Raw genomic sequence first — 144,179 nt, 5'->3', positions numbered from 1 at the left:
CAATTGTACCTAGTATACTGGCTGGCTTGCCATATCATGTGACATCCACTTCTGTTGTAAGTGCTTGTATGTGCAGGCTGGGGCAGCCATGAAACACACACCACATGGTGTCAAGAATGGTGCAGCTGAAAATGTGTGGATTTTCAGAGCTGTAAGCTGGCCAACAACTATAGGAAATAACAAGGAGGAAGTAAAAGCAAAAACAATAGCCTGCAACTTTGAATTACAGAGGCAGGCCACTATGTCTGCACATGTTCTAGCCAGCTGGGGAAATAAAAGAGATTTAAAGCAGAATCGGATTTTATTCCCCATTCTTGGTGGAAATGAAGTAATGACAAAATTAATTCTGAAAACTTGAGCAAATAGGAGGAACAACTTTCCTATCAGTGCGAGGGAAAGAGAGCGACAAGTTGTGTTACAGCTTAGGAGCAGAAAGTCCAGACTGGAGAAATTTTGCAGGATTTGGAAACACACTTTAAACATTGTAATAATAATCCTTATGAATTATATCTGTTCTGCTTAGGTGGGAGGGTGACTATTGATTAGTATATGACCACATTGACATAAGTAGCTGAATCCTGACAGTTTGGACAAATTCATCTAATCAGTTAGGTTTGTCTCTGGCATAAGGGATGTGGCCAAGAACATATCTTTAAGACAGGAGAAATACACTCAAAAAAAACTATCAACGTGTAGGGTCTGACGAAGCAACGTTTCTTGAGTTAACACTTTTTTTTAATAAATGACCATTTCCTTTGTGACCTTATTACATTAGTTAATGTAGTGATGGTAACCAGGTGAATCTTGTTGACTACAAGATCCTCAATTGGGGTTGTTAACCATGGCCAATCAGGGTGCCCTGACTGACCAAAATAAACAGGGGTGGTTCAGGGAGAGGTGGGCGCCGCAGGGAGTGGAGTGCATCATTTCTCCCTCCAATTCTATTTTGATTTAGTCCCTACCCTCCCTTTCACTGTTTTGATCACACAGCACTGCCCTTTGATGTGAAGGGCAGTGCTTGTCACTGGCCACCCGGGTGTTTTCCTATCTTCCTGGTGGTGGAAATTGAATAAAGATTGGTGCACTTTGTGTCTTTCACTGTGTCTCACACCTGCACACACACACCATGGGTGCTGGGGATAAAATAAGCACTACTGCACTTAGGTGGTAGTGTGGGGGTTAAATTTAAAAAAGAAAAAAAAAAGAAAAAAAAAAGAGAGAAAAAAAAATTAAAAATAAACAGGGGTGGTTCAGGGAGAGGTGGGCGCCGCAGGGAGTGGAGTGCATCATTTCTCCCTCCAATTCTATTTTGATTTAGTCCCTACCCTCCCCTTCACTGTTTTGATCACACAGCACTGCCCTTTGATGTGAAGGGCAGTGCTTGTCACTGGCCACCCGGGTGTTTTCCTATCTTCCTGGTGGTGGAAATTGAATAAAGATTGGTGCACTTTGTGTCTTTCACTGTGTCTCCCACCTGCACACACACACCATGGGTGCTGGGGATAAAATAAGCACTACCGCACTTAGGTGGTAGTGTGGGGGTTAAAGGGGAAAAATCAAAGAAGAAAAAAAAAACAAAAAAAAAGAAAAAAAAGAGAGAAAAAAAATAAAAATAAACAGGGGTGGTTCAGGGAGAGGTGGGCGCCGCAGGGAGTGGAGTGCATCATTTCTCCCTCCAATTCTATTTTGATTTAGTCCCTACCCTCCCCTTCACTGTTTTGATCACACAGCACTGCCCTTTGATGTGAAGGGCAGTGTTTGTCACTGGCCACCCAGGTGTTTTCCTATCTTCCTGGTGGTGGAAATTGAATAAAGATTGGTGCACTTTGTGTCTTTCACTGTGTCTCCCACCTGCACACACACACCATGGGTGCTGGGGATAAAATAAGCACTACCGCACTTAGATGGTAGTGTGGGGGTTAAAAAAGAAAGGGGAAAAAGAAAAAAAAAACGAAGAAAGGAAGAAGAAAAAAAAAATAAACAGGGGTGGTTCAGGGAGAGGTGGGCGCCGCAGGGAGTGGAGTGCATCATTTCTCCCTACAATTCTATTTTGATTTAGTCCCTACCCTCCCCTCCCCTTCACTGTTTTGATCACACAGCACTGCCCTTTGATGTGAAGGGCAGTGTTTGTCACTGGCCACCCGGGTGTTTTCCTATCTTCCTGGTGGTGGAATTTGAATAAAGATTCATGCACTTTGTGTCTTTCACTGTGTCTCACACCTGCACACACACACCATGGGTGCTGGGGAAAAAATAAGCACTACCGCAGTTAGGAGGTAGTGTGGGGGTTAAATGTTTTAAAAAGGAAAAGAAAAAAAACAGGAAATTTCTCCAGAGAAAAAAATCAACAGGGATTAGACAGCCCTAGAAAAAAAACGTAAACAGGAGTCTCCCTTTTTGAAAAGAGGAAAAAAAAACAGGGGTGGCACCTGGTGTGGAGGGCATGGCATAGCACGGCACTTCCTTGTGGGTCTGCTCCTGGGTGTGGCCAAACTGGCCATAACCAGGTCCAAGCAGCGGGCCATGGAAGGGGTTGTTAGGGCCGACTACCTGACCCTCTTCAGCGGGTATGTCAGAGCTGAGGTATCCTTGGAGAAGGAGCACCCTGTGTCCACCAACATCCTCAAGATTTTCAGGGAAAGGTGGGCACCACAGGATGTGGAGTGTATTATTTCCCCCTCAACTCTATTTTGATTTAATCCCTGCCCTCCCCTTCGCCTTTTTGATCACACAGCATTGCCCTTTGATGTGAAGGGCATTGCTTGTCACTGGCCACTTGGGTGTTTCCTTTCTTCCTGGTGGTGGAAACTGAATAAAGATTTGTGCACCTTGTGTCTTTCACTGAGTCTCACACCTGCACACACACAACATGGGTGTGGGGGAAAAATAAGCACTTCCGCAGTTATGTGGTAGTGTGGGGGAAAGGAAAGGAAAAAAGAAGAGCAAGAAAAGAAAAAAAAAGAAAAGAAAAAGATAAAACAAGAAAAAAAATATAAACAGGGGCTAAGACAGGTAGGCCATCTTCAGCAATGTCACCCCAGGCAGGTAATGGGGCAGGCTGTCCTAGAGGTCGCCGGAGGGCGCAAAGAGCAGTTAAGGAAGCCGAAAGCTGGATAGGCTGTCCTGACCGTTGTCATCCTGGGGGGGAGGGGGGAAGCAGGATTGGTTATTCTCGAGTTGGTTGGAAGGTGTGTCCAGGCAGACCGACAACTGGAAGAGCCAGAAGGGGCCTAGGGACGGGCTGCCTTAGAGTGGCCAGAAGGTGGGAAGGATGGGGGAGCTTGCTGGGTTGCTGGGGGTCTGTATTGTATGCACCTTTTTATGCAATTGTACTGTCTTATATATCCAAATGTCATTGTTACTGTTTGTAATAATTGAAACTGGGATTTGGGGTTTGTCCTCATCTCCCTGTAAACTGGTTGAACAGTAGGGTTTGGGGCCTGGCTTTGCTGCTCCTCTCCCTTGTAAAATTGCTGTTTTCTGTATACAGCTGTTAATGTTAATTCTTGTGTATTGTTTAATAAAATAAAAAGAAAGCCAGCAAAAAAAACAGGGGTTAAGTAATAAAAAAAGGGGTTAAGTAAACAAAAAAGAAATATAAACAGGGGTTTTAGAATCCCCTCATTTTGGGGACTGACTCTGAGCCGGTGTACTGTCACATGTAAGTAAAGGGTGATGGGATACTGGCCTTTGTGGTTATTTCAGGTAATTTGTGTAACTTTAAGAGCCTTTGTGTGCAGTCTGAGTCAGATATTAAACATACCATTTTGAACAGCCATTAGTCCCACCTCTCTGCATATTCTCTATACCACTGCAAATTTTTTTAGTCTTCAAGAATTTCTCCAGTTCTCCTTTTTAAAGACTAGTATTAAACCTATACCCACATTTTGAGAGGCACTGCATTCCAAATCATAACCATCCATGAGATAATTTCTTTTTTTCTCATGTTGCACTGTTCCATTTGTCAAACATCTTAAACTTGTGCCCTTTCATTATCAGTCCCTTAGCCTCTAGAGTTCACTGGAAACAGTTTCAGTAATTCTGACTAAACCTTTTATAATTTAACACACATATTAAGTCTCCTCTTAGTCTTCACTGCTCGAAGTATAATTCCAGTTTTTCTAATCTATCATTGAAACTGTAATCCCTGATCTCTGGAGTCATTCCAGAGAACATTTTTCCATGCCCACTACAAAGGCTTCATATCGTGTGATGTCCAGAATTAGAAACATTTGAACTGGGGTTGTTTTATACAATGTTTGACTTATTCCAAGTGCTTTTAAAACCTTTGTAACCATTCATAAAGTCTACTTGATTAACTAGGTTGTTAACTTGTCTTGTCACCTACAAAAAATCTGTGCACAGGCACTCCAGTCTGCTCCTTTTTGCAACGACTTCATGATTGTACCATTTAGCATTTATTGTCTCTCTTCATTCTACCAAGATGCATTACCTCAATGTTCTGCATTGAATTTCATTTGCCACATGCTTGCACATCCCAAAGCTTGTTGATGACCTCCTGAAGTCTATTACTATCCTTTTCACCACTTGTTACACTCCACGTTTTGTGTCAGCTTCAGGTTTAAACTTTGTTCCGTACATTCCCAAAAGCAAAGTTTTATCATAAACTGTAGTGATCTTGTGATGTGTTCAATTAGTCATAGAGTCATAGAGAAGTACAGCATGGAAACAGACCCTTCGGTCCAACCTGTCCATGCCGAACAGATATCCCAACCCAATCTAGTCCCACCTGTCAGCACCCGGCCCATATCCCTCCAAACCCTTCCTATTCACATATCTGTCCAGATGCCTTTTAAATGTTGCAATTGTACCAGCCTCCACCACTTCTTCTGGCAGCCCATTCCACACACACTCCACCCTCTGCATGAAAAAGTTGCCCCTTAGGTCTCTTTTATATCTTTCCCCTCTCACCCTAAACCTATGCCCTCTAGTCCTGGACTCCCCCACGCCAGGGAAAAGACCTTGTCTATTCACCCTATCCATTCCCGTCATGATTTTATAAAGCTCACCTCTCAGTCTCCGACGCTACAGGGAAAACAGCCCCAGCCTATTCAACTTCTCCCTATAGCTCAAATCCTCCAACCCTGGCAACATCCTTGTAAATCTTTTCTGAACCCTTTCAAGTTTCACAACATCCTTCCGATAGGTGTTTTAACCCATCTCCTGTCTCCCAGGACAGAAGTCCTTCAAACCTTTGTGTACTAGAGATAAAAAATGTAACACCATAGTAGTGGAATTTTAATATAGTAAGAACTGTGCATAAAGGGGCTCTTGTAAGGACAGTATTTTGGGATTCTATTGCTGCCTCGGAATGTGCTATAATTGCTGAATAAAAGAGGCATTTTTGCCACCACCGATTTCGGTCATTATTTGAACACGATCCCACACTGTCAATAAATTATTGCATTTCTTCAGATAGTTCGATTGGTTAAAAAATTCCCCTTAAATCTGACCTGAAATTATCCAAATTATATCTGGTCTTGAAGGGTCCTATGATTTGCGCACCTCACTTGTCCCACTTGTGATGTATGTACCATATGGCTCATGCATTTGCCATCATGCAACATTCAGAACATTGTTGCTAATGTGTATGATGGGTAGTCCTTCAAGTAAATTCCACACATAGAGCATATCCAAGAACCACACTTCAATAAATTCTTCTTAGATGTATTACTATCCATGTTTATTCAGAGTTTGTGGGAAAATATTGTTAGATCCAAAGCATTCACAAGTCCATTGGTAGTTTTTTATGGAAAGCAATATGTGAAATTAGGATGGAAACTGCGTCAGGCAGAACAAGAGAATTTTGAGTAGACGGCATCTAGTTCCTGGGGAGCAAACCACATCGAAAATAGTTTAATGCACTTCCACTAAAACTCCTATGGGGGGTGAACTGTGTAGGTCAAGGCGGATTGTCATTTAGTTTACCTGGATCCTTTTATTAGTCAGTATCTTGTTTTCTTGAATTTCGATGACGTTCCAAGTGGAAATTGCCATCCTCTAAATGTACCCAAGGATCTTTGGTTTTCAATGTTTTCCACTTGATTTTCACACAGTTTTGTTGCCAAATGTGGAAACTGAGAGATGTGAAACCATCTATAAATGTCAAGGTTCTTAACTAGATCTGACAGTGCAGTTCTTCATGCTGATCATGGGTGGCTGGTGACTGCAGAAATGGCAAACCTCATGATGTCACCATTCTGGAAGCTTAACATACGAACTCAGAGCATGGTTAGGAACATCGGACTGGGATATCATAGCAATTACAGAAACATGGCTCAGGGATGGACAGGACTGGCAGCTTAGTGTTCCAGGATACAGATGCTATAGGAAGTCAGAAAGCGGGGCAGAGAGGAGAGGGAGTGGCCTTTTTAATAAGGGATAGCATTACTGCTGTACTTAGGGAGGACATTCCTGGGAATACATCCAGGGAAGTTATTTGGGTGGAACTGAGAGATAAGAAAGGGATGATCACCCGTAATGGGTTGTATTATAGCATAGTTAGCAGGAAATTGAGAAACAAATTTGTAAGGAGATTTCAGCTATCTGTAAGAATAATAGGGTGGTTATGGTAGGGGATTTTAACTTTCCAAACATACACTGGGATTGCCATTAGATGGAGAGGAATTTGTTGCGTGTACAATAATTTTTTTTGATTCAGTATGTGGATGTACCTACTACAAAAGGTGCAAAACTTGCCCTACTCTTGAGAAACGAGGCAGGGTAAGTGACTGAGGTGTCAGTGGGGGAGCACTTTGGGGCCAGCGACCATAATTCTATTAGTTTTAAAGAATGATGGAAAAGGATAGACCGGATCTAAAAGTTGAAGTTCTAAATTGGAGAAAGGCCAATTTGACGGTTTTAGGCAAGAACTTTCAAAAGCTGATTGGGGACAGATGTTCGCAGGTAAAGGGACGGCTGGAAAATGGGAAGCCTTCAGAAATGAGATAACAAGAGTCCAGAGTCAGTATATTCCTGTTAGGGTGAAAGGAAAGGCTGGATGTTGAAGTTGAGAAATTGAAGTTTTGGTTCAGAAAAAGAAGGAAGCATATGTCAGGTACAGACTGGAGAGATCAAATGTATCCTTAGAGTAAAAATACAGTAGGAGTATACTTAAGAGGGAAATCAGGAGGGCAAAAAGGGGACATGAGACAGCTTTGGCAAATAGGGTTAAGGAGAATCCAAAGGGATTTTATAAATATATTAAGGACAAAAACGGAACTCGGGAGAGAACAAGGCCCCTCCAAGATCAGCAAGGCAGCCCATGTGTGGAGCTTCAGGAGATGGGGGAGATATAAAACAAGTATTTTGCATCAGTGTTTACTGTAGAGAAGGACATAGAAGATATAGAATGTGGGGAAATAGATGGTGACATCTTGAAAAATGCCCATATTGCAGGAGAGGGTGCCAGATGACTTGAAACACATAAAGGTGGATAAATCCCCAGAACCTGATCAGTTGTACCCTAGAACCATGTTGGAAGCTAGGGAAATGATTGCTGGGCTTCTTGCTGAGATATGTGTATCATCGATAGTCACAGGTAAGGTGCGGAAGACTGGAGGTTGGCAAACATGGTGTCTTTATTTAAGAAAGGTGGTAAGGAAAAACCAGGGTAAGCCTGACGTTGGGGGGGGGGGGGGGTGGGGGGTGGGGAGGGGGTGGGCAAGTTGTTGGAGGGAATCTGAGGGGACAGGATTTACATGTATTTAGAAAGGCAAGGATTGATTATGTATAGTCAACATGGGAAATCATATCTCACGAAGTTGAGTTTTTGAAGAATAACAAAGAGGATTGATGAGGGCAGAGCATAGACATGATCTATATGGACTTTAGTAAGGCGTTCAACAAGGTTCCTCATGGGAGGCTAGTTAGCAAGGTTATATCTCATGGAATACAGGGAGAACTAGCCATTTGGATACAGAACTGGCTCAAAGGTAGAAGACAGAGGGTGGTGGTGGAGGGATGCTTTTCAGACTGGAGGCCTGTGACCAGTGGTGTGCCACTCTGGGCACCAATGTTTAAGGAGAATATGTGAAGACTTTGTAGAGAGTCAGAAAAGGTTTAGTAATTTGGTTGTTGGTGTTTGGACTCTGCTGGGTCTATGGTACATCCTGGTTTCCTGCTGTGAATTACTATCTCTGATCATCCACAGAGCTCAGGCCTGGTTACCTTCTTTCTCTTTCAATGGGAATGTACCCTGGACCGAACCCAAATCATGTCCTCTTCAAGATTGGCCCATTGTTCCGTTACAGTTTAACTACTCAGTCCTTGATGCCAGTTTACCAGAAAAGGTTCATTCTTAACCTCACTTAAATTGCCCTTCCTCCAAACTGCTATTTTTATTTCCGGATTGTTTCTTGCCCTTGTTCATGGTCACCTGCATAAATGTCAGTTATTCTCAAACAAGAACAGGACAATTTTTTTTGAAATACTCATTAAGGTGGTCAGCATTGATCCAAAGGCATGTTAGTGCTCTGACAAAAGTCTTCCTTGAGAAACTCAACCTGAAAGCCAAACAAGTGTGTTAGTCTGCAGGGATGATAATAATGCTGCTTGATGAGAGGGAGGAAGAAACTAACAGATATTTGAAATACAAGGTTGATCGGTAAGTAACTGCCTTAGAAGAAAAAAAAGAGAGATCTTTAGGTGATGCAACAGATCATCCCAGTATGAAATAAGGCATTAAGGACATAAAAGAACATACTGAGTAAGACCATTATAATACTATCACTGCACTGCAAATATAGCTCGAGGTTCTTGTGGCTTTCATAGGAAGTAAATCTTTCTTTATTTCAGCCTTAATTTTTCCTGTTAAAAATAAGAAAAAATAAAACTTTTCCTATTTACTGTAGTCCAGTTGTAATGCGATCTAATTTATAAACTATAATGTTTCACCTTTTGGACTCCAACATCCACATGCATCTGCTTGAAGGAGACAATTCTCATTATCAGCTTCAGAATCCTCTTCCACAGTGTGGTCACTTCCTGAGAAAAGCATAACCTTCTGAAAATTACACCCTGCTTTCTCACTTCATACATTGGCCTTTTTTGCAATAGTTTTGAAGTGGAAGAAGAAGGAATTCTCACTACAGTTGTTCTGGACTTCGGTGAGACCGCACCTGGAATGCCGTGCATCGTTGTAACTCCATGCCTAAGGAAGGATATGCTTGGAGTGGATGTGGATCAGTGAGGGCTCACCCAGTTCTGGGGAAGAGAGTTGTCCTAAGATGAGAGGTTGAGTAAATGAGCTGGGTTGGTGGGGGCAGGGGGGGGGGGGTGTCTATATTCAGAGATCTCATTGAAACAGTCAAGACTCTGACAAGACTTGACAGGGTAGAGTCTGACAAGCCATCTCTACCGGCTGGGGTATTGATAATATCAGGGTGGGTTAGTTCACTAGGTTAGGGGCTCTTCATTTAATATTTACTTGAAGCTTATCTTCATTTAATATTTCTTCAGTCAAAGGGTTCTGAATCATTGGAATTCTGTACTCCAAGGGATTGTGGATGCTCCATTGTTGAATGTTTTAAGGCTGAGGTAGACAGATTTTTGATGTCTTAGGGAACAAAGGGGTGTGGGGTGTGGACAGGAAAATGATGTTGAGACATCAGAACAGCCATGACTGAACTGGATAATGCAGCAAGGTGTAGGGGGTCCAAATGGTTTATTCCTGCCTCTATTTCTCATCTTATTATGTTTTTGTATGGATCAGATCTAATTCGCTTGCTACATCATCTCAAACGAAGATTTAATAGTGCCTTAAACTGTCATTCCTAGATGAAATAGTACAATTTTGTGAAAAAGCTGCCTTCAGTTTTCACCTTGCTAGTGAAACCAAGTCACAATATTTATGGAGAGCATTTGTGGAGTGTGATTGTGTGAGGGCGAAACTAGGGAAGACCTGGGGCAGAGTTGCCACCAAAACCAGCTGCCACCAAAATCAGCACCAAAACCGAATACATTTTTCTCTTATTGCCCCTCTCAGTAGCTGGAAGGTTTGGGGACAATCCTTGGAAAGATCAGTCTGAAGACTAAAACTTGAGAAGGAAAAGGGATGCTTTGATCATCTGTGGGAGGTTGGGATGGTGGAGTTGGCAATCAGTGAGAGAACACATAGAAGCTGTGGTGAGCAAAAAGGAGAGTGTATAATGGTGAGGTCATGATGCCAGCCTTCATGTCTGACTACTCTTGAGCTGGGGAATGTAATAGATGAACTCTTCTATGCCTTCTCTAGAACTACAATTTACCTCTTGAAGTGTGAGAATTTCTATTCCGGATCGTTATTGATATAATGAACCAAAGGGAATCTACCAATGAATGATGTGGTGCTTAACCCATCTATTAAGTCGCCCTTACACATGGTCTAGGCTACAAAGAATAGTGTGAATAGTCAAGATCTTTTCCCCAGGGTGTGGGAGTCCAAAACTAGATGGTATATGTTTCAGGTGATAGGGGAAAGATTTAAAAGGGACCTAAGGGGCAGCTTTTTCACACAGAGGATAGTGAGTGTACAGAAAGGGCTGCCAGAGGAAGTGGTGGCAGCTGATACAATTACAACATTTTAAAAGGCATCTGGATGAGTACATAAACAGGAAGGGTTTACTGGGATATGGGCCAGATGCTGGCAAATGGGACGAGATTAATTTAGGATATCTGATCAGCATGGACAACTTGGAGCGAAGGGTCTGTTTCTGTGCTGTACGCTTCTATGACTAGATGTTTTTAGATTTTAAAAAGTCTCCAACATCAAAATATATAACACAGATCTTATGCACGTTAAACAGATGAGATGTTTCCAAGGAGGTGAGTAGATTAAAACGAGGCCTTCAAGGGGTGTACAAAGTGAGTCAGATGGAGGAAGTTGGTAGTTTGGGACTAACTGTTCAATGAGGTAGTGGAGGATTGGCGGTGTAGAGAAAATACACATCTCTGCATTTATAATGGCAGAATCTAGACAAGAGAAAAGAAGAAAGTTAATCTTGTTGTTCTTTGTGATTAACTATTTTCTACTCTGAGGGATTAACATGCAAACTGTTAGCTTAACTGTTACCTAGAGGGCTACCAATGATGGAAGCTTTCAAATGAGCATCAAATGAGAATTCAATGATTTGGAGCAATATTCTCCTGTGATGGAATATAAACTATGCAAACATGAGATGATGTATGTCTTTTTTTAAAAATATCTCTAGCAGAAACCACAAAATGCCAGATATCTGGGCCAAGCATAGAATTTCAAAATCTCCAAAGTATTTCCAATTGTGTTACTATAGTATACCAGTCAAAGAGTGAATAAGTGTGTATCTTTGTTACTACATGTCCAAATCCACAGTTTGGACAAACAACATGTTATGGAATGTGTAGAGATACAGCGTAGTGTGAAATTTTAAAGGTCATTTATCGGGATGTAACACTGTTACACTCAGTCATCCTTTCATATAAAACACAATGAAAATATATGTAGTATCTGTTGACTTAATCTGTAATATTATCTGAAGGGAGTATATTTTTGAAACTTCCTAAGACAGTAAATCACATGACTGAGCAATATGGACAGGGTTATTAATCATTTTCTGTGCTGACATAACCAGTGAGTGGTTTCAGCTTCTAGCTGCAGTGGCTGATGCATGCGTTTCATTATTGCTTTGACTCCCTTCGGGTTCTCTGCAGCAGGACTTGCTGACGGAGCTGCAATACCTTGTGGATAGGGGTTTCAGGAGCAATTCAGCCTGGATGGAACTGTGGCCAAGAAACTGCAGCAAGTTTTGGGAAGAAGGCTGGAATTTTAATTTTTTTCTTTTGAAAAGCAACGAGAAGTAGTCAACACTGAAATATGAGATTGTCCTCAAATTGGTTTCTTTTGCACAGTCAGTTCTTTATTTTAATAAATTAGTGCTGCCAGACCATCCAAATTTACAGCAAACAGTTTGGTTTTCTCCATAACACAATCTTATCCGTACAAAGCCCCCATACCCCAAAATTCTCGCACATTCGGTATTTTTACAAACTTGCAAAATATTTGCATATTAAATAATACATCGTATAACTAAATTATAAGCTTTAGTTTTTTTTAAGCCAGTAGTTGTTTTAAGACTGGCCCTGAATTAATAGTCCACTGTCTCCGGTTATGTAAATTAGGCACTCACTTGTACAAATCGCAACACTCAAAGTGTACCACAGCAGACAGTATTTCTGAAAACAGCAATACCTTTGCTGAGGTACCACCTACTCTGCTAATGGGGACACAACTGAGGCAATTGCCTAACTTTGCCTATTCTGCCACTGACAGTCTTGAGCTTGGAATTTTCCAGATCCTTTAGGGGCAGGCTGGGAGACAGGAGGCCTAGCAAAATGGGAATCCAGATGGAAATTCGAACAGCAACAAAAACAGTAATACTTGGAAATGAACGACCTGGTTGTACTGGTCTGAGGTATGAAAAACGCATCGGACCAGGATGCGTCATTCGAGAGTTGTACTGGTTTTTTTCTCCAATTGTCTTCCCACTGCCTTACCCATATTACCACTGTCAGGAAAGTTAGTGCTTCAGACATGTGGAAGCCAACTGAGCCACTTAGGTGAACGTTTTAGTCCCACCCCCTGCCTCCCTTGGTATCTTCTGCACCATAGGAGGATCTACAGCCCTGTAAAGCCTACCAATGTGTTTCAAGGGGTGGTGAGAGCCTCCCTAACTTGCATTCTTATATGGGCCACCCAAAAGTTATTTTCGCAGCAACGAATTTTCCTCCTTCCACCGATTTTGTTTTTAAACCTGGCTGCCTAAAACAAGATTTCACCAACTTTTGCTGTTGAGGTGTGTTTCCCCAGGAACTACAGCCTGAGCGATGGTCACCACCAGCAGACGCTGCTAACTGTCTCATCGCCATCCCCCTCACCCCTAATCATCACCCATTCCCCGCCTGCCCAACCCCACCCCAAGGGCCCATCACCTTAAGTGAGGCTTGTCTCTCCTTTGTTACCCTGGTGATGGAACTTGCCTGCAATTTACCAAATCTGCCCAAAGTCATTCAAGTGACTTCCCCTTCTTTTTTTAAATTTTATTTTCAGCATTTGTTTCCATGAATTAAAAAAAAGTTTGCAAAAGCTGAATCAAAAGTAAATATTGTCTCCTTTCCTGATACCTAGCATTCCCTGGTTAAACAGGACAGACTGAATACCTGCCCCAAAGCCTCTGCTGAACTTTCAATCAACACCATCTTTTTAAGAAAAACCCACATTATCTGGCCATTTGCCTCTTTGCTGCCTGTGGGAGCTTGCTACATGCAAATTGGTTGATACATTTGCTATGTTATAGCAGTGAATACATGTCAAGAGGATATGATTAAGTGCAAAGTGCTTTGGGGTATCCTGAGATCATGAAAGATGCTATATAATTGCAAATCTTTCCTTCTTTTTTAATTGCAACTTGCAAGAGCAGGGAAGTGGTCAAGGTCATGGCTGACACTCCTTTCACATCTCCCTTGCCTTTGGATGTAGACACATTTTAAATTGTACTTCATGTGATGGCACTGTTAAAAGTAACAGCAACATCCACACACTCCTTTCTTCCAACACTTCTTAGGTTTCAGTGCAATGACCAAATTGTGACACAAATATTTACTTTTGATTTCAGCTTTTATATGTGGGAGTGTTGGGGGAAGAGAAAGACAGTCAGTGGAGGAAGAATTCAGCAGCATGTCATGAGACAAGTGAGCTCAAAAAGGAGTGTCCTGACAAAAGATCATTGACCTAAAAGACTAACTCTGTTCTTCTCCAAAGGCACTGCCTAGCCTGTTGAGTATTTTCAACATTTTGTGCATCTGTTTCAAAAGGAGGTGAAAACAAGTTGTTTGAAAGACTCCCTGCGGAAAATGAGTTAACGGTTTCAAAAATCTTTAGCATTGATATCTCGGCCTGTGTGCGTTCCAAAGAAGGGTCACTGGACCCGAAACATTAGCTCAGCAGGTTCAGCAGCATCTGTAAAGAGAAAGTGGAGTTTCTCCAAATATCTCTCACAACTAAACGAATGGTGCCTCTGTCTGACTTTCTGTCAAATTGGTCTGCTGTCAATGGGCTTTTTAAAGTGCTGGACTACTGGGAGCTCTCCTGATTCACAGATGACATATGTAAGTGTAGGTAAGGCCTCTCATTCACTGTGCCCAAGTAAACACATCAACTGAAACCTCTTCTTCTAATACATAAGCCATTAGACTTGGGATGAAAAAGTGCATTGAAAAAGCCAAGAGAAATAGTTTGAGTATTAGAAGACACTAATAAAAATTTGCCAAACTTATACTTGCTGAAATCCTGGTGATAAAAGCCACAGCATATTTTGAACTGTTGGACACCATGGTATCATTTAAAAGGACCTACTTACAACGTTTCCAATGATTTAACAAACTGCATTCTATCTTTATTCACTTATTTAACTTGCAGAACCTGCACGTCAAGCAGAAAGCACAGAGGGCTCTAATAGGTCTATCTTGAAAGGTGCCCATCTTAAGTTATAGAACAGTACAGAAAGGCAAATAGTTGAATTTTATAACAGAGGGACATAAAGAAGGGGATCTGGAGTTGATAATGCAGCTCTTTGAGCCTGCTCTGACAAAGAATCAGTTTAATTTATCCAGGCTAAAGTTTCAATAGCACCAAATCCACACCAAATGCCTTGATTTAACTGAAGTCTGATAGATGTCTGAGAGACTGAGAGATATCATGAACGTTGGAGTGATGTTTCTCCATGGTGCATTAGCTCTGGTTCTGGGAGGATTCGCATCCAATGCTGCATCCTTCTCCTCAATGTGAAGCTCCTGGGACTTCATGATTAATTAGCTGCAAGACATTGCCCAGAGTCTTGCTCACTGTTGAGAAAGGTTGGCCTTCATTTATCGGCCCCATCTTCTTGAATGCCCCCATATTCACCAAATTCCACCCAACCTATTCAAGAAGCACCTTAACGTCTTTGTAAGAAACACTGTTTTGTCGAGTGTGGCCTGCGTCTGGTGTTTGTGAAATGGCTCTTAATTAGGTAATCACACTGTGTGGTACTTAATTACACTGCTTGTTATTCTTAGTGCATTGATTTAACATTTCAACTTTAAATCTCTTTCTGTACACATTTCAATGTTCACTTTTTTAAAAAAAAATCTAAACGACTGCGTGTTTAAAATGGCACACAGAGGAATTTAAAGTTAATTTGTTTAACCAGCATGTTCTGGAAATTAAACACTGAAATGTTATCCCACTGTGACACCATTAGAAGCTCAGTGGTTACAACAGTAAAGCTCATAATGGCCATTACTGTCTTAGTTTGGGACCTCAAGATTTTAGCTCATGGTACCACTTTGGGAAGCCCTGCTCTAAATGTTTAAAATACATTCTATTGATGGCAATGTGTTGGGAATATCCCTGACAACAATTTGTCCTAAAATTTGTTGAAACACTAATTTTGGAGCATTTCTGACAATGGCTGTCATACAACTGAGGCACTTACATATGCAAACTCTCAGTTTGAACATTTTTACATTCACAGGCCTAAACCAACTTTATGTTGGACTTTTTTTAAGATTAGATTCCCTACAGTATGGAAACAGGCCCTTTGGCCCAATTAGTCCACACCAACCCGCCGAAGAGTAACCCACCCAGACCCATTCCGTTACCCTATATTCACCCATATCACTGTCGGCAATTTAGCATGGCCAATTCACCTGACCTGCACATCTTTGGATTGTGGGAGGAAACCGGAGCACCCGGAGGAAACCCACACAGAGACAGGGAGAATGTGCAAACTCCACACAGACAGTCGCCTGAGGCTGGAATTGAACCCGAGTCCCTGGTGCTGAGAGACAGCAGTGCTAACCACTGAGCCACTGGGCTGCCCCCATGATCACATTGCTTCTGTATCAAACATTAAAAGCCACAGAAACTTCAAATAACTACCAAACTGGTAATGGTTCAGGGTGTATGTGTCCCAGCAAATACCTTGTGAGATGGCACATTTTGATGGGAAAACACCACGATTGAAAGAAATGTACATTCACTATTTCCGAGTAGATATGAAGTATATACTCTTCCTAAAGTAGAAGCTTAACATGCCTGAATGTTTAATCTATATCTAATGTGGCTTCCTATCCAGAGTATCTTGTAAAAGCACATAAACTAGTACTAATGGATATAAAAATATTCTTGACTCCCAATTCTAGCTGCAGAATTTATCAATGGATAATTCATTGTAACAGTGACAAAGAACAATTAATTTGCTGCTTGCAGGATTGAATAATGAATGCTGATTTCTTGCCGATACCATGAGAGAAGAGTGAGACCACTTGCAAGGGTACTATAAATGGCATGGCCTGCCATAGCTGAATTCCTTCAGCTGCCCCACAAAGTCTCCTTGGACTGCCTGTCCCAGTCTGAAGCGTTCGTGAATGATAATGGCACTTTGTCTGAAGGTTACACAGAGAAGGGGATGCTGTCAACGGAGACATGATGGAGAGAAGGTGGTGATGAAAGAGAAGATGATGATGGAGAACAAAATGTGAGAGGAGTTGTGATGACGGTGGTGAAGGATCATATTTATATTTCACCATATTCCCTGTCTTCATTTTACCTTTCCTGTCTCATCTTCAGGAGGAAGGTGTGGTCAAATATAAATGTAAACCAACACTGAGCAGATTGCTGCTGTTCAAAGTAGGGTTTAGTAAGTATTCAATTTAAATACCTTTTCCTGTGAGTGTAGAATGAGGATGTAACGTGTTGCCTGGCTTGAAAAGCTAGTTTTACTGAAGCTAGTATCAAGACACTGACTTTTAACACTGACAGCAGCAAGGGCAAACTCAGGTATAGATAAATCATCTCTAAAAGCAATTACGCAACATCCAGCTTTTATAAAACAGCCAGGTCACTTATTGTTGATCACAATCAATGCTTGTGTTGGGTTAAACAACTTTATTTTTCCTGCACTGCAAAATACATTGTGAGTGAATGTGATTTGTGGACTTGGCCAACTCTGACCCATCCAAAAAGCCTGCAAAACATAATTCCTTGTCTGTCCTGAAGAAGAGTCACACCAAATTCAAAATGTTAACTCTTTTTCTCTCTCCATAGGTGCTGCCAGACCTGCTGAGTTACTCCAGCACTGTGATTATTTCAGAATTCCAGCATCCGCACTATACTGCCTTTTACTGAAACATTATTCTTATTACTTTTCCCTCTCAATATCATTCCAAGTCACTTAAAAACTGGACATGACATATTGACGTCAGTGTTAATGTACTACATTCCACTGGGGAGGATAAATGACATGTGTTCATAATGAGAGTCAGGGTCAATATGAAGTTGCTGACAGGAAGTATTCAGAAACTTTAACAAGTAGTACAAGATTAGTAGGATAAGTATTGAGACTCCAATACAGACTGGGATGATCAATATTCAAAGGGAGCACTGTAGTGGCTTCCACACTGCTGAGGCCACAAGACAGCAATGGAATTTAATCTTCTGAGGACTCAATAAAGAGGAATGGTAATCTGAAGATTTGCCCAATTACCTTAGAGTGTCACATGGAAATTTTACAGGAATCTTCCTTGTTAGTTGTTTGGAGTTCATGGCAATGTTCCCACTAAGCTGCATTTATCTGCCTGCCTGGGAGGGGTACCTGGTCCATGTTAAATCTGGTGTGTGCACACACGTGTGAGAATAATTAGCCAAGAGAAAAGAACATAAAGAGAAAAGAAGTGAACAACAAAAATGTGTTAAGCTGGATGCTGATCCATGGTAATGCAGATTAGTCATGGTGTGTGCAGCAACTGGATGGACGGAAGGATATCATTTCTTTAATTTTTGCATTAATAATGTAGAATTATTGAAGTTTCTTTTTAATCTTTGCAACAAGCCTTTACAATCAGTATGTAAGTTAACTCGCTGAGCTTGAAGGTTTGTTTTCAGATGTTTCATTAACGTACTAAGTAACATAATCAGTGATTCTCTGGTGAAGCGCTGGTGGTATGTTACCTAGTATGGTGACAAAATGTTTGAAAAAAAACCTTCAAGCTCAGCAAGCTTACATACTTATCATCAACCTAAGCTACAAATCTTCTCAAAAATCACTAACCTTTACAGTCAGTTTACTCACTGCTCATTATACTATTAGATTAAGCTACTGAATAGAATACTTTTAAAATAAGTTTGAGTAAAATATTAAAAACTCCTTGCAGCTTCAGCCACTCCTCCTCTTTAATAAATTGTGAAATTTCACCCAGAGGTTCCCACATGTGGCAGGGAGATGGTCACGTATAAACATACCACAGTATTAGGAGAGATAGGTTATTATGCCACTGAACCAGCAGTCTAGAACTTGCATTCTGAGGACATGAGTTCAAATCCTACCATAGCAGAGGGTGAAACATGAAGTCAATTAAGAAACAGTCTGTCATAACTTGCCAAACAATGGCAATTGTTGATTGATTTTTACAACAATCTGATTACCATTTAGAGAAGGAAATCTGTAATTGTGATCTGATCCATGTGACTCCAGATACATTTTAGTGCGATCGACTTTTAGATGTCCTCTGAGCAATAAATGCTGGCTTAGCCAGCAACACGTACACTTCATGAACAAACTTTAAAAGAAAACTAATTTAAGGCTGGTTCGACTTCATTTTGAAGTAAGCTTTTGAAGTAGTCCTTTGCATGAAACAGACAGATCCCTTTTCTGCCCTTCTCTGACCTCTGCCAGACGCTAGCCTGAATGCAACAATAAGAAACTCTACACCAACGCGAGACCACGATGGTCCCCGTTACAATGGAAGGCAATGTTTCAAATCAGTTTCTGTGTATTGTGGAGTGCTATGCTTGGTGGACTCTTCAATGATGTTGGAGAGTCATAGAGATATACAGCACAAAAATGGGCTCATCAGTCCAACTCGTTCATGCCAATCAGATATCCTTAACTAATCTAGTCCCACTTGCCAGCACTTGGCCCATGTCCACCTAAACCCTTCGTATTCATGTACCCATTCAGATGCCTTTTAAATTGTTACTGTACCAGCCTTCACCAATTCTCCTGGTAGCTGGTTCTATAGATGCACTGTCCTCTGTATGAAAATGTTGTTCCTTAGTTTCTTTCTTAAATCTTTCCCCTCTCACCTTAAACAAATTGCCCTCAAATTGCAGATTCTAGTTAAAATCTCAAATCATTGGTGACATTCATTATTCAGGTAAGCTTCCCAATCTCCTTGCTGCTTCTTGGTTTCCTGGTTTTCTTTGTCTAATCCACCAGGGAAACAAAACAAAAAGGTAAATTGACCCATCAGCCCAATTCTGTCTGTACAATGTCGCACTCAAAGATCATCCTTCCAAAATACATGCAAATAAAATACTGCTGGATCTATTTGACAACATAGAGAAGCTTGTAGTGCTGCTAATGGAGGCATAAATAGAATTTATCACTTGCATCCAGTCTTTCTGACCTTGTGTCACCAAAGGGGTTACAAATGAAAGATACTTGCTGTTAAATCCAGTAAGGAATTTGGGGAAAAATGTATTCACTTGGAGAATGGTCCAAATGCAGAACGCGCAGGCACCTGGAGTGGTTGAGTGAATATCATTGGTGTTCAAGCAGAAATTAGAAAAAAAAACCACAAGGGATGAAGGAAAGGAAAGATTGACTGAAAGAGTGAAGTGAAGAAGGTACAGTGGGAGGATACTCTGGATAAAGCATAAGCAAAGATCAAATGGGCCACGTGGCCTCTTTCTGTGATGTAAACTGTGCTTTTCTACAGAATGTCGTTGGGTAAATCCATGCCCTCGAAACCACAGTAGTTGTTTTCAATGGAGAATTCTTATCTTCAGTTACATTATTGTTGTTAAAGAAGGTGAAAAGACTTCATGTCCTATTGTTCAGTCTGAAAGCAAAGAACTCTATGCAATACTGTACGAGAAAAGGAAATTACTATAATGCTTGTTGACATTTCATCTACCCAAACCTGTTCTAAAATTAGCTGCCCTTTAAAAATATCAATAAATACAACTGACCAGACTTTGCAAGGACACAACAACACAAAACTATAGTCAATGAACTTTCCTGCCTGTCTCCTCATTGATGCCATTTACTCTATGTAAACTTTGGGTTATTTGACCTGGGTTCAGATTAAAGTGTCCAGTACATAGGAAATCTACTTATGAAAGTAGTGTTAAATGACTTAAATCTAATTGTATGTTTGTCTTGGGTTACATTGTTGGAGGAAAGATATGTGGCAGTCATTACAGTCGCAAATAGCAGTCATGAGAAAACCATCATATTAAGCCCTCAATACAAGATCCATATATGAGCTTAAACCATGATAACATCCATTTAGAGATAAACACTGAATACAAAATTTACAAGGTTCGTGAGGGAGGAAGGAGGGGAGGAGATGGTGTGGTAGTAATGTCACTGGACCAACAATCTAGAACTCCAGGCTAAGGTCTGGGCATTTGGATTTAAATCCCACCATGGTAGGTGGTGAAACTGCAATTCATTAAAAATCTAGAATAGAAAGCTGGTTAACAGCAGCTAAGTAACTACTGATGATTGTCAGGGAAAAATCCATCTGGTTCATGATCTTGAGGGAAGAAAGTCTACCATCCTTGCCTGGTCTGGTCTTCATGTGACTCCAGACAACACAGCAATGTGGGTGACTCTTAAATGCCTTCTGGGCAATTAGGGATGGGCAATAAATGTTGTCCTGGCCAGCAACAGACATCCCATGATTGAAGAGGTAAATTACTACAACTCTAATTTCCCTCTATGAAACAATAGCTTGTCCCAATTTAAGATTCTCCCTGCCTTAGCTACAAATAAAATGATGAACAACTATATAGGCAACAGTGAGCTCAAATTGTGTTTCATTTTTGACAGTGTTACCAGAGAAAGTGTTGTTTTGACCTCCAGTTGTAATGGGCAGGATGTCTCTGAAATCTCTAAAAGATTGTCTGACCAAAATGGCTGCTTTCAATGACTGGATTGTATAGTTACCATGTATCATTTTAAAATAAAAGACAACTGTGTGTGTGTGAGAGACAGAATGAGTAATCTAAGTATTCTAGATATCTAAGACATCAACCCCAGTTGTCAATCATAGTTGACCATTGTTTGGATATATCAGTCCAAATGCACCATTCCTTGCCATTCAACATGGTGAAAGGTCTACTTTTCCAAACCTCCAAGTAGCCAATAATACTGTACTAATGGTAAAGACCCAAAAGCAAACATGTCGCCATCCTCCCAATGAGAGAGATGTATGTTCCATTAGAGAAGGGTAATGAGGTGGAAGAATATAAAATATTCAACAAATGCAATGACTCAATGTGAACTACTTTCCTTCTTTTCCCCCTCCTCCTTTTCCTCGAATGAAGATGTTTGATCTTGCAGTTCATTGATCACTGAGGACTCAGGTGTCCAAAGATCAATTGAAAAACACAACATCTTGGTTCAACAAAGGTCAATGATTTTCTTTCTCCAATAGGTTGATGATGTGCAGTCTAGATTAGAGTGGTGCTGGAAAAGCACAGCAGGTCAGGCAGCATCCGAGGAGCAGGAAAATTGACGTTTCGGACAAAAGCCCTTAATCAGGAATAGAGGTGCACAATAGATGTGCAGTCTGTTGTACACGTTAGAGTCCTCAACAAGAATAAGCTGTATAAATGTAAGTCAAGTAAGCTGGAATTCAACTGAGTGAGCTGTTCCTACTCTTCCTAATCATTAATATCTGGACAGCTACTGATACCATTGTGTCCTTATAAACCTTAGCACATGGATATTTTGGTATGGACATTATGATAAAATCTGAATTTGTCACTGTACTAATGGGCTTTTCAAAAACTATTTCAAAACACAAATTGAAAATCTTGTACCCTAGCAGTATTTTATTTGTATCCCAATAAGTACAGTTTCTGTTGGGAGCATTACAGTAATTTGTCACTCCAAAGTTGTAGCTGCGCCTTTAAAAGAAAAGACTTTAAGTGAGTATCAGATTCTCATACAAATCAATGTTAAAGTCCGAGTTATGTTCCTTCGGATATTTTATGCCTGGAATAAAAAAGTTAAAATACTTTACCATTCATGAACAGCTGAAATATTTTGCGAGACTCCAGATAACACACATATCACTAACTACAAAGGAAATACAACACAGTTTACCCCGTACAATATTTATAAATATACCTGTACTTCTAGATTGATCACACTCCATCTAGTGGAAGCCTATAGTGAGTACAGCGAGATATCGAGTCCTTGCACTGACCAACCTTTGTCACTAGATGGACGCCTTCAGTGTGAGTTTAGAACAACAGCCAGAAGGGAATAGTTTCAATGATGAAGATAAAGTAATGGCAGAGGAAGGCAATGTCAGAAGGAAGCTAAGCTGAGGGACATGTTGGGGGGTGGTGGGGGGGATGGTGGTGTGGGGAGTAAAGGCTGAGGTTGGTAATTTTGTGAAGCAAAGTTGACAAGTGGGGGAATGGAGGTGGGAGGGACACGAGGTAGTGGAGATGACATTGTACCAAAATGGCCATTACTTACTCACTCTAAGCCAGACTGATTGCATTCTTTATACAGTGCTGCCAAGAAACTAAGCCAGTCTGCCTGAATATAACAGAGAGAGGGTCAAGGGTGCCTTTATAAGCAATAGCATGGATTGTAGAAAACATACTGACTCAACAGTACCACTGCCCTTTCATTTTATTAAAAATGTGCTTGCTAGCCCCAAGACCAAATGAGCTTACTGATAAGAACAACATGCTGATGCAAGAGAGAGACAGGCAGCCAAATGCTTTTAATTCAATTAATCTCTTCCGCTGTGACAATTCAATCATTCGCATGAATCAGTGTGCTTACACCAATGTATAGAAAATATCACAAATTATCCAAAGGATGCAGATATGTACATTGCACAAGTACAAAATGCAAACAAAATAATCTAATTATTTTATTCCATCAAGTGTAAATGTATTGTAGTAACAGCTGAATTTATGATTATAGGGCAACTTTACAAAACGGTGATGAAATCTGTCAGAAGTCATTAGTTGTTATTTCCATTTTGAGCCTTTGAAATGACCAAGTTCACCAAATAACTGACTAGCCAACCTTAATCGTTCCATTCCTCGAACTGTCTTGCACTTACTAACACTTGTGAAGGAAGGATATTGCAGTAATGTGAGAGCTTTGAAGATGGTTCGATTCCAGGAAGAGGTCAAATCTGGGCTAAGGAAAATCGACCAGGCGGGAGCCCTATTATTGATTTAAAATAAATATTTACCATTGCAGTTTTACAACTTTATTTTCAAACTGAGTTTATAAGCTTATACCATTTTATATAAGATTAGAAAATGCCACAATGCTGTGAAGTCTTTGCAAGTCTGACACAGGTTTAGATTTATGGTATTTTACAACCCATTCGAGATCACATCTACCTTAGATCAATGGATATGAACATGGCTTCATATTATATTCATCAATGGTCAGAATATATAAAGTATAGACAACATGGTTTTGTGATTTAATGACAACATAATTTTGCTTTAGGAATGTGGAAAATATAATATTGCTTTAAGTCCATGCATTTTTCTGATGACTACTGTGATCTTTCTAACTCCTAACCAGAATGGTGTGGTCCTCTGGGAGCTGTAAATGGCCAATTATACTGTACTCATGGTAAAGACCTGGAAGCAGTTGTGTTGTCACCCTCTCAATGATTAAGATAGATGTTGCACTAGAGAAGGGTAATGAGATGGAAGGATATAAAATATTCAACAATGTAATGACCCAGAATGACATGAACCTCTGGGGCAGGATAATAGACCATAACGTACCATCTGGTGAGGAAGGTGTGAGATGTCCCTGCTGTCCTTGGGTCAATTGAGGTAATTAATGGCCACTTACTGGCTTCCTCCCACCCTCTTGTAACAATTCTCTGGTGGGTGGAGGAAGGGACCCCATTTGAAGGGTGCCACTTTTCATTTCTTGGACTACAGAGTGAGGAGATCCTTATTTTATAGGTCCCTTGAACCCAATAGAGGCAACACAGTTCTTTCTTACCCCTCCCTCCCCATCTCTGGCTAACTAGCATTGCCGCCACCCCACAGTCCAAACAGTGACCATCCCCGCAGTGGAACTTTGGGACCTGACAGACACTGCACTGGGGCAGGAGGCTTACTCCTGAGTCGCGTGTTCACCGGGAGCACGAGGGTGGTGGCAGGGGCAGGATCTCACTGTCTGCTTAGTGGGCGGAGAAGAGAACCCGGAGGAAATGTTAACGTCAGCGTCACATTTTGTCTGGAGAAAGTGAGGTCTGCAGATGCTGGAGATCAGAGCTGAAAATGTGTTGCTGGAAAAGCGCAGCAGGTCAGGCAGCATCCAGGGAACAGGAGAATTGACGTTTCGGGCATAAGCCCTTCTTCAGGAATCTCATTCCTGAAGAAGGGCTTATGCCCGAAACGTCGATTCTCCTGTTCCTGGATGCTGCCTGACCTGCTGCGCTTTTCCAGCAACACATTTTCAGCTCAGTCACATTTTGTCTCCCTTGTCGGGCTGGGGGTGGGGTGGGGGAATCCATGCCAGGTTTTTGTGTTTCTCTTGTAGGGAATCATATCATGTTTTGCATATGTTGCTTCAGCTTGACCTCCTTCAGATGGATGCAATTTTATTTCTTGTTTTGATAATCTCTAAGCACCTGCATAGCTCGAACAGCTTTCAGATTCCACATCATGAGCAGTCCAGCTGCTGATTTGAGCGTGTGGCTAAATATATCAACCCAGGCAGAAACACAAAATGTCCTTGTAAATAAACTCAGTATCGATTCCAACTGAACTGTGCTTCACAAGTTGAAGCAATAATACCTTAGACCTGCAGATTTGACTGTGATCTTCACTATCGTTTAGACCTTAGAGTACGTGCCTCCCAAAGTACCAAATGAAGGGTTCGAGTCACTAAAAGCAACATCTTGTTTTGGTTTTATTGACCAAGTGAAGGTCAGTAAACTTGATTTAAAATGCGAAACAGTTCTACGAGGTTTTACTTTTAAATGCTCACTCTGCTTTTTCCTCCAGTTTTCACTTTCATTGTTCCCACTGTCATGAATAAATCTGGTCAAACCCCCCTCCTCGGTTTTGTCGCGAAAATAGGTGCTTCCAGACACCATGCGTGAGGAAAACAGATGTGACCATTTGTTGACATTGTTGCAAACTGAGACAATATCTTACATATGTGGCATGAACAAAGAGAGAGAGAGAGCAGGGAGGAGAATGCCAAAACATTGTAAAAGCTCTTACACCAAATCAATTGAAAGACTGTTATATTGCAGCAATGTGAAAATGTACTGACTCAACAGAACCACTGCCCTTTCATTTTAGTAAAAATGTGCTAGCTCGCCCCCACGACCGAATGAGTTTACTGATAAGAACCACATGCTGATGCAAGAGAGAGAGAGAGAGACAGGCAGCTGAGTGCTTTTAATTCAATTAATCTCTTCCGCTGTGGCAAAAATTGGTTTCAACACTCTTTTCTCCCTTTTTACTTTCTATGTAGCTAATGGATATCTGTCGTAGTTGGACTAAATGGTTTCTTTGTTTATCGTCTGTGTTTTGGCTGAGGCAGCAGTTTTTGTAAAAAGCAATCAGTGTCGCCCTAAAACTGATGTTCTCTCGCATGGAACATTTTTTCTTTAAGAATTCCCACTCTGTCAGAACACGGGTAGCCATGTGTTTGTTGCCTGCCATGGAGTTTCTGTACCTCGATTTAAATTCCACAGAGAAAGGACTGAGATTTCCTTCTGTCTGCTAGCCAGTATGTGTCAGGGTCAAGGTGATTCCTGCTGTCCAAGAGCAAACTGCACAACTCCAGTCTTAAACTGGCCAATTTAATGGCAGCCAGAGAAGACTGGTGGGACCTAGGAAAAAGCGTACCATGTTTTTTTTTCCCTTCGAAACTGTCCTGAAATGCTGCATCTGAGCAGAGTAAAGGAACTGTACGTTACAAAGTGTTCTGACCCACTCGGTCAACTTCATGACCAAAATCCGCTGACCTGGCCGAGAAACAGCAAACCTTAAACTTCCTTCCTTTTAAACGTCACCATTTCTCCTCTCTTCCACGTTTGGGCACTCGCTCATGTTTGGGTAACGGTTCAAAGGCACAGATACCAGTCCGCTTTCTCAAACAAAATAATTCTATTTTCTGTGATCTCAATCAAGTAGATTCTCAACGTTCCTAGGAATCAGGTTTGAGCCCAAATCTGTGCTAAAAGGACGTGGATGTGCTTTATATGCCAAAGGCCAATGCGAAGACTGCACATCCCTGGTCACGATGGGTAATTTAGTATGGCCAATCCAGCTAACTTGCTAACTGGACTGGGGGAGAAAACACACACAGAGATGGGGAGATTGTGCAAACTCCATGCAGCCTTCCACCCGAGGGTGGAATCAATCCAGAATTTCTGTCGCTGTGAGGCAGCAGTGCTAACCACTGAGGCCAGCGCACTGTCAGTAACTACAATCTGAGATAAGTATGCCAACTTAAACCATTAAAGGAAAGCAAGACCCTCCAGATTTGAATGATTGATCTGTAGCCACGCACACAAAGCCTTAGAGAGAAGGCACGTCCCAGTTCAAGACTACAAGGTACCCCACAGCTATGGTCAACACCATCGCCCACTTTTTCACAGTAACATCTAACATCTCTTCATGATTAGTGAGATAGTAATAAGGGATGCCAGGGTCTATGAATCCCGAAAGCAAATGAATCCCATTCCTCACTGCCAGTTTGGGTGCAAATGATGTAAAAGGTGACAGAGTCAGCTCTGTTACGTACAGCACACCAAGAACAAATCAGACTCTGCCAGATCACGATACTACATGAACTGCTGCTTTTAGGTTTTGCCTGTTAACTCAGACAGACTGAATTAATGCTCAATTTTCACTTGGGTATTATATATTGATATGGCATAAGTCCATTTCTATTAAGATATAACCAAATTCTTTCTGTTTTCAGTACGGCCAATTTCAGAGGCCAAATGTACTAAGTGAAGATCTGTGTGAAAATTCTGAGTGTCAATTTTTGGATGGTCTAATGGACTGCATTTTCCAGCACTTTTCTTCCCGGAGAGGAGAGCTGTCAGTGGAAAAAGCTTACTGTAGAGCTGGGTTTTGTCTAGCAATCACTTAGTTTGTGAACTCAATGCTGAAAATAGAAGTCCTCAGATCTTATCATACTTTCTATGCTGTGTAAGCCAGTTTATGCAAATACCTTAAGACAGTCTCATACTTGTTAAATCAAAGAGTAATTAATTGCTGTGCAACCAGAGACAGGAGCTCCCATCACCAGCATGTTCAAGTAAATTTACCTTTTCCATTCAATCATGGCTGAAGAATGACTGAGCAAATATACCTTAGAAACATTTCCAACAATTGCCCTATACCTGCCAGTTTAAACAAAATCAGTTAAGGATTTGGGAATTAAGCTTTGCTCTACTTTTAAAAATGAGACCTTAATCAACTACCCTTAGACTCGGGGTTTGTGATGTTACTGAAGTAGTCAGTTATCATTGGCTGAGCTATCATTTCAAGCCCATTCCCCATTGCCCTCAAGAAACTAACAGTGAGACAACCTCTTGAATTACTATGGTCTATGTGGAGTGATTATGCCCAAGGTGCTGTGGGAAGGGGACTTCCAGGATTTTGACACTGAAGGAGCAGCAATAATTTTCCAAGTCAGGATGATGAATGACTTGGAGGGGAACTTTCAAGAGGTAGTGGTCCTAAGCGTCAGCCTCCCTTGTCCTCCTGCATTGTAGAGATCATAGGTTTATGAAGTATTAGTGAAGGACTCTTGGTGATGAGTGCTGATAAGGCCATTAGATTTTTATCAATTAAGGAGCTAACCATTTTTAGAGTTAAATGAATCTTAAAACAAAATAAACAGCCTAAATTATTCCCTCTCCTGTGAACATCCAAGGGCCATTCAGTCCCTTGAATTTGCTCAGTCATTCAATAAGGTTATAGCTGATTTGATTGGGGCTTCAATTCCACATTTCCATCCACCCCAATAATGGTTGCCTTACTTGTTAGTCAACTATCTCTCTACATCGGTCTTAAAAATAGTCAATGACCCTACCTAGACTGCTGTAAAGGGAAGAGATTTACTTCAATGAGAGAAAACATTTCTCCTCAGCAAGACATTTTATCAAATTGTTTAGACATCAATATCTCCTGCTAAAGGCAGTGTCCAAGAGCACACCAGTCTTTTTGAACATCTCTGAGTGACTCCTAAATTGATACTCTAACTCCTTTAAGTCTTGGACAAATTTGATCATGCACTGGAGGCAAAACTAACTTAAATTAGGATATATATTTCTAACACATGCAGTAGCTCAGAAACGTTGAGGCTGTGCTAAGATCAGGAGTTCACATGAGATGACTTGACCATGTCCTTCACTAATCACATGCTACGATTAATCTCCTACAGTCCTTTGTGGTAACAAAAAAATGTTGTTCTATGACATAAGCTATAGCTACAACAGAGCATAGGAAGACAGCAAGTCAGATGAGCTCTCCAAATCAGCCCATTTCCAATCACTAAAGCCCCAGGTAGATACATAGGAGATGGTGCTACTTGGGACAATTCAGAATAAATAAAAAAACCATACACTTAAGTTTAAATTATCACACTGTCTTGTTTTCCCATGATATTAAATTAATATTTATGGTTACGTCAAATTTGTATCTACAGCCTGGCCACTATATGGAGGACTGGCCTGGTTGAAAATCAATAAGGCATCATGAAGAACAAATAGTTGGAACCATCAGACCTCTGGAAATTTTCAAAACTGGAAAAAAAAATGAAAATATTCAATACTCAATTTATTTGCTCCGAGGTCATTAATGAATAGTTGAGTTGAAGAGGTGCAGGTCCAATCCCTTGCCTATGTGATTTTGTCAACTCCAGCACTGACTTTGAGAGTTTGGAGTTAGACAGGGAAAAATTGGCAATATGATATGATCTCCCAATGGTTATCTATATAATGCCAGATGGTTACTTTTGCTGCAGATGAGCCTAATCCTGCTTTCACCCAACTGTCACCAACCTACAGTAAATTAGCTTCTAACACTAAAAATAAGGGAGTTGGATTAGCTTAACTCAGTAAAAAGGTGGATTTTTGTCTGGGGAAAGGAGTCGCTCATGTTGAGGTGGCTGCCACATGGCTTTAATGCGCTAGCATTAGAAGGCAAAGTTTTCTCTTTCAGCATGTGATCTCAGTACAGAAAAGGTCTTAAAATTAACTGCAATGCAGTACCTAACCTAGCTATTGGCTAGAAGCAGCATAAACTGAGTTCGGATCTGTTGGAAATCTGTTCTCTGCCCTCAAAGTACAGCCACAAGACGTGGGGCCATTATTTTAGTCAGCTTCTCTCAATTTCTGCTTTTAGTGCTCTCTCACTTTCTGTCTCGCCCAGAAGCTGAGAAAAGTGCCCGGGTGACCATTCTTCATTCAACTACTCCTCCAGATTTGATGTGCCAGGCTGGTTCTTGGGCAAAGAACCATACAGGACTGGCAAAGAACAATATGGCACAGAAATAGGCCATTTGACTCTCTAAGCCTGCTTGATACATTTTGCTCTTTCATACTAAAAGCGTCTTCACTTACAGGATCTGTATCCATCTATTCTCTTCCTATTCATGTGTTCGTCCAGATGCTTCTTGAATGCTGCTATTGTGTCTGCTTCCACCACCTCCTCTGGCAGTGCAGTCCAGGCACTCACCACCGATTGTGTGAAAAACTTGCCTCGAAAATCTCTTTTAAACATCCCTCCCCTCACGTACTTTGAACCTGTGTTTCACCCTAGGGAAAAGCTTCATATTTTTCACTCTATCCATGCCATTCACAATCTTACAAGTACTATCCAATCACCCCTCAACCTCCTGTCTTCCAGTGAAAACAAACCCAGTCTACCAACCTTTCTTCATAGCTAAAATCCCCCGTATCAGGTAACATCCTGGTAAACCTTTTCTGTACCCTCTCCAAAACATCCACATCCATCTGGTAGCGTGGTGACCAGAACTGTATGCAATATATGAGGAAAGACTGGGCTTCTACTCACTGGAATTTAGAATTGGATGGGGATTGGGGAATAACTCCAAAACATATAAAATACTGATGGGGCTGGGCAAGCTAGATGAAGGAAGAATGTTCCCGATTTTGGGGAAGTCCAGAATTAGGGGTCACAGACTAAGAATAAGGGGTCAACCATTCAGGACTGAGATGAGGACGAATTTTTTCAACTCCGAGTTGTGAACCTGTGGAATTCTCTACCATAGAAAGCTGTTGGGGTCAGTTTATTACTTATATTCAAGAGGGAGCTGGACAGAGCCCTCGCAGGAGTGGGATACTGAAATTGCACGCTTAGCCATGATCATGTTGAATGGTGGTGCAGGTTCGAAGGGCCGAATGGCCTATTCCTGCACCTATTTTCTATGTATTGAGTAAATCGAGCAAGTGTGATGTAGCTATTAGCTCCACCTCTCACTTTACCTGCGCCACACTTTTATGTACTTTGGGATTCGTAACCTATCCTTGAGTCAGAATTAAGTGCTTTGAAATTTTTCTTCCAAATTGAAATTGAAACTAACCAGGAAATAGCAAAAGATGTGGAAAGATCTGGTCTATCAGTAACAGCTAATACCGTGGCTTTAGCATAGCAAAGTAAATTAACAAGAGACCATTTCTCAATATATACAATGGGCACTGAGATTCCTTCAAGCAGAATTATACAGAGTTATAGCAGATCAGAGCAATTACTTTGACTCAAGACATCCCCCAATTTTCGTAAGTGTGGGGGAACAAATAAACGTTATATGCTTCAATCTGTTGTATTGAATAAATGGATTTGTGACCTAATTCATTGTTGAAAAGCAAACCTTGTCACCAGTGGTAATGATAAATCACTCGGAATTAGCTGAGCCGCACTTAGTGATTATTTTTCAGAAGTTGTTATCGAGTCTGACAGCAGAGGAAGCTGCATCAACATAGCCACATCTGAACTTACTGAAATGTTCCCAGCTGATGACTGTATCATTGCTGATGTAATTTAGCTCCCTCACAATTTGTCAAATTCAATAATTTCTCCAAGCAGTTCCTTCAACAAAGCCTACATCTGTTTACTTAAACTATATACTGATAACTTACTGATTTCTTAGAAGAGAGAGAATGCTCATAATTATATTTAAAAGAAAAAGGGCATACTGTAGGAAAGTGGTACCTTGACATTTCAATTTTTTGTCAGGTGTATGTTGGTTCAAGACATTAGTGGCCCAAGGCAGCACTAAAGGAGTGCTGTATCATTAGTGGGATGTCCTTTAGATGAGGCATTAAGCTAAAGTTCAATTAGATCAACAAACTCAGTGTCCTCCTAGATTCCTCCCTCAATTAGCCCATTCAAATGATCGATTAACCAGTCTCTTATTTTGGGATCTCAATGTGCACCTTCATCCCCTACACAACATGATTAAAATCATGCCATTGCACTAGCTAACTTGAAACCAGGTAGAAATATCATGAGCTCTCGTGCAGTCGTAGTGTCCTTAATTCTGATCCAGGCCTCAAAATGACTAATACTGGGATTACTCAGCCATATCACCTAATCTAGCATAACAATTAAAAAAAACACCACAAATGGAATGCAGCATCACTGGGTAGGCAAACATCCATTACCCATCCCTAACTGACCTGGAGGTGGTAGTAGTGAGCTGCCTTCTTGAACCATTGCTGCCCTGGGGCTCTAGCGACACCCACTGTACCCCTCAAAAGTGAGCTCCAAGATTTTGATCCAGCTACACTTAAGGAATAGCAATGTGTTTCCAAGTCAAGATGGTTCGTGGCTTGGACGGAAATTTGCAGGTTCCTATATTTTGGCTGCCCTTGTTCTTCCAGATGATAAAACCTCTGGGTTTGGAAGATATGTCCGAGGACCCTTGGACAATTGCCGCAATGTACTTTGGAGATAATACATTCTGTAGCCAATAGTACTGGTGGTGAAGGAGTGATTGTGGAAGGTGTTAGAAGAAATGTCAATCAAGCCAACTGCTTTGTTGTGATAGTGTTGAGACTCTTGGAGTTAGATTAGATTACTTACAGTGTGGAAACAGACCCTTCGGCCCAACAAGTCCACACCGACCCGCCGAAGCGCAACCCACCCAGACCCATTGCCCTACATTTACCCTTTCACCTAACACTACAGGCAATTTAGCATAGCCAATTCACCTAACCTGTACATTTTTGGACTGTGGGAGGAAACCGGAGCACCCAGAGGAAACCCCACGCGGACACGGGGAGAATGTGCAAACTCCACACCGTCAGTCACTTGAGGCAGGAATTGAACCTGGGTCTCTGGCACTGTGAGGCAGCAGTACTAACCACTGTGCCATCGTGCCGCCCACTAATAGAGAACTGCACCTATTCAGGCAAGTGAAGTATATATCACAGTTCTAAAACATGCCTCGCAGATAGTGGACTGACACTGTAGGGAGTCAAGAAGTGAATTACTTACTGCAGGATTCCTCGCCTCTGGCTTTCTCTTGTAGCTACAATATTTATTTGGCTGGTTTAGTTCAGTCTCTGGTCAATGATAACCCTCAGAGTGTTGACCATGAAAGATTCAGTGATGGTAATGCCAATGAACATCACAAGACGATGATTAAATTCTGTCATTGGTGATGTGTTACTTGCCACTTATCAGTCCAAGCCTGTATACTGTACAGATCTTGCATGTGGACACTGATTCAGAATTTAAGCAGTTGTCGATGATGCTGAGCACGGAGCAGACATCAGTGTACATCCCATTTCTTTTCTTTTGATCGAAAGAAGGTCATTCTTAAATCAGCTGAAGATGGTTGAGTTTAGGACACTATCATGGGGAACTCCTACAGTGATGCCCTGGGGCTGAGATGATTGACCTCCAGCAAACACAACCATCTTCCTTTGTGCCAGACATGATCCAACTATAGTTTTTCCCTGATACCCATCAGCTACAGTTTTGCTAAGGCTCTTCGATGCCACACTCAGTCAAATGTAGCCTTCATGTCAATGGCAATCACTCTCACCTAGTTTCTGAAAATTCAGCTGTTTTGTCCATGTTTGGACCAAGGCTGTAATGATATCAGCCCAAGTGGAATACAAACTGAGCATCAGTGAACGCGTTATTTCTTTGCAAGGGCCATTTGATGGCACTGTCAATCCCTTCCATCACTTTGCTGATGATGGAGAGTAGACTGATAAGGATGGGGTTGTCCTGCTTTTGTGCACAAGGCAAACCTGGGCATTCTTCCAGATTGTTGGGTAGATGTGTCGTTTGATGTATAAATTTTCCAAATACCTTGCTCTAATATTTCCCTCTAATAACACATGCTCATTGTATCAATTGGAGAAAACAAATTTATAAATACTGGAAATTTGAAATTAGAGGGGAATGGCTTTAATACCCAGCTGCTCTGGTACCACACACAATATTACCTTTTATTTTTCAGATGTTCACTGTGCAGTTCCAACCCTTTCTTATCCTATAACACATTCTTTTACTCTTCCATGCACTGTCTTAAGATATTGCTTGCACTGTTCACAACATAGGCTAATAAGAGCTGAATCCATTATTTAATTATTTGAAAATTGACAAGTGCAGCATTTGCCCTGGCACTTGTAATTTTATTAATGAGTAGTTCAGCTTCCACTCTCTTTTGCAATGTGCCTGTTAGAATAGAGACCGTCTCCTAGTAAATCATTTAAACAACTGTTCAAAGTCAATGACTTATTAATGAAATTGTGAGTACTGACTAACACGTAAAGTCTCACAACCAGCAGATACATATTAACACCCTCAGGTCTCAAGATATTCAAAGTCTACTGTGTTAGAACACACATCTATGTTTTCTGTGCAGTTGCTAATGGACTCTATCACCATGGAAACAAATGGCTATCAGTGAGACCTAAAAACATCCATCTTCTTTTCTAGTTAAAAAATAATACATTTCTCTCTCTTCCATTTCTCCAGCTACCAAGTGCACGTTTCTGTCTTAATTGTTTAATATCGCCACTAAAATAATGGATAGAAAAGCTCTAGACAAGTGCATTATGCATTTTGCACACTGCAACATAATCTCAGGGTAATTGCAAACAATTATTGTGCTCTTCTTCCACTTTGTTTTGCCAATGCACTTAGCATGCTCAACACTTGTGTTATATACCACTTCAATAAAAGTATTTTTTTTAATTTAAAGCATGTTTATCAAAATTGATAATAGTTATAGATACTTGTTCCCTCACTGTACAGGTACTTCTTAAAATCTGAATATAATAATTCACGTGTATTATTCTAAATAGGTTCTACGAGCAACAACTCTCAACCTTTCCTTCAAATTGCTAAAACTTTAATGAGTAAAGGCTAAATGGCAGTGCAAATATACAGGACTGCTTTCTGCTCAAATGTTTTGGATGCTGTCCATCAAATCAATTGTTTGATGATAATCTCCCTTGGCCAGTTTTCAATCAGGAGATCTGGAGTTGGCCATTTTGAGAGATTGCTGTGGTGTCATTGCAAACTTACTTCTCTCCCCATCTACGGAGAGTGGTAAACTACTCCCACTTTCAGTTTCTCTGTAAACTTCTGTTAACAGTCATTTAAAAAAAAAAGAAGAACTTTTTAAACACGTTACCTTCCTCAACAAGCGATGCAATTTTTAAAAAAAATGTTCCTAACAAAGCTTGCCGAAATTCTTGTAATGACGTCACAGCCTCAAGATCTTTTCCCAATCCGTTTCTGGCTACACAAAATGCCAAACTTCAAATGGCCTCTGGCTCTGCAGTTCCTCAGCTGGGGAACCGGAGCTCGTCTCATGCAGGCAAGCTTCCAATCCAGAGAATAAAGTTTAATGGTGAGACAAAGCCCACCAGTCACCGCAGCAGTTGTCCTCTCCTACCCCTGCAGTATCGAATGCCTTTAAAGTGCTTCTTTCTCCTTCTGCGAGCATCTGCTGAGCTTCATCTCTGCCAGTTGGATGTATCTGATGACATTTGTATCTGCATTTAAACAAGGACAGAAAAAGAATAAAGTTGAGCCACTCGACACATGTAAATTCATTCACTGTTGTATCTTGGATTAGGAAGTTTCACCAACCGTCCACAACATCCCCTCCTTGGGTAGTGCGAGTGATATTGTCCATACAAAGAAAATTAAAGCAATGAGTTGAGAGAGAAAGATTTATAGCTGACTTTCTGGTAGAGTCTGCCACCTTCCCTCTATCTTGGTGCCAATCTGAGTGCTTCTGTTATCACCCTGACTGAGATCGCCCACCTCAGGGCTCATACCCTCCTCTCACTCCTTTCTTATCCTGGCATTTACATCACACAGTCAAAAAGTGCAGCCCTGGATCTGGAAAAGTGTGGATCTGGAAAAGTACAGCCAGTCAGGCAGCATCCGAGGAGCAGGAGAGTCGACGTTTCGGGCATAAGTCCTTCCTCAGGTACCTTCCTCGGATGCTGTGCTTTTCCAGATCCACACTTTTCGACTCTGACTCTCCAGCATCTGCAGTCTTCATTTTCTCCTAAATTATACCACACTGGCTAGTTCAAAACCCACAAGGTCATCACTGTGTTTCAAGGATAGTCTTTCACAGCAACGATAGGGGTGGGGATACCACACGTCATCCTTCCTCAGTCTTACTTTGATCCTGTGATTTCAATGCATTTAAATAAAGGTGAACAAGGGAGGCCTAAGGGACACAAATAAATTGGAGTTGCCATCTCCTTTACTAGTGGTAGGGAATCTTCAGTGAGAACGAATTGAAGGAATGTACCTCGAAACAAGGAGAGAACATAAGAAATAGATGCAGGAGCAGTCTATTTGGTGCCTCAGAGCCTGCTATCTCCCCAACTGCACTCCTATTCTATTAGATCATGGTTCATATGCCCTAAGCCTCAACTCCTCTTTTGTGTCATAGCCCTCCACATTGAGATTTGAAAAATCTATCTTCCTCCTCTTGAAATACTGTCAGTGAATCCACTTCCACAATTCTCTGGGATGGAGGATTCCAGATTTCATTATCCTCTAGGAAAATAAATTCCTATCCATCTCAGTTTTCAATGAATGAGCTCTTATTCTATAGTTATGCTTCCTGGCTGATCAGCCTTCCTCCTAGTGGAAATACCTTCTCAATATCCAACCCGTCAAGCCCCCTCAGTCATGCATGTTTCTGTAAGATCACTCCTCAATCTTCTATGACTCAGAAGCTATTTCTCTCACACCTCAGTCTTTGAGCCACTCATTTGCCATTGGCAGGCATTGAGATTTCAGAGGTAGCAGGGGGATCTAGAAATGGTAAAGAATTAGTTACCGATGTGCTTATAAACAGGGAAGTGTCTCAAATTTGCCGGGTCAGTTTTTTGGTGACTGCTTCCAATGCTATGAGCTGATGTGAAATGCAATGAATGCTCTCAGGAAATTTGAATTGTATCAGTGGATGTGGACTGTGAATATTTTTCCCTATAACATTATTTAAAAGGCTAATCACACTTGCATTATATACAGTCCTTAACATATCAAAAAATCCCAAGGTGTTTAATAGGAGTGCCATCCATCTCAAATCAACAATACCCCAGGTCACAAACACACAGACCATGCAACTTGGACCTACAACTTCCAGAGACTGTCTGCCTTCACACCCTCTGCTTCACAATACAGACTTTTAGATGCCTTTGACATGTCCTGCAGGAAGGTCTTCAGGCAGCATAGGGAAGACATACATACATTCGCAGGCTACTTTTCACTAGCTCAAGATAATGTTCCAAATTTGGAACTGGACAGACCATCTGGCATTAATCTAGGCACCAGAAAACACAATGGTAGAAACAGTCCTGCAAAGCCCTCCTCACTAACATTTGGAAGCTAGTGTCAAAATTGGGACAGCTATTTCAGAGCCTAAGCAACAGCCTGACATAATCATGCTCACCAAATCACAGGCAATGTCCCAGACACCACAATCACCATCCATGCCCTATCCCACTGGCAGGACAAACCCAGCAGAGGTAGTGGCACTGTGGTATACAATTGGGAGGGAGTTGCCCTGGGAGTCCTCAACATTTACTCAAGATCCCATTAAGTTTCATGGCAGCAGGTAAACATGGACAAAGAAACCTCCTGTTGATTGCCATGTACTATCCTCCCTCGGCTGATGGAACAGCACTGCTCCACATTGAAGAACATTTGGAGGAAACACAAAGGGTAGCAAGGTCGCAAAATATACTCTAGGTGGAGGATTTCAATGTTAATGACTAAAAGTGGCTGGGCAACAGTATTACTGATCGAGCTCAGTCCTCTAAAGGACTGAGTCTACAGCAGGTGATGAGGGAACCAACAAGAAGGAAAAACATACTTGACCCTGTCCTTAACAGTCGCCAGCTGTAGATTTCCTCTGTTCATGACAGTATCAGTAAGAGTGACCACATCCAGTCATTGTGGAGACAAAGTCTCACCTTCGCATTGGGAATATCCTCCATCATGTTGTAGGATGCTATTACTGAGCTAAATGGAACAGAATTTGAACAGTTCTAGCAACTCAATATTTGGTATCCATGACGTGTTGTGGGCCATGAATGACAGCAGAATTGTACTCCAGCCCAACCTGTCACCTAATGGCCCGGTACACCCCCCCCCCCCCCCCCCCACTCAACTATTACCATCAACCCTGGTTCAATGGAGAATGCAGGAGGGCATGCTAGGAGCAGCACCACGTAAACTTAAAAATGAGGTGTCAACCTGGTGAAGCTTCCAGACAGGACTGCCTGCATGCCAAACAGCATAAGCAATAAGTGATATACAGAGCTAAGCAATCCCACAACAAATAGATCAAACTAAGCTCTGTAGTCCTGCCACATCTAGTCGTGAATGATGGTGGACAATTAAACAACTCACTGGAGGAGGAGGCTCCACAAATACCTCATTCCATTCCATGTTGGAAGAGCTCAATAAACCAATGCAAAAGATAAGGCTGAAGCATTCGCAGCAAACTACAGCTAGAAATGCCAAGTGGATGATCCATTGTGCTTTCATTCAGTGCTCCTCAGCATTACAGATACCAATCTTCAACCAGTTTGATTCATTCCAGGTGATATCACGAAATGGTTGGATGCAGTGGATACTGCAAAGGCTATAGGCCCATAACATACCAACAATATTACTGATAAGACTTGTGCTCCAGAACCTGATGCTCCCATAGGAGAAAGTGAGGTCTGCAGATGCTGGAAATCAGAGCTGAAAATGTGTTGCTGGAAAAGCGCAGCAGGTCAGTCAGCATCCAAGGAGCAGGAGAATCGACGTTTTGGGCATGAGCATGAATTCCTGAAGAAGGGCTCATGCCCGAAACGTCGATTCTCCTGCTCCTTGGATGCTGATGCTCCCCTAGCCAAGCTCTTCCTGGATAGTTACAATATTGGCATCAGCCTGACAATGTGGAAAATTGCCGAGTATGTCCAGTACACAAAGATAAATCCAACCAGCTAATTACTATTCATCAACCAGCTAATTACCATTGGCCATCAGGGAAGTGACGGAAGGACAGTGCTGTCAAGCAGTACCTACGGCTTTTGCCCAAAACGTCGATTTTCCTGCTCCTCAGATGCGGCCTGACCTGCTGTGCTTTTCCAGCACCACGCTGATCTAAACTCTGGTTTCCAGCATCTGCAGTCCTCACTTTTGCCCTGCTCAGTAATAACCTGCTGAGTGATGCCCAGTTTGGGTCTGCCAGGGCCATTTAGATCCTGACCTCATTACAGCCTTAGTTCAAATATAGACAAAGGAGCTGAATTCCAGAGGTGAGGGGAGACCCACAGCCCTTGACATCAAGGAGCCCTAGCAAAACTGGAATCAATGGGTATCGGGGCAAACTCTCCACATCATCTCTGCAGGAGTTCCTCAGGACAGTGCCATAGGCCAAACTAGCATCAGTTGCTTCAATGACCTTGCCTTCATCATAAGGTCAGAAATGGGGCTGTTTGTCAATGATTGCATAATGTTCCGCACCATTCATGACTTCTCAGATACTGAAACAGTCCATATTCGAATGCAATAAGATCTGGACAATATCCAGTTTTGGGCTGACAAATGGCAAGTAATATTCCCATAAGACAAATGCCAGGCAATGACCATCTCTAATGAGAGAGAATCTAACCGTTACCCTTCCACAGTCAATGATATTACCATCACTGAATCCTCACGATCAACATTCTGGGGGTTACCAGTGACTAGAAACTCCACTAAACATGACACATCAACACAGGGCTACAAGAGCAGTCAGGGGCTAGGAATACTGCACTGCTCCTTCACTGTCACTGGGTCAAAATCCTGGAATTCCTCCATAAGGGCATTGTGGGTCAATCCACAGCACATGGACTGCAGCATTTCAAAAAGTCAGGTCACCTTCACCTTCTCAGGGGCAACTAGGGATGGGTAATTATGCTGGCCAGTCAGCAATACCCAGGTCTCAAATGAATTAAAAAAAGTAGCTAGATGCCAATGAAGTTTTCACATGACTGCAGTCAGACTTGAGCCACAGCCTTGCAACTCAGAGTTGAAAGGCTCACAAATGAGTGACACCCAACACTTGTAGAAGGGAATGTCACCACAGCATGAAAGTTTCACATTAGCAGATCTCCTTAAGCCAATCCAGAGAGTTACATCCATTCAAATTGACTGCAGTGCAGGTGATCAGTGTTGTGCTGACAAGACTCACCCTGTGGAATAGAGATATAAACTAAATAGAACAACAGCTTACATTGAAAGGTCTGCTTTGTTAAATCAACCAACTGATGCCTGTAGAGAGTTGGCTACCTATTCACCTGACAGGGAGACTCTATTTTCTTTACTAATGGAATGGCCTGGCTTTTTTTGACATTTCTTGACTGGAGACCAGATATCCAACATTTATAGCACAGTCAAAACCCATCTATAAAAACAATTGCAACAACCATCTTCATGAAGGGTGATAACTGCAGTGATAGCTCCTTCAACAGGTGCTCTTTCTTTCATTCTCGTCATAACAGGAAGTCACAGAAAGCATTTGAAAATTCCAAATAATGGCAGAGTAGGAAGACGGGAGAAAATAAGGAAACAAACTCAAACTCAGGAAGCACAGGAAAGATAACTGAAAGAGAGTCTGTCAAAGGCCATTACTTATCCATGTACCCCATGTGCCAGATGGGAATTGCAGTGGGCTCCAGTGCTCAGTACGTTTCAAATGAAAACTGCATATACAGTTGCCAATGCTATGTCTGCCACTGCCTGACACATACACCTTGGCACAGAGACTCCTGCTTGCCTGTGTTAACCTTCTCTTTAGTTTGGATTCTGCTCCTTTCTTCCACAAAAGGTAGGCCGGTTTTAAGAGTGGGAGAAAGTAGGATATGGATGGCCTGCCAACTCTTGCAGGAGCAGGGTCAAAACCATTTGATGTTTCTGGTTTGAACTCTGAGCATCAACCCCAAGTTATCAATCGCTGGCTAGAATGTATTCCAGCAGAGTGTCCCAGTCATGTGTTATTCCCCCACCCCAAAAGATAAATCTTTAAACCTGGGAGACTCCAGATAAATGAAGGAGGACTGAATTTCCAAATGGTTGGAGTGCTAGTGTCTACTCCCACCTCATGCACCAAATAATTTCAGTGAAGTTCTACCACAGCTCATTACGTTTAATCGTATGGATTTATAGGCATTTTCATGCCAAGTCCTATCGACCGCTATGAAATTGTGAGCCAGGCCAGGAAAAAGGAATAGGAGCATAGAAATGTAGAAACTGGAACTGACTATTCAGCCTCTCGAGCTAGTCAATTTTAACCTACTGCACAGTCCTCACTTTCTCCTAGAAGATTTTAACCCACTGCGCAGTCCTCACTTTCTCCTAGAAGATTTTAACCTACTGCACAGTCCTCACTTTCTCCTAGAAGATTTTAACCTACTGCGCAGTCCTCACTTTCTCCTCTCGAGCTAGTCATGCCATTTAGCGAAATCAAAGTTGATCTGGAACTTAAATCCATTTCACTAATACTATGTGATAACAAAAGTACCAGCAAATCTGGCATCAATTGCCATTTGTGGCAAGAAAATTCCAAACTTCTACCACCAGTTGCATATAAAAGTGTTGACCAATTTCACTCCAAAAAAGCCCTGCTTGAATCTTTTGACTATTACTCTCCAGTCTTAAGATTCTCTAACCTCATATATATCCTTTAGCATTAGCTAACAATTTCTCTAAAGGGGTTATGTGTGTTCTGAAGTCCACACGAAAAACATCCCAAGACCATCCCTTTTTTTGTTACTGCAGTCACGTCTTCAGAAAAGTATAATCGTGTTCATCAGGCTTGACCTCCATCTTTCGAATAAAAGAGATCAATTAAAGATGTTACTGATCAGCTGAAAATTTAAGTTGTTCCATCATCTCTAACTATTGTCTCTAATAATCTCCTAAAAGATAATGAGCTAACTGCCCTAAAATTCCTCTCTCAAGCATTTCTTAGCAAATAGAGCGGCATTTTCAATTTTCCATCCTCCTGAAATGGTTCAAAATTGACAGAAAGCTGGAGATAATAAGCAGGGCATCTGTTAGGTTCTCACCTAGTTCATTTAAAATCCTGAGCTAGAAACCATTCAGTCCTGGAGACTTGTCACTCCTTCGCACTATTATTTTCTTCATTACTGTTAGTTTGCTCATATTAATTTTGATGAGTCCCATTGCTTGATTCATAATTAGCTTCCTTGGAATTTTCAGAATGTTGACCTCCACTTTTGTTAGAAATACTAATACTAAACATTCATTCACCATTTCCCAAAGGCATTGGGATCCTTCATTCTAATACATCTGTTGGTTACATGTACATTCTATACATATGTTACTTTTATCACTGGGTAGTAACGGCCAGGTGACTTACACACAGCATCTGACTGCTGGTAGACTTGTTTCGGTGGGTATTTAATTTGTCCCTGATCAATCACTACCCCAAAGTGCGGTGGATGCTGGGACGGTGAGTAAATTTAAGGAGGAAATAGACAGATGTTTAATTGGTAATGGGTTGAAGGGATATGGAGAGAAGGCAGGAAAATAGGGGTGAAGATCATATCAGCCATGATTGAATAGTGGAGCAGACTTGATGGGCTGAATGGCCTAATTCTGCTCCTATATCTAATGAAATTATGAAATCAAATGCATCATTTGGAAATTTGAGAGAAATGAGTCGAACCCGAGAACTGCAATAGACAGCAGCTTTAAATAAGGTGCCTATTCCCATTTACAATTCATTTGTCTTACTTGGACCACAGTACAAGACTAAACAGAGACTAGTTTTGATATTAGATTGGAGCAAATGAAGCATAGTCCCTGGTGCCTGACAAACGCATATCCATTCAACAGAAAACAGTTGAAGCGAGAAGGCCTGTTGAATCTATTGCATGTGAGTGGTCACCCATCGACCTGACCAGTCTTCACCATGCCCTCCTTCATGAACTCACTCACTCAGCCTTCAGTCATGCACGCACAGGGGCTACGGAAGTGCAACTGACTCAGTGAGACTCCTGAAAAGTAGGACTCATCTGTGGTAAGAGATGTTAAAGGAGCTGAGAGAGTGGTGATACTGGCCAGGGAGAGACCAGAAATGACCAGGCAGCGAGGAAGAAAGCGAGAGGGACCCCAAGCCACAGCAGGACCTAAAGACAATTGTGCGAGGCTCAGGACAGGGGACAAGAGAGTGAAAGATAGAAAGAGAGTCTAGAGGCCTAGCAGCACCGTGGAGGATCAAAAGTTTGATTTGTGCCTTTTTTTGTGTTCTTGATATAACAAGGATAAGACCACAAGATACAGGAACTGTTCAACAAATGGCATCAATTATTGTAACTGGTCACCAACCACAATCGGTAACTGTTACACCTCGGTGGTTAATGCTGTTCCTTTCCTTCCGGCCATTCCCATACTGCAGTAACTGGGTGACAATGTGTGCCTGAGCAATGCTATAGAGAGAAAGGAAGTGCTCAATCAAGCTTGTCTGAACAAAAAAAACTGAATTATTTGACAAACAGCTTTCCTGCAGATGAAAAGAAAAGGCGAATCCGGGATTTCTGAACTTGCATTCATCAGCCGGTAAACAGTCACAAATTCAAACATTACAATTGTATTTTTAGGATTAAGGATTCACCAAGTTGTGAAGCCACTTAAGGACAGAAGTAGTTAGTGGTAACATTGTGTGTTATTCTCACAGATGATGACGACAGTAAACTGTTTTCAAAGCCTTCTGTTGGGGCTCCTGAGCTGTAATAGTTTCTAGTTAACGTATTGGGTTGTCCCAAGCTAGAGTGACAAAGGTAAGGTATTAAGTGGCAATTAGCTCAGTTGCCTGGATGATTGGTTTGCAAAGCAGTGTGTTGCCAACAGCATGGGTTCAATCCCCTCACCAGTGGAGGTTACATTCTCAACCTTTTCGCCCTCGCCTGAGGTATAGTGGCCCTCAGGTGAAACTACCACCAGTCATCTCTCTCCATTGAGGGAGGAATCCTATGGTCTGATAAGACTATGGCAACTTGATTAAAAGGTAATCAACAAAACTGTGGCAGCTCAGACAATAGGTTAGTTCATGAGAGAGATTGATAAATTTCTACTTACTAGTGGCATCAAGGAATATTGGGAAAGGACGTAAGTATGGCTTTGAGGTAGATAATCAGTTGTAGTCTAGAATGGTGTGAAATGGAACAGATTCAAGGGGATTATTGCTCCCTCCTACATGCTTCATCAAGGTTGAAGTGTCAAGGGTGCTCTCGCAAATTTTCCTCCTTCCTGAGTAGAATCAGTAGTGTGACCTTCAAAACCATCTCTGTTGAGATCAGCTGAAGCAAGCACAGTCAAGGACTTAAACCTGAGCTTTCCTAGTCTACGTGGAGTTTGATAAGTTCACAATGTTAATGGGACAAACATTGTTTTCTTTTTATGGGGGGTGGACACGCGGACAAGTTGGGTCTGGTGTGGGAGGTTCAATTTTTGTGATTTCGTGAAAGGTTTGGTTGCCAAAAGGGATCGTGGGATCAGGGCCATGAGGTGGAAGGGTGTGCATGTGCACGTAATGTCGGATCCTGGGAGGATGCTTGGAGATGGGTGGGAAATTAGAGGAGTTAGGGATTGGAGCCTGGATGGAGGGTGTCATACACTTTATGGAGGCTTCAGGAACTGGTGGAGGAAGGGGTGTGTGGATATTGAGATCAGAACCCTTCAGAGGGGACGTGGAGATCTGGTGCAGGGTGAGAGGGCGGGGTGAAATTGGAGTCTCATTGAGAAGATCGAAAGAATTGGGGATGAAGTAGCTTCTGAATGCAGCAAGTCCAGCTACACTGGATTCACCAGCTCACTGGAAAGCCACATACCTTCAGAATCAGCAGACTTGAACTCACTTCAACCAGTGGAATTCCTGGCCAGAACAAAAAGTGTGAAATGATTAATATATTCCCGATAGCCTCATTCTTTTATTTAAAATTGCCAATTAGCTGACCTCCTGGGCATGGAGTTAGTGGTTTGCTTTCCCCATATAGCCTTTCGTAAAATCAGAGTGGAGTGGAGGAGGGTCAAGATTAAGATTGTTAACACTAACTTCTCAACCAACCCAAATGTTCCCTGATACATATATATAAACTAGTTATTGTGTGTATAAGCAAGCTTGTCACAAAGGGTGGAATTGAAACTAAAAGATGCAGCGTGGCTTCACTAACTCGTGCTGGGTTTGGATTGACTAAAGATAAATAACAAAAGGTATTAAAATTGAGAAGATTTATCGACTGTCAAGGATCAATTGTAATTTCACGCACTTATTTGTTCTATCCTACGTACAGCATTGGCCCAACTCCTGCACCTCTTAAAGACACTTTCATAAAGTTGAGAGTTTCTGTAGATAAACATTGAACACAATTACAATTAAACAACATTTAGAACACAGTTTGTTTCCAGTTGAAGTTATCAATCGTATGTTCCTTGGTCTAGACTCCAGAAACAATTAGATGAGTAACCAAAAAGTCATTAAATTTAAACACCTGAAGGATAAATGTTAACTTTGAGAAATGACTGTGTTTGGAAACCTACTGATTATTCAAAATATTCCACTGAGATTTGGTGTATTGAACAGTGCTGGCTTGGTCACAGAACTATATTATCTTAATAGCAAATTCAGAGTACCTGTGATAGGCTGATGAAACTCTAGATACGCATCAGTTCCCTCGATATTGTGTAAAATTGCTCAGAACAATCAAAGATAACATATTTTCTTGTACTGAAAAGAATTGATTTCAACTGTTCCAATCTACCTCTGCTATGTTACCCAGTGGAAGTAAAGACTGCTGAACTGTTCCATGGTCTTAAAGCTGCACAATTAATCATCAGTTGTTCCTAGCTACCCAGCTTTACATTCTAAAACATCTGTCCACAGCCAGCTGGGAAATAGATGCCTGATGTGGTGCTTGTTCCAGTGTTATTATGAAGGAACAATGGTGCTCTTAACCTTCACCAGCTGATCATTTGTTACCATGGTATCACACCAAGAATTGTGAAGCTCAGGATACATGTTAGATTCATCAATGATGTGTAAAATTAGTCAGAAAGATCAGAAATAACGCTTTCTTGTCACAAAATGGGTTGATTTCAATTGTCTCAATCTATTTGCATTAGAGAGATTTCCTCCCTGTTCACCCTCTCACTACTTTAGAATTACAGAATTGCCTGTGAAATTGGCAGCCACAAAAAGTGATGGAGACCAAAACATTGTTCTTAGAGCGATGGGTTATGGGGAAAAAGCAGACCAGGGTACTGAGTTAGATCATCAGCCATGATCATAGAGAATGGTGGAGCAGGCTCAAAGAGGGGCCAAACAGCCTACTCCTGCTTTTATTTTCTGTGTTTCAATGCTGAAGAGCAGAAGGAGGCTTTTCAGTTCACCATGTCTGTGTAGAGCAACTTGTCTAGTGCTACTCCCTCCCCTGCACTCTCCACAACCCTGTACATTCCTACTTATCAGATAATAATCCAACTCCCCCTTGTATGTCATGGCTTGAACCGGTCTTCACTACATTCCAAGGCAGCATATGCCAGACTTTTACCTTTTTAAATCAAAAACCTTCACTGGACTCAAACTTCCTTTGTCTCTATTTTAAAATGCCGCTTCTAAATATGACAATTATATATTGTACACCTTTCACCACCAACTGGTAAAAGTCACATCCATGCTTGATCTAAGGGAGGCACAGACTTGTGCACCAGTTTTCACACAATAAGACAGATAAGACAACACTATTCAAAGGCAACAGCCCTCCAGCAATCGGTTAAAGCAAGCATGTGATCTGTTAGATTCTTAACCCAGAGCTTCATATGAAACAGAGAGTGCACATTTTTCTCTCTTTTTTGGAAAACAAATGCTGTTCATTTTGAGCGTCAATCAAAATGATGAAGATACTTAACTGTGTATATATCCCCTCACACATAAAATATGCTCTTTAACTCCCGCCGTTTTACAAAGTAGGAAATAGCTCACCTGTTGGTTCTCGGTTTCTTGCTTCCTTCAGATAATGTAATGCTTTATCATAATCTCCAAGGTGATAATAAGCCACACCAGAGCGATACAGGGCCTTGAAATTGTCTCCTTCTTTCTTCAGGACTTTGAGGCAATATTCCTTTACTCGTTCATAGTTCACCAGTTCAGCTTGTAGCAAGCAAGCTTTGGAGAAAAAAACATAAAGAGAAAGAAGAAGCATAAAGGGATCAGTTATGAGAATTCTTCAAGCACGCTGGAGCACTAACACAAAAAATAATGAAATTTGTAACAAGGAACTGCACATATTACGGTGATTCTGGCACACCTAGGATTGTTTAGTACCGGATAAATGCAAGGGGAAGTTCCATTACGGTGAAAGAGAACACACATCAATCAAGGTCATCCTCATCAAACTAGGTAACTTACAAACGACTAATGTATTTTTCAGTCAATTTCATTACTATTTACAGAATAGGGACGGCACGATGGTTCAGTGGTTAGCACTGCTACCATATAGCAACAGGGTCCAAGGTTCAATTCCAGCCTTGGGTGACTGTGTGGAGTTTGCACATTCTCCCTGTGTCTGCGTGGGTTTCCTCCGGGTGCTCCGGTTTCCTCCAACAATCCAAAGATGTGCAGGTCAGGTGGATTGGCCGTGCCAAATTGCCCATAGTCTTAGGTGCATTAGTCAGAAGGAAATGGGTCTGGGTAAGTTACTCTTTAGAGGGTCGGTGTGGACTGGTTGAGCCAAAGGGCCTGTTTCCACACTGTAGGGAATCTAATTTACTCAGCTTACTGGTATTTTTCACTTTTTTTAAAAAAAAGAGAGCAATGTGATATGCAAAGTAGCATGTCTTTTAAAAGTTGTTTTATTAGAATTTTACAGGAATCCATACAATGTGGAAACAGGCCATTCGGCACAACTAGCACATACCAATCCTCTGAAGAGCATCATACACAGATCCAACCCCCTACCCTATATTTCCTATGGTTAGCACATCTAATCTACACATCCCTGGACACTACAGGGCAATTTCCCATAGCCAATCCAATTAACCTGCACATCTTTGGACTGTGGGAGGAAACCCACACAGACAGAGAGAAAATGTGCAAACTTCATAGAGGCAGTCACTCAAGGCTGGAATCAAACTCAGATTCCTGGTGCTAAGAGGCAGCAGTGCTAACCACTGAGCCACCAGGGTGGCATGGGTAAAGCAGGAATGTCACTGAACTAGCAATTCAGAACTTCAAGCCAGTGCTTTGGGGTCAGGAGTTCAAATCATGGCAGGTGCTGGGATTTGTATTCAATAACAATCTGGATAGTGAGTTGGCCTAATGGCAACCATATACCTTTTTCTTGACTGTTGTAAAAGCCCACCTCATTCACGAAATGTCCTTGAGGAAAGGAAATCTACCATCCCATCTGGTCTGACCTACAAATGACTCCAGACCAGATGGGATGGTAAAGTTCCTTCCCAACCAATGTGATTGACTCTAAACCTCCCTCTAGGAAATTAGGCATGGGTAAATGCAGGCTTACCAAGTAATGCTCTCAGGCCAAGAACAATTTGACGTTTAAAAGGCTGAACAAAGAACAGCAATTTCTATTCTACGCTCGCTCTCTCTCCATCAGGTACCACACCCTGATAGGACTGTGCTGAGAGTGGACTGCCACATGCTGGTCCATGTTTACGTTTGACAAGGTACTGCAGTGGTTTGCCATTGGCTTCAGCAGGCTCTGGCTGAACTGAGTTCTCTCCTGCTCCTATCATCTCATCATATTGGGCTCTGCATGGCTGAGATATAGTGCTATCATCAATCCACCTTTCTGTGTAAGTCTAAGAACATATACAATTATCAGCAAGGCCATTAGACCACAAGATATGGGAGCAGAATTCAGCCAGCCATTCAGCCCATTGATTCTGCTCTGCCATTTGAGCATGGCTGATATGTTTCTCAATCTCATTTTCCTGCCTTCTCTCTGTAACCTTTGATCCCCTTATTAACCAAGAACCTATCTATCTCGGTCTTAAATATACTCAATGACTTAGCCTCCACAGGTTAACCACCCTCTGGCATCCTCTGGACCCAGAGTACTCAACTGCTCCTCATATGACAAGCCATTCTTGCCCAAGATTATTCTTGTTAGTGTCCTCTGGACTCCCTCCAATGCTAGCACATCCTTCCTTAGATATGCGATTTATAATATGTCACATGTAGTCTGACCAAAGCCTTATACAGCTTCAGCAGTACATCCTTGTTCTGTATTCTAACCCTCTCAAAATGTATGCTAATGTTGCACTTGCCTTCCTATCTACCAATTGAAGCTGCACGTTAACCTGAAGAGAATCCTGAACTAGGACTCCCAAATCCCTTTGTGCTTCAGATTTCTGAAGCTTTTCCCAAATAAGAAAATAGTTTACGCCAGCATTCTTTGTATCAAAGTGCTTAACGTTCCTACTTTCCCAAGCTGCATTTCATCTGCTACCTCTTTGCCAACTCACTTAGCATATCCAAAGTCCTTCTGCAGCCTCCCCACTCCCTAAACGCTACCTGTCACTCCACCCATCTTTGTGTCATCTTCAAACTTTGCAACAATGCCCTCAATTCCTTTGTCCAGATTGTTAATGTATAACTTGAACAGTTATGGTCCCAATATTGACCTCTGCAGAGCTCCAATATTAAAAACCCCTTTATCGCCACCATCTGCCAGTCTTCCAGTCAGACATTCCTCTATCCATGCCAGTATCTTGCCTCCAACGCCACGAGCTATTACCTTATTTAGCAGACTCCTATGTAGCACCTTGTCAAAGGCATTCTGGAAATTCAAACAGATCATGTCCACTGGCTCTCCTTTGTTTAGCTTGCTCATTATCTCCTCAAACAATTTTATTGGTTTGTCAGACATGATCTCCCCTTGAAGGAGCAGTGCTGACTTAGGCCTATCTTACCATGTTCCTCCAAGTACTCCGCAATCTCGTCCTTAATAACCTATTCTAAAGTCTTACCAATGGACGAGATTAGGCGAACCGGCCTAAAATTTCCTGCCTTCTGCCTCCCTCCCTTCTTAAACAGGAGTGCTACATTAGCCATTTTCCTGTGCTCTGGGACCTTGCTGACTCCAGTGACTCCTGAAGGACCACCGGCAATACCTCCACAATCCCCTCAGCTATCTCCTTCAGAATCTTGGAGTGTCGTCCATCAGGTCCAAGTGATTTATTCACCTTCAGAACCTGCAGTTTCCCCAGCAACCTCTCCTTAGTGATGGCTACTATTGTTCCCTTACTTTCTTGAAGTTCTGGGATGCTACAACTGTCTTCCACTGAAAACTGATGCAAAATACCTATTCAATTCCTCTACCATTTCTTTGTTCCTCATTACTATTTCTCCAGTGGTCCAATATCTATGCTTGCCTCTCTCTAATCCTTTATATATCCTGAAAATCACTTGCAATATTCTTTTATATTGCTAGCTAGCTTACCCTAACATTTCATCTTTTTGCCATTTGTTTTTAAATTATTGTCCTCTGCTGGTTTTTAAAGACTTCCCACACCTTCACCACATTATAGGCTTTTTCTTGATTTTATGCAGTCAGCAACTTCCCACAGTTGCCTCATCCTCCCTTTAGTACAGTTCTTCTTCCTTGGGATGAATTTCTGCTCTTTCTCCCAAACTACCCCAGAAACCTCAATCATCACTGCTCCACTGTCTTCCCGATCATGCTCCCCTTCCAATCAACTCTGGCCAGCTCCTCCCTCATGTCTTTGGGGTTACACTTAATCAATTGTAATACCATTACATCTGATTCCAGCTTCTCCCTCTCCAACTTCAGGGTGAATTCTATCATATTTTGGTCACGGCCCCTAGGGGTTCCTTAACCTCCCTAATCAAGTCTGCCTCATTACACATCATCAAATCCAGAATTGCCTGTTTCCCACTGGTTCTACCACAAGCTGCTCCAAGAAGCAACTTGTAGACATTCAATGATTTAATTTACTTGATACCAACCTTATTTTCCCAGTCCACCTGTATAATGAAGTCCCATATGTTTATTGTAATAATGCCTATCTCTTTATTTATTTTCTGCCCCATATCCTCACTACTGCTAGGAGGTCCATATATAACTCCCATTAGAGTCCTTTCTCCTTTGTGGTTCCTCAATTCTTCTCAAACCGATTGTACACCTTCTGACCCTGTATGCTTCAATTGATTTAATTTCATTTCTTATTAACACGGCCCCTGCTGTCCACCTGCCTGTCCTTTCAGTAGGATGTGGATCTTTGGATTTTTAGTTTGCAGCCCCTGATCCCCAAGTCTCTCTGATACCCACAACATTGTACCCATCAATTTCAATCTGTGCTGCAAGCTCATTTACATTGTTTCATATACAGCGTGTATTTTAGTATAATGCTCTCACAGTCCTGCAGTGAGCACATCTCTTCTCATAGTTTTCCCCTTATTTGCTATGCCTGAAGCTATATTCCAAACCCATTCCATACTCTCTATCCTATCACTTGTTCTGGAAACTTTAGTAATCTCTCCTGAACCCTCTTCCCCTTTAACTTTGTGCAAAATCTTCCATGCAACTGACTTCCACTCCCCTTCTCTCTCCAATTTATTTTAAAGCCCTGGCCACAGCCTTAGTTATGCAATTTGCCAGGATGCCAGTCCGAGCATGATTCAGGGAAAGCTTGTCCCATTAGAACAGCTCCCTCCTTCCCCAGTACTGGTGTTAATGAAAATAGCAACTTATCTTACAGAAGAAGAGTTAGTTCATTACACACTAGCAGTGGGCACAAGTTACACTGACTCGTTAGGTATAATTACTTAAGATGGACAGGAACCCAGGATCTCAAGCAAGACTGCCCAATTCTCCACCCAAAGACTGGGTAACATATAAGATTGAGTGACATTGAATGAACTTCAACGTTAACTCTTCCAGAAGTAATACCTTATACAACATCGTTCCACAAGCTGTGCTTTAATTTTATACTAAACACTTAGACATCATACTTTGACATTGACCACTACCCAGTCTCACATCCCACCCCCTCAGATTTTCTGACACAAATACTGGAAGTCTGGATTTTGCACAATTCTTCTGGAAAACACTCCCTTCTGACTTGGAAGATTGGTAGGTCTTTGTCTTGAGGACTATTCATCCTGAATCTGATCTTGACCTTGAGTGTACTGTGAATCTACAGTGGAGGATTTTTTATTTCTTGGATGCTACTTGTGGAGAATGCAGTTCCTGATAAGCCCAGCAGTTTGTCTGTTTACTTTATCTGGAGGACCCTTACAATGGCTGGAATTTTCTTCACAAAGGAACTCTTCCCTGATGACTCATATCAAGGCTCTTAAACCTCATCTGGGAGGTGGAGGAAAGAGATCTTTCATCTCATGAATATCCATCATGGAAGACAGCAACTCTGATTAAATGAATACCTTTTAGTACAAATCTGGGTTTCAGGATGAGGAAGTTGCTTTTTGATTTGGAACTTTTTTTTCGCAGTATCCCAGATGTTCAAACCAAGAAATCTCCTCTTTTGCACTATGTCCTGCATCTGTAGACATGGCTCAGATTTCCATGGAATCATAATGCAGCTCATCTCCATTTTGTTCAAGTGACTCTTTACTCTCAACCTGCTGATACATCTTGTGTTGGGACCTGTAGGCTTTTTGCTTCAACTTTTTCAATACGTTAGATGTCTTAAGTTGCCTCCTGTGGATGTCTTTCTAGTGAAGGAGACACGTTCACATCCTCAGTCGTGTTATTGGAGGTTTGCTGCTTAATTAACAATTATTTCTGTCACGAAAGGTTTGAAATGTTGCTCTTGAACCTGTGTTATCTCATTATTGATCTTCACAGTCAAATCTGCTATATCAGTTTGTTTACTATAGTGTCCTGTTGTCTGAACAAGATCAGTCAATGATTCCTCAAAAGGATGTCAGAGGGGTTTTACTGCTAACTCATGCTAAAGTCATAGAGATCCTTCGGTCCAACTTGTCCATGCCGACCAGACATCCTAACCTAATCTAGTCCCATTTGCCAGCACTTGGCCCATACCAGTCTAAACCCTTCCTATTTATATACCCATCCAGATGCCTTTTAAATGCTGTACTTGTACCAGCCTCCACCACTTCCTCTGGCAGCTCATTCCAGACACACACCACCCTTTGTGTGAAAATGTTGCCCCTTAGGTCCCTTTCCCCTCTCACCCTGAACCTATGACCTCTAGTTTTGAGGACTCCCCCACCCCAGGGAAAATACTTTGTCTATTTATTCTATCCATGCCCCTCATGACTTTTTAAACTTCTATCAGGTTGCTGGGCTTTGTTTCTTTAGTCATACTCTGGAGACTTATTTCCTGCTCGATCTTCAGCAATGATGGAAGTATTTTCCAAGCTAATGGTTCCCAGGCTTTGCAATGAGTTAACAGATCTTTTGAGACCCTTGCCAATCACACCACTGTCTGAGCTTCAGCTGTACACCTGGTAATGTCCAAATGTCCATAATGTATTCTTTCCAACATCTCTTCCTGAAGGGATGCTCGAGTGACTAGTCTTCAGACCCCACGTCAGCAATAATTCTGAAATGCTCTCGGTGCTTAAACTATGTATTCTCAGCCACCTCACTGGATTTTTAGTCTTCAACACAAAACTGGCAAATGGTGGCACATTTGGTTACCCTTTGGTTCTGGAAGAATCTGTTGGAGCCTCTTTTCACTAGAAGGCCACTGGGTCCTCTTGGCCATATGAAACATTTCCTTTTTGCCATTAGAGGTAATCTTTATTCATTTGTTTTTTTCTACATTTTGGAGTTCTGCCAGAAATTTAGGCAGCCCAATTACATCTTCTACCAATTGCTCCTTAACCTGTTGGCTGATTACAGTTTGCTTCTGAACTTGTTCTTGGAGAACTAGTCAAATTTTTTCTGCTATCTTAAGGATGTTGAGGCCAAGACATGTAAGTGAGTTCAAAGGTGACAGGATTGATTCTGAACCACGTGTATATTTTCAGTACTCTTGCTCACTGCTAGTGTTAATCATAGCACATCTTTAATCTCTGGAGTTGTTACTCCTGGAACATATAGTGTAAGCTTAATAAACTATAACTTCTGTTTCTACAGCCACGGAATCGGATCTGACAGAATGATGACACTTGTTCCTGTATTGACCTTAAAATGTATGAAATACCCATGAACATAAATAAACAATCTTGTTAAAGGATTAATTTCCCTGAGGAATGCCTTAGGTATAAAGTAAGAGATCCAACTACCTTCACATCATGAGTAAACACTAGGCTTTTTGCTGCTCTGAAATGATATTCCACTTCTATGCATTCTCTGAAAGTGTCTTACAGTTTTTCAGCTGTAGCATTATTTTGTTATGGTTGGGCACTGTCTGTGCCTGTGAGGCTTTGTAGCTCAATAATAACTTTTTCATAACTATTACGTTACACAACAGGGAAATACTGCAGCTTGCTAAACAACTTATCGATCGCGTTATGAAAGCATCATTCATGGCCAACACATCATGGAGTAGGACTTGAACCTGGAGCTTTTGGACCAAAGACAGGGAAGCTGCAACTCTGCTATAAGCCACCCCATCCTACTTTAAAGTCCGATATTACTTCCTTGAATGTCCCAAAATGCTTTATAGCCAGAGTTCATGAAAAATGCAGTGTAAATGTGAGTCATTTTATCTGTCTAACATAGTGCACTCTGTAACCAATTAACTCCAATATTCTTAGAGCATTGGTGGAGTATAACAATGTTATTACAAGCTAGAATCTTTTGGAGCATTTGGAGTCCATAAGGATCCTACTTGTTGATTTGTTCGCTGTTCTTAATGGGAAGGGAAAACAAAGTTTTGCCAGTGGGTGCTCAGGACCGGAAATGGTGCCAAACTCAGGTTCCAGATGCCCATTGGAACGGATAGTTTGTAAAAGGTTGGTGTCCACTTTTTGCTGGATATTTTTGAGACCTCACACACTCTCATGATTTCTGGGGCATTAGTCCCAGATTCCATAGGAACTGGATAAATGAGCACAAGTCCTCTGTCACTCTGGATACCAACATTCCCAGCTGCTCCTGTTTTTGTGACATCCTTGCAAGCTGAAGGGGAAATGAAAATTATCCTTTCCTAAAAGATAAACATCACTTTCCTGTTTTGAAATGTTTTTGTAAAATACTCAGTAAGATTGACAGGCTACCTCACCCACATTAATTACTGCCGGAGACAATTTCCTTTGCTGGTAGTCATAACAATTTGCACTCCTCTTTAACGTAGTGAAACTGCCCCATTGTGCTACCTGGAAAAATTTTCATATAAAATCTGACACTTAGCCAGCTAATGAGAAATTAGGCTCAATCATTGGGTAGTAAAGGCATTTGGTACGCTTGCCTTTATTGGCCAGTGCATGAAGTATAGGAGTTGGGATGCCATGTTGTGGCTTTACAGGGCATTGGTAGGACATTTTTGGAATACTGCATTCAAATCTGGTCTCCCCGCTATAGGAAGGATGTTGTGAAACTTGAAAGAGTGCAAAAAAGACTTACAAGGAGGTGGCCAAGGTTGGAGGGTTTGGGTGAAGGGCAGAGGCTGAATAAGCTGGGGCTGTTTTCTCTGGAGTATTGGAGGCTGAGGGGTGACCTTACAGACGTTTATAAAATCATGAGGAGCATAGACAGGTTGAATAGCCAGAGTCTTTTTCCTTGGGTAGGGGAGTCCAAAACTAATGAGCATAGGTTTAAGGTGATAGGGGAAAGATTTACACGGGACCTAAGAGGCAACACTTCCATGTAGAGGGTGGTAACCTGTATGGAACAAGCTGCCAGAGGAAGTGATGGAGGCTGGTACATTTACAACATTTAAAAGGCATCCAGATGGGTATATGAATAGGAAGGGTTTTAGAGGGATATTGGCCAAGTGCTGGCAAATGGGACTAGATTAAATTGGGATACCTGGTCAGCACGGATGGGTTGAACTGAAGGGACTGTTTCCGTGCTGTATATCTCCATGACGAAGAGCTTGGTCAACAAGTTTATTTTAAAAATACGGCTAGTTACGAACATGGAGAGAGTGCCAGTGATATGGAGAAGCTTAGGGAGGCAATTCCCAAATAGAGAACCCCAGCAGCTGAATGCTGCTCAGCAATGGGGGTGGAGGGGCATAGAAGTTGGGGATTCTTACAAGGCCAGAATTGGAGGAGTTCTGAAGAAGGGCCCTGGACCCGGAACGTTAACTTGGAATTCCTGTACAGATGCTGCCAGATCAGCTGAGCTTATCCAGCAATTTCTGCTTTGTTTCAGAATTGGGAGGAGGAGTGCAGGTTTGTGGGATGGTGGCTGAGTTGCAGCGTGGGGGGTGTGAAGAAGGGGAGATATTGAATGGCTGGAGAAAAGAATTAGTGCAAGGAAAATTGCTCCGTTATTTCAGAGGACAAGTTACCATGGCAATAACACCCCTGCTCAACAATTCACTTTGTAACAGGCCCTGCAAGTATTTCATTACAAACATAACATAATTGCTGAGAGAGAAGAATGGGAGGTTCCAGACAATACTCTTTTATGTTATGAATAGTGTCAGAACATGTAATGCCACACACAAGCAACAATGACGGAAGCAGATCCATAAATATTAAATGAAAGTAAAATGGATGAATATTTTAAAAAGCGACTTGCAGAAAAGGCTATAGAAATGACAGGGAAGCAAGACAACTGGGTTAATTCCTTTCAAGAATCAGTAGAGCGGAGATAAACAGGTAGATTATGCTGTTAATCTCTGATGAAGTGTTAGAGATGGATTAACAACCAGACAACCAGCCTGCAACAGTGTGACTAATGGGCTCAGCAATTAAAATATTGTCAGCTATCTCATCAGGAGACATTCAGCACAGAGGCCTGTCCATCGCTGATGCAGTCCATGGATACGTTAAACCCATAAATCAGATGGTTTGCTATCCATTCTTTTTCTCCCATTCGTTTACCTGGAATTCCAGGCAACAGCAGCCCGAATCTTTTCAAACCCCATCCTCATAGTGCTAGTGGTTCAGTTCAGCTTGTCCTACGGTTTGGTGGAAGCAAGACAGAATCATGCTTCTCCTTGTTATTGGTTATTGGTCTGAACGTTGTGCTCTCCGCTCCCCCCCCCCCCCCCCCCACCCTTAGCCTACCATAGTCTTTCCAGCTAAGAATGCATTCACAACCCTTTTATAAATCACAACTGAATCTGTTTCTGCCACCCTATCAGAAAGCATTCCTGAACTTAACAATTTCGCCACATGCAAAACATTCTCTTCCAGACCCACTACAGATCTTCCAACAATTATCTTCAATCTGTATCCTCTGATTACAGAACCCCACCCTTTGGGGTGGCATGGTGGCTCAGTGGTTAGCAGTGCTGCCTCACAGTGCCAGGGACTCGGGTTTGATTCCTGCCTTGGGTGACTGTCTGTGTGGAGTTTGCACATTCTCCCCATGTCTACGTGGGTTCCCTCCATGTGTTCTGGTTTCCTCCTACAGTCCAAAGATGTGCAGGTTAGGTGAATTTGCCATGATAAATTGCCCATAGTGTTCAGAAATATGTAGGTTAGATGCATTAGTCAGGGGTAAATGTAGGGGAACGGGTCTGCGTAGGTTATTCTTTGGAGGGTCAGTGTGGACTTGTTGGGCCAAATGGCCTGTTTTCACACTGTAGGGATTCTATGATGTAACAATTTAGCAGATTGGCTCACAATGTGGTCATTCATGCTGTGAAGAAGCTACACAGTCGCTTCTATGCTTCAGCAGCATTTCTCCTGTCAGCAATAAACAATTTAAAATTGTTTAAAGCATTAAAAACTCAATTTCAAATGCATCTATTAATTCTTCTGTTAACCCTCTCTGTTCTGAGGAGAACGTCCCAGCTTCTCTAATATGTTCAGGCTACTAAAGTGCCTCATTCCACATTGTACTGTTTTTTTCCCCCCAAATGGACCACTTCAGATTTCTCTGCATTAGTTATCAAAAAGGTGTGGTCTGTTCTTAACTACAGTCAGATATAAATATGTAGTGACATCATTTAAATAGTCTATGGCAATATACACTGAATGTACTTACAGATTAGATCTAAGCATGAACCACAACACATTGTTTTCCCAACTTGAAGAAAGGAGGCTATTTTAACGGCAATGACCTTTATTTGTCTTATCACAATTCCCTTTCGCCTTTTCATGCTGACCTTCACTTCACACAGACCTATTAACTAGCACAGACATTATAAACAAATGAGGTGGATCCCAGCGATTTTCAGTGAATGACCATCCCAAAACAGGTTTTGAATAATGTGGCAAAAATGATTCTTTTCAGTGGTTACAGAACGACAATAACGTAATGCACTAAACGGAGCATTAAAGTGAACACATATTCCTCCACATTTGGTAGCCAACATCACTGAAAAACATAACAAAATCTTTTATGGAAATAGTGATAATTGGGAGAGATGGTCCAATGCAAGCTTCAACATTCCTACTATAGCAGGCACTTTACTATAATTGACCTCTTACGTAAAAGGGCATTATTGTTGTTATTATTATAATAATGTATTATTATGCAGAACACATCATTATTTAGACAGGAGGTCTGCAGAAATGAAATGTGGTATCAGATGCTTCACTGCTGATACAGCACACTTCCCTTTAGTTGGGATTATGGCTGTAGCATCTCCTGTGCTCTGGGCATAACATTTCAGTGAAATGAGATCACAGGAGTGTGAAGATTTTATACTGAATCCATTTGAAACATTCTTAATAGATAAAGTCTAACCTTCATTACTCATACACTTTGAGCTTTATTGTCAGTATAGAGAAGCTGTTGACTACAGTTCAGTCACAAATAGCCCTTGCAACCGGAGGTGATAAATTAAAAATACATTGGATTGTGTGATTCCACTCTTCCCTCACATAGTGTTTCGGTTCCATAAATTAAACCTAGTAGCATCACTGCAGGAATACCTGGCTCAGGCTGAAGCAACTGTACTAAGAATGGGACTCAGAAATAGAGAAAGGCATTTAAACCCAGCCAATCTCTCTGCAAAACAATGGGGTGTATTGTGTTCAGGAACATAGGTTTATCTTCCATACCAGGCTTCTCCATAAACAGACAGACCTAGCTTTTGCAAGACACTGAATTTAAGCTTCGTTTAGGCTCATTATTTATTCACAAATATTTCCCTCCTCCCTACCTTTTATCTTGGCCTGCTTGGCACACTTTCCTCATTCCTGAAGAAGGGCTCATGCCCGAAACGTCGATTCTCCTGCTTCTTGGATGCTACCTGACCTGCTGCACTTTTCCAGCAACACATTTTCAGCTCTGATCTCCAGCATCTGCAGTCCTCACTTTCTCCCACAAATATTTTAAAGCCACTACCCCAGTTGTTTATTGAAATGCAGTTTAAGACTGATCATTAGGTGCTGTGCATCTGTAAAGCTATACAGCTTGGTGCCCTTACAAAGTAGAAATGGATGAATAGCAATGCTTGATAACGGGATTATAGAATTGTTCTAGTCAGTTATAATGATCTATTGTTTTGTTTTACTTTTTTTTAATTATGAACTGAAATGGAGAAAAGAAGTCTTAAAAACCAAGGGTTTTGGAAAGGATTACTGCACGTTTTTTTAAGAACTAAGTTACCTGACACTCATTGGGAGTGCTGTTGTCACTGCTGTTTGTTCAAGCAACTGGGAGAAGAGATAACTAAATGTTGTTACTCTCCTGCCTCCCTTTTCAACCTGCAGTGCCATCTCCTTTCACACAATGACCCGCAGTATCATCATTCGTCCCATCCCACTATTGAACTGCAGTAACATCTCCTTTCCACTTCATGCCCCACAGTGCCACCTCCCACTTATCTGTGACCCACAGTGTCAGCTCCCACTTACCTGTGACCCACAGCCCCACCAGCCTCCCACCCATGACCCACATGGCCATCCTTCTGCTCCCTCCACCCCCACCCCAAATGAACTCTAGTACATCTTCTTTCTCCTCCATGACCCAGTGTCATGTCCCACTTACCCATGGCCCACAATGCCATCTCCCTCTTCCCATGGACCCCCGTGCTATCTCCCACTTACCCATGGCCCACATTGCCATTTCCCTCTGCTCCCTTCTCCAATGATCTGCAGAACCCTCTCCTTTCTTGCACCCCCACCCCAATCCCTCCAACTTCCCAGTCTCAACTCCATTCTCTGGGTTACAAGCCTTTTTCCTTCTTCCTCTTGCTCTCACACCATCTCATCTCCCCACATTCGCTCATACTAGACCACAGATTTGTAAGTGATTTCAATTCCAACATATCTTGTGTTCTATCAAGTTAACATTTGAATAGTGATTAAAAAGTCCTCTCATAATGTTTTAAAGCTAGACAATGTTGCACACTTTTCCTAGTATGTTATGCAAAAGATCCTTATTAAATACACCATGCCTGGAAGCTGTATTTGTTAGTCCTCATGAAATACTGTCTCTCTTTTACTGTACATATGAATAGGCATTAAGCTAATTATTCATTAGCCACGATGTTGTTTGGTGCATAAAGATCTGTAATTGGTTGTCGATTTAATTTTATAAAATATACTGATAATTTGCAAGCAAAGTGAAAATAAATGGACACATCACATTAATGTGAACATTTATTAATGAAGTTATTAATTCATTTTTAAATCTGCATAGCATAAGCCAGTTATTCCACAGCTTTTACCTCAAACCAAAGCAGCTTAGACAGCTTCTGCTTCTAACCGATGCAAATCGCTTTGTGTAGATTAGATCAGTGATGAATTTAGTCAAATGACGTTTGGCCACCTCCGGGAAGCAGGCTCTTAGCTCTTTAGCTTTGCAAAGGCAATAATAAAACCGTAACTGTAGCATCTCCGAGCTACGGGACTGTCCCACCAGCCATTTGTAATAAAATCAACTGATATCTTATTTCCTCTGACCAGAATGCTGTGTGGACCAGACAGAACAAGCTGACTCTGTCAACTTGTTTTAGAGTGAATTGACACAGCATACACTGAAATGAAAACATATCTCTAGGTTTCCTTGTTGAGCTCTCTGTGCACTGTGAAGTTTTACTGGCCTTGTTCACACCCTATATTTAATATCACCACAATACTACAGCTGGTGTTTAATTGCATACTGAAAATGTGCTAAGTTTAAACTGCTGCTTAAAGCATGCTGCAGTCTTTATTATAAGCTTTGTATAATTGCTGTTAATTGTGATCTTACAACCTCTCAAAGCTTTAAATTAAGGTATTTCCATAATCACCAAGGTTTTAATTTTATGGCAACTGTGGTTGGTGGGAAATGAGGCCATACTGTAAACCTGGGTTTCAAATGCAATTCAAAAACCGTTCAAATTTTAATCGTGTCTTACGACGTTACCTCAACTCCTGAAATGAGACATTGCTTCAATATAATTTTCTAAAACTTCCTTTTTTAGAGTCAGGAGGGAGTTGATTTTCATTCTACAATTCTCTCTTCTTCCTACCTCTGGTTTTCTTCAGTCTCTTTTCTCATGCCCCTATCATAACATTGAACACCAATTCAGCTCCCACTCGGTACTGTCAGCTAATCTGTCTCGGCTGTTAACAGGGCCTGGTAGACAAAAACAGGGATGCATCTTAAATACTAATTAGGATTTGGAATGTTCCATCTGCTGAAACTGCAGGGTTCCCGATAGTTTACCTAAAATAAGAGAATATGTTTTAATATTCAGCAAGAGTCATTCATGGTATTATGGCCCATTTGCCTTTGGGGAAAATCTCATCCAATGTTAAGATGATGGTCAGTTCAAGACCCAGATTTCTCTAAGATATAATTTCTGTCAAGTTCTTGGTTTCCAATATGTGATCATGTGACAGGGTTGCCGCAGGAGATAAATAGAACAGCAAAGGGTCAATCAAAATTGGTCAATCAAAAAAGGGATGAGTAGATTGCGGTTGTGCCTCTGTAGCAGTTAAGATTTTCATTTGGAACAAGAAACATCTCATTCAAACAGGATTCACTGAATTTCAATGTGAGCTAAATGAGCTTACAATTATTTTTACCCAAAGTACTCCAAGCTATACAGTGAACCTTTGCGACAGCCAAAATAAAAAAAAAGGAGAGCTGGTGGGTGAGAGTAAGCATAAGAGAATGAGTGCAAGAGCGTAAGTGCAGGACTGCAAACAGGACAGAAAGAGAAAAGAGGGCTTTAGACGCAAGACCCTAAAGTTAAAGATTAATGGAACCAGGAGAGTTCTGATCCAAATGTAAGATGCTAGCAACACCTGGTTGGAATAGTTGGATGAGAGTTAGAGGAACCATGTTAACCAGAAGTAAGCTAAAAATCCAGAAAGACTCAAACCATTTATGAATCTCTGAAAGAGTCCTCATACACAGTCATTAATGTTCAAATTTCTGATAAGTATCTCATTGTGCTATGGTAGGTGTAAGCCAAAATGTTGTAGAAGGAGGATATTTTATTTAAGAAGTTCAGCTTACGAGTTACAGCGTTCATTGTACATTTAATATCTTTGATGTAACAGAATACTTAAGGGCAGTTTTCTTTTCCTTCGGTATAGTAAAATCCCAATGTTTTAAACTACAAACTTCAGAGTTTTATTGTTTTAGTAAATACCTGGGTTTTGGATCCAAAAAGCCTCTTCATTAAATGTTCTGATCTTGGCAGAGACCAGTAAAAGAAAATTTTGCTCCCCTTCCAACTATGATATTCTGAACAGTAGCCACTTCATTCTTTCAGGATTTCAAACAATCTGAACTCAATGTGATTCACAAAAATATTGCCTCCTGCTCAACATGATAGCTAGTTAACAGCATCAATTGGTTGTGGCGGGAGTCCTATATTACAAACTTTCCTTCAGTAAGCTCAGCAGCAAGAGGGACAAATGAATTTACATGGTTATTGTCATCTTGAACTGGATGGATTGTTTCTGTTACCAGTTTCCTTGTTTTATGATGAGTCACTCTTCACAGTCTTTCCGATGCTTCCTCAGTCATCCTCAGATAGAACAAGATGCTGTCCAGGAAAGGTATTCCAGTTGTTCCTGCTTGAGCAACCAGCCCAAACCATTGTAGTAGACTCAAATCTTCTGTATAATTGTTGCCTCTTGTCCAAGTCCTATTATAGCTTTCTTGATTTTGTTATATCCTGGAAAAGCCTAGAATTCCTCATTCCCAACAGATCACTGCTGTTAGCGGTGAGAGAAATATTGATCCTCATCAATTTTTCCTAAGGTTGAACACTCAGAACTGGGTATTATGGGGAGAGCTACTGCTTAAATGGAACATTATGAATTTAAGGAAGACCTCTTGAAAAATATTATTGTGCTGTCCTGAAAGACTTCAGAAGCAGAGTTAGCTTTGGGAGTGGCTTCTTCAACAGTTTACACTTACTTCTCGAGCAAAGACTGCAAGTACAGGTCCCCAGTGATATGATTGTAACTGACAATCCATCATGAAGGGACGGCTGAAGTGGTTAGGAACTGTCAGATCGAACAGAAAATCATTGGAATTGTCTAATCTCTGTTACATCACTGACACAGATTCATTCGCAAGTAAGTAATGAACTACATTCACCACTCTTCCAGGTGATGGATCTGAACTGAAAGTGACTGTACCTGATAAAAATGGCTATGTGTCTCATCTAAAAAAAAACCAAGGGCTGTGATGTGGTTACATAACATGAAATAATCATAATGGAATGAATTCTTCTATCACGATTGAGTGGCCGTTGTGTTAGCAATAACTTTCAATCAGTTGAATGGTAGATAGCACAAAGATTTGAATACTGTATACAAATAAATGGCATGTTAAAATACCTGAGAATTCAGGAAAAATGTGCATTCAAAAAACAATTTTCTTTGACTTTCCCGAGTTATTCAATTTACGTGTTCCCATTGCACATTTAGAGATGCAATTGATTTGTAGAAATAAACAAGTCAAAGACAATTTAATTGGTTTAACAAATAGAAAAGTCTTTTCCTGAGAATGAAGCACAGGCTGTATATACAATTACAAAAAGAAGAACATACAAACAGCTTCAAGTTGACTGTTCGCAACTAAAGGGATGTCTGATAAGTGGGAGGCTTTCAAAAGTGTGATAACAAGAGTTCAGAGACAATATGTTCCTGCTATAGTGAATAGTAATACACTGGTAGGATTAGGGAACAATGGATGAATAAAGATATTGAGGTTCTAATTAAGAATTTTCAAAAAAGTCATATTAGATATAGACAATTGGGTTCAAATGAATCTCTTGAACAGTATAAAGAATGTAGGGACTTTCTTAAGAGGGAGATCAGGAAGGCAAAGAGGAGATATGAGACAATCTTGGCGAATAAGTATAAGGATAATCCAAAGAGAGTCTTCAAGTACATTAAGAGCAAGAGAACAACTAGAGAGAGAGTAGGGTCCCTTAAAGATCAAAGAGGTCATCTTGGTGTTGAACCTCAGTAGACGGGAGAGATATTATTAAATGAATGTTTCTCATCAGTTTTTACTGTGCAAAAATAAATGTCAATGTTTTGAAAACAGTTCACATTGCAGAAGACCAAGTGATAAAGGTCTTAGAAAATATGCAGGTAGATAAATCTCCAGCACCTGATCTAGTGTATCCCAGGATATTGTGGGATGTTAGAGAGGAAATTGTGGGGCTCCTTGCAAAAATATTTATATCATCTATAACTATGGGTGAGGTACCAGATAACAACGGTGTACCTTTGTTTAAGAAGGGATGTGAGGAGAAGCCTGGTAACTATAGACATGTGAGGCTGACTTCAGTAGTGGGTAGGTTGTTAGAGGGGATTCAGAAAGGTAGGATTTATATGCACTTAGGGAGGCAAGGAATGATTAGGGATAGTCAGCATGATTTTGAGCGAGGAATTTGTGTCTCACGAACTTGATTTTTTTTGAGGAAGTAACCAATAAAATTAATAAAGGCAGAATGATAAATATTTTTTATTTGGACTTTTGTAAAGCCTTTGACAAGATTCCACATGGTCGATTAATTAATGAAGTTAGATCACATGGGATTCATGGTGTGCTTGCTATGTGGATATAAAATTGGCTTAACAGCAGGAAACTGTATGGTGATGGAGGGTTGTTTTTTGAATTGGAGTCCTGTTACCAGTGGTGTTCCACAGGGATCGGTGCTGCATCCACTTTTGTATGTCATTTATATAAATGATTTATAGAAGACATGGTTCGTAAGCTTGCGAATGACATCAGAATTGGTGGTACAGTGGACAGTGAAGAAAGATACAAAGACATTGGGTCAATGGGCTGAGGTGTGGCAGATGGAGTTTAATTTGGATAAATGCGAGTATTACATTTTGGTAAAACAAACAAGGACAGGACTTATACAATTTAAAGTAGAACATTGGATAGTGTTGCAGAGAGCTATGGGTTCAGGTACATAATACTTTGAAATTTGCATCACTTGTAGACAGGGTGGTTAAGAAGGCGTTTAGCACGCTTGCCTTCATTGCTCAAACCTTTTGAGTACAGGAGTTGGGATGTCATGTTGAGTTGGATAGGATGTCGATGAGGCGAAAGTAGGCACTGCAGATGCTGGAGATTAGAGTCAAGATTAGATTGGTGCTGGAAAAGCACAGCAGGTCAGGCAGCATCTGAGGAGCAGGAAAATCGACGTTTCGGGCAGGAGCCCTTCATCAGGAATGATGTTGATGAGGCCTATTCTGGAATACTGTGTCCAGTTTTGGTTGCCCTGACATGGAAAGGTTATTATTAAACTGGAGAGGGTTTAAAAGAGACTTACTAGGATGGTACCAGGAACGGAGGATTTGAATTATAAGGAGAGGTTGGATAGTATAGGACTTTTTTCACTGAAGCAGAGGAGGTTCAGGGGTGACCTTATCAAGATTTATAAAATCATGAAGAACAGAGAAGGCCATTAGCAGCTGTCTTTTCTCTAGGATGAGGGATTTCAAAATACAGGGGGCTTCTTTTAAGGTGAGAGAAGAAGGATTATACATGACAGACAACTTTTTTTTAATATAGTGGTTGATGTGTGGAACAAACTTCGAGAAGATAAGGGGACATTTACAACATTTAAAATACATTTAGATAAATTCATGAATAGGAGAAAGTGAGGGCTGCAGATGCTGGAGATCAGAGCTGAAAATGTGTTGCTGGAAAAGCGCAGCAGGTCAGGCAGCATCCAAGGAACAGGAGAATCGACGTTTCAGGCATGAGCCCTTCTTCAGGAATTCGGGCACAAGCCATTCCTGAAGAAGGGCTTGTGCCCAAAATGTCGATTCTCCTGTTCCTTGGATGCTGCCTGACCTGCTGCGCTTTTCCAGCAACACATTTTCAGCACTAAATTCATGAATAGGAAAGATTTGGAGGGATATGGGCCAATTGCAGACAGGTGAAACTAGCTCTGTTTAGGATTATGGTCAGCATGGGCTAGTTGGACTGAAGGGTCTGTTTCCCTACTGTATGACTCTATAAGTGACACCACGTAAAATGTACCCTGAGCAAGTACAAACCCTAAAAATGCAACCTTAGAGAAAAGGATTTGCTGAAATGGTGAACAAAAACCATGAAAGGCACTCTTGGAAGAGATACTATTTCAATGTCCGGAGTGTAATGCTTCATTTCAGAATCCATCTCCCTGAAGAGACAATTTCTGACACAAAAGAGTGAGGAAACTTTCAGATGTGATCAATGTGACAAAATCCTTGGTGACTATCTATGGTTAACTGTCATAAAAGTAGACATGTTGGAATTAAGGAGAGGTTTTGTCCAGTGTTGTCAGCAACTTGCCTTCAAATGGAAAATTCCAAGTGCACATTTGGAGCCATCCAGATGAATGCCCTGACAGTGTTCCTACCGTGACACTACTTTCACCGACAATGATAGAGGAAAGATGCATATTAGTAGACATACAAATGTACAAGTGCATCTATAAGAGCTTGCAGGTGGTGGTGTTCTCATATATCTGCACCTCAGGAATTCACCCAAGATCCTTAGACAACACCTTCCAAAACCACAACAACTTCCACCTGAAAGCACAAATGACAGCAGATATATGAGAATACCACCACCTGCAAGTTCTCCTTGAAGTTCAACTTGGAAATCTAATGCTCGTTCCTTCATGGTTGCTAGATCAAAATCTTGGAATTCTCTCCTTAACAGTACAACATCATGGACTATAGCGGCTCAAGAAGGCAGCTCACCACACTTTCTCAATGGTAACTAGGAACAGGCAATAAATGCTGGCCTAGCCAGCAATGCCCATGCCCTAGGAGGGGGAAAAAGAAGCCTCAACAGTACTCAAAATTTAACAATGCATTTAAAGAGGTGAAATCAATGGATTAATTTATGTGTGTCTGATTTTGTTCACTGATCTATCTTTCTTGACTGCTTAAGCCTGTAGGTGGAGCTACAAGGGTATTGGAGATAGAAACGTCCAAAGGAAAGATGGAGATAGATCACGTGTGACCACATGTTTGGGAATTGAAATAATTGCACAGATGCTGGTATCCTGTCACCGAGTCACCCTTTATTTACATGTGCACAGTCTATGGAATCTGGCCAGCCAGCTCAGAGTCAGTCCCTTCAGAATCTCCTGTTTATATCTGACAGCCAACGCTCTCTGATTCTGGGCCAGATTAACAGCCCCAATCAGGGATCTAATACCCAAGGAGAGCTACCTGGCTGTTTCCAATCACTACCAATTCTGAGACATTTTAAATTACCCTGAATAAACCTCTTGCACATTTAGCAGTAGTGTCCTCGCTGCATTGCTCCAAGATAAATTTGCAAACCATGACATACAGCAAAACAGTGAACAAAGCATGTGACACTGATAATTTTGCACAGGATCTGAGGGGTAGTTGGGTATAAACTGCAGAAATATGTGGTATATGTTTTACCTATGTGAGATTTGTAAAATGACTAGCAATACTGTTTGCCTTAGGCTAAATCACTTGTTGCTTTAGTGGACATGGGACTTGCATGATTTATAGCAACATGCATATCAATTGGGTAATATATGAGGTATAAGCCAGACAAGTGCACCACCAAATTTATCCAGGATGGAGTGTAAGATGGTTAACTAAAGCAGGAAATTTGATTTTCACAAATTTTAATTTCCCTAGTTATGATTTACAAACACTTAGAGGGTTAATTCAGAATGAGTGTTAGAGCCAGCACATACATAAATAGTGCATTAAGAAGTAATGGTTTTGTATAAAATGATGATTTTCCCATTTCTTGAAAATTGCTTCCAGGAGTAAAAAGGTAAAGCGTGCATTATTACAAACATCTAACTTCAGCATTTTTTGTGTCCATTAAGAGATTTATATTGAGCATTTGATGAGTTTCTCCTCTATTTCCTCAGGCTTGACTTTCAGATGTGAGGTATTACTGATGCCTATTGAGAGATAGCATCACATGAGCAGCAGGAAAGAGAAGATACATAAAGCAATCTGAAGCCGACAGAATTGGAACACAAGACAATGGGGAAAAGGTGACAAATGCAGACCGTGACAGAAAATACACACGGGAATGTCCTTGAAACACCCATGGTGTCGAGGCTCCTCGCAGTCACACAGCACTACATGACATCTTCACTCCAAAAGACTCAGTTCAAAAGCAGGAGTCTGAATGTTTAAAAAAAAACAATGCAACCTGGCTAAATGTGAAGTTGTACACTTCAATGTGAAAACCAGAAAAGCAAAGTATTATTTAAATGGCAATATACTAGGATGTGTGAACTTGCAATGGGATCTGGGTGTCCTTGTACACAAGCCAAGGAAAATAAATAGGCAAATGCAGAAGCCAAATGGTATACTGGCATTAATTGAGAGAGAATTTGAGGTCAGAAGTAGAGCTATCCTACTGCAGTTATACGAGGCCTTAGTGAGACCATAGCTGGTACATTGCATGCAGTTTTGGTCTCCCCACCCAATACAACCTGCAACCCAATCGAAAACATGAAAGATATAGCAGCAATATAGGTTGGTTCAACATATCATTTCAGTTACATGACGCTGTAATCTTTTGCTATGGTTCTGCTCCACAGCTACCTGATGAAGGAGCATTGCTCCGAAAGCTAGTGCTTCCAAACAAACCTGTTGGACTATAACCTGGTGTTGTGTGATTTTTAACTTTGTACACCCCAGTCCAACACCGGCATCTCCATATCGTGGCATCCAGTAATGATATACCTGTCATAGTGCAGCAGATGTTCACCAAGCTGATACTGTGGATGACAGGACATTTTAATGAGGAGAGATTGATTAGAGTGAGCCTGTATTCGCCAGAGTTTAGAAAGAGGAGAGGAGATCTCATTGAAATGTGCAAAGTTCTATAAAGGCTGTACAGGCTGCAGGGAGGATGTTTCCTTAGCTGCGGAGTCTAGAATCAGGGTCAAAGTATCAGGGTATGGAGCAGACCATTTGGGACTGAGATGGGGGGCGGGGGGGGTGGAGTCTTCATTCAAACAGGCAGTGAACCTGTGGAGGAGAAGTCTCTGAATGTGACAGCCCTTTTTTTAAAGAGTTCAAAGGCATCAAGGAGTATGAGAAAAAAACAAGTATTTGCCATTGAGATAGAGAAACAGCCACAATCATATTGAATGGCACAGTGGGCTTGAAGGGCCGAAAGGCCTGCTTCTAATTTCAATGTTTCCATTTTTCTAAAAATATATGAATTTTACTTTGAGCTATATTGAACTCAGTAACAGAGTATAACTACAAAATATTCTATTGGGCTAATGAATGTTTCTGCTCCATGTGAGCCTCCTCCCACTCTATTTTGACTCACCGTTTCACAATATCGTTCAATTCCTCTCCTCTCGAAACACTTAGCTACCTTCCCTTAAATCCATTTTACACTATTCTCTCAATTCCTCCATGTGGTCAAAATTTTAAAACGCCGCAATTATAAAACAGATGCCTCAACATTCAGGGGAGGAGAGGTGGCGCAACATTTCTGGTTTGTTCTGTTCCAGAGTCTTTGGCGCAACCAATAAAGGAGTTCCAGCAGAAACATTAACCTGTCTTTTCTACTTGCAGGAGCTGACAGGCCTGCCATGTCTTTCTAACAGATTTTGTTTGATTTCCAGCATTTGCTATCTTACTTCCATTGAAGAATTTTTATATTGTATTTTTGGCAGAGCCATCTTCTTGAGCAACTTTATAAGATTTTGCCCTTGTGGTCAGAATTATTATTGAATGATTCCTTGACGTGTTCACAACATGCACAGTTGTTAAGTCACAAAGTCATAGAGATGTGCAGCACAGAAACAGACCCGGGTCCAACTTGTCCATGCCAACCAGATATCCTAAATTAATCTAGTCACATTTGCCAGCACTTTACCCATATCCCTCTAAACCCTTCCTATCCATATACCCATCCAGATGCCTTTTTAATGTTGTGGAGGTGCCGGTGTTGGATTGGGGTGGACAAAGTTAAAAATCACATGACATTAGGTTATAGTCCAAAAGGTTTATTTGGAAGTATGAGCTTTCAGAGCGCTGCTTTGGAAATAGAACCAGTCTGACTCAAAATTGGAATACATACAGACTCTAGTCTCACACCTTTAATGCATTGTCTGAATTGAGATGTCACTTTTTTTTTTAAATAAAACCTTAAGTTATCTCAGAAATGTGACTTTAAAGAAGTTCTGAGATTTACATATTAATGAATCAAAACTTGCAACCCATTCTAAAAGATGAAAGACTCAACAGCAATCTAGGCGTGTTCAATATCTCGCATCAGTGTAAGACACTACGATCTTTTGCTAAAATTTCTGTGTCCTATGATACGGCTCCATCAACTACCTGAAAGCTTGTAATCCAAACAAACCTGTTGGACTATAAACCTGGTGTTGTGTGGTTTTCGACTTTTGAATGTTATAATTGTACTGGCCTCCACCGCTTCCTCTGGTAGCTCAGTCCATACACGCACCACCCACTGCATGAAAACGGTACCCCTGAGGTCCCTTTTATATCTTTCCCCTTTCACATTAAACCTATGCCCTCTAGTTTGGACTCCCCCACCCCAGGGAAAAGACCTTGTCTATTTATCCCATCCATGTTCCTCATGATTTTATAAACCTCTGTGAGGTCACCACATCAAACACCACATGGAGCAACCATCTGACTAATCATTTCCACACAAGTTTACAGAATGAAGGTCTCATCCAGTCTCTCTGACTAACTGACTGTCTTCATCCTCTACAACGTAAGCATCGGACGTTAGTATATTACACAGAGGCGGCTTCAGTTCATTCGGTGCGTACAACATTAGCAGTTTATTTCATGGCCAATCCCATTACTACAAGTGCATTCTGAATGACTGATGTGTTTTGGGTTAGTTTGAACCCAGTTTGCCTTCACCACACTAAGGAAATGGATTCCAATTTAGCCTATACTCAGATTAACACAATTAGGTGTCTAATTCCCCGAGTGCCTATTCCAATGCAATTGTGCTAACTTTGAGCCTCTGTTCAAACAATCATTTGTCTACTTAGATTAAATTTGTTAACAAGAGATTTAAAAAAAACACTAGAACAGCAATTAATATTGGAATGTGAACCAGTAAACTTATTCCCATGCTATACATTACATCAATTGATGTATCAGTTGGTTTGCTGACTCTAACCACTCTGATGTAGGGGCATTCACAAGGTCAAAATTGTATAAATGACTCCCCTTTGTTATACTGTGAAATACCAGGAAGATTATCATATACATTGCTGAACTAACACAGATAGATATGACCAAACAGAAAAAATTATGAGAAAGGTTAGATATGTTAATGTTGGAACAATTAGCTTCACTCAATGGCCTAGACTTTATTAGATTGCTTCCAATTATCTCGACTTAATTAGTTAGAAATAATCAGAGTACTCAAAAAACTCAGTAGATCCAGCAGCATCTGCAGAGGGAGAATCAGAGTTAGCACTTCAATTCTAGTATGAATCTTTTTCGAAATTCAGATTCTTCTTGTGATGAGTCAACATTAACTCGGTTTTCCCTTCTACAGATTCTTCGCACAACATAAAACTGCTTATATTTGGAATAAGTTCGCTTGCTAGGTTTATATTTCAGGAAAATTTTAACTAAGTTGTCTACAAAACAATTGTCATCAATACTACCAGTCAGTCAGCTAACATGAGAGCGCACTATACAGACACACCATAGAAATAGAAATCAAAAGAACTGCAGTTGCTGGAAATCAGAAACAAGTACAGAAATTGATGGAACAGCTCAGCAGGTCTGGCAACATCTGTGGAGAGAAATCAGGAGCCAACGTTCAGGGTCCAGTGACCCTTCCTTCCCGAACCCGATACGTTAACGTTAATTATGGAAATGCCTTTTTCTCGGCTGCAGAAGCTGAGCTGGGAGCTGAACAGGAGGTCCCAAAGTTCAGCAAGTTCACATCGCGAGACAAACCTCTGAGTCAGGCCTGTGCCCTTCAGTTCGGATGCCAGCATCCCAGTCCTGTAGGAAATATCACTCCACACCCCCACTCTTGGCCAGACATTTACAAATAAAATGCCTTTGAGTGAGGGGAATGCAAACTGTGTAGAACACTTTTTCTTTAAAAAAAAGATGAAGGTTTAACCTTCCTCCCCCAGTCTGTTTAAGTCTAAATGATTGTTAAAAATTGGAATATCAAGGTGCCACGGTGAACGTCTTTATTCTTATATAAAAAAGCAGTCCAATTAAATAACAAGAAACAAAGAATATAGTAGTGGTGAGAGCCAAAAATTGAGTATGGGTGAAATTTAAAAAAAAGAGATGGGGAGAGTTTATCACAATTGTAAAATTGAGTGTGCTGAAATTCTTAACTGCTTTGGAAAGGTTCAAAAAGTATCTTAATTAATTAGCTGTCTTTGCCATGCATAAAGGGTTAAAGGTTTAAAAGGATGGGGAAGGAAGCCACTCACATTCCTTTAACTAATGTCAGTAGGTGTCCTAAAGTTTGCGGTTTATGTTTGGAGCTGGATCTCAGTATACCAAGGCCCAGGAAAGGTGCTTCCCTACACCTCTTGTTACATTAAGACAATGTCTTGCAAGTTCACTTGGTCCCACTTTGGACAATGAAGCCAATCAGATGGTGTTCACTGCCATAACTAAAAGCAAAATACTATGGATGATGGAAATCTAAGATAATCACAGTGTACTCAAGCAACTCAATATCTGTAGAGGGAGAATCAGAGTTGGCAATTCAATTCCAGTGTGAATCTTCTTCAAACTTCAGGTCCTTTTTTTGGAAGAGTCATACTGCGCTCAACATTAACTCAGTTTCTCCTTCGACAGATGCTCCCAGACTTGCTGAATTTCTCTTGTACAGCATGCTCATATTTTGTTCATTGCTGGTTTGCCTGACAGTCCATCTTTCATGGCATTCCATAGGAAGCAATGTGTAATACTTCAACAGTTTGCAAGGCAGACAGGTTGCTGCCACATCTCACATTGCTGCTTCTGTACCGATGAATCATTTGAAGCCCACCATTATTTTTGAAAGTGTGGTTGTTGGTACTGCCTCCTGGCAAATTTATGATGCTCTCTTTTCTTTGTTCCCATTAATGCCATCCATATGGCACACTTCTAACTTTTCACAGACTAGTTTTGGGGCTTAGATCAGGAAGATTAAAGGAATATTCGGACAATAGGGTAGTCTGGTAACCTCCTCCCAAGCATTCAATCAACTGCATATTGTGATCACACTTCTGTACTGAGCAGCAATCAGATTCACCCTGTTGTTGCAAATCAAGAGGATGGAGCAACTTTGACCAGACAACACTGTGCGTGCTACATGCCCCAGCTTCAATTATCTAATCTGCTTGTTACAAGAGCAGGCCAGAGGCTAGAACTCCTGCATTAGTGACTCACTTCCTGACTCCCCAGAGTCCCTCTATCACGTAAAATGCACCATTCATGTATGTGATAGAATACTCTTGAGCTGAGTACAGCTCCAACAATAACTCAAGAAGTTCAACACCAACTGCCTATGATTTACCACATCTTCTGAAATTTGACCCCTTTATCCTGTTATTTAGTTTGAAATGCTTTCTCTCTCTATAGTTAAAAGACTCTTTAGAATTCTGGCCCCAGCACAGTTCAAGTATAGACTGTCCTAATGGTGTTGGAAGATCCTGCCTTTGAACTAGACCTTCTGTCTCCTAGCCCCAAATACCTTTAATTGCTGTTCAATGTCTGCTACCTCTCTTCCCACTACAGACCTTGAGCACATATTCCTGTTTGATATTACAGTGCAGTATTGTGTGAGTGCTACATCATTTAAGTTTCATAAATGATTCTTGAAGCCTCACCCTCATGCTGACAGCAGCAATGGCAAAAAATAGGGCAGCTTAAACATCCTGGGGGTGGCTCAGTGGCTAGCACTGCTGCCTTACAGCACTAGGGACCCAGGTTTGGTCCCAGCCTTGGGTGACTGGCTGTGTGAGGTTTGCACATTCTCCCAGTGTCTGCGTGGGTTTCCTGTGGGCATTCCAGTTTTCTCCCACAGTCCAAAGATGTGCAGGTTAGGTGGATGAGCCATGGGGAATGCCGGGTTACAGAGATAGGGTAGGAGAATGGGTGGGATGCTCTTCGGAGGATTGGTGTGAACTCTATGGTCAGAATGGCCTGCGCCTTCGGTGTCAGAATTTTATGATCTTTAGGGGAGTGTCTGTCATAGACCTTATCTAGAATGCTGGAAAGGTACATTTACTACTGAGACATATGAAGTTTTTGAAGATGATTCTGAAATGGCACATGAAAGATTCTGAAGGTCAGGGCAGTCCTCTCCCTGGCCTTGCTATGCTATGGAGTTCAGTGGCACCTTCTGTTGAGGCACTATGCACTGGCTCAGGCTTACCCTGCAACTCTCATGATATGTGGTAATTACCCAATCAGCTTGACGTCAGAAACTGGGGAGGAGCCAATGTGTTCTTCAGGACAGGCACTCTGATGAGGAAAAGCTGCATCATCAGTTAATGATGACAAGAGATGCTCCAGACTAGATATTGTTAAACTGTTGTTTAAAATGGATGTAAATATCCTTACAGCACTCCCCACTCCCCCTCAAAAAAAGCATCAAGATCCTGGTGCTTAGCAAACACCACCATAAACAAATTAGCATCTCATGACTGTTTGTGAGACTTTGCTGTGTGCACACTGACTGCATGCTTGCTCCTGCATCATTCGGAGACATATCCCCAGGCTGTGAAAGGAACTTCAATAAATACAAGAATTTCACTTTCTTTCATCTGCTTCGAAAGGTAACGCTGCTGAAGGGCAGGAGACTGGACGGTGATCTGTACAAGACCAAGACTGCAAAATCATTTATTTTTAAATATAACAAACAGTCCATTTTTCTGTACGAATACCAACATGCTGATTTAAGCTCACTTCTGGTCAACCATGCTACTTCAAAGCCATGTGCTTCACCATTAACTCCAAAGGAAAGCATTCCTTCACTTCTTTTTTTTAAATAGAATCCCTACAGTGTGGAAACAGGCCCTTCGACCCAACAAGTCCACACCGAACATCCGAAGAGTAACCCACCCAGACCCATCCCTGTATATTTACCCCTGACTAATACACCTAACCCAGGCATCCCTGAACACTATGGGCAATTTAGCATGGCCAATTCACCTAATCTGTACATCTTTGGATTGTGGGAGGAAACTGGAGCACCCAGAGGAAACCCACGCAGACACGGAGAGAATGTGCAAACTCCACACAGGCAGTCACCCGAGGCTGGAATCGAATCCGGGTCCCTGGCGCTGAGTCAGCAGTGCTGACCACTAATTAAAGATAGTCCCATTCCTTCTCCAAACTCACCACATTATTATATCCCACTTGTAACCTTCTGTTGTTGTCCAGCAATTCCTATCTCTTGTTAAATGCCATTTCTTTTCATTCACTCACATGACATGGGAGTCAATGGCTAGGCCAACATTTTTTGCCTATCCCTAGTTGCCTGTCCCAGTTGCCCTTGAGAAGGGCAATTGTGAAAACAGATTCAATTAGGTAGTTACATAAAAATGAGTCAGAGTCAAGCCATTCATTTCTTTGCTCGCCTGCAGTGCAAGTGATGCTGTGTTATTAAACTTTGCTGTTGAAAGTAGTAATTAGTACTATTAGATTTACTGCCACAACCTCCTGCCTGGTCTTTCAGTAACATCAAAACTCGTGGTTAAGAGATCTCCAGTAAATAACTTAACAGATCTCAGCAGTGTTGTCTTGTAATTAAATGGGAACTCTGTGTTATTTACAAAACAAGTTGGACAAGTTCAAACATCCTATTGGTAAAATTAAATCACGTTCAAGGAAATTTTTAAAGCATGTCTCTCCTCACACATCTCATGTCCCCATCCACACCAGCCACCATCACCCAGACATCCCCCCACTATGCTCATTTCTAAAAATTCAACAGCCCACACTTAGCAGAAGTTCCGGCACTAAGTGCTAATTCTATACATCTGAGTGTGGACAGGAAACAGGGACAGCTAAGTGCTGTGAAAGTAGTCTGCAGCTTGAATCCACACTATGAAAAGATAACACAGCTCTGCATTTGCGCAGTGTTTTTAAAACATCACATCCCAAGGTATTTGCTGCAGTGTAACACTTTTAAGCCAAGCCTTACAGAGTTAATAGGACTGTAGCTAAAATCTTGGTCAAAGAGGCAAGTTTTAAGGAATGACAAAAGATGGTGACAAGGTATATATAGCTTGTTTGTATGTGATGGTGGCGTGTCCGTGTATACAATGATGATGAGTTTGGGTAGGACTGCATGTATGGTGGTGTGTGTGGGTTGTATGGTGTGTGTTGTGCTTGATGTGTACGTGAGGATGCGTAGTGAGGGCAATATGTGGACAGATGCAAGGTCTAGATATATCTGCAGAGAATGAAGCGCAGGTAAGGGATGAACTTTACCAGGAACTCTGGATGTAAGGAGGAATATTAGAAAAATGTTGCTGGCATTCCTGTCTAAAGTGTTCCTGCCTCCTCCTGCTCTTCCAGGATGCAGCTTCTGTGTTCTAAGAGCAACACACCCAGCAGCAGCAGGAAGCTGAAAGATGATGTTAATAAAGCAATTAGTGGAACTTTTCCAACAGCACTCTGGAATTTTACTCGGGAGCCCTGCGGTGTGTGCAACTCATTCCAGGAGGCAAGTGCACAGCAGGAGGTCAGAACTTCACAAAAACTATACGCAGTCTGTAAGTTCAAAATGTAAATGGGCGAACCACAGGCAAAGGAGTGTGGTTATCCCCTGGAGACAGACATCACACGTTGTGCTTTGGTGAGGAAGCAGCTGCCATCTTGAATGAAAGCAAAAATACTGCAGATGCTGAAATTATGAAATGAGCACAAAGTGCTGGAGAACCTCAGCAGGTCTGGCAGCATGCATGGAGAGGGAAACGGAGTTCACGTTTCCAGTCGGGGATGACTTATTCATAACTTGAGCCACCTACTCAGGGTGTTTTTTACATCCATTCCCCACCCCACCCCAACACTCTCTCAGTCTCATTCACTCAGTGGCACTCTCAATGGACTCTTGCAGAGATGACTGGGGTCTTAGGTGTCAACTGGAATGTGGGAAGATCTCCCACCTCATTTCTTTTCAGAAGACCCTGCCACATCTTGTGCCACATCTGATTCCTGAAGAAGGGCTTATGCCCGAAACGTCGATTCTCCTGCTCCTTGGATGCTGCCTGACCTGCTGCGCTTTTCCAGCAACACATTTTTAGCACATCTTGTGCCAGTCAAGCAATTAATAAAAGTCAGCAGTTGGCCAATTCCCCAGGCCCATCCTTAGGATCAAAGACCCCGGGTGGGGCCAAAAGTGCCTCCTCCACCAAGAGTCACCAACCAGTCAGAAGCCATCTCTACTCAACAGTCCTACTGGAAAAGGTAGTGGCTGCTGCTGGTGTGATACCCAGTGCTGGATCAAGAAAGGACCCAAGTACAGGTGAGAAATGGAAGAGTGGGGAGGGATGTGGAGGCAGATCCTCAACCACGGGCACAGTAGAAATTGCCTCTTAGAAAAGGTGACAAACATTCTCGGTACCATCCCCGATCAGGCATCAAATGCCTTTGAACTAGCAACAATTCTAGATGGCTGTGCCCCAGTTTGGTGAGCTCCCTGCCCATCACTGGGTTACTACGAGTGGCAGGGGACAGGAATGAGGCATTAAGTGCCCATTTAGGGGGGTCAATGGATCACGGCATGGGAAAGCCATCCACGGGCTGGAGACAGGAAGGTGATGATGGAGGTCGTCCTTTCACTTAATTAAATGCCACCTTCCAGCCACTAAAAATGTACCACCAGGAAGAACAGAAGACTGACCGACTGTGAAGGTTGCCTGTCACTATGGCAATAGTGCCCACATACGCCTCCCCATCAAATTGAGCCACAAATTCAGAGGTACCACTGCAACTGGGAAAGTTTTACCAGCAATTGGGCGCATACAAACGTAAAATGGCCACAATAGCCAGAGAAAATTCCAAGGTGGGAAATTTGAGCTCGAGGGTTCAGGTCAACTCGCCTTTGGCGGAACTTGGTATACTCAAATTCCATCACAAGAGGAAAATTAGCCAGCAAAAGAAATGAGGGAGACACAATTACAGAGAGTGAAAACATGCAGAAATGGGAGGTTGAGAGTTTGAATGGGCAAGATCAGATAGCACAGAAAGCAGAAGGGAACTCTAGCAAAGAACAGCAAAAGGTAAGTCAGGGATACAAGAGTGATAGGTAGCAACAGAGCAGGGACAGATACTACGTGGTGGCAATAGATAAAATCAAGCATTAGGTACTCTTAGATATTGCATATATTGTTTCTTGAAAAGCTTTTAACAAGGTTTTAAATTAACATTTATTTGGAACAGTTGGCTAGTACAGCTGCACAAATGGAAAAAAAAACAGACAGCTGCACTGTCAGTCCCTGATTCCACGAAGTGAACATATCAAATTTCCTGAAAGCACACATCCACAATCACCCGCTACCATCAAATTTGTCTCTGAATGATGCTGTGACAAGTACCCTTTATAGAGCACTAACAAAGATTTAGACCATAAAGTACGCAGCATACCAATCCTAATTTACAAATCCAGAAAGAACAAAAGACAAAGGCACCACGAGCTGAAAACAGCCAGGAAGGTTTCGCAAAATGGAACAGCAAGGCTTGAGGCCTTTCCACTGATTTTCTGAACTTATTTGAATGCAAGAGCTTAAAATATTCTAAGCTTGTCACTAGATGTCCTAGTCATGTACTTGCTGATATTGATATGGAAAATTGCCCTCAGAGAAATGCTTTTTCTGAAAAAAAAAGGGAAGTTTCATACCATTTTGAGAGTGCTGTCATAGTAAAGACAGTATGCTGTGACTCCATAGAATGGAGTGAGGAGATGGAGGGAAAATAGCAGAGCTCCTGGGTCCTTCAGCTGAGGGTAAGGGCTTTTCTGAGGCACTGATCTAAAATATTGATGGAATATATGTCCAGTTCAGAGCAAGTAATATCCTCTTCAACCTGAGATGACTGAAATCCTCACCTTAGATACCAGAGATGATGATATGCCGGTATTTGCTGGTGACTATGCCCTTGTTTCACACTGGACGGTATTTCAGAAGCAAAAGTTGACTTTTAGAAGCATGGTCAACTATGAGCTCACCTCCAGTTTAAGAAAAGCAGAGATACTCCAAGAAATTCTGCCTATACCCCACCGACTAAAACCGACAATGACACCACCCTGAAGACCACAGATAACTTTACAATTGTGGCTGACAGGGAGGTTGCAAATAGAATGACTATCCTTTTCTGCATTTAATTCAGGGCCTGTGGAAGTACTGGAGGTATCAAACTTACAACAAAATAGCAGTAATCCTTTCTACTTGGGAGTCATGAACTACCTACTCCAGACATATTGAGCATGTCTGGTTCCCATGTGTAGACCGAAAATCATTCCCAGAAGTATAACATCCAGTTGGCCAGACGGCTCACTTTAAGGCAGTTATCGTACTTTACCATTTGCACATCATGAGGAAGTTGGCTTTTATTCAAATTCTCATTTAGATATCCCTGGTCTATTGTCAATGTCATTTGCTGGATGTATGTGTTTGTTATAATGAGGGTCATAGACAAGGGTTTCCTTGAAGTGTCTTGCTCCCTTTGTGCCACTCTGGTGGTTCTTACATTTTCTCTCATCCTCTGACAATTCCTTGCCATTTTGCTGTAGCCTCTTCCTTTTCCCTTTCTCTAGTTGCAGGCTTTAATTTTCCCTGACCAAGAGATAACATGTAGTATCTCAGAGCATAAGGCTTACTTCAAAGATATGAAAGAAATGTAAAAGGAATTTGAAAATTTATGAACGGACATTTGGGGGCATTCTTTCTTGGAATGTGTGACTAGGGTTGTTAACTCTCTCTCCCCTACTCCCACATGAAGGACTTATGCCCGAAACATCGTTCCTCCTGCTCCTTGGATACTGCCTGACCTACTGTGCTTTACCAGCACCACGCTTTTCAACTCGGATCTCCAGCATCTGCAGTCTTCACTTTCTCCTTGGCTAAGACATGCCTGAATTATGGTGTCAGCAGGGTTGGAGTGTAGACAAGACCATATGATCTCTTGCTAGGAGGTCAAACACCACCTGCACCCACCACTCAATGTGGCTGGATGTTAACTCCCCTGCAATATTCCCTCGATCCAAACTATTAATCCCATCAAGTTTGATTTGAGATGTTGGAAGATTTGGACAATCGCCTCGACTGATCAAGACTAAAGCAGTTCTTTTAAGTCAGGAATAGTTCAGAACAGGAATATTCAAATTGTTTCTATACAAAATACACCTACCTACCCCTATTGGAAATAAAAAAAAATTTAATAGCCCTTTCATGAAAAGGTGCCTCAGTGCTTATTTATAATTCAGGGCTTTACAAAGATAAGGATGTCACGTCTCAGTGAAAAGGATTCCTTACCACTGCAGACCAAAAAGAGAAGTGTCTTACTTTAAGAGCAGGATACATGAACACATCCCTGAGTTGAGTATTCTTATCCTTGCATTCAAATGGCTTCATGGTCTCACTCTTTCTGATCACTGTAATCTCCTCCAACCCTACAATCCTCAGAGGTCACTGCACCTCTCCAATTCTTACCTCTTACACATTCTTGATTTTCTGAATCTCAACTCTGGAGCTTCCTTGGCCACAAGCTCTGGAATTTTCTCCATAAACTCCTCTTTCTGTCCATCATTCTCTCTTCATTTAAAACACTCCTTAAAATACACATTTGGATACCTGCTCTATCTGCCACTTTGTGTGGTTCAGTGTCAAATGCTGTTTGATAATATTCTTATGGGGTACCCCAGGACATTTCATTATATTTATAATCATGCCTTAGTGCAAAGTGTTATTGATGTAAATAATCACTTTGCAATCAACACCTTGGCACTTTCGCCAAATGATTGAGAATCAATGGTCACATAGGGAGGGACAGAAACACCAACATGGACAGATGTACAGATAACAGTAAAGAAACTCAGACCTAGAAAATAAAAGGTATAAAGTGATGGAGACAATTTTAAACAGAACAGATGGGGGAGAAGATGCACACTGTCAAAGAGATAATGGATGAGGAGCAAGACGGAAAGATAAATGGATCTGAAAACCAACTTGCCTTGTTTTAAAGAAAAGCAATCCTCCATTTTACCCCTCAGGCTCATTTCTACCTCTACACACTTTGCCAACTGATAGAATACAAAAGATGAGACTCTATTTTTCAGGTTGTCCTCCACATGACAGGAAAAGAAGAGAGACAGAGTCGAGACAGTTTTTTTTCTCTATAAACACTGCTTGTCAGTTGCCAGGAAGGGAATTGGGGACTGCCAAAAACATAACTGTCTGTTACAAAGCTATTCATTATCCTGTGCAATGCTGTAATTTCTTTTTCATTCTTTAATCCTGTCATTTAGAATTATCTACAATAGTCAAATTTTGAGTCTTAAATCATGCTCAGTATGAAGAGAGCCTTGCTGGAAGAGGCAAAAAAAAAAGAAATAAAACCAGAAGGTATTAGAGAAACTCAGGTCTGGCTGCATACGTGGAAACTGAAACAGAATAAATATTGAGACTATTATGATTCTTCTTCAAACTGGTCTACTGAGTTTCTCCAGAACTTGCTATTTACATTTCTGATTTCCAGTATCCATAGTACCTTGGTTTTATTTCGGCCAATGTAGAATTTCTCTTTCTTTCCTGCCTGACCACTAACATCACCCTTAGAGCTCTGTTTTCCCAGTGTTCTGCTATTTGTCCTGGCAATGTTGTTTACTGGCTAGAACAGCAGGGAGGTCCATGCAATAAATATTGCTATAACCATCAATAATTCCAGCTAACACCCAGTGGCTTTCTCCTCAACATGCACCAGGGAAAGGATGTAGTTCACTCATTTAAGTAGTGATTGGCCTACGTTTGACTTGCTCCTCATTGGGAGCAGTCTTGAGGGTCAAATAGGCTCCTCCTACTCTGCATGTTTGATCCACCTACCTGAAGGTGCTGACTAGATGAGAAATTTGGTTCTCTTTCATATTGAACATTACCCCTCCTCGTAACAGGGTGACCTCTGCATTGTGCAATATTTCTATCATGTTTCCTGATGCAATCCTGTGAGGTATTTCTTTTCATAAGGTTAATAATCAGGTCAGAATAGGAGATTTTTCTGAAGTGCACATTCAAACAAAGTTGAAAATAAATTCACAACACAGGTTAAAGTCAGACAGGTTTATTTGGGAGTACAAGCTTTTGGAGCGTTGCTCCTTCATCAGGTAGCTAGTAGGGCAGGATCATAGGATACAGAATTTATTGTAAAAGATCATCGTGTCATACAACTGATGCGATACATTGAACAAAGCTAGATTGCTGTTAAGTCTTAAATCACGTGAGAATGGGGATGCAAGTTTTGATTAATTAATATGTAAATATCAGAACTTCTTTCAAATCACAATCCCTGCAAATCTGAAAATGCAGAAGCTACGACAATGGATGAACGGATACCGTGCAACAATCACCAGATGGGGTCCAGTCCAGGAACACTTCAGTGGTCAAGGACATTTGGCCTCAGATCTTCAGACTTTGGGGTACACAACAACGGCAGACTTTGGGGTACACAACAATGCAGAGAGTGGCCAAGTAGAGACTGATAGCCAAGTTCAATACCCATGAGGACATCCTCAACTGGGATCTTGAGTTCATGTCATACTATAGGTGACCCCATTACATCCTTCATTCTCTCACACACTCTTACACATGATCACTCTGACACAGACCTTCTCTCTCAGACACATACACAGCCCCTCACAGGCATATACTCTGTCACACTCATGCACACACTCTATCAAACACATGCACGCACTCTCTCTCCCGTCCACACAAACACACACGTCTATGGAGTGAATTTGCATTTGCAGATACATTCTATTTTGTTCAAAAAGCATACAATTTGTCAGCAGTCAGTCAAATGAAATTTTATAAATTCCAACTTTGGAATTAGGACCAGTCTGACTCAAGGTTGAAATACAGACAGACTCTAACCTCACACCTTTAATGCATTGCCTAAGTTGAGATGTCATTTTTTTAATATAAAACCTTATGTTATCTTGGGACTGTGACTTGAAAAAAGTTCTGGAATTTACATATTAAATCAATCAAAACCTGCATCCCCATGCTAAGTGATTAAAGACTTAACAGCAATCTAGCCTTGTTCAATACATCGCATCAGTTGTACGACACTATGATCTTTCACTATAAATTCTGTATCCTACGATTCTGCCCCACTAGCTACCTCATGAAGGAGCAACACTCCAAATGCTTGTACTTTCAAATAAACCTGTTGGACTATAACCTGATGTCGTGCGACTTTTAACTTTGTCCATCCAAGTCCAACACTGCACCTCCACACCATTCAAACAAGAACGTTACTCCTAATAACTCCAGAAGCTCTTCTCTCTCCTAATTGTGAACGGCCTTTATCCTGTGACAAACCCATAAGGTGAATTTTGTTGTGTGATTTGCAGTGGAATTCAACAAAACTCAAAACAAAGGACACTGGTTCTCATGCACTGCAGTGAATGTTTTCATCATGGTATGCAAGCTGCTAATCCACTTAACTTTTCCCGTGGCATTACATGCATGGGGGAGCTGGTGTCTTTTTTTAAAATACATAAGCAAGCATGAGTTCACAGTTCATTGCGCCCAGCTCTCTGTTAAATATCTGTACCTTTGGCTGACACAGAAGAGTACACACAGGAAGACAGCCGTGTATACAGCTACTGTCTGCAGAAGAGAACAAAATGTGTTGTCCAGACATTCACAGAGATTCTTCTTTAATCACAGCTAATACTTCAAGCTCCTGAACAAAATGCTTCAGTCCCTCAGCTGCAGACTCTAGGATCTGCTCCCAATGACAATAATTTGTGTGTGTTCCAATGGAGTTCACCATACATTTTGGAAAGGCCACCATGGGTAACCATACAGAGGGGAGAGTTGCCCCAGTCTGCGGTAGGAGTGCTGCAACCTGGACCTACCATTACTCAGCTTGGGGGAAGGATGGCAACAGTGAAAATCAGCCTAGTCTGCTCAAATATTTAAATATAAGCATACACTAATGTGCCTTTTGTGATGCAGAGGTAATGTCTCTACCTGTGAGCCAGGAGGCCTGGGTTCAAGTCCCACGTGCTCCAGAGATGTGTAATAACATCTCTAAACAGGTTGACTAGAAAATATCCATAAACATCCACTAGCACATGTATGTGGAAAAGTCAGGTTAGTGATATTCCATGGATACTTGCACCTACACAAACTATTATCCAGGCATTGGTTACACGTGGAAACATGGGCATACAATGTGAAGCGGAATGTGTCTAAAGTAACTCACCTCCTGACTCTCCAAACCTGGCCACCATCTACAAAGGCACAAATCAGAAATGTGATAGAATATTCTCCATTCGTCTAAATTAGTGCAGCTCCAACAACACTCATGAAGCTTAACACCATCTAAAGCTCTCTCCACCACTGATGCAATGTCAGCAGTGTGTAGCATCTCAAGATACATTGCAGAAATTCATGAAGGATTTGTAAACAGCACATTCCAAACCTACGACCACCACTATCTCGAAGGACAAGGGTGGCAGACACATGTGAACACTACCACCCACATGTTCCTCTCAAAAGCTCCTTGCCATCCTGATTAGGAAATATATTGCTGTTCCTTTGCTATTGCTGTGCGTGTGGGGGTAGGCTTAAGAAGGCTGCAGTGTTTCCAGAAGGCATCATACCACCGCTTTCTCAATGATAACTGGGGATGGGCAATAACTGCTGACCAAGCCAGCTAAGGCCCACTACCCATGATTGAATAAAACAGTGAACTCTTTCAGGTGTGGTCTGAGTCTACCCTCTTGACTTGACAATGTGATCTGGCCGACCTTCATCCTTCAAACACCATCCCTGAAAACAGCTGACACGGTCATTCCAACAGTATGGGATCTTGCTGTGTGCAAGTTCGCTGTTATATTTCCTACTTTATAACAGTAACTGTATTTCAAAAAACACTTCATTGGCTGTTTGGGATGTCTTAATGTTCTTCATAAAAGTACACTCCTCCCTTTCATAGGGATCACCCACACCCTCTTAGAATTGGTTAAATAGACACTTGTAAGTCTAGCCACTTACAACCAGCTGTAAGTCATGATGCTGTTATTTAAAGTCTTCAAACAAATGGGAGCAGGAGTCTTTAAAGACGATGGAACATTGAACGGTCAACATGGAGAGGAAACAGCAGAGCTCTTGAATGTTCTGCCTTAGATCTCAGCAATCTGACAGGTGAGCATATTCCTGTCTAGATCTTATCTCTATAGCTTTAAAAATTCTCTTTTGTCAAACATTTTGTCTCAAAGCTTCAATGCACTATTCCTTTCCGGCTGGCCATCATTTCATGCCTGTCCCTAGCTACCCTTGAGAAGGTAGTAGTGAGCTCCCTTCCTGAATCATTGCAGTTCACTTGGTGTGGGTTGGCCAACAATGCCATTAGTGACAGTGAATAAGGGGGCCTTACTGGCTGGGTCAGCATTTAATACTCATTAAGACACAATCGAAATACCAATGAATGGGGCAAATTAATTGTTATATATTGCAATTCAGTCATAAAGAACCGATATCTCTATTTAGGTTCCATGATGCTTTTTATGATTTGACTATTTACTTGGCGGTTACACTCATGATTCCAATCCAAGATGGCAGCAGAGTAGGATGCTTCTGCCTCAGCTTGTCTGCTCCACCTATTCCTTTTCTTATTCTCTTTGCGTTCTTTTTCCTTTTCTCCTGGCTCCCAGTCGACTCTATGTGAACATGACGAGGGGTTATGAAGGGCTTTTGCCCGAAACATCGATTTACCTGCTCCTCGGCTGCTGCCTAACCTGCTGTCTTTTTCCAGCACTACTTTAATCTTGACTCTGATCTCCAGCATTTGCAGTCCTCACTTTTGCCAAGGGGTCCTCTCACCTGGCATGGCGGCCTCGGTCTGGCATGGCCTCAGTGTGGACTCCCAGTCTCGAGGTTATTCCACAGCCATCACCCAGCCTCATGAACTTCGAGGTGAAGCCAGGCATGGTGTGAAGCCAAGGCCCGGTGTGGACAGGAGGCCAGGTGTCAGCACAGTCTGGACTGGAAGACTATTGTTCTGAACATTTATTTCTACAATGCTGGACTTTTTATTACTCTCTTTTAAGGTCTTGTGACTGAAGAAACTATACCTAGGTACCTTTATACCTAAGATGGTGCTGTTAACTGGCAATCTGTAAACTTTTCACTGCACTCATTGGAGTATATGTGACATTAAATCTCATTCTATTCTATTCGTTATACTCCAGAGATAATGCTTAAGAGGCAGTGAGATTGTCTCCATTCAGTAGGAACAAGGACAATCGTTGGAGGGCAATAAGGGGAGAAATGTCTGACATACCCCCCACCCAGCTGGAGAACTAGTAAACGCGACTCTGCAGATTTATCAGAACAAACCAACGTTCCACCAATTAATTCTAGTTCCATTCAGACATTGCCAAGTCCTTTGTCAGGTCAAAGCCTTATTTCATACGACTTTGCATCTCTCTCTCCTGATCACCTGCCCCACCTTTTGTATGCCCATGCACACACACACACACATACTCAAAGGTTTTGCAAGGCAATGCATTATAACAAATCATGTTTTCTTTTCATGTTAAATAATGTAAACTGGTTGTGGAAGAATCCTGTGTGCTCTCATGGTGGTGAAATGGAACATCGAAGGAGAAATTGCTATCCTGACAATTAAGAGTTTGAGAACAGAATGTTTAAAATTTTAATCGAGATATGGATTTGCAAAAGTCTGCAGAGTGATTTTTCAACTTTGCTGGAGCTGTGGCTCCTTTTTGAGACAGATCGTAAAAATGCTTCATTCTTCTCTGCATTGGAGATTTTGAAGTGTGCTTCGATAACAGTCTAGACAAACACTTGTTTTTATTTAAGCGCAGGCTTGAAATTGGGGACTAGAAGGTACAATTTCAAATAGTAATATAATGTAATTTTAAAAATATATTAAATGGGCCAAAATTAGGGATTACTTAATGTCATCCAAGGCAGATCCATCACATAGTACTCCTAAGACCCCTTCTCTTTTTAGGTAAATGCTATACCTTAGCAGTTTAAATGTAGATATCACTATAAGTGGTGTACCTAAGTTCTTATGTGTGATTGTTATCTGGGATAGAATGTTTAGATCACATTAGGGGGTCCTAAACTTTGTTTTTGCTGACCTTGTTCCTTACCATCTCTTTTGGCATACTACAACGAGATGGCTTTGTTGACAGAAGCCTAATAGGAGTGAAAAGGCTGGGAATGCATAGAGTCATACTGCATGGAAACAGATCCTTTGGCCCATGCCAACCAAGTTCCCAAACCAAACTGGTCCCACATGCCTGCATTTGGCCCATATCCCTCTAAATGTTTCCTATTCATATACTTCCCCAAATGTATTTTAAACGTTATAACTGCACCTACATCTGCCACTCTCTCGGGCAGTTCATTCCACACACGAACCACTATCTACATAAAAAAGTTGCCCCTCATGTCCTTTTCAACCCTTTCTCCTCTCGCCTTAAAAATATGTCCCCTTGTTTTGAATTCCCTATCCTAGGTAAACAAAACCCTTGCTATTCACCTTATCTATGTTCCTCATGACTTCATAAATCTTTATAAAGGTCAACCTCTTACACTCCAGTGAAAAATATCCCAGCCCCCTCTTTATTAATCAAACCCTCCAGTCCCAGCAAGACACTGGTACATCTTTGCTGAACCCCCCCTCCAATATAATATCCTTCTATAGCACAGCGACCAGAATGGGACACAGTACTCCAGAAGAGATCTCACCAATATCCTGTACAACATCAGCATGACATCCGAATTCCTATACTTCAATTGTCTCATCCCTTATTCACTGTCTCCCGTGTGCTTCTTCTTACAAACCATGCCAATTCTCTTGGTCTTGCCTTGCTGTCAGCAGGGATAGCAAAAGGAAGAGATGAGCCCAACACTAATGCCGACTCCAACAGAATATTCAACAGAGGGATACTATTATCAGCAGTCAGGGCTGAAGAGAAGGGCTGAGCTTTTTAGAAATGTGTGAAGAAAGTTCCAGAAGCATAACGCCATGGAGGAGACAGAGAGGAAGACATCCTACAAGGCTGTGAAAGACATGGGTTGAGGGGACACATTAAGCAACAGGAGAGCTTAGTTAGCAGGTTGCTTTAAAAGGTCTTGGAGGCAAATAGACACTGAAGAAAATAGCATCAAGCAAATGTGCAGGAATCTGCCAAAAGGAAACCAGTTTCAGCCATGCCAGCTGAATTAGAAACTTTGGATGTAGATAGGGATAGCTCTTCACTGAAGTTTAATGCCTGTAAAATGTTTCACTCATGAAAAGTGGATGACCATTTCCTTCTGATGTTTATCATAGATTATTTGAATAGTTCTTTTATAATGTAACATAGTTGGTGTTTTTCCTGTGTAATAAACCTTCATATTCTTTTGTTGAATTACATTGTCAGCCTTTTGTAACCAGGTTTGGTGACTGATGTCCAAGGTACACAAAAAAGGAAAAATAAAAATTTGTTGTTTATCAGGCCAGATTTCTCTGAGACATTTCCAGTATTACCATCAGCTGAGTAATAACACCATGAGTTAAGTCAGCTTTGGTGTTAGCACAATTTGCATTAATCATTGAATCCCTACAGTTCAGAAGCAGGCCATTCAACACATCAAATCCACATTGCTCCTCCAAAGAGCAACCCATCCCTTTATCCTCTCCCTGTAACCTAGCTTTCCTATGGCTAATCCACCTAGGCTGCACATTTTGGGATTGTGTGAGGAAACCGGAGCACCCGGAGGAAACCCACACAGACACGGGAGAACGTGCAACCTCCATGCAGACAGTTTCCGGAGGCTGGAATCGAACCCGGATCCCTGGCATTGTGAGGCAGCACTGAGTCACCATGCCGCCTTTAATCACAGGCTCTAAATGGGGTTAGTGAAAGGAGAACAAGTTGTAGTGTTTGGTGTGTTTAAATAGACATCTTTAGAAAATGATGAACACAAAAAAAAATTCAAAAGGTAACAATGGAGGCTTTCAATATATCCCTGTGTTCAATCCTTCACAAATAGTTCACACTTATACAGGAACATTACCCACTTAAACTCAACCTTCTGCCAAAATTAATGAGATGTGTACTGAACAGGCTGCATTCCAAAGTGTTGGTAAGCAATTCCTTTCTGAAACCTATACACAAGGAACCGACAACAGAACGCTGTGCAGCTGCTGTCAATGAGTGAATAGAAGAAAGTAACTCAAAGCTGGGAGGCCCACGTACAAACACTTATCTCTTCATCGACTGAATTGCAACATTTTAATAAATTGAAGGGTTGGCTGAGATCCTTCTCATGGCAGGTGCCATGGCTTTATATCATTGATGCTAAACTGTACTGATTGCAGCAACTCATTTATTATAATACAATTGAACAACACTTATTTCTATTCACATACCTCACTTCAGAGATGGTTGTCACAAAACCATTCTATTCCACACTCTCTTGCTCCAATTGGTAGACTTGCAATTCTATACCATAAACCTAAGCAGATTCTTATCTGCCTGTCCATTCATAATGCATTAAGATAGCTTTTTGGATTAAAAAGAGAACGATTTGATCTACGCAATTGCATTAATCTAGTAATATCTAAAGGTCTCCTTATTTTAAGTATCTAATGACTTCTTAAATCTTGCTGACATTTTATCCTCTATTACTTTATCGGGAAGCCTGTGCCAAATTACAATTATTCATGTGCACAGCTAATTTCCATATTCGTCCTAATTTCTTCCTCCCCATGTTTGAACCTACATCTCATTTTCATTTCAAATTTAACGTTAATTGTAAGACATTCTGATTTCCCAGTTGTTTCCCCAAGTACCTTATGTCATTCGTAAGGTTTGTTCTCAGGGAACTTCAGTTTCAAAAGCTGGAGTGCCTCCTGTCTTCCAGGCAGCTCAGGCTCATGAGCATTCTCTTGTGTCAAGTATTTGAAAAGGTTCTCTGTGTCTTGAGAACCACAACTGAGTGCCTCATTCAAGTTTCAGTCCAATCAAAGCATTCAACTCATTCCAAAAAGCATTTGCTCATGACTGTTTTTGGCTTCTTTTCTGTTACGTTGACCCTGTCATTTAACATTCTTCCAGTTTTATTGATTACCAACTTTATGTTGGTCGGGCAGGTTCAGCCTGGTCGATGACATTACTTGAGGATCTTTTAACTTTACCTATACATACGACCACAACACCGTACAACCCTGTTACAGCAGCCGCTGCAAGACATGTCAGAGTATCGACAAAGATAGCACCACTACACGTGGGGACACCACCCACCATATACGTGGCAGGTACTCATGTGACTCGGTCAACGTGGTCTCTCTCATACGTTGCAGGCAAGGATGCCCTGACGCATGGTACATTGGCAAGATAGACACTATGGCAATGGATGAATGGACACCCCACAACAATCACCAGGCAGGAGTGTTCCTCTCAGTCGGGGAACACTTCAGCAGTCCGGGACATTTGGCCTCAGATCTTCGGGTGACCATCCTCCAAGGCGGACTTCAAGACAGGCAACAATGCAAAGTGGCCGAGCAGAGGCTGATAGCCAAGTTTCTACCCATGGGGACGGCCATAACAGAGACCTTGGGTTCATGTCACACTAAATGTGACCCCACTGCACTCTACACTCTCTGCCTCTGTCTCTGTCACACATACACACACGCAGACCCTCTCTCATATACACACACACATGCACACCCTGCACTCACACCCAAGCACACACTCTCTCAAGACTTATACCCCATCACACTCACACACATACTTGACCAAGCTTTCTCTCACACACACACACACGTACAACTCACTCACTCTGTCTCTCCTGCACATGCACCCATAAGTTTATGGGGTGAATTTGTACTTGCAGAATTACATTTTATTTTGCTCAAAAACTGCATAAATCCATGTAAGATTCTGCAAGTCCCACTTTTGAAATAGAACCAGTATGACTCAACATTGGAACACAAACAGACTTTAACCTCACACCTTTGAGCTGAGATAGCACCTATTGTTCGAAAGGCTGAAGCTATCTTAAGAACATAATTTTAAAGGAGTTCTGGAATGTACATACGAAAGAACCAAAACTAGCATATATCATTCCAAAAGACGAAAGACTTAATCTAAATTTGTTTAATATATCATTACATTTTCCATGATACTGTAACCTTTTGCTACATGCAAAATGTTTTGTTTTCTCTGTTAAATTTCATTTGTCACTGTTCTGCACAGTTATTACATTTTGCACAGTTCTTACTGTAATTTCTGAGCTGCCTTCTTTGAATCCACTGGTCCTCCTAGTTTGGCATCTACTGGATCTTCCAGAATATAACTTTGAATTTCTGAATCCAGATCATTTTCATAGATTGGAATAGATATGTAAATACACACTTAAACTATTGAAATCATAATTGGCTAACTGTTAATACATTAAAACATCGTGTTTACATAAAAGATGTTTTTTCATCCACGTAATTTAAATAATACTCAAAGATGAGAATAAGCAATGGATAAATCTACAAGAACAATTGTAGCAATGTCCTACATAACATCCTTAAACATTATTAATATCTTTTCAACAAAAATCACTTTCAGCAGCATTTTGTAAAATCTGTTTTAAACATTAACTGCAAGAGCAACACTTATTAACTAGCTATTTACTATTTTACATCCTGGATTGGAAGTAGTAGTGGTCCAGGCATTGAGTGCCTGTGACACTCCTCCCAGACATCAATTACCTAACCCCAACAAATTCTATAACAAGTCCTTGTCATTTTCACCCTTCATCCTGGGTTTACCACGAATCTCCACAGGTTTAAGTTCATCCCAGTAAGCTCAGTGAGATCCTTTGTATCTCAAGACTACATGAAGTGCTGGGTAAGAAATACTAACCTCACCACTGAGTCGGAATATTGTGAGCACATAACCTAGGCTGCCATATTCCTTACATTTCAAAAGTGACTACTTCTAAAATACTTCATTGGTTGTGAAGAGATTTGGAAGCTCTGAGAATGAGAGTTTTTTTTTGCTTCACTGAATTCTTTTAAAAGGCAGAGGGTGCAACAAGGGAGCCAATGGTTCCAGGGGTAGGCAAGAATGTGGAGCTGATGATCAGCCATGATCTCATTGAATGATAGAATGTGCTTGAGGGGACAAATGCCCTTCTCTTGCTCCTAAATCATATTTTGGTGGCAGTGTATGTGCTGTACATAGCAATTGAAATAGGAGCACAAGTAGGCTGCATGCCCTCAAATCTGCTTCATCACTCAGTAATATCAGGGCTGATCTGAGCTTAGCCATACTAAGAACTGTAGTGTTGAACTTTTTAAACTTATTTCTTTATTTTTCTACCTAAGATTTTATACATAGGTACCTTTGTGGCTAAAATGGCACCAGGAATGGCTACTTTGTACATTTTTCACTGCACTGCAGTACATGTGACAATAAACCCTGAATCTAAAAACATTCTTTCCTGCTCCCTGTAATCCTTGCTTTTTAATATTTTAAAACAAAAATTGTATCTCAGCCTCACCTATATCTGATGACACAACTCCTAAGCAACTTTGATGTCAAGCATTCTAAAATTCACAACTGGAGAGGAGAAATTCCTCTTCACCTGTCTTAAATGGATGATCGCTAATCCTGAACCCAATTCTAGATTCTCCCACTGGTTTGGGGGCAGGCAGCGGGTTAACTTAAGAAGTTGTCTCAGATCAATCTTTAGCTTCTCAGATTAGTCACTCTGAGCCCTGCAGAGCCACTGCTTAACCAGACTATAAATAGATCAAATTCTGTTTTTAAATGAGATGGGAATTTTACAGATGTTTACAGAGATCCCATTCTGCAGTTTGAACCTTTTTATCCTTAAAAAGAAACACTTGCTTTTGTATAGTGTGACTTACAAGTATCACTGGCAAGCACTACATCACTGATAGGCTATGCATTGAGATACAGAGAAAGCCATCTCATTGAAATGTATAGATGAATACCTGTTTTCTGAAAAACATTATTAAAATGTCCTTGACATGCAATTCTGCTATATTATATGAGTATGAGTTTATGCTGTTATAACTTGGATGCAATCCATGATTACTACGTTATTTGAAAGAGAATCTTTTAACCTAAAATGTTCAAGAACTAGTGTCAGAAATGGTAGTGACTTTTCCTGATTCTTATACTCCAACCCTTTGCAATTAAGGCTAAAATACCATTGACTGAATTCTTGAATGCTACACCTTATTAATCTAAGCTGCATTATATAAGAAAATATTTAAATAAACAAGACTGCATTTTAATTCACTTAATATAATGCAAAATCTTATTAGGGACCCAAGCACATATTTTATGGCTGTACCTTATCAGAGTGTTTTCTAATTGGCTGCTCACAATTTCCATGGCAACTACTGGGCTAAGTAGCAAAGCTTCAGTGTATCAGCACCTTAGCCAGGTATTAAAGCTCACCTTCAAAGTTCACACCCAACTATAGCTAGATACCCACAAACCATTATCTTAATCAAACAGCGCTGAAACATATCTTCCCTGGCCAGAATTAATTGAAGCCTCTAAATCTACAGTGATAAGAACTAAAAAAAAAGCAGGAGTTTTCATTACAGCTTTGACTGACGACCAGTTGCCATAGCAACAACTGGCAGGAATCCAGTCTCTCACACTTCGTTCCACTTTCACTCAAGGAACCTTAGCAAAATTGTTGCAAGTAGAAATCAGGAAGAAAACACTCTATTCATTGGAGTTGTGCCTCGCTCAAAGGAAGATTGTTTTAGTTGTTGAAGAGAATGAACACGAATGACATCAGTGGAGAAGCTCCTCAGGGTAGTATTCTCAGTTCCACCATCTCAAAGTTGTTCCAACAATGGCCTTCCCTCCTTCATAAGTGGGCTGAAGCAGTCAGTTACCATATGTAGCAAGACCAGCAATGTTCAGGCTTGGGCTGATAAGCAGCAGGAAACATTCACGCCACACAAAAGTATTAGGCAACAAGAGAACAAGACAGAATGTAATCATCTTCCTTTGACAGTCTATGGCACACACAGACATCTAAATCCTGGGGTTAATGTTGATTAGAAACGGAACTATAAGTACTCTGGCTACAAAAGCAGTTCAGAAGCTGGAAGTTCTCAGACAAGTAGCTCAGTTTTGACTCCATGAAGCCTGTCATTGTTGGAACAACTTTAAGATGGTGGAATTGAGAATACAACCATGAGGAACTTCTCCACTGATGTCATATGTGTTGATTCTCTTCAACACCTAAAACAATCTTCCTTTGAGCAAGGCACAACTCCAATGACTAGAGTGTTTTCTCCCTGATTCCTACCTGTCAACCATCTACAAGGCAGAAGTCAGGAGTGAGATGGAAAGTGCTCCACCTTTTTGGATGACTGACTTTAACAACTCAAGAAGCTGGACACAATCTGGGACTGATCAGCTCACTTGACATGCATTCCAACCACCTTAAACATTCACTTCCTCCATCACCTGATGTACAGTGGCAGCAGTGTGTACCAACTACGAGATGCACTGCAGCAACATTCCTGAGCCCCCTTCAAAACCACCTTTCAAATCTGCAAGGTCTACCACACGGAAATACAAGGACTTCAGCTGTATGGGGACACCACCACCTGCAAGTTCTCCTCCTAGACACATCATCCCAATTTAGAATTATATCACTATTTTTTCACTTGCGTTCAAACAGCATGTGGATGTGCCTGGTGTAGATGGGGTGCAATGATTCAAGAAGGTGGTTTGCTATTACTTCCTTAATTGCCTCCCAAGAGAAAAAGTGGACAGTCAATAAATGGTGGCATAACCAGCAATGGCCACTTCTTATGAAAGAAAGATGAGTTCACACGTGCAACCTAGTAGATTAATGAATGTAACAAGTAAGCAGCCTTTAGAAATGGATGCATTCCCCACTGAGTTTGATAGGACAACATGCCTTTGACACATGTGACGAACCAGTAGTTTGTCCATCTTTCAGGAAGGGAGAGTTCTTTCTGCATTAACTGACCTCTTCTGGATGATCTTTCATTTTCTACCTAGCATCAACCTAAGATCATCCAACATCTGCTGTCTTTGTCCTTTCTTGTACAGAGTCCTGCTTATCCCTACTTTCTTCTTCCTATCCATACCAAATCACTTGCCCTTGCAAATATATTACCCCCACTTCTTCAGCCCTTATCTTGTGCATTTTTTTTTTGTGTGGCTCTTCATTGCACATCTTTTGGAAATCCAAGTATTCTGCATCTACTTGTTCCCCTTTAGCAGGTGGGACTAGATTGGGTTGGGATATCTGGTCGGCATGGACGGGTTGGGTCTGCTTCCATGCCATACATCTCTATGACTCTATGACATTCCTGAATAGGTACATCAAAAAGCACCAATAAATAAATTTCAGAAACAATTTTTGAAAACCATGTTGAATTTGGCTGATCACATTGATTCAAGGTATATTGCTAGGACTTCCTTAATAATTCCAGCATTTTCCTCAACAACTCAGGAATTCAGGATAACTGGCCTTCATGTTCCCCATTACCTCCCATCCTGAATATTGATGGAACAGTTGCTAGCTTCCAATCCACAATGCCTAATCTAGAAGCTGGGGAAGTCATAACCATTGCATCCACAACTATGTAGTCCTGGGATGCAGACGATCAGGTCCTGAGAATTTACTGCTTCAAGTGTCTCTAGTGCTTTTTTCCTGCTAAAGCGTACTACTTCAATTCTTATTCACCCCTTGGTACCTCCTTCTGGGTACAAATACCATTGCCCCGATGACAATTATGGTGATTGCAAATAGCATTGCTGAAGATTGCGAGATGACACAAGAGCGCCATCTACAGTAGCCCTGCTGACTATATCAACACAAGCCTTTGTCACAGCAATGGAAAACACTCCTCTACATTTTATCCATTGTTTCTCCATATCCACACCCCCCCCACAACAAACCTGGATCCCATTAGTGTAGAGACTTCAAACTATGGTATTTCTAGCCTGCAAATATGTGGCTTTAGCAGTCAACAGAATCAGCTTAACTGATAAGGGGCACATTCTCATAGAGAATGTTAGGACTATGATGGATACTCAAGAGTTAAATACAATTGATCTCAGCATTTTTGAATAAAGTTATAATGGCCAAAAAAAAACTTAGTGGGAATAAGAAAAATATAAACCAAGCTACACCAACAAAAACATAACTATGTGCAACTCTGAAGGAAGCAAGAGACCTGAAGGCGGATAAACTTACATTGAGGACTTCAATGCTGGAGGAATGATGATTTGATACAAACACACTTTTAATCATATCATTTCCAATCTAAGAAAATTAGTCCTGCTCAGTATTAAAATAGCAACATTGTGCACTGTAAAATACATTCTGCTTTTCAAAATGAATGTGTAAAACACTGGTATCCACACACGGAATTGGCACCTAGCAAGTACTAACTTAAGTAGAGACAAAAAAATTGCAGATGCTGGAATCCAAGGTAGACAAGCAGGAGGCTGGAAGAACACAGCAAGCCAGGCAGCATCAGGAGGTGAAGTCCTGAGGAAGGGTTACATCCAAAATGCTGACTTCTCCACCCCCTGATGCTGCCTGGTTTGCTGTGTTCTTCCAGCCTCCTGCTTGTGTACATCAGTGCTAACTTAAGGGCGAGGGGAATTTGATTGGTGATTTCACCTGCACAAGTCACAAGTATTATCTTCGTTCCTCCAACAAGAATTCCTATTCCCACTGTTACTGGAAAGTGCCAGTTAATGTACAATGAAGACAGGATATGATTTTCCCCCAGGTGGTTGATGTCCCTGTCAATACTGGCTCAGGTCATTTTAACTTGTGATGATAGCATACACAAGGTTAGAATATTGGATTAGCCACCTTTTATACAGCTGTCTTGATTTTTGCTTGCATTGACTTTGTAGGTTTTATTGAACTGCAGTCTGAAATTTGCATTCAGACTTACCTTGCTCTCTAAAAGACCTCAAGAACGGACTGAATTTCTCTATCGTACCACTTCCCCTTATCAAATGTATGAGTCAGCACAGCTACCAGCAGTGGATTACAGTGGATTTGTGTGGCTCGCTGGAAGATTCTCTCGTGTTATATGAATTCCATTGGCGTTCTAGTCATTCTGTGGATTTTCCATTAATATTTTAAATGTACATTTTCCACTGCAAATCTATGCTTTTTCTGATTTTATAGCTGCAGTGTTAAGTCCGAAGCAATTGTTAGAAGCAAGTGTGTGATGTCACACTTGCATGTATTGCAAAGTCCCTCCATCAATTAATCTCTTCATTGTCACAGTCTAATCTCAGATTTGATTTAAATGTTTTATTTGGTATTTACACACACAGACTGATTTTGGAATTCTCCAGCAGGTTAATCTCCCTTCATGATGACTGCTGGGTTGATGATGTCTGCTCTCTACAAGTTAGGGACATTTCTACTTTAAAATGCTTGCAGCAGATGGTTGAGAGTTGGGGATACCACCACTTCAGTAATCAACTCATGATGCATCCGTCTGCTTACAGACTTAGCAAAATTTAGATTTTCTTCAATTCTTTTTCCAGTTCAGAAACCAAAAACATGCAATAGTTGTACATTTTGCACATTGTTGGACAATTATTTTCTCAGAGGTTCATTAGTCAGTGGAAATCTCTTCCCCTAGAGAGCAGTGGAGGCTGGGTCATTAAATATATTCAAGCCTGAGTTACAAGGCTTTTTTTGTTGACAAAGAAGCCAAGTGTTCTAGAAAGTAGACCACAACCAGGTCAGCTATGATCTGATTGAATAGCACAGTGGACTCAAAGGGCTTATTCCTAAAGCCTTTGTTCTTATGTTGACCCTTGATGTAAGCCAAAACAAAGGTCCATACTCCAAGGGAGATCGTGAGATGCGAAGCAGTAGTGGCCACCATTGAGTTTGCATCAAGTTACAACAGCCAGGTTCCCCACTCTCTCAGCTCTCACCAACAAGGTGGTCATGACCATTTTCAAGTGTCAAAATGGAGTCACAGTGGGAAAATATTTGGCAGATGCTAGCCTAAACTTTCTATCAAATGTGTACGAGGGACATTGAATGGTACAAAGTCAGCAGCAGCCTTTAAAAGAAATAGCCTGTGGACACAAGCTGTCTTGGTACCTTCTTGTAGCAAGTAATTGACAGGCCAGCCACCTCTTGGACAATTAAGATGGTTGACTAGATTTAACTCTGGTTATCATCTATAAACTAGCTTTAACTTCCTTGTTAGGCTAGCTATTAATATTGCTGTAGCAAATTGAACCAATCATATTTCAAGTACTTTGTGATGTGTTGGTGCTTCTTTGTATCAAAAGTTTATTTATTTTGCATGCAAGTGGCAACACTGATCAATAGGTATAATTTGAGTTTGCATTCAAGTACTACATAACTACTTCATATGTAGTTATTGATTTATTAGTATAAGACTCCAATCATTTAATTCTAAAAGCTTACTAACATTTTGATTGAGTATATGTTTCTAAGTTTTCTTTTCTCCAAAGACCATTATGCTTTATGCTAATATATTCTTCTGAAATATTCATAGCACAGAATATGGAGATCATACCCAGTCAATAACAGGAGCTTGGAATTAAAGCTTGCTTACAAATTGTACAAAATTGCAGGGGTCCTCGTCTGTACCTACTGGGCATATAGTGACAATGTGGCTGGGTGGGCAAGTAGGTGAGACAGTCCGGGGAGTAGCTGACCCTGCGCCCAACCCACCAGCATCTCCTGGCCGCCCAGCGTCGGAGCTGCACTGGCTCCCAGGCACCGCTTTCTCTTCCATCTCTTAGCTGCTGCTGCCACCAGCGCCGACCCGATACCTCATGTTTGCTAGCACACCTTCTGCTGGCTGGTTTGTAGTGTAGTGTGGGGGCTGCTTTTAGCCTAATACACACATGGCAGAGAGGCATTTCTGCATTGGATGTTTCATACTTGGGTAGCTTATCTTAATTACCTGTGAACATTGTAAACTGCTTCATATGCCACTTTGGATATTGTGCCAAATCACTGGCTGGGTTTAATATAGATGTAGAATCATAGACTTCCTGCAGTGCATAAGGAGGCCATTTGGCCATCAAGGAGCATGCCACGCAGACCCACAACCTATCCCTGTAATCCCAGATTTAACATGGCCAATCCACCTAGTCTGCACTTCTTTGGGCTCTTGGACGATACTGGAGCATCCAGAGGAAACCCATGCAGACACAGGGAGAAGGTACAAACTTCACCCAGTCACCCAAGGCTGGAATTGGGCTCAGGTCCCTGGCGCTGTGAGGCAGCACTGTGCTGCCCAGTTCTGAAAAAGGGTCATTGGACGTGGACATTAACCTTGCTTTCTCTCCACAGATGTTAAATTGATAAATTCTTGATGTCACAAGGAATTAAGGGCTACGGGGAGAATGCGGGTAAATGGAGTTGAAATGCCCATCAGCCATGATTGAATTGTGGAGTGGACTCGATGGGCCGAATGGCCTTACTTCCGCTCCTATGTCTTATGGTCTTATGTTGTCAGACCTGCTGAGGTTCTCTGCCAATTTCTGTATTTGTTTAAGATTTCCAGCATCTGCAGTTATAGAGATGTACAGCACAGAAAGAGACCTTTTGCTCCAACTTGTCTGTGGTGACCAGGTATCCTCAATTAATCTAGTCCCATTTGCCAGCAGTTGTCCCATATCCCTCTAAACCCTCCCTATTCATATATCCATCTCTATGCCTTTTAAAGTTGTAATTGTACCAGCCTCCACCACTTCCTCTGTGACTACAGCTCCAAAACATGCAGAATTCCGGCTTCTATAGGACGGTAGCATATTCCCTTGGGAATTGGTCAGCGCACGCTGTCCACGTGGTAAGGAATAGCCTGGCATTTCCCTGAATAACATCCTTGTGAATCACTTCTGTGGTATTACATCCTCTAAACGTGTCCTTGGTCTCACAACCCTGGGTGTAAACTGCACCCAGTGATGTCATGCTCTCCACAACATGATAAGCCAATATATCGTCCTGGCAAATCCCAGTGCAACGCAAGTTACAGGGGTAGGGGAACGGATGCAGGTAGTTGGAATATATCTGGGGTTGAAGGTTGCCTGAAGTACTTCAGTTCCAACCTGAGGGTCCACGAACTCAGAAATGCCATCAATTATGGCCATCCCTCAGCAGATGGATATCATGCTGAAGGAGCAAGGAATGGGGGCGGCTGATCCCGGCTGGAAAAGGAGCGGGTGAACTCTGGGCGAGGTGGCTCCGAGAGACAAACACACACACACACAGAGCAGTAAATTGCGCGGGACAAGGCTTTTGGGGGGGGGGGGGGGGGAGGCTTACCCGCCAGACTGTTGTAACACTCGATCTCGCTACTCTCCAGCAGCCTCCTCTCCTCCTCGGTCAGTGTGACCGGCGCCCTCCCGCAGGAGGAAGGCTGCACCGGGACAGCCGGGGACGGCTCGGGGTCGGTGACCGCCAGGAAGCCCTTCATCTCCAGCAGAGCCCGGTGGTACTTGCCGATGGCTTCTCGGAATTTCTTCGCCTTGTAGCACTGGTTGCCCTGCAGCTTGAAGTCCAGGGCTCTGTGAAGGGTGCCTTGGGAGTCCGGCTGACCGTGCTCGCACTTGGAGACAGTCCGGGGAGTAGCTGACCCTGCGCCCAACCCACCAGCATCTCCTGGCCGCCCAGCGTCGGAGCTGCACTGGCTCCCAGGCACCGCTTTCTCTTCCATCTCTTAGCTGCTGCTGCTGCCAGCGCCGACCCGATACCTCATGTTTGCTAGCACACCTTCTGCTGGCTGGTTTGTCTGTTTACGTCTCTCTGCCTAGAACTGATTGCAGGAATTGTCCACCACTCACTCCGATCTGCCCTTCTTATGTGTGTGTGGTTTTTTTTCCCCCTTAAAAAATCATTGTCGACCCGGAAGAGTTGGAACCATCCACACGTAATCCAACCCTGATTCAGTTTCTAATTAAAGCGATCAGTGTCGAGAGAGGTGAGCAGAAGCAAATCACAGATCACAGAAAGAGTTGGAAGCGGTTTAGAGAGAGAGAGAGAGAGAAGCGGGGTCGAGGTTAAATGCACCTCGAATCACCCTTCAAGTCGTACATTTAAGACGTGTTAACGATTGGTCGAATTCACTGCAGGGTATAAAAATCTCTCTCTCTCTCATACACACACATACACCAGATCAGCCACACCCTCTAAAACAAATCACCCGTTTTCCACATCACCACACAAACTCAGCAGGTCTGTCAGCATCTGTGCAGAGAGAGAGAGTCAATGTTTTGAGTTCCAATGTGACTTCTTCAGAACTGAAGGGGGCCGGAAAAGTTTTTTTTAATTATTAAAGTTTTTTTTGATCAGCTTTGTGTTGTGACACACATCCAGGTTAGGTACCCCTGAGCTAAAAAACCCCACAGTGATGGAGTTTCATTTTAATGCTGCGGGGGCGGGAAGCATAGGGAGAAGACCGGGTGGTTCCAATGGGAAAGGTGGAAAAAGGCTAAGGGAGTGGGAATGGAACTTTGCCAGCAGGGATGTGGGTGAACAGCCGATGTTAATGATGGGCATGAATGGCAGAGGAACAGGTCAGCCTTACTGAGAGTAAACCCGGGGGGGGGGGGCGAGAGGGTTCTAAGCAAAATAGAGGATAGTTTTCTTCATGTCTAACGTTGGGGAGTTCTGCCCTCCCGGTTTCCACTACCTTTTGCCCCCTTCCCTCCTCCCCCCAGAGGCAGGTTGTTTTAATTTCACACTACTCCATCTCTTGCCCAAGACCAGCTTTTGAAGTGTCCATCCTCAGATTCATGCAAGTTTGCTTCCCCCAGCCACCGCCCCTTTTTCATTCTGTTGGTGTTTTTTTGTGTGTTGGGAAATGGCTCAGCTGGCAATGAATTTGGACAAAGATTTGGAAATGAGTCATGTTCCCATCGGGTGCCCGCCCAGTCACGCCCTCACCTGACCAAGCTCCACCCTAAATGTGTCACCTCCACCGTAAGATCGCAGGAGCAAAAGATTAGGCCATTCGGCCCATCTAGTCTGCTCTGCCATCCTGTCATGGCTGATTTGTTTTTCAACCCCGTTTTCCCGCTTTCTCCCCGTAACTTTTGATCCCCTTGGCAATCATCACACCAGCGTTCATCACCTCGCCGTCCCCCTGCTATACCCTCCTCCGCCTCCCCATTCCACACTCAACCAAAAACCACCTCCCCTTCATAACCTACAGCATTCAAATCCACTGCAGCGTCCTCACTCCCAACCAGTGAGCAAGGTCAGTGACTGGTCGAGGGGTAAATTATGGGATCTCACTGTGACTTATTGTGCTTTTACAGTTTTAAGCAGTTATTGCTGTCCATAGAGTTCAACTCAGCGACTGTCTTATTGTCTTTAGCAGATTGGAAGTATGAACAACCTGAGTCTGTTTTCTTCCTGCGTTCCATTCCCCATGATCTATTGGACACCTTAAAGCCAGCCTGCACTCCATTAGCACTCTATTCCATTTTGTTTCCAATAGTTTAAGTAGCAGGTTTTGAATATGCTGCATAATTTAATTAACGACAGCCTACTACTTTCCATGCATTTCTTATTTATATCTTGCAGTACTGTGCAAACGCCTTGTTCATTTATCTGGAACGAGTTTGTCTGCTATTCTGACGGGATTCTAAAACCGTTTAGAATCTCTGTTAATGTATCGGGCGTGGCAGCTCCACATGAAGATGTCAGACTTCGTTGGGCTGATCCCGCATCATCTATTTCCTAAACTTCACGTGTCAGCTTTAAGGCCGAGCTTCAGCAGGTGGAAAAGTGTTCGGATCGTCCAAGTCTCCTGTTCTGCATGAGCCACAACGCTTTGCAATTAGGCTGGCTGAAATGCTGCTATGGTCGTGATCTTCATTGCAAAGATGATCTGCTCCAGTCTCTGCCAAACGTAGTAAAGACATCGAGTGCCAGACTGTAAACGCTGTAAGACAGCTATGCATTGCGATTAAATAGACAGTCTGCCAGGAACGTGAATCCAAATAAAGAAAATGGTGCATAATCATTGTTAACACTCAGTTTAAAAATAACTGAGTGAAGGTATCGGGAGATACCTTCAATGTAATTTACTAACTAGTATGTTCTAGTATATCTCTCTTTAGCCATCTGATAATTCCAAAACTGGTTTGAAATGTATGGCAAGCATATCACATCATGTGCTTTTCTTGGAAAATCACATATTTTGACATGACAATGTTAAAGCTTAAATGTTTATTTTCCTTAGTCATAGGCCTTACTTTACCTGGAACTGGTCACTGATCATATGCTAACTAATTTCTAACTAATGAACTGGTAATTCCTATATACGATACTATAGTGATTATGTTACAGGACTTAACCCAAAAACAACATGAATTCTAATTCTATTAATTAAATAAATGGAAAAAGATCTGGATTGAAAAGCTAGACGCAGTCTTGGTGAGCATGGAACTATAGGACTATTACTTTTTAAAAAAAATCTAGTTTATTAATGTCATTCAGGGAAAGGAAATGTGTATTATGTCCTTGCCCATATACCTGCCTCCTAACTTACATCTTTGTGGGTGACTCCTCAATGACCTAGCAAGCCAAATTCTATTAAAGAAGACAGCTCACAATCAACGTCTCATGGGCAATAGAGACTGGCCTTATCGGTGACATATCTTTCCTTTGAAGGATAAAATATACAGTCTCCATAAATGATACAGATGAATATAGTTCAGATGGAATCTAACTTAAAGGCAGGGTATCTGAGTTAACAATTTGAACCTACTGCTGGCTTGTATACCCTACGTCACTGTGCAACAGTGCAACATGTTTGCTTTGTACAGTATTGGCAAATGTAGCTGATCGTCCTTAATGAGGATCAATGTAACCCATAATCCTTCTGATCCATGAGGTAAGCTGTTATGTGTGACATGAGCTGTGAGCCTAATGTAATGCTTGATGTTGATAGTTCTGCGTACCTCAACGTGGATCTTCTATTTCAAATGTGAGTTAACTGCAAACCTCTCTAACACAAATTGCATAAAGTATAGTATTAGTTATATTTCTATGCATTATTCAGGGTTGTGCCAAAAGCAGAGAAGCATTATTTACTTACAGTAAGAAAATTAAACATGTTACTAATATAAAGAACAAAGGGAGAAAATTACAGGAATTATTGTAAGACATCATTTGAACATAGAACGTTTCACCACAAGACAATATTGAGATTGGGATGGCAATATTATTTAAATTCAAACTAGGTAGATATTTAAATAGAGAGAATGTAAAATCATCAGAATAGTGGATAGGATTATCTTGATCCCTGCAATAATTTCTATGATAATGAGAAACAATGTTTGAAATATACTAGTTTCATTTTGGTAGTGAGAGTAAGGTTTATATTCTGGAATCTTTGTAATGTGTTGTTCTGCATATTGATGCTTATTTTATGTGGATTGATGCCTCCTTTTAAATAGCAGGCACATGCATTTGATACAAAATCATGAATTTCTTGTGTGAAAATGCTGCCCTTCACTGCTTGCTCTTCACTCTGATCACTGGTAATAACGTGCAGAGTGGTGAGGTGAGGGGTAATGACCATATGGCAGAACAAATATGAACAAGCCACTTCATCATTATCAAATTGTCAAATTTTAAACACTTAAATTTGTGGACAGCATCATAATGAATCCCCTCCGCACTTGACATCTGCACAAATGCTTCTAAGCATTTAGCACCGGATAATGATGAGGATTATGAACTGTGGCTGATTGTTGGTGTTCCTACTCCATCTGCAAGGAAGGTCCCAACTGCTACATCATTTGTGATTATCTATCACAGTCAGGCAAATTATGAACAAGTGACCTTTGTTAGTTTGAATTACTCAAATCCATCAACCAAAGCTTCATGGAAACTACAATGAGGCCCTTCTAATGACTTTTTAAATGATAGCTAAAATTTGGAATGCAGAAGCTGCTGTCTTTTGTCTGTACTACAAACTCCACTTTGTCCATCTCTCTCCTTTGCAAATGCCTGAGGTTTAAAACAGCTCATTTGCAATCCTAGATCCAAATTTGACCAAGCAATGAGCATCTAACTACATATCTACCCAGTCACCAAAACTTCCCATATCTATCTCCATAATAGTGTTTCACTCTGTCTCTGCCTCAGCATATCTGTTGCTGAAACCATCACCAAATTTTTTTTTAAACTTCTCAACGTGACTATTCCATTGCCTTCCCAACCAACACCTAATATTCCCCTTTATTCAAACATGAGGCTAATCCCAAAACTCAGCTACCTATATCCTAACTTGCACCCATTTCAGTTCATGCTCACCCATTACTACTAAGCCCAATATCCTACATTGGCACCCCATGTGGCAAAGCCTCAAATTTAAAATTCTTGTCTTAAACTTCAAATCAATGCAAGGACCCACCCATTCTTATCTCCCCTAGTCCTACAATGCTTTCACATCCCTGCAGTGCTCCCAATCTGACCTCTTGCACATCCCTGATTTTAATCATACCACCACTGGCAGATGAGTTTTCAGCTGAATAGGTGTAAAGCTCTGGGCTTCCATCTTTAACATTTTTCTTCTCATGTTTTCTCTCTCCTTTCAGGATCCTTCTTAAAACCTACATTTCTGATAAGATCACCTCTCTTAATTTGTCCGTACGTGGCCCATTGCCAAGTTCCATTACGCAATACTCCTATGAAGTACTTTTATAAATTATTAACAGTGCTATATAATAATAAATTGCTGTTGTTGCTTTAAAGATTATAATTCAATATTTAGGTGTTAAATATCTAGTAAATAGAAAATCTAAGTGATACCTATTGTGTAAGATGCTGGATGAACTATTTACCACTCAGGGCTCTGTGGCTACTCAATGTCTGTGCAAGATGTTCTGTTCATATAAGTACTACACTGTGATGTCACTCTTACTTACAATGTGCTTTAAAGTAACAGAATATTTAATATAAGAAAATGGTTAACATTGCAAAAAAAAATCCTCTCTGGCAATCGTGCACTTAACATGATAACTATGTCTAATAAACTTATGGTTCTCTAATGAGTTCTGAAAAAAACTCAAGGATGTCTCTGTTCACCCGATGGTGTATTACTGTTTTTGATATAGTGATGAGCAGCTTGCATGTTACTTATAGAATCTGTATTCTCCCTAGAGGCTCAGTTACTAAATGCAACTGATCCATGAAGATCAGGATGACCCTGGAATTCATCTCTACATCTATTGAGTAAACGCGTCTCAGCTGAGGTGCTCTTCTGTCAGACTGTGCCACCCAATAAACCAGTACTCGCTTCCCTAACCATTGAACACCTTCTAATTATTGTATGTTCATATTGAGTGACTAGTTACTGCTTGTACCTCTGTAACTGTACCTTTTAGAATGGGGAAGGAAATTAATAGGGAGGGACAATTCAAATCAAATGTCAATGCGTAGAATGTCAATGGAGTTGACCTATTTCTCCCCACAACTTTTTGAATACTCCTCTTATAAAAATGTAATGCTGAATATAATAACTATGAACATATATTGTATATAGTAGCTGGAAGAACCAGTAACTGCTGTTCTTTTTTAATTTGATGACTTTAGCAATTAATGAATGGTAGAGTTGTCAACATCAAAAACACATAAGGAATGAAGCTCTTGGTGAGTAAAGGATAAGGCTCATGACTTGGATTTGGAAACATGTCCACAGAAGCCAGTATCCCAACACCAAGGCACCCTTTATTTATGCATGCACTGTTTTTGATATTAGACTGGCTTTCTCAGAGCCAGCTCTCAGGGTAAAAATAACCTCTAACACTCCTATTTTTTTTTTGCAGTAGTGCTTATTTTATCCCCAGCACCCATGGTGTGTGTGTGCAGGCGAGAGACACATCTCCTGTTTATTTTTTTTATTTTTTTTTCTTTATTCAAATTCCATCACCAGGAAGACAGGAAAACACCCGGGTGGCCAGTGACAAACACTGCCCTTCACATCAAAGGACAGTGCTGTGTGATCAAAACAGTGAAGGGGAGGGTAGGGACTAAATCAAAATAGAGTTGGAGGGAGAAATGATGCACTCTACTCCCTGCGGCGCCCACCTCTCCCTGAACAACTCCAGGGTGTTGGTGGACCCCGCGTGCTCCTTCTCCAAGGACAGCCAGGCTCTAACGTAACCGCGGAAAAGGGGCAGGCAGTCGGCCCTAACGACCCCCTCCACAGCCCGCTGCCTGGACCTGTTAATGGCCAGTTTGGCCAACACTCCTATTTATATTTGTCAGCCAGGGCTCCCTGATTGGATCAGGTTAACAGTCCCAATCAGGAAACTCATATTAAGACCATAAGAAATAGGAGTAGAAGTAAGGCCATTTGGCCCATCGAGTCCACTCCGCCATTTAATCATGGCTGATAGGCATTTCAACGTCACTTACCCGCACTTTCCCTGTATCCCTTAATTCCTTACGAGATTAAGAATTTATCAATCCTCTGATGTCAACCTGCCCTGACCTTGTTACAATGTGTTTACCATTGAGAACCAAAATTGAAAATTGATGGTGTTTTCCCTTCCCTTGAGAACAATGGGCAATGGTGACAAAGCTGGGAGATTGCAAAGATATCAGACTCTTGACCGCGAGAAAAAAAATGCAGCTTTTACACTTTTATGTTTAAACAGGGAGTTCTGAATCTTGTTACCTTATTTCCAAGCATTTGCACCTCAAAACTAGCTAAGCTTGCTTCATTTCTATGCCTCTTTCAATTCTCCTCTCTTTCCCCAAGAAACTAGATAACATCAATTTCCAACATGAAAGTCAATGCAGTAACCTGGTAGTGGCACATTGCATATTGCTTCTCCAGGTCTTTGTCTGTCTTCACCACAATGCCCCTATGTGCTCCATGAACATATGAACATCATCTTTTTACACCTTACCTCCAAGCAAGGTGACAGTGTCCAATCATGGCAGCTTTCGGCCCAACCCACACATCACTCAACTATTCAGGACTTCACTATGCAGCTCAGAGACACTTATGACTTGCAAGCTTTTTGGGTCAGTTTGCATGTAGGAGCACACACACATCTCATCTCACACACATTGCAACTTATGACCCTTCATTTCGGTGCCATTCATTTTGCGCACTTAGAGACTGCCAGACTCGATGGCTTGCATTGCTGTTTAGTGCATAGGGAAAGGTAGCAGCTTGTCACAGGTTAGAGGACCAAGTAGTCAAGGGTTGGACATGTTGCTGCATGGTCCTGTGCTATGTCAATATTGCACCTACAGCATATGCCAGCTTACATGGTATATTTACTTATGCCCCAATCTAAGGGCCATTTCTCAAACTCAAAGGACATCCCCCTTGGGATCAAGGGGCAACCAAAGTTAAAGTTTGCCATCATTGTCAGTCAAGGGGGTAGTCTGATTCCAGTCCAGATTCCCTGTACACCTCCATCCCTCATCACGAAGGACTCAAAGCCCTCCGCTTCTTCCTTTCCCGCCGTACCGACCAGTACCCTTCCACTGACACCCTCCTTCGACTGACTGAACTGGTCCTCACCCTGAACAACTTCTCTTTCCAATCCTCCCACTTCCTCCAAACGAAAGGAGTAGCCATGGACACCCGCATGGGCCCCAGCTATGCCTGCCTCTTCGTAGGATATGTGGAACAATCCATCTTCCGCAACTACACTGGCCCCACCCCCCACCTTTTCCTCCGCTACATCGATGACTGTATCGGCGCCGCCTCGTGCTCCCACGAGGAGGTGGAACAGTTCATCCACTTCACCAACACCTTCCACCCCGACCTCAAATTCACCTGGACAGTCTCAGATTCCTCCCTCCCCTTCCTCGACCTTTCTATTTCCATCTCAGGCGACCGAATCAACACGGACATCTACTACAAACCAACCGACTCCCACAGCTACCTGGACTACACCTCCTCCCATCCTGCCCCCTGCAAAAATGCCATCCCATTCTCCCAATTCCTTCGACTCCGCCGCATCTGCTCCCAGGAGGACCAGTTCCAAAAACGCACATCCCAGATGGCCTCCTTCTTCAAGGACCGCAATTTCCCCCCCGACGTGATCGACGATGCCCTCCACCGCATCTCTTCCACTTCCCGATCCTCCGCCCTTGAACCCCGCCCCTCCAACCGCCACCAGGACAGAACCCCACTGGTCCTCACCTACCACCCCACTAACCTCCATGTACAGCGCATCATCCGCCGTCATTTCCGCCACCTCCAAACGGACCCCACCACCAAGGATATATTTCCTTCCCCTCCCCTATCAGCATTCCGTAAAGACCACTCCCTCCGTGACTCCCTCGTCAGATCCACACCCCCCACCAACCCAACCTCCACTCCCGGCACCTTCCCCTGCAACCGCAGGAGGTGCAAGACTTGCGCCCACACCTCCCCTCTCACCTCCCTCCAAGGCCCCAAAGGAAACTTCCATATCCGCCACAGATTCACCTGTACCTCCACACGTATCATCTATTGCATCCTCTGTACCCGATGTGGCCTCCTCTATATTGGGGAGACAGGCCGCCTACTTGCGGAGCGTTTCAGAGAACACCTCTGGGACACCCGGATGAACCAACCCAACCACCCTGTAGCTCAACATTTCAATTCCCCCTCCCACTCCACCAAGGATATGCAGGTCTTTGGACTCCTCCATCGTCAGACCACAGCGAAACGACGGTTGGAGGAAGAACGCCTCATCTTCCGGCTAGGAACCCTCCAACCACAAGGGATGAACTCGGATTTCACCAGTTTCCTCATTTCCCCTCCCCCCAGCCTGTCTCAGTCAAATCCATCAAATTCAGCACCGCCTCCCTAACCTGCAATCTTCTTCCTGACCTCTCCGCCCCCACCCCAATCTGTCCTATCACCCTCACCTTGACCTTTTTCCACCTATCACATTTCCGACGCCCCTCCCCCAAGTCCCTCCTCCCTATCTTTTATCTTAGCCTGCTGGACAAACTTTCCTCATTCCTGAAGAAGGGCTAATGCCCGAAACGTCGATTCTCCTGTTCCCTAGATGCTGCCTGACCTGCTGCGCTTCTCCAGCAACACATTTCCATCTCTTGATTCCAGTCCAGGGCTTTGGCCATGGTGAGTCCTGCAAGTCAGGTACAATCAACCTTGGGATTATAGATATATCAGTCAGGATATTGTGGAATGAGAAAATGGGAGGGTCTAAGTATGATGATAGTGGATGGAACAGCAATTAATGGTGATGTACGAACAGGAGAGTTGATAAAGTGTTCCCAGTGAGTGAGTAGGAAGTACAGAGGACAAAAAGGTTAGTAGTTTGGGAGGATGAGGTAGGTGAGAGCTGTTGAATGGACCTAATGTAAGTAAGTATTAGACTTGTAGGGTCTTGATCTCAGGCATGAGTACTGATAAACTTAGAGTTAATGGTAGCCCTATGAGTGTGCTGTAGCAGAGAAAAGACATTGGCATTTAACCTTGAGGAGTACAGATCATGTGCCCCTTCCCTGCATTGATGGACTGAGTTGGGCTGCTAACTCAGTCCTGAAGCAAGTGATGTGACCTTCTTTGTTAATCAGCAGAGAAAAGGACAGCCTTCTTCTCCACTATCTTGTCCAACAAAACATCGAGATCAACACTTGGAACAGAACGGTGTGAAAGCGGTTCCTGTTTTGCAACATCTGAAGTGGTACAGGTCAGGTTTAACTGTGGCCACAGCACTGTAAACATTGCAAAGTGCAAGCATTGGTGAGCACCTCCATCTCTCCTGTTGCACAATTCCATGAGACAGGCACCAAAAAGACCAGTTACGCATTTATGACTGAAGAATGGAAGATTGTATGACAAAAGTTGACATGGGCAATGGTGGAACTAGCCACAATAAATCTCACTTGAAAAATCACTCTGACGATAACTGGAAAAATTCCGCACGATCTGTTTAAGACAAATAAATAAGATAATTTTTGAATGTCACGTTTAGAATAAGGGATTGTTTAATTGGTTGATTGCAGCCTCAGAAATATGAAGTGTGTTAATTTTAACTTGATTTGTATACCAGACAAAAACAAAGAATGTAATTATGCACTTAAAATTTGTCTTGACAACAAAATAATTTTATTAGCAATGATGTACTAAGGTTCATATAATTTTCTAACTGCACTTTAAAAATTATGATACCAGACATGCTTCTAGCTACAGATAAGGGAAACAACTGACAATACATTGTGTCAAAATTTAGGGATTTTGTTTGTAAAAGTATTTACTTGTGTACAGTATAAAAGTCAAATGTCGGTATGCCTACAAATTGAACCACAGCTTACTGAACCTAATACTGATATAGCTTTGCTTTGTGTTGAATAACATACCGATCAGTTGTTGGAATATATGACATAGATATGGTATTGGACAGCCACATGATTCAGGTTAATAACTACAAGTGTAATTTATTAACAAGTACAATTATATAGACAGAAACATAGATTAATACATAAGAAAACCGCACTCTATTTACAAACAGGTTAATTTGTTTTATCAGGCTAACATGATCTGAAGTAACTTTTTTCAAGATTTGTTAGGAGTACTTTAATATGTATTTTAGTCTACACTTATAAATCAGAATACTCTTTGGGAATATCATGGAATAATGGTGGATCAGCATCTACAAGACTTTACTTTTCTGTCAATCCATCCATTGTCTCTTTGCTATCAGGTTGTTTCTTCATTATCTTAGTCTCCTGCAGTTAAACAATATAAACAGCAGCAACAAATTACATTCATATAGCACACATAATGCTGAAGCACATTTGACAAAAGCATTATTATCATAGAATCCCTACAGTAAGTAAATAGGCCATTAGGCCCAACAAGTTTACACCGACCCTCCAAAGAGTATCCCAGCCAGACCATTTCCCCAATCCGATTACTTTATATTTCCCCTGAGTTATGCATCTAACCTACACATCCCTGAATACTATGGGCAATTTAGAATGGCCAATTCATCTAACCTGTACATCTTTGGAATGTGGGAAGAACCAAAACACCCAGGTGAAACCCACACAGACACAGGGAAAATGTGCACCTCCACACAGACTGTTGCCCGTGGCAAGAATTGAAGCCAGGTGCCTGGCACTGTGAGGCAGCAGTGCTAACTACTGAGCTACCGCGCCACCCCCAAAAAAGGAAGCATTTTTAACAGCAAGCCACAGCATGAGCTATCAGAACAGCTGACCAAGAGTTTTATCTATGAGGTAGGTTTTGAAGGTACATTTTAAAGGAGGGGAGAGTTGTAGAGGTTAAGAGGGGAATGCTAAAATTTAGAGCTAACTGATATGCAAATTCGGTAACTTGGTTTCTTGAGCTCGCCCCATCATTCAATAAGTTGTGGCCTCAACTTTATGTTCCCATCCACTCCAATAACCATGGATTCTGTTGTTAATCATGATATTATGGCCTCCAATAGGTGAACCTACAAAAATTGGGAATGTGTAAGAGACCAGAATTAGAAGAGCTCAGAGATCTCAAAGAGATGTAGGCCTGGAGAACTTTGCAGCAGGAGGGAGATGAAAGACCACTGAAAGTCTTGGAAATAAAGGTGAAGATCTTGAAATGGAGACATTCACTTGTGCGTTGCCAGTACATTAGCAGAAAGGTGATGGATGAGATGCAATATTAGATATTAGCAGTGGAGTTTTGGATGTGCATGAGATTATGTTGGATAAAATATGGGAGATTGATGAGGTAAGAACTGACACACTCAAATCTAGAGATGACAAAGGGATGGATGAGCATCTCAGCAGCAGGTAATCAGGTAAAGGAAGTTGGGAGTTGGAGTGTATTACGAACCTGGAAATAACAGAGCTTGGTGATGGCTACCTATATAATTGGAAGCTAACCTTAGCAATAAGGTTGTAAATGGTCAGGCTTAGCGTCAGAGGATTGTCACAGATGGAAAGCCTTTTCTCACTGAAGATACTGATTAACTACTGTTGCTCTTCATTTTCTTTCAGGTGATCATTATTGGACCTTTCTCCCCATTTGTTGTGAATGATCTTTTCCCTTTACTCAGCAAGTAGTAAATAATAGCATTTCACTTCTGCATCGCATTTTTTTTTGGCCCTTTGTCTTTCTGCACATTTTTATTTTATTCACACATGGGATGTGGGAATCATTGGCTGGGCCAGTATTTATTTCCCGTCTCTAGTAGGTCTTGAGAAGGTGGTAGTGAACTTGAGCCTCCATGTCCTGTAGGTTGACTCACAATACTCTTTGGAGAGGAGTTCTAGGATTTTGACCCAACAGCAATGAGGGAATGGTGATATAATTCCAAATCAAGATAATAAGTGGCATGGAGGGGAACTTGTTCCCATATACGTTTTGCCCTTGGCCTTCTAGATGGAAGTGATTGAAGGTTTGAAAGGTGCTGCCTAAAGACCGTTGATGAATTTCTGCAGTGCATCTTGCTGCTACACACTGCTGCTACTGAGCACTGATGGGGGAGGGTGTGGATGTAGTGCCAAACAAGCAGGCTGCTTTCTATTGGGTGGTGTTAAGCTTCTTGAGTGTTGTTGGAGCTGCACCCATTCAGGCAAATGGGCCCATCCTGAAATATTAACCCATTTTTTTTACTTTTACTGACTGTTTATTGAAAGTATTGCCCCACTTAAGTTGAATACAAATTTCTGTTGAAGCTCTAAGCTCCATTTAAACCATAAGGGAGGCAAAGTTTTTTTTTGAAAGAACATGATATATCAGAATAGGTTATGTTTTTAAATGGAGAGGAGTGCCAAATGAATATATTTGGTAGAACTGCATTTTGATTTAGCAGTTACAGCTCTTCTGAAATAGCTATAAGGGTATTCACATTCCAAAAGCATTCACTTGGTGTGAGGACCTGTCATCTCCTTCCAGCAGAATAAAAAAGCACCGATTTAAATAGAGAAACATTTCAGTCAGTTTTAGGCATACCAATCGACTGGATGCAGAATAATTGAATTCAATTATTTAAGGCAAGGTTTTGATATTTGCCTGTCTTTCACTCGAAAAGATATGCATTCTCATTCAGATATGATAAAACACACAAGCCTGACACAGATATGCATTAAATTTTACTTCTCAAAGACATGTCTTCTGCTTCAACATTAGCATTAGGTCCTGTGAAAATTTGGAACAACAGCTTCAATTATTCATTACCTTTGAAATCCTACTTTTCATTCCAACACTTTAACTCTGCAAATTCCTCTGAAAGACTGAGATTGATAGCAAAGATATTCATTAAGGAAAAAAGGTGGGGAAATTGAGTTAACATATACATCAACAATGAATAGTCAATGCTTGTTCTAATGTTTCTAAGACCCCTGTCCTTTCCTTTATATGTTGTTTCAATTGGTCATTGCTGAAGAGGACTTTTTTTCCTCAGTAGTGTAATGAACCATCCCAAGATGCTTTACATTACGAAAAAGAACAAAGTATGACAGACACCAGTCACATAAGAAGGTATTAAAGCAGATGATAAAAGAAGAAGGAGCTTTAAGCTGGCAAGTGAGTTGGAGAGATGAATTCCGATGGCCTGGGGGCTAGGCAAAAACTAAATGGCTGGCCAGAAATCATGATTAAAACTTGGGATGCACAAGAAACCAAAATTATGAATTGCAGCTATTTCGGGGGCGGCAGGGTTTATAGGGTTGATGGAGATTACTAGAAATAGGGAGGGTTGAGGCCACAGAGGGATTTGAAAGCAAAAAGGAGAATTTAAAATAAATTCAGGAGTCACATGAGCATTTCATGAATGAGCAGCGGGGATGTGGATGAGCTCATGGTGGAGGGTAGAATGTATGACACCAGTCAGGAGTATATCGGAATATTTAGGTCTGAAGGTCATGAACATATGACTGAGGGTCACACAGAAAATGAGCTGAGACAGTCAAATTCCTGGGGTGAAGGAGTTGTCTTATGGGGTAAGGTTGAGCCTTGTTCCTTGGAATTTAGATGATTGAGAGGTCATCTCATTGAAATTCAGAGGTGGGGGGAGGGTTGATAGGTTGGACGCTCAGAGGAGATTTGCCCTCACATGAGAAAGCTAGAACTTGGGGCTATCCGAGGCTGTGACATTGAATGTATTCAAGGTTGGGCAGCACGATGGTACAGTGGTTAGCACTGCTGCCTCACAGCGCCAGAGACCTGGGTTCAATTCCCGCCTCAGGCGACTCTGTGTGTGGAGTTTGCACATTCTCCCCGTGTCTGCGTGGGTTTGCTCTGGTTTCCTCCCACAATCCAAAAATGTGCAGGTTAGGTGAATTGGCCATTCCAAAATACCCACAGTGTTGGGTGAAGCGGTAAATGTAGGGGAATGGGTCTGGGTGAGTTGCGCTTCGGTGGGTCGGTGTGGTCTTGTTGGGCCTGTTTCCACACTGTAAGTAATCTAATCTAATCCAAATGTTTGATCTGCAATGGATTCAGATGTTGTGACTCCACAGAGAAGTGGATCCATGTCCACAATCAGATCAGTCGTGATCTTATGGAATAGCAGAGAAGGCTTGGAGGTGGAGGTTTGGGGGGGGGAGTGGTTTGAAAATGGTCTTCAATTTCCTATGTTCTACGATAGAGGAAGGGTACTATTGCATAAAAGCCATTGTCATGGCAATACAAATTAAAGTAGAGCCTTTAGAGCTGGAGTAGAGAATGGCAAGGGCAAGGAGAGATCGAAAAAAACTCACTCACTGTATTGAAGTAGCATGGATAGTAATTTTAAACTTGAGATTGACAGACTAAAAGCCAGCACAGCTCACCCAGGACAGGATTGACGACCTTATGCAGGATTGAATATGAGGGGCAGAATCGTGGATGAGCTGGAGTATATGACAGGACCAGGTTTGTAAACGAGTAAGGAGTACATGTGAGTAGGCGAAGCAGAATGTGACAAGGAGGTGGAAGATGTTAAGGAAGGAAAGTAGGAGGCCTTCACGGCGGAAAGTTAAGAATAGAGCTCAGTGTCAAACTGACTCCATGGCAGCCCTTGTTACCCTAATAACCCCATCCAACAAATCTCCCATTTGGCCAGTTGGGTCTTCCATCCTCCACCTTCCAGAACTTTTGATAATACTTACTTCTCCAAAGTTTTGCTTCAGTGGTGCACATCTTTCCTACTGAGATTACAGAGGCTTACTGATTAAGCCAACAGCACCAAGCGCCTACCCATCATCTTTAATTGGAATGTGGGGCTGCAGGAGGTCAGTTAGGAGGCCTTTGATTAAAAGCAATGAGCTAGTCTGGCTTGTAACAAGTCTGGACTCAGGATCCCTGTTCATTCCCGCATTGGGATCCGAGGGGCATGACAAAATTCATGCAAAACAAGAGGGGCAAGTAAACCATACCGAGGAAAGTAGAGTATGGTACATATTTGGAAACAGACCTGTTGCAATCAGATATCACCCAGAATAGTTTTCAGACAGGGATCAGGAGGGGTGCTATAAAAGAACCTCTGGACATGACAAAGTTAATGTTGTGAGGTTAAATTGATGTTCATAGTAATTGTAGCTGGCTCATGAGGGCTGGTGACAATGAAGGTATATCTGTACAAATGTGAAAAGCTTAGGAAATTCACAGGTTGGGGTTGGGAAGGGTAAACTGAACTGAGATGAAAATTCAAATTGTTGAAGAGTTAGAGATAATTAGTGCAAAAATGGAGTGAGAGAACATTTTTCGGTGAACCTTGGATAGAGATGGAATGAATGGGCAGTAATAGATAACTACCTTTTTTAACAGAAAAGGGAAAACACAGAACAAAAACTAAACAGAGCTAGAGAATGGCTAGAGGACAGCACAGTGGCTCAGTAGTTAGCACCACTGCCTCACAGCACCAGGGACCTGGATTGGATTCCAGCCTTGGGCAACTGTCTGTGTGGAGTTTGTACATTCTCCCCGTGCCTGCATGGATTTCCTTCAGGTGTTCCAGTTTCCTCCACATGGTCCAAAGATGTTCAGGTTATGTCAATTGGCCATGCTAAATTGCCCATAGTGTCCAGGGATGTGTAGATTAGATGGATTAGACACAGGAAATGCAAGTTTACAGGGATAAGGAGCTGGGTTTAAGTGAGACTCTTCAGAGGATCACTGTGGACTGGATGGACCGAATAGCCTGCTTTCACACTGTAGAGATTCTATGATTCAAACAAGAATAGATGTACAGGGCTTAGGTTACATAGCGTGCAAAAAAGGACATGTGACCCTGTAAAGTTCTCTCTAATTACCATCTGTATTTAATTGACATATCGACTACCAACACTCCCCCACCCTGACCCCGTCACACAGCCCAAAACTAATCATTTCAATGATCCATCGCAATGGTTGTAGATTTTCTCCAGAAAATCCTGAGTCATGCTCCCTCAATGCATGATGGGTAGCCAGAACTCCATGCCAGTGACGTACTGTCATAAAATCAGACCACTAAGAGTTGATAATATGACACAACTTGCATGAATATTTAAAGAAACAAGAACAGTCAGCATAGATTTGTTAATTGCAGGTCATGTTTAAATAATGTAATGGCACTTTTGGAAGATGATAAAACTGGGTTGGGAAGGAAGTTGTAGAAGTGTTTTTCAGAGGCATTGATAAGGTGCCATGTAAGAGAAAGAAAATTAAGGCATATGGAAAGAATTCAGTCTGATGGATAAAGGCAGAGGAATGACTATCTTCCAGAAAGTAAATCCCAGAACCTAGGATAATCCATCAGATTAATGTAGGTCTTGGCATGATCCCTGTTGTGTACCTGAACATCCTTTGTTTTCTATTTTTATAAATAGAAACAATAACATTATAGTTTACTGATGATATTGACCATTGAAACTGTAACTAGGAATGTAAGATATTGCAGGAAAACAAAAAGCTTAGGGGCTAAAATGACTTCTGCAGTTCTGCCGTTGGCATAGTGGCCTGATGGTTAGCACTGCGGCCTCACAGCTCCAGGGACCTGGGTTCAGTTCCAACCTTGCGTGAGTGTCTCTGTGGAGTTTATACATTCTCCCCGTATCTGTGCGGGTTTCCTCCGGGTGCTCTGGTTTCCTCCCACCTTTCAAAGATGTGCAGGTTAGGTGAACTGGCCATGCTAAATTGCCCATAGTGTTAGGTGCATTAGTCAGAGGGAGGTGGGTTACCCTTTGGAGGGTTGGTGTGGACTTGTTGAACTGAAATGCCTGTTTCCACACTGTAGGGAATCTAATCTATAGTAGAGAAATTGCGATGTAGCACATTTTGGGGGAAAAGTAATTAAATAATGTATCCATTAAATATGTACAGATTTCATCTACATTCTCAAATAGGAATGGATGGTGATATACTCAATGCTAGAGGGCAAATCTCACCAATCTCATCTTGTAGCTGGTCTCCCCACACTAAAAACATGGATTTGGCTTCCATGGAGATGTTAGCCAGATGTGCAACTTGGATCGATATTACACTGATAGTTTCATATATCTGCATATTAACTTGAAATGTCACACATCCAAGTATTACACTGAATGCTGTAAATGCATATAGTGCTCCGACAGCACCACATGCCCACATATTATGGTAAGCCCACCATGCACCCAGACCTTGCTCAGGTTCAGAGACTCAGGCATTGATATAATTATCCAGGCAAATTTATGAAATGCCAAATTCCCAGGCACTGCTTTAGCACAAGAAAGTAATCAAACATTGAAGGCTGTTGAAGAAACAAAAGCCATAACAGCTGGAAACTCATCAATAATCTTTTCACCAGTCCAGTTTGCCCAGTTTGAGAGAAAACAAGTGCCCGGCACTTTAAGTATGCCACCCTGCCTGGATTCTGTCTGCACATTCACTGCAGTGATGGATCACAGCCAAACAAGCTTGTTGCAACAATTTTTCTTCTCTATCTCTGTTTAAGTTAACGTTGGTGCTTAAGCATTCTACAGGAGTTTCAATCTTAAAAAAAAAGACTGTGGCCTACTAGTTGTGAATACAAAAATAAATGGCTGTTATTCTATTTGTACTTTTAGTGGTAACTTTTATAAAGTAGGTTTATGATGTATGCAGGAAGCTATCAATATTCTCTCCAAAGAGTAGGCTGTTGGTGTTACTCACCCCACCACTTACCAAACAAAATTCAACTTTATTTTATCATTTGAACCCATTTTTTTTCGAACATTGATAAATGTCAGTCAGTGGACCTGCAAGGCACTTAAGACTCAAAGTTAAACCACAGCAAATTTGGAGCTTACTTTAATCGAGCAACAAATATAACCAAATCTCACCTTGATTCAACAAGCCACATATCCCTCATTAAGCCTAAATTGTGCCGGTTCACAGAACTTCTGTTTCCAATTATCTTTGCACTTTGGATGAAGAGATTTCAGCGTTGAGCTAGTTTATTGGCAATTCACCTGCTGAAACATAAATCTCTCCACAAAATAGAGTAGAATTTAGTTTGCAAATTACAGATTGCAAATGCATTTAGGCCCTGATATTACCTTGGAAGCACATTCGGTATATCAGGGAGAGGTTAGAAAAGGGAAAACTGCAAAGTGGGCTGAACATCTTGCAACAGGTTTCCTGCCCAATAGCCAGGCTTAATTGATTGGGCGGCTAGCTGTCTCCTGTACAAACCTGTGGCAGAATGACAGAGCAGAGGGAGACTTTGCTACCAGTGTTTCCGTGGGGTGGAGGGGCAGGCAAGATTGCAGAGTAAGAAGAAATTGGATTGAGTGTGGGTGGGAGGGGAGCAGTGATATTGGGCTCTGATTATGGGAGGAGGGCATTGCAGGTCAGCCACTTGGTGGAGACATTGTTGCTTCCTTTACCCCATCCCTCCCAAAACATGCTGTGAAGGCACTTAACTGATGGAACTGATACACGTTGGTCTTGTGAAATGGTTTGCATGGCTATGTTTATGCACAGAGAGAACATGCATGCTGCAACATGTGATATAATCATACAATAAGCTCCTAGTTTTGTCTGCCTTACTTCTCTGTATTTCTCTCCATCTTGATTGTTCGGGTGCGACGTTGAGAGACTGGCTGGCCTCAAGTACAGAGAATATTGAAAATTATGTTTACTAAGCAGCGTCCGGTGGTCAATGTCGCCTCATGTCACACAACAATCCAGAATGCCCCCTGCAGGCCAAGCGCAGATCAGCATCTTTATGAAACTGTGTGCTGCACTGTGATGGTCACATTTTAGGCCCAAGACCATATTTTAAAAGCTCCGCACTTCAATAAGTAGAACCTGTTCTACACTTCCCAAGTTCCCCTGACAACATTTGTACTGAAATAAGGTGAAAGTCAATTCCGATTAGTTCAATGTGGTCAAGCCCAATCTTACAACAACGTTCCTTTAATGGTCATGGTAAATATATTCACTCAGATGTATTCAGTCTCTCACCTTGCGTTTCCTAAAACATCAATGTTTCACGTCCATTGGCTGTGAGAAGGCAATAATGGGTTCTACTGATCTACACATTGGCTGAGCAATGGTGGGAGTGTGGGGCAGGTTTCAAGATAAGAAGTCCTCCAAGAATACATTCAATCAAAGTTCACAACTGTAGCAATGGAAATCAAATAACAATGAAACTGGATAATTAGAACAATGTCAGTCATGTTCATCAGTGTCTAAACATCCAACCCATCTTTTCTTGACAGGATGACAACAGTACCTCAGGAGAATTCAAAAGTATCATGCTGCAGACAACTAAAAGAAACAATTAAAAGGTGAGCCTGAAACTTACCAGGCACATTCTAGAATCTTGGGAAGGAGAAAATAGAAGTGTCAACAGAAGTTTTCAAGGACATTTTTGGAAAAAAAATAAACTTGTCAAAGGACTGGAGAGTATTTAATGTCACAACCATGTTTAGCTCAGAAACAATGGGCCGATTAGTTTCCTTTTGTGGATAAAGCTTTAACATAGGATGAAGTGATAGTGTAAACTTCAGAAGTTGAATAACTATTTATAGATGGAAAGAATCAACACAGATAAACTGTTACACATGAAGAGAACAACAAGGAATGAAGAAGCTGCATCTGATAAGAAGGCAAGCTGCCGATTTGCAATATTGTGGATGAAAGAATCTAAAAGATCATCAGTAATGCCATACCATGGACATGAGGGATAAAAAAACTGTGTAAGAATCCAACCACCAGAATTCCTCAGCAGCAGAACTTCAAAGAACAACACTGCACAAGGATCAAACCTTGGACATCAGAGACAGACATACTGGTTGGAATTGCAGCTAAGTTCTACCATTAATCAGGTGAAAGCCAAGTTGAATTATGAGACTTAACTTGCTTACTTGAGGGGTCTTATTTTGGTTGCTATGTGCAATAAAGTTTAAGTAATTGTTTCAGTACTTAATTGTCTGTGAGATTTCTAAATAAGCAACCAAATTGAAGGTAAGCTGTGGTGATTTAGCCACAACAAAATGAAGTTTCAAAACAAAAACATTGATTAAATCATGGACTATCAACATGGGTTTGTAAAGGCAGAGTGAGTTTGAATCATTTAATTGAATTTTGCAAGGAAATTGCTGCAGGAAATGGAGTGCAAGTTGTATGACTGGATTTGCAGTTGCACCTTATTAAAGTGCCAAGAGACTTGCTGTCAGAAAGGCATATGTTTTTTTAACTGGAATGCAATCACCCAGGTGACAACAAGTCAGAGAGCAGTAAAATAGCATATGTGGAAAGATTGCAATAACATTCCCTGGAATCTCTTATCAATTCAGATGCATGGTTTAAAGCATCGCACAAGAGGAATGATATTGAACTTTGCTAATGCTCAATGGAGAAAAAGAATCACGTTCAAAATCTGATTTGGAGATGCCGGTGTTGGACTATAACCTGGTGTTGTGTGATTTTTAACGTTCAAAATCAATATTAAAAGGAAGTTTCCTATAGCTGCAGTGAATCCATCAGAGGTAAAGACATCCTGGGAACGTTAGCATTTAGCTTACAGCTGAGGTACTCATGATAAAAATGAATCAGTTCATTCCTGCTGAGCATTCATTCATAGAGTATAGAGATATACAGCATGGAAACAGACCCTTCCATCCAACTCATCCAAACTGACCAGATATCTTAAATTAATCTAGTCCCACTATCCAGCATTTGGTCCCTATTCCTCTAAATCTTTCCTAATCATTTACCCTTTAAAATGTTGTAATTTGACCAGCCTCCACCACTTTTTCTGGCAGCTCATTCCATACACGCACCACCCTCTGCATGAAAATGTTGCCGCTTAAATCCCTTTTATATCTTTCTCCATTCACCTTAAACCTATGCCCTCTAGTTCTGGACTCCCCTACTCTGGGAAAAAGACCTTGACTATTCAACCTATCCATGCACCTCATGATTTATAAGGTCATCTCTCAACCTCTGACACTCCAGGAAAAATAGTCTCAGCTTATTCAGCCTCTCCCTATAGCTCAAACCTTCCAAGCCAGGCAACATCCTTGCAATTCTTTTCTGACCCTTTCAAGTTTGACAACATCTTTCCTATAGCTGGGAGACCAGATTTGAACCTGTATTCCAAAAGTGGCCTAACTAATATCCTGTACAGCTGCAACATAATGGCATTGCAGCATGAGAGTGAAGTTCCCAGTTACTCCCAACTCCCCCACTGAGTTAAGTGAAGGCTAGATGCTTATCTGCAGGGCAAAGGCATTTCGTAAAATAGCTGTTAACCCCAGGCTACGTTGTGGGCCTTTGAGCAGTTATCTCAGATTGTCATTGACCGAAGCCATAAGCATGTTACACTTGTGCCCCAGATGGCCCATAGATCAGGGTGGGGGAAAGTGACAGAAAGAGATAGGGAACAAAGGGATTATAGATTATCAGAGCAAACATTGGATCGCCTTCTTTTATGTTCAAAATTTTTAAAATATATATATATTATTTGACTAACTAAGGAAAGCCACCAGATGTTTTTGTTTATTTTTTAATGACTTAAAGTCGACATCAATCTTTGCTTCAGTTTAAAAGGATACACACATTGAAAAATCTCTAACCATTTAAAGTTGCAATTCTTTTTTGCCAAAGCAAAACCCTGAGTAACCTAGGATTCAATTTAAGAGCAGATCACAGGTACTTAAGTCTACACAATCAAATTTTGTTCATTACCAACCCCCTTCCCCCCACCCCCAACACAGTATCATTGCCTCAACAAAACTCATCACAGTGATGAGTGATCTAATTCAATTCAGAGGTGTCACTCAAGGGAGAGGTAATTTGTTATAACTGCACAAGTGGTCGTAACATGCTAATACTGTTGTGTTGACTTCATCGAGATGTTGAGAATGTACACCTATTTATACTTGAGGGAATTTCTTGAATCCAGTTTAACTCAAAAGCTAAACATTAGACTTAGATAACCATTCTGGAAATGTCTAACAATGAGTAATGTAGGTTGTGAGCACTCCTTGAAAGAAAATCCTGGCTTCCCCCAAGAGGCCTTAACTGCAACTGAAACATTTCTGTTGATTTTACAATAGTGAATCTAAACTGATGACTCAATCTTTTTCACTGTTCCAGTGATAGGGAGCAGCCTTTAATCTTATTTCGACAAATGATGCTGAATTGTTTGAAGCTATTGATATTTCCATTTAGATACCCCAGTTAGTGCCATATCATTATTTTATAAAAGTAACCCGTGGCAGGAATAAGAAACACCTACTGGCACTATGTGGTCCAAAGTGGTCAACTAGGTCAGTGCTGTTTCCACAGTCCAGAGAAATAGCCAGCAATGAAGGAAGAAGGTCAACAACTTCCTCCATTCTGCAAGGGTAAGATTCACACTCTTCTTTCTGTGAGCTCGCATTCACTCTGTCTCTGGTCAGTAAGTCACTCTGCCTTAGTAAGTCCTTCAAGAAGTCACAATTCTGATTTCCCCTTTTGAATCTTGGACTGTTGCATTATGGGAGAACTACCACATGCCAAGGGAGGTACGTTTCAGATTGCTGGTTACATGAGAATTCACTTAACTTGGGTACTGAAATTGGGGGATGTCAATTCCTGTTATTTCAATGTATCAAACCCAATCTTATGACAACGTTCCTTTAGTATTCATGGTAAATATATTTTATCGGATTTGGATTCATGTGCCAACCTCTTGATTCTTTTCTGTTCTTATTTGACCTATAAGATCTGTGGTCTGGTGTATCTTGATATAGAGCTTGCAAAATTATAGCTTGTTTGCCTTTGAAGACTACACTTTTGGAAAGTACTAATTTGTCTCTAAATGCTCAGAATGAACATACCAATGCTCAGTAGCAGCAGCATGTACTACTAGATGCATTGCAGATGTTTGACAAAGACCCTTAGACAGCACCTTCCAAACCCACGACTACTTCTATCTAGAAGGACAAAGGTAGGAGATACATGGGAATACCACCAACTGCAAGTTCCCCTCCAAACTACTCACTGTCCTCACTTGGAAATATATTGCAATTCCTTCATTGCTGCTGGCTCAAAACCTTGGAATTCCAACCCTTGAGGGTTATCTACAGCACATGGACTGTAGCACTTCAAGAAGGCAGCTCACCACCACCTTCTCAAGAGCAACTAGGCAATAAATGCTGGCTGAGCCAGCAAAATCCATGTCCCGTGACTAAATTTTAAAAAAGAATACCTCAAAGATGCATTTAGGTCACCTGCTGTTGATGGTTTTTTTGAGCTGTTGCAATTGGTCATGATCTGATCCAATTTGCTGAATCTGTTGTGTTTGGATGTGACCAAAATCTACGAGGTCAATGTGGAGACTGTATTCCAGTTCAGATTCAATAGTTTGTCAACCAAATGTTCTTCATGGGGTTTGGAAGTCTCCTAAAATCATTGGAAAAGGTCATTTGGGAACTTAGTTTGTTTGGTACTTCTACCTTGAATCTTCACAGGCAGATATTGTAGTCATGGTGCATGTGTGAGGTTGAGGTTGGAATAAACAATGAACTACTTGTCAAATAGGTACATGTGAAACTGTTGTATCCTGAAAACTGAAGCTGCAGTCTTTTTTCAGTGTTGGAGTGTTAGCCTGAACTGTCGTAAGAGTCTTAGAACCAGATGCAATGGGTTTGCCACCCTGTCATATTCACATTTTGAACTCTTTCTCTAATGCATTTATTTCCAATGTGGTGAGCTTGGAAGATCATAATGTCGGGGTACACATTTGTTGAATGATAAAACATCTTTTTGAGATTGAGACATACATTCGTGACATAGATGAGTTGGGCTGAAGGGCCTGTTTCCATGCTACATGACTCTGTCTTCCTGCCATATATATGGTGTGTCTTCATTGAGAAGATTTTGAAGAAGAGATCCTTTGGTCCCAAGTTTGGAATATATAGGTTTAAAAAGTTGAAGAATCCAAGACACCTTTCTAAGTCATCTTTGTCTTGTAATATAAGCATTTTCTGTACATCTTCTATTTTGTTTGTCACTTGCCTTTCCAGACCTTATCAAATTATTTAAATATTTTCTGCAATGAACCAATGTTCTCTTTGTGACAGTCACCTGCTAACCTCTGTCACCCTTTTGAAAGATTTCTTCTTCTGGATAGATGAAAAAGCACATCTTTCCTTTTAGGGACTACCTTTCTCAAAGCCTTCAGGGAATGCATCTGGGGACACCAGCCTGCCATTGCTTGTGTAAATCTAATGAGCATCAATGGTTTGGAGGAAGAATTTCTGGAATATGTGTGAGCAATATATATCTGGAGTGATATGTTGAGGAACCAACTGGGGAACAGGCTCTATCTCGGATCTTGGATTTTGCAATGAGAAATGACTCATTAATAATATGGTTGTAAAAGAACACGTAAGCAATAGTGACCATAACGTGACAGAAGTTTCTATTAAGACTGAAGAAAATATCGGTCAATCTCAATCTAAGGTCAAAACTCTAAGCAATTTTAAATGTATGAGGAGCGAGTTATTGTGGTAAATTGGAAAAATGTATTAGGACATTTTATAGTGGACAAGCAATGGCTAGTATTTAAAGAATCAGTCAATCTTTTTAAAATGTGCATTAATTTAAGGCAAATATAACTAAAATAAGGAACATCAAGAGAACTATGGCTAACAGAAGGAGCTAAAGCTAGTATCAGAACCAAATACAGGCTTAAAAAGTTATCAAAAATGTTGAGAGCCTGAAGACTTGGAGAATATTAAAATTCAGTAAGGATGGACCAAAAAAAATAAAGAGAAACAATATGAAATAAAATAGGAAGAAACGTGAAAACGAGTTGTAAAAATAAGTATGTAAAAAGGACAATATTAGGAAAGCCAAGTAATATTCCAGTACAGGCAGAGACAGGAGAATTTTTAATCAGAAATAGATAGTTAGTCTTCAGCAAAGAAGACACAGAAGTCTCTTTGAGACTTCCTCTTGTGAGGTTGTGGAATTGAAATAAATTAACATAAGGAAAGAAGTAATGTTTAGGAAGTAAATTTTGAGGAAGATATCTCACACAGGGTATACCAGAAGCAGCTGACAGTATAGTGGGTATCTTAAGAAAGCAATTGGATTCAACAGAGCTGAATTTCATACCTCAGAGTGTTCATCCACGATTATTATTGATATCTACTATCAGGTGCTGGAGACAGAACATGTTAACTTGGTGTTGCTGAAGTATTAATTCCATTGCAATCTTGTTTTGGCATTGGGCACAGGACAATTAGCTGTTCATGTGGTATCATCTGTTATAATTCTTCAATGGCCAAGCTGGCATTCTAACAAATCCTCATCTGTTAAAAATGAGCTTTTAATCCACTTCTAAATACTTTGATCTAGCTGTTCCGTGCATGCTATATGGACAATTGTAAATTAAACAAAAATTGTTACAGGACTCACAACATCAGTTACTGTTTAACTAAAACAGAGTGAGAGAGGAAATGAAAAACATTCAGCAGGCCAATGAATGTCATAGAGTCCCGACAGTACAGAAGCTGGCCATTTGGCCCATCAAGTTCCAGAGGAAATGCTGAATGCAGGTATAGCTATAGTATTAAAAAGACATTTGGATATGTTCATGAATGAGAAATGTCCCTGGACATGATGGGACATTTCACCCAACCTGCACGTCTTTGAAAAACGGAAGGAAACCAAATTTCCTGGAGAAAACCCACATAGACATGGGGAGAATGTGTAACTCCACACAGCCAGTATGGACAATGGGGACAGTGAGAGCTGAGATTTTGGCATGGCCATGCGTAGATCTGTAAAGGAGAATGCTGCTCTTGAAAACAGTAGTGATAGAGCCTCAGTGGAGGTCAGTAAAGATAGCATTTGGGACAGGGCAGCTTAGAATATATAATACGTTGGATGACATAGAGGTTGTGTTGGATGAAGGTGAAAATGACAGGGTAAACGTTGGAAATGTTAGACCTGGAGAGACAAAAGTAGCAGTGACAAAATGAATTAGGGCTGTTGGTAGTTACACAGGTGGAAATATACTAGGCGAAAGTGAGGACTGCAGGTGCTGGAGATCAGAGTCAAGATTAGAATGGTGCTGGAAAAGCACAGCAGGTCAGGCCAGCATCCGACTTTCCTGCTCCTTGGATGTAGCCTGACCTGCTGTGCTTTTCCAGCACCACTCTAGTCTTGAAGTGGAAATATATTGTCCAGATTTCTGAGCCAATATTAAAAAGAGCAGAAGATAAATTTAAATACGGTGATAACAAACATGAACTTCAAAGGCTGAAGACTGTAGGAACTGCATCTCCATCTTTAAGACGTCTCCTAAATTCTTCTCCTCCACTAATCTTCCAGCTGCCTCCTGACAGCTGCCTCTTTGGATCAGTTGTTGCTTGATTACAGTCCTGCGAAAATCCCTGGGACACTTTAATACGCTATGTAAATTTATGATGTCATATCAACATTTGCTGTTGTTGATGGGAGCATGGAAAGAGATAGGGAGTTACAGGAGATCTGGGAAATTAGATGAGAAGACAATGTATTTAGTTTAGCTTTTAAGAATGGAAGAGAACTGATGATGACAGGACGTCATAGATTCACAGAGCCATAGAGTCACCGAGTACGGACAACAGAACCTTCAATACAATGTGTCCACACTGACCAGATACCCTAAACAGATCCAATCCCATTTGCCAGCATTTGACCCATATCCCTCTAAACCCTTTTTATTTATTTACATCCAGATGCCTTATAAGTGTTATAATTGTACCTGCCTTCATCAACTCCTCTGACAGCTCACTTCATACACGTACTGCATGATAAAGTTATCCCTCAGGTTCCTTTTGAATCTTTCCCCTCTCATCTTAAAGTCAACAAGCTACAACAGCTGTATGATCACTGTGTGTTAAGGCAAACCTCCCAGAGTCAGTTCAAAATTCACTCTTGACATTACTGACTCATGTTCTATTGCCCTGGCTCAGTTAAAACATGGTTTTAGAGGTTTTTTTGCTGATGTGTCCCAGAAATAATTTATTATCCCGCAATTTTCAGCACATGGGTGAAATAACTTCAGTTTCCAAGTGTATGAGCAGTAACCATTTTGGGAAATTCACCCATATCGTAAATCCAAAATAAGCACCAACAAATGTTAGTGGCACTGAAATTCCAAAACACTTCGCCAAATTTGCCAAAAGCAAGGCTGGATATAGTGGGATTTGTTCACTGGAGTGTAGTAAGTTGAGAGGTGACCTTTTAAAGATTTATAAAATCATGAGGGGTATAGATAGGGTAAGCAGTAGGTGTCTTTTCCCTAGGATGGGGGATTTCAAGAATGAAGGGCATATTTTTAAGGTGAGAGGAGAGAGATTTGAAAAAAGACATGAGGGGCAAATGTTTTACACAAAAGAGTGGTTCATGTGTGGAATGAAGTTCCTGAGGAAGTGATGAATGCAGGTACAATTACAAAGTTTAAAAGACACATAGATAAGTACTTGAATAGGAAAGGTTTGGAGGGATTTGGGGCAGGAACAGGCAGGTGAGACGAGTTTAGTTTGGTATTATGTTTGGCATGGACTGGTTGGATCAAAGGGTATGTTTCCATGCTTATATGACTCTAAGTGTTCCAAAGGGATTAGCAGCAAATGATCTTTCTACCTAAAGAATGAAGCTTATGATAAATAAATCGACTAAGACAATTCCAGGACATAGCAGGCAGGAAAGTGGAATTGAGGACACAATCAGATCTGCAATGATTTTATCAGATAATGGAGTGTGCTAAATGGCCTTCTCCTGCTCCTGAATTGTACCTTTATATGCATTTGGCACACTGGGACTTTAGAAAGAATGAGAACAATGTTTAAAAGATTGATGACCAATATACTGACAGGCCAGAGAAAGACAGGAAAACTTGTGAAAAATGGTGAAACTAATTGTAAGAGGGTCATTTAGCATGGAATGTGTATTCTCTTCAGACCTTATGATGTGGTTGAGCATTCTTGTGCAGACAACTCACCTCCAATGTGGCAACAAGAGTGAAATTGAGTGAGGACAGAGATGGAGAAGCATTTTTAGAATCCTTTATTAAAGCACCTATATTACTTACCTTGGCATTATGAAACAAGATCATTAATATTTGACCACGGTTGCTCAAGATTTATGAAATAGAGAGTGATTTCCGACTGCAAGTGTAAAATGGCCATGATAAAATAGGCCACCCATTACACTCCATCAACTGGAATAGAACTGAGCATTGGTCAATTCCACTTCGTTTGGTATTTGTCCAGGAATATCAGACAGGTTTGGAGCTTTCCAGATATAGAAAAGTAATCAATGTTCAATCCTAGACGAATAAAGCTTTCCGTTCCACCTTTTACCTAGGTTCCCCAGTACAAAAAAAAAGATAGATTCCTGATAAGTCAAATATCAAATGTAATCTGAACAAAGGTTAAGAAGCATTTCAAAATGTTGCCATAATAATAAAAAACATTGTATTTGTAAAACCCCTTTAATGCAATAAATGTCCCAAGGCGGTTCAAGGAGCATTATAAAACTTAAAGATATATGTAGTGATTGGAACCAGGTGGACCTCATTTACTATGAGATTCTTTACTGTGTTGGTTAACCTAGGTCAATCAGGAAAACTTTGGCTGACCAGTATAACCAGTAGATCACACGCGCTGCTAGTGAGCCATTTGGCAGCGGTGGGAGGGTGCGATGACAAGGAGTTGGATCGCTGCTCTGTATCCTGGTGAACCATCCCCCGCCCAACCACCTTCACATCAAAGGGCAGTGCTGTGTGATCAAAACAGTGAAGGGGAGGGTAGGGACTAAATCAAAGTAGAGTTGGAGGGGGAAATAATGCACTCCACTCCCTGCGGCGCCCACCTCTCCCTGAACAATTCCAGGGTGTTGGTGGACACCGCATGCTCCTTCTCCAAGGACACCCAGGCCCTAGCTAGTTTGTTTTTTTTTCTTTTCGTGTGCAGGTGTGAGACACAGTGAAAGACACAAAGTGCACGAATCTTTATTCAAATTCCACCACCAGGAAGATAGGAAAACACCCAGGTGGCCAGTGACAAACACTGCCCTTCACATCAAAGGACAGTGCTGTGTGATCAAAACAGTGAAGGGGGAGGGTAGGGACTAAATCAAAATAGAGTTAGAGGGAGAAATGATGCACTCCACTCCCTGCGGCGCCCACCTCTCCCTGAAAAATTCCAGGGTGTTGGTGGACACCGCGTGCTCCTTCTCCAAGGACACCCAGGCCCTAGCTAGTTTGTTTTTTGTTGTTTTTTTTTAATAATTTAACCCCCACACTACCACCTGAGTGCGGTAGTGCTTATTTTATCCCCAGCACCCATGGTGTGTGTGCAGGTGTGAGACACAGTGAAAGACACAAAGTGCACCAATCTTTATTCAATTTCAACCTCCAGGAAGATAGGAAAACACCCGGGTGGCCAGTGACAAACACTGCCCTTCACATCAAAGGACAATGCGTCTCCTGTTTAATTTTTGTTTTTTTACAAGCACTGCCCTTCACATCAAAGGGCAGCGCTGTGTGATCAAAACAGTGAAGGGGGAGGGTAGGGACTAAATCAAAATAGAGTTAGAGGGAGAAATGATGCACTCCACTCCCTGCGGCACCCACCTCTCCCTGAACAATTCCAGGGTGTTGGTGGACACCGCGTGCTCCTTCTCCAAGGACACCCAGGCCCTAGCTAGTTTTTTTTTAAGACATTTTTTTTCTTCTTTTTTTTATTTTTTTTCTTCTTTTCTTTCTTTTTAACCCCCACACTACCACCTAAGTGCGGTAGTGCTTATTTTATCCCCAGCACCCATGGTGTGTGTGTGCAGGTGGGAGACACAGTGAAAGACACAAAGTGCACGAATCTTTATTCAAATTCCACCACCAGGAAGATAGGAAAACACCCGGGTGGCCAGTGACAAACACTGCCCTTCACATCAAAGGACAGTGCTGTGTGATCAAAACAGTGAAGGGGAGGGTAGGGACTAAATCAAAATAGAGTTGGAGGGAGAAATGATGCACTCCACTCCCTGCGGCGCCCACCTCTCCCTGAACAATTCCAGGGTGTTGGTGGACACCTGGTGCTCCTTCTCCAAGGACACCCAGGCCCTAGCTAGTTTGTTTTTTTTTCTTTTCGTGTGCAGGTGTGAGACACAGTGAAAGACACAAAGTGCACGAATCTTTATTCAAATTCCACCACCAGGAAGATAGGAAAACACCCGGGTGGCCAGTGACAAACACTGCCCTTCACATCAAAGGACAGTGCTGTGTGATCAAAACAGTGAAGGGGGAGGGTAGGGACTAAATCAAAATAGAGTTAGAGGGAGAAATGATGCACTCCACTCCCTGCGGTGCCCACCTCTCCCTGAACAATTCCAGGGTGTTGGTGGACACCGCGTGCTCCTTCTCCGAGGACACCCAGGCCCTAGCTAGTTTGTTTTTTTTTGTTTTTTTTTCTTTTTCCCACACTACCACCTAAGTGCGGTAGTGCTTATTTTATCCCCAGCACCCATGGTGTGTGTGTGCAGGTGTGAGACACAGTGAAAGACACAAAGTGCACCAATCTTTATTCAATTTCCACCACCAGGAAGATAGGAAAACACCCGGGTGGCCAGTGACAAAACACTGCCTTTCACATCAAAGGGCAGTGCTGTGTGATCAAAACAGTGAAGGGGAGGGTAGGGACTAAATCAAAATAGAGTTGGAGGGAGAAATGATGCACTCCACTCCCTGCGGCGCACACCTCTCCCTGAACAATTCCAGGGTGTTGGTGGACACCGCGTGCTCCTTCTCCAAGGACACCCAGGCCCTAGCTAGTTTGTTTTTTGTTTAGTTTTTTTTTATTCTTTTTTTTTGAAGGGGAGGGTAGGGAATACTGCTGTTTATTTTTTTTTCTTTTAACCCCCACACTACCACCTAAGTGCGGTAGTGCTTATTTTTTTCCCCAGCACCCATAACACTCCTGTTATCTTTTTTCTTTTTTTTTTCTATTATTTTAACCCCCACACTACCACCTAAGTGCGGTAGTGTTTATTTTATCCCCAGCACCCATGGTGTGTGTGTGCAGGTGTGAGACACAGTGAAAGATACAAAGTGCACGAATCTTTATTCAATTTCCACTACCAGGAAGATAGGAAAACACCCGGGTGGCCAGTGACAAACACTACCCTTCACATCAAAGGGCAGTGCTGTGTGATCAAAACAGTGAATGGGAGGGTAGGGACTAAATCAAAATAGAATTGGAGGGAGAAATTATGCACTCCACTCCCTGCGGCGCCCACCTCTCCCTGAACAATTCCAGGGTTTAGATTAGATTAGATTAGATTACTCGATTAGATTACTTACAGTGTGGAAATAGGCCCTTCGGCCCAACAAGTCCACACCTCCCCGCCGAAGCGCAACCCACCCATACCCCTACATTTACCCCTTACCTAACACTACGGGCAATTTTTAGCATGGCCAATTCACCTGACTGCTGTTTATTTGGTGGACACCGCGTGCTCCTTCTCCAAGGACACCCAGGCCCTAGCTAGTTTGTTTTTTTTTCTTACACAGTGAAAGACACAAAGTGCAACTTTCCTGGATATATTTTTTTTTCTTTAACCCCCACACTACCATCTAAGTGCGGTAGTGCTTATATTTTTTTTCCCCGCACCCATGGTGTGTGTGTGCAGGTGTGAGACACAGTGAAAGGCACAAAGTGCACAAATCTTTATTCAAATTCCACCACCAGGAAGATAGGAAAACACCCGGGTGGCCAGTGACAAACACTGCCCTTCACATCAAAGGGCAGTGCTGTGTGATCAAAACAGTGAAGGGGAGGGTAGGGACTAAATCAAAATAGAATTGGAGGGAGAAATGATGCACTCCACTCCCTGCGGCGCCCACCTCTCCCTGAACAATTCCAGGGTTTAGATTAGATTAGATTAGATTACTCGATTAGATTACTTACAGTGTGGAAACAGGCCCTTCGGCCCAACAAGTCCACACCGCCCCGCCGAAGCGCAACCCACCCATACCCCTACATTTACCCCTTACCTAACACTACGGGCAATTTTTAGCATGGCCAATTAACCTGACTGCTGTTTATTTGGTGGACACCGCGTGCTCCTTCTCCAAGGACACCCAGGCCCTAGCAAGTTTGTTTTTTTTTCTTCTTTTTTTTTCCCTTTAACCCCCACACTACCACCTAAGTGCGGTAGTGTTTATTTTATCCCCAGAACCCATGGTGTGTGTGTGCAGGTGTGAGACACAGTGAAAGACACAAAGTGCACGAATCTTTATTCAATTTCCACCACCAGGAAGATAGGAAAACACCCGGGTGGCCAGTGACAAACACTGCCCTTCACATCAAAGGGCAGTGCTGTGTGATCAAAACAGTGAAGGGGAGGGTAGGGACTAAATCAAAATAGAATTGGAGGGAGAAATGATGCACTCCACTCCCTGCGGCGCCCACCTCTCCCTGAACAATTCCAGGGTTTAGATTAGATTAGATTAGATTACTCGATTAGATTACTTACAGTGTGGAAACAGGCCCTTCGGCCCAACAAGTCCACACCGCCCCGCCGAAGCGCAACCAACCCATACCCCTACATTTACCCCTTACCTAACACTACGGGCAATTTTTAGCATGGCCAATTAACCTGACTGCTGTTTATTTGGTGGACACCGCGTGCTCCTTCTCCAAGGACACCCAGGCCCTAGCTAGTTTGTTTTTTTTTTCCTCTTTTTTTTTAATTTAACCCCCACACTACCACCTAACTGCGGTAGTGCTTATTTTTTTTTCCCCAGCACCCATGGTGTGTGTGTGCAGGTGTGAGACACAGTGAAAGACACAAAGTGCACCAATCTTTATTCAATTTCCACCACCAGGAAGATAGGAAAACACCCGGGTGGCCAGTGACAAACACTGCCCTTCACATCAAAGGGCAGAGCTGTGTGATCAAAACAGTGAAGGGGAGGGTAGGGACTAAATCAAAATAGAATTGGAGGGAGAAATGATGCACTCCACTCCCTGCGGCGCCCACCTCTCCCTGAACAATTCCAGGGTTTAGATTAGATTAGATTAGATTACTCGATTAGATTACTTACAGTGTGGAAACAGGCCCTTCGGCCCAACAAGTCCACACCGCCCCGCCGAAGCGCAACCCACCCATACCCCTACATTTACCCCTTACCTAACACTACGGGCAATTTTTAGCATGGCCAATTAACCTGACTGCTGTTTATTTGGTGGACACCGCGTGCTCCTTCTCCAAGGACACCCAGGCCCTAGCTAGTTTGTTAACTGGTATTCCTTCTTTATTTTATTTTATTTTATTTTATTTTTTTTTAACCCCCACACTACCACCTAACTGCGGTAGTGCTTATTTTATCCCCAGCACCCATGGTGTATGTGTGCAGGTGTGAGACACAGTGGAAGACACAAAGTGCACCAATCATTATTCAATTTCCACCACCAGGAAGATAGGAAAACACCCGGGTGGCCGGTGACAAACACTGCCCTTCACATCAGAGGGCAGTGCTGTGTGATCAAAACAGTGAAGGGGAGGGTAGGGACTAAATCAAAATAGAGTTGGAGGGAGAGATGATGCATATTCCTTCTTTATTGAGGACTGATTTCTAAATTGCCTGATCCACACAGTCAATATGTTCCAGGTGTAATTCAGTTCTCATTAGGGGATTGTTGTTTTATTGGCTGGTTACAGCCTGTGTTACTCTTTTCCCTTTTACTTTGAGAAAAGGACTATGTTAATTTTGTGGCAGGGCTTAGGCCTTGGACTCTGGTTTTCTTTTGGTGTTTGGACTGAGCTCCTGTGAGAAAATACATCTTTCCAGATGAGCTGCTCCTGTGGATAGGCCTCGCCGTAGGACTAGGCCTCTGTAAAGACTGAACACTTATGTGTGTGCTGGGAGGTGAGCAATTGATGCAGCCTGAAGTTTGGGAGTGGACCAAATCCTGAGTTAACTGCACCTTTTCAATGTATGTGTTTCTGTGAGTGGGCCTGGTTCTCTATGGATGAGCCAGGTCTCTATGGAGACTGAAAACATGTGTGTGGTTGCTGCCTTTAGGAGTGGACTATGCTTTTAGCAATGGATGCTGTAGACTAGAGTGGACCCTATTTTTTACAATGCACTTTGTATACTGGAGTGGACTCTGTTCATTGGAATGGACTCTACATTTTGAAGAGAACTGATTATGGTAACAGACCTGGTACCAGAAGGGACTCTGATAATTGACTTTGTCTTATTTGTTGGGTTTATCATCTGTACTGTCTTGAGCCTCCCTGGGTCTGGGAGGAGCCGGAAGGGACGTGGTGTGGACCGAAAACCAGCAGGGACAAAAGAGCAGACTGCCTTCAAGTGGCCACAAAGTGGGAGGGATGGGTGGCTTACAGTGTTTGTGGGGGGGGGGGGAAGAATAGTCTGTACTCTGTGCTGTTTGTTATGTAATTGGACTGTCTTGTACTGTTAATTTGTTACTGTTACTGTTTTGTGATGACTTAAAGTGGGATTTGAGGTTTGTCCTCATTTCCCTGAAAACTGTTTGAACAGTGGAGTTTGGGGCCTGGCTTTGCCACTCCTCTCCCTTGTAAATTACTGTGAATCTTCTCAGCTGAGGACTGACTCTGAGCTAACTGGCTACAGTCTGTGTACTGTGCTCTAGTAAATAAAGGGTGGCTTGGTGATGGGATACTGGCCTCTGTACAGTTATTTCAACACATTAGCTAAAAGAGGTAGATGTTAAGGAATGTCTTAAGTGGAAAAGAGCGTTAGAGAGACAGACTGATTTAGGGAAGGGATTCCAGTACTTGCGAGTAGTCCGCTAAAGGCACAGCAGCCAATAGTGCAGTGATTAAACTTAGGAATGCTCAAGGGTGGCACGGTGGCTCAGTGGTTAGCACTGCTGCCTCATAGCGCCAGGGACCCGGGTTCAATTCCCACCTCGGGCAACTGTCTGTGTGGAGTTTGCACATTCTCACCATGTCCATGTGGTTTTCCTCCGGGTGCTAAATTGCCCATAGTGTTAAATGCATCATTCAGAAGGGAATGGGTCTGGGTAGGTTGCTCTTTGGAGGGTCAGTGTGGATTTGTTGAGCTGAAGGGCTTGTTTCCGCACTATAGGGAATCTAATCAAAATGATAGAATCAAAGGACCACCGATATCTCCCTTGATTCTGAGGATTGTACCATGTTCATTGCTTCTCATCCAAACTGAAAGCAACTACAACTGACATCATATGACAATAGCTAATAGTGTACAATGGGCAAAGGCATTATTCCCAACATTCCATGCAAAAGTAAACAAATTGGCACACGCACTATCATTTGCACCTACCAGTTATCGAGTATATAAAGAGCTATGAAGAAAATCATCAAGGGTGGACATAAAGTATTTGCTAATTCCAGTCTGTCCAACCTTTTGGCTGCCTCTGCATATGCATTGCTGAATCTTAGGTATTTTTGGCCGAGTCAGTGTATTATCAGGTATTTTGGAGGCCTATATGCCGTGAGGTCGACAAATTCTCTTGCTATACTTTCCCAAACTCACCATATTGATTACTTACCGCACCCCATGGTATCTCTCCTATCTGATTCTGGGTTCAGCTTATCACACGCTGCTCCGGGAACGACTCGGCGTTCACTACGTTTCATGGAATTTCTCAGCATCCCTGACACACGTGCCCCCTTTTTAGAAGGCTGTTGTGCACCCAAACAAGCACTGTCACATTCCCAGGTGCCAGCCCTGTAGGAATAAAGTCAATGTCTTCCGCCATCCTAAGTGCCATCATCTCCTCTCGCAATACCTTATGCTCACTCTATCCCAGCCATGGTACCCAACTCCCACCAACGCTCATGTTCTTCCATTCTCAATGAAGCATCTTCCCTCACTTACTGCCACCTACTCCAACTCCTAACACCACTAACCCTTAACTCTCTGGCCTGCTCACTTGTTCCAGACACCTTCCCACTTGCAGCAAAAGTAACAGCTGTGCCATCCACTTCCATCTCCTGACATACCTGTCCCTCTCTCATTCTGGCAGCTGAACAGCCTACAATAGTTCAGAGAGACAGGACAGCTGGTGGGTAGCCCAATACTCAGCTCCTCATCCCTTATGTGGGGAGGATCCTGACTCTAACCATCCTGAGAGCTGACCATTTCCAATCCTCTGACTAGTATTCGGACTTCCCTTGACTTACTTGACTTGACTGAAATTGTTGACAGATATGACAAGTTTCCTTTCTGTGTGTCTCCCCTAAAAGGCAAGGCAGAAATAATCTGAGCATGGTATTTCTGGCTGAACGGACAAAGTACAAGAAGGCAAGACAGGGATGCTGTGAGCATCCAAGTAGGCTCAGACTGACTGAATGCCAAGATGGTATGTGGAGAGCCAGGATATCCAGCCTGGTCTAGTCCATAAGCTGGATGCATGTACATGAGTGCACATTGTCCTTGCAGCAGCATTACAATGATAGTTGTCAGTGCAGCATTGAAATGGACAGTAATTGTGTGCCTATTGTTGGCAGTTCCTAGGTTGATGGATTTTTTTTCTCTCTCTGAATACCATTTCTATATCCATTGTTGCTGCTATGGTAACTGCTGATGCTAATCCATTGCCTTTCTTGTGGAATGGTTGACTTTGGCACTGATGGTTACTTTGTACTCAGATATCACATCTTCCTCATCAACTTTGTGCTGCAGAGGTGCATCTTTTTCCAATTGCATATTTACCACATATGGTTGAGGTTGCAACATCTCTCCACATGTCCTAAGTTGCCAAATGGACTGACTTCTATCTTGTTTTATGCCCCACATTACCACTGCACCCAAGAGGGCTCAGAAATAATGCTTATGTTTGTCCCATATCAGCTGTGATTTTGTATGTGTGTGTGTATGATACATAAGTTTTATATAGTAACACACTAAAAATACACCATTGTGCGAAGCTTTTACTACAGGTTTTTCAATCACCAAGAAAACCCTCATGTGGCTAATGAAACATTTATCAGCAAATCCTGTTAAGGGCAATGCAGTCATACAAAAGGTGAAAGGGGGGCAGGGTTTGGGGGAGGAGGGGAAAAATCAAAATGGACTTGGAGGGGGCAATAAAGCATGCCGTTCCTCACAATTTCCACCTCCCCTTAAAGACAGTGAGAGCATTGGTGGTAACAGCATGCTCCCTCTCCAAGGACACCTGGACTCGAACGTTACCGCAGAAGAGGGGCAGGCAGGCAGCAGAGATGACTTCCCCACAGCCCATTGTCTGGACCCTGTTTATAGCCAGCCTGGCAGGTGCAGGAGGAAACTTTTATGAGGTGATCCTCCCATCTGCCCATCCCTCTCCATATCAGGTGCCCAAAGATCAGGAGTGTGGTGCTGAAGGGCAACCAAACACCGAATGGAAGGCTTTTCAGATAACTGACTTCTATTGAGAGCAATGTATGATTACACTGATCAGCACTCCAATGCTAAGCTTTGGCAATGATTTGGCAGTTTTATGAAAATGAAATTTGGCTTTTTGTCATTTCACTTTGACATTATCACTCATGCCATTTAATACTCTAAATTCAGTACTTTTCAGTTATTTGAAATGTAGTTTGAGTGTGACATTACATTAGTGACTAGACTGGATGACTTACCATACCTTCAGTGGGTTTGCTTTGTACAAATCCTGTGTTGGATTTTTTAATGATCCAATTGATGATTTTAACTGTTTGATCAATCTTTCTACGTAACGAGGGATAATGTGGAGAGAACATTGAAGTTGAAATTCCCAGTAATTATGAAGTGCATGAATTCTTAATTTGCGAATTGAGGGCCACTGTGGCTCATCACAATACCTGAAATGTCACAATGACTGATGTCTGTATCCTTCAACCTTATTGGTAATCGTTGTCATTTTGTGAATGGCTCTTTAGCTTTCTTTGGTATTGATTCCAAGCCTTGCCTTCTTTTCCAGATCCCGGACTTGAAACTGGATTTGAGAGGAGGTGGAACTTAACTTGTCAGACACTGAATTGGTCCTGCGTTTTCGACTACTTCAAGATGGTACCCAATGGAAGGCATCCAAAACCTGCGAGAACATCTTTGTGATTGTTTTAGGATTTGTTCAGTAGTCAATATCCTGCAAATCTCTTCTGGCACATGTAGCTCTACCAGTCCACACTTTAGATTTGTCTCCGATGAGACAAGAATACTTTACCTCAAGTCTACTATCTAGAATTGTAGATCTTTTGGTTCTTCTTATTGCATGCAGATATCAGCTTCATTTCTTATCTTGCAACAAGTACTATTCCAGTGTCCAACCTCAACTTTATCTTCAAGGGCTTCATTTTCAGGTCACCATCTTAAGCCACTTTGCACAGATCTGGAAGCTCACGTTGTTATTTACATTGGCAATCTCTATCTGATACTGCACATTAATTTAATGTACTCCTTTTGCAGTCACAATCTTAAAAGGTACAAATTATTTACCACTTTGAAATATTTTCCAGGCAGTGCCAACCTGCTGAATGGTGTAGACTGATACACTGGAGTCGTCATCTCTCCAGCAGCCAGTTTATCTTCTTTCCAGCAAAATTATTCAGTTTCTTCCAGTGAGGACACTGCTTTCCCGGTGCTGGACATGTTTCCTTTTCTTTTACATGGTGTCCTCAACAATATATAAATTATTATATTTTTAAAAAAAAAACTAAAGAGCTGTGGATGCTGGAAATCGGAAACAAAAACATAAATCGCTGTAAATACTCAGCAGGTCTGCTTGCAACTGTGGAAAGAAATCAGAGTTCACATTTGGTTCCAGTCACCCTTCTTTGGAACTGATAGTAGCTAGGAAAAGGTTAGTGTATATATGCAGAAGATAGGGGTTAGGGAGGGGAAAAGAGTAAATGATAGGTGGAGATAGGATTTTTTTGGATCACTTGGCTCTTTTGGGTTCTACTTCCAACAATGGCTTATTTCTCCCCCGACTCCCGCAAGCCTATCTTTACCTCCACCACTATCAGATCTGAAGAAGGGTCACTGGAACCAAAACATTTACTCTGATTTCCATCCACAGATGCTGCCAGACCTGCTGAGTTTCTCCAGTTTTTGTTTCTGGATATAAATCCTATAGCTTGGCTTTGATCTTTCTGCTGGATTTTCTGTGAATATGTTTTGTTCTCTTTCTGAATTTCATATCAAACACCTACAGTTCATACTACATTAGTAGACATTTAAAGCTGTGTCTTTGAGGCCTTCAATATTTCTCCAGTGGGTTTTCGTCTGCTCCACAACAAGACTGAAGGTACAATACAACTTGTAGCACTCTTTCCACAACAGTGATAGTGGTGGTGGAAAGCCAGGGGCAGATTTGAAACTAAAATATTTTTTTAAATGGGAACTAATATAGGTCAGTGAATGCATTGGTAATGGTTGAAGACAACTTTGTGAGTCACAGAGGTGTTAGATGGCCTCATGTTTCCAAGGAAGTCCAATCATGAGTGTGTTGGAATATCAAGTCTAGAGATAACAAAAGAAGGCTTGAGCACCAGATGAGCAGAGACTTGAAAAGAATTGAGTTATGTTAACAGCGTTGGAAATAATGATGAGGATGTAGACAGGAGCTGATCCTGAGATAAATTATGACACCAAGATGCAAACAATCTTGTTCAGCCTCAAACCGTTGCCATGGAGTGAAATGGAACTAGGTTAGAGTTTATGTTTGGGACCAATACCATTGAGCTTTACGATACTTGATTTCAGAAAATTGTTCTGCTTGATCTGACACTTACTAAGCAGATATGTGATATGATAGATCGGAAAGGGAGGTGATGGTTTTCAGACAACGTTGCCGGGGACACACAAATGAGAAAGTAAAATGGGCAATGATCGATCTCCTGGGGTCCAGATTTAATGGTGGAGGTTTGGAGGAGATGCCATGACAGGCGATTTTTCTTTTGATGATTATACAGTTAAGAATGGCACTGGTCAAATTTAATCACTTTAAGCTTGAAGGTATTTGAGAAAAGTTGGAGGAGGTTGGTGAAATCAATGGTTTCAAAGGCTACAGTTAAGTCAAAAAGAACCAGGAGGAATAATTTATCAGATCGTAAATGTGATTTGTGACTTTGAGAACCATTTTGGAACGATGGTAGCTGTAGAAACTTCAGTAAGGTGATTTATATGTTAAAGGTGGGCTGCAGCGTGTGAGGTGATAGATCATTTAAGGTCTTTGGAAAAGACATGGAATATTGAACTAGTTTCTGTGAGAAATTCTGTGAAGTTAGGTAACCTTTTCGTACCAGGGAGATGCCCTAGTTTAAATAGCTTCCTTCAATTTTTACACTTGCAGAATAGCTTGATACAATCCATCGTGTACACACCACTGGCTCCTCACCTTTCCCCTAACCCAAACTCAACAGAATGAATGTTTCATGTAAATATGAAGATAGTAAAATAAATAACCATTTCAAACAAGTATTGACAAAAAGTCAGCAAAAATCAAAACTTATAAGAAGTTTCATTACCACTTCCTTTCACAAATAAACATTTCTTAAAACCATGTGGGGAAAGAGGTTAGCTTCATGAACTGCTAGATTCTGCCTTCAGCCATTCTTGAGAATGCACCGATAACATGCCATGAATTGGAACTTCCCTGGAGCTGACATCCGTCATGCCTGTCCTCGGATGCTGCCTGAATTGCTGTGCTCTTCCAGCACCACTGATCCAGAATCTGGTTTCCAGCATCTGCAGTCATTGTTTTTATCCGTCATGCCATACTGAGCAGTTTCTGCTCTACATATTGAAACGAAATAAAACCTTGCAGACAATAATGTATTCCTACCACATGCAGAATACAAGATGTGCAATCCTTATGTTGGTCAAATATCTTTGAAGTACGTGAAACCCCATCTCCATCTGCAGAAAGTGACAGACTGCAGTTTTACTGCCTGGTACAATTGCATTCCTATTGCGCCACCTATTGGCTTCTTACAGTCTGTTGGATTCTCATGAAAACTGTTTTAAATTAAAAATTAAATTCCCTGCAGTGCAGAAACAGGTCCATCGGCCCTCCGAAGCTTAACCCACCCTGACCCATTTTCCCTCTGACTAATGCACCTAGCACTATGGGCAATTTAGCACGGCCAATTCACCTAACCTGCACATCTTTGGATTGGGAGAGGAAACCGGAGCACCCGGAGGAAACCCACGCAGACACTAGGAGAATGTCCAAACTCCACACAGACAGTCACCCAAGGTTGGAACTGAACCTGGGTCCCATGTGCTGTGAGGCAGCAGTGCTAACCACTGAGCCACCGTGCTGTTCCTTGACAACACTTTGATTGATAGGTTATCCATGCAAATTGGACACAGACAGTGGGTGGTGATGGAGGGATTGTTACTTGTCCCTGGTTGATTCTGGAATTTATTGGCATCTGTAACTTAAAACATTGAAGACTGTGTTTATTCCATATTCTGCTTCCCATCGATGACAAAGCACTGCCATACTAGTAGATGTACATAATTTAGCAAAGATAAAGAAAGCTTTCTGTCATGTTGTGTACTAAATAAATCACACATGAGATACATTGTAAATCTGCTGGGTCTCTGAAGAAGTTACCACTTGACTCAACAAATTGTTCACGTTTTGGTGTCCATGTTTATAAAGCTTAAAAATCACACAACACCAGGTTATCAACCACCTGATGAATGAGCAGCACTCTGAAAGCTAGTGCTTCCAATTAAACCTGTTGGACTGTAACCTGGTGTTGTGTGATTTTTAACTTTGTGCACCCCAGTCCAACACTGGTATCTCCAAATCATGCTTATAAAAGAGGCTTCTCAGGTACATGAGACATAGCTCAAGAAGAATTGGGTTTTCACGAGTTTAGGAGTCTACGCCACAAGGGCTTGATTTTAACTGGAGGTAAAACTGATGGATATTGGTAATGGCAGAGTGCGATAGGTGAACAGATTAAATAATACACCAAGGCTTGGAGGGATTTAAATTGTTGGGTCTCAATTTCTTGTTCAAGCTCTGACTATTACACAAGAAACAATTCAGATGTGCAGGAGCTCCAATGAAGGAGAGAAGTCCTCCATGAAATTCACCAAAATTAGCACTTCACCAATTTCTGGTAAAACTCAGCCCACTATGACAGATGATTTATCCATCCAATGTCACTGGTACTATTTCTAGAGAACAGTTATACCAGTCTTGAACCACTAACTCTGTTTCCCTCTGCTCAGGGGCTTCCAGGCTTTCCAAGGTTCTCCAGCACATTATTTTTTTTTCAGATTTCCAGCATCTGCAGTATAATCACGAGGTCGCTCTGATAAATATGAATATACAAACACAT

The 144,179-nt window shown here is 41.7% G+C and overlaps 1 protein-coding gene across 1 annotated transcript; it reads right to left on the bottom strand.

The window, feature by feature from the left end:
* Positions 1 to 32,308: 32,308 nt before the first annotated feature.
* On the bottom strand, positions 32,309 to 101,718 carry ttc9 (tetratricopeptide repeat domain 9). The gene is made up of 3 exons (XM_043698134.2): positions 100,733 to 101,718; positions 46,629 to 46,811; positions 32,309 to 35,109 (listed from the first exon to the last, which is right to left on the bottom strand). Exons 1-3 carry the CDS (start codon positions 101,121 to 101,123, stop codon positions 35,030 to 35,032), a joined length of 654 nt encoding a protein of 217 aa, XP_043554069.2. The 5' UTR covers positions 101,124 to 101,718; the 3' UTR covers positions 32,309 to 35,029.
* Between the last annotated feature and the right edge of the window lie 42,461 nt (positions 101,719 to 144,179).

Source organism: Chiloscyllium plagiosum, unplaced genomic scaffold (genome assembly GCF_037043375.1).
Source record: "Chiloscyllium plagiosum isolate Xiang-an unplaced genomic scaffold, Cpla_swu_hap1 HiC_scaffold_8, whole genome shotgun sequence".
Lineage (NCBI taxonomy): Eukaryota > Metazoa > Chordata > Chondrichthyes > Orectolobiformes > Hemiscylliidae > Chiloscyllium > Chiloscyllium plagiosum.
This window is presented reverse-complemented; position numbering and strand designations above follow the sequence as displayed.

Coding starts and splice junctions, on each gene's coding strand:
- ttc9 (XM_043698134.2), bottom strand. CDS start 101,123: ATGGAAGAGAAAGCGGTGCCTGGGAGCCAGTGCAGCTCCGACGCTGGG. Junction 46,812..100,732: donor GTGTTACAACAGTCTGGCGG/GTAAGCCTCCCC, acceptor TTTTCTCCAAAG/CTTGCTTGCTACAAGCTGAA. Junction 35,110..46,628: donor AAGAAACCGAGAACCAACAG/GTGAGCTATTTC, acceptor GTTTAAATGCAG/ATACAAATGTCATCAGATAC.